Here is a 144,179-nt window from a genome sequence, read left to right as displayed (position 1 = left end):
GTTATTGAGAGACAAATGTGTAATTAATTTCTTCTTTTCTTTTCTCTCCACAAATTTCCATTAAACAGTTAATGGGATTCTATACCCCATTCCATGTCTATATCAAGACCACTTACTCACTTGGGCTTACGAGAGAAGAATGCATTGAAAGGTTAAATAGCAATTTTAAACAACTTTTTGTATTGTTTTGGCCAAATCAATAATTTGATTAATTCATTCAAAATCCACACAAAGTGTAAGGAACTTACCCTGGTGGTCTAGCGGCAGCAGGCTCCACGCTGCGTCCTCGGCATGGACACCCGCTGTGCTGCTTTCTTCCTGTGCCGGCTCCCTAGCGCACGCGCGCGCATGCGCACTCTGATTTAAAGGCGCAGGCGCACTGACGTCATTAGGCGCGAAATTCAAAAGTATAAGAGGGGAATTTGGTTTTTAGCAAATTGCCCGTTGTTAGGTTCAAATTAGTTTGTTCCTGGGTGCTATTACTTTATTCCTGATATCTCTGCCGTGTTTGACCCTTGCCTGCCTGAATTACTACGCTGATCTCTCTAATCCTGACCCTGCTAGCCTGTGACTATTCTGACATCCCATGACCCAAAAATCCCCTTCCCTGATAAGTTTAGTGGGGATAGAAGTAAATTTTTTGTTTTTCAAGAGGCATGTAAGTTATACCTCAGTTTTTTCCCTCACAACTTCCCTACTGGTGAGGATGAAGTAAGGTTCGTTATGACCTTACTACAAGGTGACCCACAAGTCTGGGCACTAAGATTACCTCCCTCTGACCCTGCCCGTCTTTCCCTAGAAGCATTTTTTGCTACCATGGCCATGTTATACGATGACCCGGATCGTGCTAGTTCTGCCGATTCCGCTATTCGTAAACTCCGTCAAGGGAAAAGAGTTATTGAGGAGTATTGTACTGAATTCCGCCGCTGGTCAGTTGAGACGGGGTGGAATGATACTGCTCTTCGTAGTCAATTCCGGGTGGGTCTTTCTAGCTCTGTCAAAAATAGCCTGGTAAATTACCCTCCTTCATCCACTTTGGATGACCTCATGAAGTTAGCCATCCAAATTGATAGGAGGCAAAGGGAGATACGAGCTGAGGGGGTTACTGATTTCCCTACTATATGTAATGACGGGTTACCAACTTCCTCGTTTCCTAACCCTCAGGGGGAACCCATGCAATTGGGGGCTACACGCTTGTCTTCTGAGGAAAAGGCCCGTAGGCGATCCCTGGGTCTATGCATGTATTGTGGGGATAAGGGGCATTTCCTTAAAAATTGTCCCAAGAGGCCGGATAATTCTCTAAACCTTGGTGGAGAAGGGAAGCTCCATTTGGATAGAGAGATTTCCTCTCCCCAATTTGCTTCAAAAAATTTAGTACCTGTAGTTTTATCCTGGCCTGGGGGTTCTGTTACAGTTTCGGCCTTAGTGGATTCGGGGGCTGGGGGAAAATTTTTAGATGCTGCCTTCGCAGAAAGGTATAATATTCCCCTTAATCCCCTCACACCTCCTATGAGGATTTCTGCTATTGATAAAAGCCCACTGGGGTCAGGTTTGGTAACCCAAAAATCCAAAGCATTATCCATGTGTGTGAACAATATGCATTATGAAAAATTAGCTTTTCACATTCTTGACGGTTCCTCGTCCCCGTTAATTTTGGGGTTACCATGGCTACAGGTACACAACCCCCACATTGATTGGGTAACTGGGGAGGTTATTCAGTGGGGTTCCAAGTGCAAAGACTCATGTCTAGCTTCCTCTCTAATGGTTGCGGTTACTTCCCTAGAGGAACTCCCTTCTGTCAAGCATTGTTCTAAGTCTTGTTCTGGGGTACATAATTCCCTATTGGCAGCTGCATCCGATCAGAAAAGAGCAACAGATAAATCCCATTGGGAAGTATCCAAATTTCAAGTTGGGGACTTGGTTTGGGTATCCACAGGGAATATTAAGCTTAAAATTCCAGCTCTTAAGCAGGGGCCCAAAGTTATAGGTCCATACCCTATTGTGAAAATTGTGAGCCCAACCTCTGTTCGCCTTGAGTTACCTGAGTTATTTTTATTATCTAACCTGTTTCATGTTTCTGTGTTAAAACCAGCCATACAGGTCCACCAACAATCAAGTCCTCTTCCAGTGTTGGTGAAAAATCTGGTCAAGTCTGATGCCAGGGTGGACTACCTTAGGAGACAATCCCATCCCAGGTCTCCTGGTAAGGTTGAGGGTCCGGTGGCCCCTCCTAGAGAGGGGGGTACTGTAAGGAACTTACCCTGGTGGTCTAGCGGCAGCGGGCTCCACGCCGCGTCCTCGGCGTGGACACCCGCTGTGCTGCTTTCTTCCTGTGCCGGCTCCCTAGCGCACGCGCGCGCGCACTCTGATTTAAAGGCGCAGGCGCGCTGACGTAATGACGTCAGCGCGAGAGGCGCGAAATTCAGAAGTATAAGAGGGGAATTTGGTTTTTAGCAAATTGCCCATTGTTAGGTTCAAATTAGCTTGTTCCTGGGTGCTATTACTTTATTCCTGATATCTCTGCCGTGTTTGACCCTTGCCTGCCTGAATTACTACGCTGATCTCTCTAATCCTGACCCTGCTAGCCTGTGACTATTCTGACATCTCCAATCCTGACCTCTGCCTGTCCATTGACCATTCTACGTTTTCTCCATCCTGATTTTGGCCTGTCTGACTTCTCAACTGCTTGGGCTGGCCCGGCCTGCCTGTTCCTGTGGCTTCCTATCTTCTAACATCCTTGTAAGACAGTCGTGCCCCATTGCCTGCCAGAACTTATGCTTTGCACCTCTCGTTAAGTCCAGGTGGCATCTGAGTACGCCGAGGGCTCCTCCCGAGGCCAAAGGCGGTCACTTAACTGGTGAAGTCGAGCTGAGACCAGGGTGCTTGGCATCTGTTCTGGTGTAGGGTGCCGACCGTGACACAAAGATCAAACGACTTGAATCCTTCCTGAACCCTGCTAGATTACCATGGAATCTTTGATAAGTCTGCCCATCAGCACTGAAGTCCAGACAAAGACTTTGGGCCAGATTCAATTAATTGAGATAAATGTTCGATACAGTAAAGATGTCTTTACCTCAAAAACTATATGTACAATTTTAACAAATTCAATTCATTGCAATATATAATTAAGTGAAAGCAAGAAACAATTTGGCGTAACTACGTTATCTCCGTTTCTGGTTTTTACTACCGTTTTTGGCAGAAACTGTCAGCATCCATCTTTTTTTCATAAATCATACTGTAACTTAACATGCCATATTCTACCTATGTCTGGAATTCACTAAATACGTCAAGTTCATAACTGTTTAATTTTTTGATGCAGATATTAAGTTACCCTCTAAAGGTCAACACTGCCTAAGATTTCTATGAACATCTTCTATTGGCTAATCCCAACAAATCAAAGGTTATTAGTTAAACACCACACCCTGACATAGCAATGCTATAAAAAGGAGTTTTTCTTGAGACTGCCTTTGCCCTCCATGCTGCAGGTGCTTGCGTGTCCAAGTCCGCTATTCCAGGTACGTTTGGCCTTGTAAAACATACACCCATCTGCTTTCTAACATTCTTAACTGTCCAAAAACAACATCACCCTCACATTTTTATTTAAGGACTTTTACATTTTTCAACTTGCACTGTAAACAATATCCTCTATATCATCTTATATATACTGTAGTGTACCACACACCAGCTGAAAACAACCTTTGCCATCCTTCCAAACAAATCATCTATGTTTCATTTTCGGCAAGTGTTCATCTTCTCTTATTATTATTTAGTCTTACTTACCCAAAAAAATGTATGTTTTCTATTTCAAAATTGTTTAATGTTAGAGTGTCAAAATAACCCACATCTAAAAACATCCATCATCTACAACAATCCAAAAAAACATATACTTATTTATTTAGAACCATTTACTGGCCATGTCTAATTTTTTCACTTATTTTAACTGAAAATATAATTAGGCTTCTTTAGAATGTGTATTTAAAGGGTCGAATCGTCCTGTTTAATGAAAAATATGTAATAAATATTTCAAGTTTGGTAACTGATCCTACCATCACACATTTTTGTGGTGTCAGTTTTTTTTTCTAAATTGTTTATGTTTGTGTCCATTTTTAATAATATTCTTGTATGCAACTACAAACCCTGGCTGCTTGCTAGGGTCACATGCTGTAACAACTAGATAGCTAATAGCTATAGAGAAACAGCAATAGCTATGATGCAACACAAAAATATGGGAAATTTACAAATAAATTAAGCTAAGCATTATCACCATGCTATGTTTGTCTTGAAAGCTTAAATTACATATAATTTTCTCTGTGTAGCTAATTTTATTATTTTATGTTAATGTCATTGTGTTTATAAGTGTGTCTCAAAGGCCTAAACATAATTTTTTCCCTTAGATGAGAAATTGTCTGACGAGCCAAACCCATATGGTGATGTGGCTAAAGAACCAAGTGAAAGTGAAGGTCACCTACCACCTCAAGATGTGGTTCATATATTTCTGTTAGAAGAACTCAATAACAAGTTCTTCAAGCCAACTCAATCCACCAAGGTCAGATGACAACATACATTCAGACCACACAAATGTCAATCCAGTGGCTGATAAGGATAGGCAACGAGGCCACAGGTTTAGCTCTAAAGAAAATTTGGCACTAATCACAGTTATCATTGAATGATATGACGATCTATTTGGAATGGACAAGGTCCATACATCCTATTCACAAAAATCAGCCTGCTGGAATGAAATTACAGTATCCGTCAGCAGTGTGAACAGTGTATGCAGAACCACTGGTATGATAAAAAAAAAAGTTTCACCAATGCAAAAAAATAGTCAAACAAAAATTGCCAGAAGAAGCCCTTCAGGCCAAAAAAAGGAGGAGGCACATATCAGGCTGTTCAGTTCTCTGCATGGGAATTGTTGACAATGGAGAAAACTAAGGGGCAGATTTATCAAATTTTTAAATTCGAATTTCGAGTTTATTTTATTGTTTATTTTAATGACTAGGGAATAGTCCAAATTCGATTCGAGTTTAAAAAAATTTGAATTTGAACTTGACTATTCACCATTTAAAACCTGCCAAATTGGTGTTTTTGCCTATGGGACACCTCCTACAATCAATTTGGAATTGTTTGGTGGACTAAAAAAACTTAATTCAAATTTGACATGTTTGAAATATGTCATTCATTGTCAGATACTGTATGGCTTCATCAATGTGTAAGCTTGTAGAAAATACTAAAAAAAAAAGCCCTGACATTACTTCCATATCTACTGCTACCAACACATCAACCACTTGTGATAACTTATGTGACACAATGACCAAGAAAAAACAGACTGTGTCAACAAGATTGCCTGTGTCCAACCAGCTGAGACAAGAAAGTCCCAAAGAAAAGGTAAAAAATAATTGTTAAACACACAATATAACAACATATCTTTCTTTGGTTAATAATTTCTTATTGTAAAAGGATATTATAAGTTACCGAGGAGTTTTTGATTTTTTTTTAATACATTTTGATTGGCCTTTTTTTCGAATTTCAAGTTTATGGGAGCTTATGGGAGTTTTTATAAACTCCCATAAACTCTATATTCGACCCTATATAAATATGCCCTTAAGTGTGAAAAAAATCATAACATTCAAATATGACCTTCACACACAAATGTTGGTGTTGCAGAAGAATGAGTAAAATTATATGAACATTTCCACATTAAAAATTAATAATATTTTAAGATTCTTAACCAAAAAAAAATGTGGTCTACAGGCCCGGATTTGTGGAAAGGCCACCTAGGCCCGGGCCTAGGGTGGCAGGATATTAGGGGGGCAGCATGTTGCCCAACCACACCCACATTGGTTCAAAAACACTGGGGATGCGCTGGAGATACAATCATTTTTTAAATTTCCTGTGGGCAATCCCCATTGCTCCAGTCCAGATGATGAAAATTCCCATGGGTCAAAGGGACTAAACCTGGACCTTGTTTGAACACAAACAGTTGTTGGGACACTAGATTAACTGATCATATGGAATTACTTTTTTTTTATTATTTCACAATCCATTCATTTAACCCTCATTTATATTCAGACACTTTGATCCATGTGATCTTGTACCTTATTTAGTTGTCCCTTACATGTCCCCTTGTATAAGACTTTGTTAACACCTCACATAGAGATGGACATTCCTTCAGAGAAACTTCATTATATTTAGCTTGAAAAAGGAACTAAAATGTTCTGAAAGCTTGCTATAATTAGGTATCACCTGTATACCACCTTTTGTATCATTTTGCCCAAGGATTCTAAAATAAACATGTAGATTGCAATGGCTTCGAAGTAAAACATCTTGAATGTGTTTTTTTTCACCTCTTCTGCCAAACCCCTGAGGAATATGATGGCATCTTCTAAATAAACTTTAAGAACTATAAAACATAATGAACCAGAAATAGATTTTTTCTGTTAAAGTCAGTTATTTCATTTAAATGGAGACCCAGTAAGCAGTTACTACATTTCTGACATACAGCAAGCACAAAAGGTGGTGTGAAAGCAACATCACAGGGATATATATCTCAACACAGGCAAGTGGTGAACATCACAAGAGAGTTCCTCAGTTCATTGCTGTGACCTCTCTTTAATTCCTCACAGGAGCTACAGTATCTATGAACAGTATATTATAAGAAGAATTCAAAATGTCTGTTGTGCCTTCGTATTTTCTGCAAGTTCCAGTTGAGCGAGATAAAAAGGACAATCATATACTGTAGTGCACATACAGTACATTTAGAAAATAATCATTTTCCAATCCACTTAAATTTTGACAAAGGTATAATGCATTTTCATCTTTCCTCAATGGTAGTTATTATCTAACCACGGAACCTATGGCTGCTGCATTCCCATCTCATTTTTTCCATTTTATTATCCTTCAGCCTATCTCCATTATACTGGTCAGATAACTGCTAAATTTGGATGTCAAATGGTGAACTACTTTGTGTAGATCCTTTAACTAATCTGCTCCTGACATCCTACATGTTTTAAATGGAAGAATACTATTAGTGGTCTTAGATTAGGTATAGGCACACAAGATAGGGTCTGTAAGCATTTTCAGCTATAATGTAAAGCAAGTGCATGAGATTATCTAGAGACCTATGACATGAGTCTATGAGGTAACAAGTTGTAAACCAAACCTCATCGCAACAAGTGACTTGCATTACTATTATCCTTTTTCTTTTTTTTTAAACTGCTATAATAATATAAAACACTTAAGGAAATGTAGTCATGTCTATGAAATCTACACCACAATTACCAAATGGTTACCCAGCATGGGCTAAGTGCATATTCATTCCTAACAGAAAAATAACTATGTGGTATGTAATGTCACTGTTAGGAAGTATAGTATGTATGAGGTTTTGCTTGTACTATATGCTCTTTTTAACACAAGAATATGTATATTTTCTGTGACTGATACATTTCAAATTACTGCTATGATCATTGAGAGTCATTTTCTATTATGAAAATGAAAATTAGGGGCCTAATTATTAAAGCTCGGATTTTTCTGGTCGAGTTTTTAAAAGGGGAAAACTCAAATTTTTAGAGGGAAAAAAAAACTTGGACTTTTAGAGGTTTATTATACCCCAAAGCTGCTAAATATCCTAAGCCAAAAATATTCCATCTAAAACACAATGTCAATGGCAAATGTCCCTGAAGATGTTTCTTGACATCGTGGTTTTTCGTCCGATAAATTTGAATTGTCTTGGTGACAATTCAATGGTCACGTTTTCAAAGCGTCAATTTGAAAAGGTTGCACAATTTGAATTGATGTATGATTTTGTTGCAATGTTTTTTTGCACTGACTTTGTCGATAAGCATTATTCGTTAATTTGGTGGGTGGGAGTTAGGTCAACTTTGTTTTAATAAAAATCTATTATGAATTTGAGTTTTAGGAAATACCCCCCCCCTTAGTATATAACAGAAATATTATCATTAACTTCTTACACACTATGCAATTCACCAGCCGCACAATTTTAAAAATTACAAGTATTTACCTAAAATAGACATTGTAATTACAAGCCTGGATAAGGGATACATTATGCCATCATCATTTCCAGAGCAGAGATCCATTTGAAAATAGGATCCATTTCCCAGAAACCCATTATCCAGAAAACTCCAAATCATGGGAAGGCCCTCTCCCGTAGATTCCATTTTGGATTTTATAACAGTTCAAATTTTTTTTAAGTATTTCCTTTTACTCTGTAATAATAAAACAGTGCCCCTGTACTTGATCCAAACTAACGATAATTAATTACGATAATTATTCACGATAACGAATTTTAATTATCGTTAAACAATCCTATTGGGTTTATTTAGGGACCTATTTATTAAACCTCAATTTTTTAAATTTTTTGAGATTTAGAGAAATAAAAAATTAAATTTTTAGAGAAAGAATACAAGGGGCAACAAAAAAAGGAAATATGAATGTTAGTAAAATGGTCCCATTTTGTCAATGTGCCTCATTAACACCCTCTTGAAACACTGCATTAAAAATGCTAGGAAGCCTATCTTTCTTCCACACTGCAGTCTCTAACATTTTAACCAAAGCCAAGTTTGTCTGTGCCATTTTATTTTCACTTGTTTCACTTCCCTCAGTGTTTCAGCATGTGCGCCTTCTGAAGTCCTCCTCTTGACTCTACTATGCCATATACTCATGTATAATATAAATATATATATATCTCAGTCAGACAAAAGTGAGCACAGTTTTTCAAACTTCCTGCTCACTGCTGCACCATAAAGAAAAGCGAGCGAGGAGAGAGAAAGCAAGCTGTTGCTATAGCAACCATTTAGTGCAATGCCAGAGGGGTCTCATCCTCCTAAAAGGGATTCTGTGATGATTTTTATGATGTCGTTTTTATTTCTAAATTACACTGTTTACACTGCAAATAATTCACTCTACAATATAAATTTTAATTCCGATAAGTGTATTTTGTTTAGTTGTAATATTGGTGTGTAGGCAGCCATCTCAGGTCATTTTGCCTGGCCATGTGCTTACAGAAAGAGCCAGCATGGAACTGCTTTCTGGCAGGCTGTTATTTCTCCTACTTAATGTAACTGAATCAGTCTCAGTGGGACTTGGCTTTTACTGTTTACTGCTGTTCTTATATCTTCCAGGCAGCTGTTATCTTGTGTTAGGGAGCTGCTATCTCATTACCTTCCCATTGTTCTGTTGTTTGGCTGCTGGGGGGGAAAGGGAGGGGGTGATATCACTCCAACTTGCAGTACAGCAGCAAAGAGTGATTGAAGTTTATCAGAGCACAAGTCACATGACCGGGGCAGCTGGGAAATTGACAAAATGTCTAGCACCATGTCTGATTTCAAAATTAAATAGAAAAAAATCTGTTTGCTCTTTTGAGAAACAGATTTCAGTGCAGACTTCTGCTGGAGCAGCACTATTAACTGATTCATTTTGAAAAAAAAAAATTTTCCCATGGCAGTATCTCTTTAAATGGGCACCGAGAACCGTTGCGACCACAGTTTAAGAAAAAATTACTTCCTGTTTGTGTGATGAATGTCATGTGATTTTTAAGAATTTGGAATGGGTTCGGCCAGGCACAGGGATTCAGCCAAATCCGAATACTGCTGAAAAAGCCTGAATCCTGGCCAAATACCGAACAAAATCCTTTATTTAGTGCATGCCTACTTCAAAGCAGCTCTTAAAGGTACCATTACCATGTCTGGCCTATTTCACATGCTTAATATTCAGTATTCTTCTGACAGCTCTAAACTGTGTACTGCATCATGTTTAACCCTTTTTCTGGCACTAGATAATAACTACCTGTTTCCCATTATTTCTAGTATTTCGGAGACAAAGAAATGCATTTGTGTCATTGAACATCTTCACTTCACATAATAGCAACTGCCTACATTTCCTCAGTTTGTATTGTCATATCATTGGGATAATAAGTGAAAGTAGGCTCGAGGCCAACAACATTTTGTGATATTAAGAGACTGCAGATTGAGGAAAGAAAGAAAGATTGTAGAAACGCAAAGAGGACAAAAAAAATAAAATAGCTTAACCACCTCCTGAAAGAAATAAAAATAGGCACTGTGTTCATCACCAGAAAATTACTACACATTTAATTCAGATATCTGAAAACCACTCCGACAGCACTGACAGAGCCTCAGGGACAGATGGCTTTATGGAAGTCTATAACTGCATGCCATCATTGGTATACATGTCAGAAATTTTCTATTAAACCAGAGAATGAGCTTCCCAAGTGGCACTCTGAGCAGGAGTTATGCTACAAAAAAAGAACTTACTGTAGCATGGAGCAATTTTTTGAAAGATAGGAATTTGTACTTCAGTTGCAACACGTCCACCCTTGATCAGTCTCTGTACTATTCTTATCTATGTAGCAACATCAATGAATAGCATTGCACTGCATAAATAAATAGAATTTTGTGAATTTAATCAGTGATTTGTAGTCTTAAGCTCCCCATAGACGCGACGATTCTTCTTGCCGAACGACCGATTTTAGCGAAGTCCGACCAATCCTTCGTAATTATCGTGCGGTAAGTGGGATTCGAACGATTGTATATATTACAATTTTTCGGCCGACATCTGTCAGAAAATTTATCGACCAGGTTAAAAAATCTTTGTCGGTCCCAGTGCAATCTATCTATGTTTGCAGGGCCAAGCAGGCAGCTCCCCTTTGTTTTCCTCTCAAATTGGTCTTTTTAGTTGATGGTCAATTCGTACGATCGTTCCGAGAAAATCGTGGTCTCAGGATGAGGATCGGATCTTTTAAAAATCTCAACATCTATGGCCAGCTTTACTGATATCACTGGATTCAAACATTGGTTTTCTGTAAAAACTAAACTAAAAACTAAACGAAATCTTTGGATTTATCCTTCTATTATATAAAACACAATTATGAGCTGGTGAGCTCAGAGTGCACTTGAGCCTTGCCAGAACTGCAAACAAGGCAGGCCAACCTCATAGTTTGAGAAACATGAATACAGAGCAATATTCATTGTCTTGATCAGCTTTCACTGTGGATTTCTTACTGTAAGGTGCATAGCTTTGTACACTGCTAGACACACTGCCCTGTCAGTCCAGTCCTGTACAGGCCTGCACTGTATATCTGTGTATGCCAGAAGGGTGGCTAGAAAATGCTATTGACTAGCACTTTTTATTGGGGCTGTTTTGGCCTTACTAATACAATACTTGAAATACTAAGGACTATTCTGAATCTCAGTTTGATTATAGATGGTGGGTCTGGCTATGATCTGCTGGGCACTTGCATATATTTCCAGGGGGCCACTTTAGTCTCTGCAAGTATTGTTTTCCACTTTCTTTGCCTTCTGTTTGAATTGTCTATCCCTACATAGTCATACAAAATAGTAAAAAACAAAAAAAAGAAGTATATATTATAATATAAATATTTAGATGAGCAAATATCCCATAGAATTGATTGATTATTTTAAATTCTCAATTGTTTGTCTTTCAAGAAATAAATAGCTTGCATGGTTCAGTGTCAAAATTAGAAAAATAAATGCAGTGTAAGACATGAAAATGTAAGTGTACAAACAAATTGTACATTGCTGTATTTACTATTCAAAGATCATGTCCTGTTAGTAAGGTAGAAGGTGTGAGAATGCCATCACAAACTGTTCAAGGTGAAAACAAGAATATATCGGCTGCATAACTCCATCGGCTGGTCACAAAATAGGTGTTGAAGTTATTTCATTACAAAAAGATGTGGGATGTAAGGGTGATGATTGCAGATGTAACAGTTTTCATTTGTGAACTGTAAGAATATAAAATCTTGTTGCATAATGATTCTGTCTTATAATATGTACCTTATCCCTAAAACAAGACTTACTTATTAATATATCCAGTCTTTGTGGTTCTCACATTTTTTGGGCTTTTAATAGAAGGAAAGAAGGAAGGATCAGGTGCACTTAAAGGGGTGATTCACCTTTGAGTCAACTTTTGACATGTTATAGAATGGCCAATTCTAAGCAACTTTTCAATTGGTCTTAATTATTTATTTTTATAGTTTTAATTGTTTGCCTTCTTCTGACTCTTTCCAACTTTCAAATGGGGGTCACTGACCCCATCTAAAAACAAATGCTCTCTATGGCTACAAATGTATTGATATTGCTACTTTTTGTTACTCATCTATAAGACCCGCTCCTATTCATATTCCAGTCTTTTTTTCAAATCAGTGCATGGTTGTTAGGGTTATTTGGACCCTAGCAACTGGATTGCTGAATTTGCAAACTGGGAGCTGCTGAATTCAAATCTAAACAACTCAAAAACCACAAATAATGAAAAATTAAAACTAATTGCAAATAATCTTAGAATATCACTCTCTACATCATAAATTAACTCAAAGGTGAACAACCCCTTTAAGGGTCAATTTAAAATTGCTTGTGCCTTTTTTGTTTATTTATAAACATTTCACTTAAACCTAAAATTAAAACACACATCAGATTATATCTGATCAGGCTATAAGATTAACCCAACAAAATCACACGTCCTCCCATTGAAAATGCCTGACTTAGAATTAAAATTATTGAAACTCAACTTTGATTATAAATGGGAAACCATCTCCCTAGCGTACCAGCACATCCATCTCACCCCTACACATGACGGCTTATACACGGCTAACTATCCAAAGCTAATAGATAAGCTCTAAAAAGATCTAGCCACCTGGCATACACATCATCTCTCCTGATTTGGCAGAATAGCAGCAGTTAAGATGACACTACTACCACGTCTCCTATACCTATTTAGAACACTACCAATACAATTCCCTGAAAAAATAACCTCATCTCTACAGAAGGCTATATCCAACTTTATATGTGGAGGCAAGCGGCCACGTATTAAAGCAGCAATTTTGACAAACCCAAAATTAGCAGGAGGCTTAGGAGTACCCCATATATACCGGTATTACATAGCAAGCAGACTGGAAGCTATGGTCAGTAAACATACACAATCGGGAGAACCATGGAAAGGAATTGAAAATTACTTTGCAGCAACCTTAACCTTAACATTAGCTCACCTCTTTTGGACACCCAAGAGGTCTAGAGACACCCCCCCCCCCCCCGATCTTTTACCTACATCCCCACGGGCACTAGACTTATGGGGCAAAACAGCGTTCAAAATGAAACTAAGTACACCCACCTCAAGACATAAAATCTTCAACAACAAAGACTTCCCGCCAGGATGCACCCCATCATATTTCAAACCCTGGATAAGGGCAAATATGTTTACTAGGGATGCACCGAATCCAGTTCAGGTTTGGGATCCGGCCAGGATTCTGCCTTTTTCAGCAGGATTCGGATTTGGCCGAATCCTTCTGCCAGGCCGAACCGAATCCAAACCCTAATTTGTATATGCAAATTAGGGGCGGGGAGGGAAATCACGTGACTTTTTGTCAGAAAACAAAAAGTAAAACATTTTTCCCCTTCCCACCCCTAATTTGCATATACAAATTAGGGTTCGGTATTCAGCCGAATCTTTCACGAAGGATTCGGGGGTTTGGCCGAATCCAAAATAGTGGATTCGGTGCATCCCTAATGTTTACTCTAACTACTTTCTTAGCAGACGGAAAGGTTATATCTTTTCAAAAATGCAAAGAAGAACACGATATCCCAAACAAATAATTCTTTTGCTACTTACAAATCAGACATTTTGTGGAATCCAAAACCACTATTCAGACAAATCAATCCCTTACATATTTTGAAAGTATATGTCATACTCTCATTTAGCGACTTATACCACAACCATACAACAATCTTACATGCTCAGGTCCCAATGATAATTACAGCTTTACTAAATGGAGGTGCCAGTTTGCAGTCCTACTTCTAAAGACTGTAACTGCTTGGTTATGCTTATACTGCAAAAAAACAAAATGGAAAGCACACTCTTAGAAAAACAATTATTTATTATAGAAAAATTACCATCATCCATCATGCGTACAATTAATGTATTGTATGATGGACTTTTTTTTATATTTAATGGTTAAGAGTGTGCTTTCCATTTAGATTTTTTGGTATAATTCCCCTGGAGACTCTTAATGGGTGGCCTCACCAGGATAAGCACCTTGCAAATTGATAATTGGATATGAGCCCTCTACTCTTGTGTATGTAAATGCTTATACATCAGTCAGATGTACGTACGTATAAGCATAATGAGCAGATGAGTCAGAAAAGGATCATCTGTGGGGTCAATCATGTATTTTATATTTAGGTGAACCTCTACATATAATATAACAATACTTTTATTATTACTATAAATAGATCTCTACAGTTAAGATACAATAAATTTGCAAGCACTGAGACTACCTGCTGTTGGTTTCTTTATCAGTCATTTAGAATGCCTGATGAAGAGCCCAAAGTAGGTTTTTCACCAAACAGTGTTAAATAACAGCTAATAAAGACAGTTGCTAAATCAGTAGGGAATGTACTTTGGATACATTCTTAAGACGTAGAAGAATACAATTCATGTGTTTTTTTAATTGATTAATAGCAAAAATGAAATATTTCCCTAAATCAAACTATTCCACCAGATGTAATAAAGACAAACTAGTGATGCCAATGAGGCTACAATGGACAGTTTGACTGACAACCGTAACTGATATATTTTATTAAGATAATCTTGAACTTATCAGCTTCATAAGGCAAAAATAAGTATCCACCTTATAAGACAAGTTTAAAAAATGACCTGTACAACTCAGAACACATAAAATGTTTAAAAATGCTAAATAAAATGTATTAATGACCTTCAAAAATCCAGACTTAGCTATAATGAAACTGAGCTTGGGAACGCAATATCTGGTTTTTGTCTTTGGATGTCTTGTGTTTCGAGATTGAATCTAAATTTGATTACATTATTCAGGAGTAATTCAATTTAGTACGAACAGAAGTTATCAGATGCTATTTAAATGCATCAAGCAAAGTCTGCTTACTTTAGTAGCCTGCAATGTATTGAAAATGTCGGAAAGAGTCTGGCTAATTCATTCGCTAATATCCCAACTGTTCTTTTTTTACAGAAACATAACTCTAATTAGAATCCTAGCATGGACAGAAAACTTTATATGTAGTTTTCTACTAGACTTAATCCTGTACAGTTCCTTTACATTTATCAGATAAGGGAAGTTTTCTCTATATATGCAAATGAACACTGCCACTTGCAGGTCCCAAACACAGGGATACTCAAGGAATGCAGGCTTATTCCCTTTTTATCTGATTGATATCCAATATTTTTCTAGCAGAACCTCTGTTATCTGTATCTACCCCTCCTTTGGGAGGAGACCTTTACTACTAACTACTACAGACATGGGGGACGTTTAGAAAGCACAGTGAGAAAAACAAATGGATAAAAGGACCATTAAAGACAGAGAGATGGATCAGAACCATGGCTGACAGATTGTTACAGAACTAGATGTGCTTGGAGAGGTCCAAGTCAGATAATGGAGACCTATACAGGTACAGTTATACAGAAATTGGCAAGTCTCAAAGAAATTATAGCGGCTCTGTATGATCTAGTCACATTAACGGGTAAATAAAAATCTGCCCTCTCATAGTGTAGTATGAATGTATTACTTCAATAAAAATATTAAAATTAGAGGAAATATAACAACTTATCCTGTGGAACATAGTCCCAGTAGAACTGGTACTGGAAGACCTTTCAATATCATGTTCAGGTGTTTTTTCCCTTTCCAGAAGATCCTTATCTAGAAATAGATCCTCAACCATCATTATAGGATTGTGGCATCCATCACATCCTTCCATTCAATATTTTCATATTTACATAATTTACTCAGGTTTATTTGAGGTTAAATCATAGCTGCTATTGTATCTGGGAAAATAGGTTGTGTTATTTATAGCAGGTTAAGCAGTCTCTTATTCCCCCACAGGAAACAATGAAACCTATCGTTAACCAGCTTCAAATTGCTCAGTGTGAAAAACCCCTTAGCTATATTTCACAATAAGATTGGAAATGAAAATTAAAAATGTACATAGAACAGTGATGGCAAAGTGGAGACATAGCTAATGTTAAACTGCACCTTGCATCACCCCTTAACAGCCTCTTGCGGATGCTTAATTAAAGCCTATGTTGATATATAAAGCAGCATACTTTATACTTTAATTAAAAGCCTCTCCATTTAAAATAGGAAGCAGGCCAACTAAAAAGAATTTAAAAGACACCCTATATCTCCTTGATGTGAAGTCATTCTAAAAAAAAACTAGATGTCTACCAAAAGTAAAGAATAGGTATAAATAACATCTGGTCATGCCTGATGAGTAAGCATTGCTGTAGAGAGAATTTCAACAATTGTCTTAGACTACTGTTCCATAATTGTCTTCAATTTTCATCTCTAATAAGAGTGCAAATTGAATTTGGACGTACAGTGGTTACTGTCCCCAGATTATTATGTCAATATGATTACATTTGTTCAACACTTTTGAGAGAAAAAAAATCAGCAGATAGATAATCCTTTCGGAGACTGCTCATTTTTGGAAAAAATACCTGCCAATTAAGTCACAGTAAATCAAGAAGGACAGATCTGATTAAAAAATCTTGGATCTGATTATGCTTGGAGTGATGAGCTCCTTAATAAGAGAAAAGTACACCTTGTCTATAAATACATAAACCAACTCTGACTCTGAATGGATTAAGAGAAACATTACCATCATAAAGGAATCATTTATGCTAACCTGTAAATGAAATAATTTTGCCTTCTTATTTGTAACACAATTGTATTGTACTAATCAAAGAAAAAAGGGTTTGATTAAGTAACATATTTGTTATGCTTCCTCTTCAGTAGCAAATATCCCCTGTTGCTATATACAGTATGTGCACATAGCATGTGCAAAGTAAGTCTCTCAGAGAGAAACAATAATATATTAAGGGAGGTGTTTACTAAGACTTGAATTTTTCCCATTTTTTTATTAAAACAAAGTCGACCTTACTCCCATCCCTGAATTGACCTTAAAAAAATTAGAATATAGAAAAAGTCAGTGAGGGAAAAAGTTTTGACAAAATCGTGTTGAATCATGTAACTTCTTAGATTTGACAAGCGAATCGTATGGGGTTTTTTTTCAATTTGACGCACAAAAACATGACTTTTTTACATTATCGAACGAAATCGAATGAAATCCTCAGAGATCATGAAGCCAAGAAACATCTTCAAATTGCCATTGACTTTTATATGACTTCAACATGTTTTAGCTGGAGTATTTTCAGGTTTGGTTTTTAGCAGCTCTGGAGCATAAGATTTCCCCTATAAACTCTACCAGAAAAAATCGAGGTTTAAATAAATAAATAGACCCATAAGTGTTTGGTGTAGACTGGAAGTCTGCTGAGCCATATTTTTATTGGGTATGCATTTTCTTAAGCTTCTTAAGACCAGATATTTTGAGGAAATGATGAGGAAACGATGGGCCTGATGGTCTCCACCTTTGAAGGTCCATACTATGGCCAAGTCCCCCCTTGAAAGTCCAACCTTAGCGCATGAAAGAAGCACAGATACAGTATATGAAAATATTAGTGTATCAATCATTCAGGAATAGTTTCAAGAATATCAAGGACTGCAGAAATACATATTCAGTCCAAATCTCATCCTAACTGACAGAGAACCCGGTAAACTTTTAATTTTTGTCAATTTTAATGTCATTATACAGCAAGCCAGAACAATCAGTTGCATTTATCAGTTGCCCGACCATGAATGGTCAATGTTAAACGAATTGTTCAGTGTAAGAATAAAAACTGGATAGATAGGCTGCGCAAAATAGAAAAAAATTCTATATATAGTTAGTTAGTCAGAGTTAGAGAGCTGCAAAGCTTCTGGCTATTATGTTAGACATCCAGTCACTCCAGCCATTATAGATTACACTTGTGGCTAACTAAATATATTGCAACAAAAAAAAAAATTCTCTATCTATTTACCCTGTTTTTATTTTTACATTGAACTTTTCCATTAAGACTAGGATTTCAGGCATATCTAGGAGAGCCAATGGCAATTCTTCCCAGTACAGACTCTAACTAGTCTTCATGCTGAGTCAGCCGGTGCTGCTCCAGGCCCCTGGTGGGGGCAGCCCCACAGTTTGGGTATCAACGAGTTATACTTTATGGCATATTTTATATATTTACAACATTTACTGAAGCTCGGCAGCGACATCTGAAGGGCTAAAATTTCCTGAAAAACAGCTTGCTTTACAGAATCTAAATTAAAATTTACAAACATACAGTACCTACAGGTATGTAATGAAACAACATTGTTTCCAAGGTGTTATGCAAGACTGGAATAAAGTTTATTGGGTCTCATGGAATATAACCATGTTTAAATCCAGTGCTGATAATGCAAAGATTTTTTTAAACTTGCTCACAAACAACTTATTATCCAAAAGACTTACAGGGGAATGTAATAAAAATCGCTAACGGAAAAACTATTCGCAATGCGAAAAGTTATGCCTTTGCGCGAACAAATTTTGCTTTGTGCGAATTTAATATAGCTTTTGCGAGCCCGGAAACTGTTTAGCGACCACTTCCGACAGTGGAAGACCGTTTGCGAATTTTGTAGTTTGCGCCAATGCGCAGTCAATGTAATAAAACTTCTTTCTGAAAAAGTCGTTATGTTTGCTCCAAAAGATTACAACACCTTCAAGCACTTCTTATGAGTGCGCAATTAAAATTCGCAATGCAATAACAGTTTAAGGAACAATATTACATTGCGAGATGTGGATTTTTAGTCTTATTGGTGCGAATTGTTTTGCTCTTTGCGACTTTTATTACATATACTTTTATTACATATATTGTTATTATAACAATATTAGAAATACAGTTATGGGACACGTTATCCAGAATGCTTAAAACTTGAGGTTTTACGGATAAGGATTCTTTCTGTAATTTGTATCTCGATAATTGAAGTCTACTAAAAAATCAGTTAAACATTAAATAAACCCAATAACATTGTTTTTGCCTCTAATAAGGATTATTTATAACTTAGTTAGGATCAAGTAGTAGGTATGTTTTATTATAATAGAGAAAAAGGAAATAATTTAGATAAATTGAATATATTGGATTAAAATTGAGTCTATGGGAGACGACCATCCTGTAATTTGGGACTTTCTGGATAATGGGTTTCTGGATAATCCTTAGTAGAAATAAGGATAAGTATGGATTGCTGCATAATTCTAATGAAGTGACCCTCTCTACTGTCCAAAAGGGACACTATCTTTTTTAAAGTTAAAAAACAATAGATGGAGATACAAGCCATTCTGAGAATTACTGGGATATTCGTTTGTCTTGACTGATTTAGTTGAATGTGTCTGATTATCTGCAGATGACAGAGGAAATGTTAATTTAGAGAATAGTTTCATACAGAGCATTTATGTAGGACTAACTGGTCAAATATGTGGCACCTATATGGGCACCTATAAGTGCAGATATATGTTGAGATCTAGTGGCAGTAGTGGTCGAGACCCAGATAAAATATTGTTAAAAAAAGAGGCTTAATTGATATATGAGATGTCTTAAATGTAAGGTATTTTTAGTATATTCACGTTTTATGCCAATTTACCCTTTAGAGTTATCTTCATACTGGGCTGATTCTCAAGGAGAAAACCTGCATTATTTCTATAACGACATTTAAACTCCACGAGATCTTGGTTCCTAATCTGCACCTGCATTCAATTTAATGAAAGCCAGAACCATGCCATAACAGAAAAATCTGTGATCCCCCCCATTGTATTGGGTATTATGTGCAAATGCATCATGAAAGTGTTTGTTCACTCTAGCACACAATTCAGCTACAGAACAAGTGTCAAGACTTTTTCTAGCTACCAAGTACACACTAAAATCAGGGTTCCCACTGGAAAAGTCTACTGTGCTTCCCCAGTAATAATCCTAATCTCTTCATCAGAAGGCCAGAAACTCCTGCAGAAAAGACAATTACTAAAAAGCTCACTCGAGATAAAAATAAATTTAAATTCTAATTCAGATCAGATGGCATTTCATGTAACTGTCTTATCCAGTCCTAATGTTTCTCACCTTAAATATAAACAATCTTATTTTTCATCTTATACTTCATATAGGAGGTTATTTACTAAAATCCAATTTTATATCAATATTTTAATGAGGTTTGCAATCAAGCATTCAGACACTAGGGGGCAGATTTATCATGGGTCGAATTTCGAGGGTTAAAAAACCCTCTAAGTAAAATCCTTCGAATTCGAATATCGAATTCAAAAGGATTTTACCGCAAAAGCTTCGATCAAACGATTCGAGTGATTTTAAGCGATCGATCTAAGGATTTTTATTCGATTCAAATTATTTGATCCGATCGAATTTGACCAATTCGATGGTCGAAGTATCCAAAAAATTATCTTTGAAATTCGAATATTTTTTTATTCAAATTAATCACTCGAGCTTAGTAAATCTGCCCCTAGGTGTTTTTTACCAGAAAAGAAAACTTTTGCATTGTCTGTCTAATGCACATATCTAAGCTGTATATTGTTACAGCACAGCATAAAATCATCTAACACAGAGAGATGTGGAGTTCTATTCTGGCAAACTGTACTTTTATCTTTTCATGCCCCCTCTTCTCAGCTGAGCAGTGATTTTTAAATTTAATTTTAATGCTTCATAAGGGAAATCACCAAATGTCATTTTCCTATTCCTAAACATCTAGTAGCAATGTTTTTCTAAAGTGACTCTGACATCATTCAATAAAATATACCATTAAAATCCTTGTCTCCAGTAACACACACAAAGTGCTTGTAACCCTATCTTGAAAGTATTCCATTCTCCAATTTCTCTCTGGCAACACACTGTATCATTTGCAACCCGCTCTCTCAACTGGACCCTCACAATAGTGTTGTGGGAAAGGGAATGAGAGATAATGTGTAACTCTTGAAACACAAATGCTTGAAGCAGTGAATGGACTTAACCATCAATTGGGCGTATTAAACTGTAACAGCAGGCAATACTTAATGAGTTCTACAGTCATGGAGACAAGTACAGCAGATCAGTCACCCTCACCATTACAGAACTCCAAACCACTTCTCTTTGGTGGAGCTGATGCTGTTCTTGCTAGCTCTCCTATCTTGCTCACTTATCTAGTGTTCATTTACTAAACTTTGAATGCAAAAATCACAAAAAAATTGTGTTTTTTTATAAAATCAGACTTAAAAAATCATGAATTTTTTGGAAATTATTAACCCCCGAGGATGGAATCTGAAAATCCGGCATCTCAGACCTGTCGAGGTTGCATAAGTCAATGGGAGAAATCCCAGTGATTTTTTGATGTGCGCTGAGTTTCGTGCAATAACCCGAAGTTTTCGGAGTTTTTGGGCAAAAATCAAAAAAAATTGTGGAAATCGAATGAAAAATGCAAAAAAAATTTATGAAAATCGCATGAAAAATGCAAAAAAATCGTGAAAATCTGATTTTTTTCCTGCAAAGCAAATTTTCAGGAAAATGTAATAATAAATAAGTGTAAAAAACCAGAGCGGATTTGATCGGAGTTTGTACCAGAAAATATTGAGATAAATTCAGACTTTGATAAATAACCCCCCTAGTGCGTGCTAAATGGAATTATACTATCCACTTTCTCTACCCCCTTTTCCTGGGGTTAATTCCCTTAGGATGCAATCTTTTTACTTTGGCCTTAGGCTTCAGACACCCCAGTACCAGGTGGGGTTCAAAGAGGAAAGTCATGTGCTCCATTCCATTGCATAACCTATGGGGAGGAACTGCAATACTACCCTGAGCCAATAAGGGACACATCTGTTCCATGGGCATAGGTAAATGGGGCATCCTAAACCAGCAGGAGGTTAACCTATTGGGTCCTCTACACATTTTTTGGTTAGGAAATGAACCAAGATGAGAAAAACTGTTTTAGCATTACGTCTGCTTTATAACTTAACTGAGCCAGATTTCAAGGTTTGCTCTTATTTGCCATTATTATGCATCCTCTTGCTCTTATCCAGTGGAGTAGTTACCACTGTATTAATATTTAATAGTCACAGTCACTGGAACAATACGACAGACTAGTGCACCCTCTGACACGAGTGCCTTGCTGGGGCACTTCCTCTTTTGGCTTTTAACATCTAGAAGCAACATCTCACTTAACTTGCATCTGATTCATTAAGAATTCTTTCAGCTATAGTCAGGTGACCCCACTGGTGGCCAATAAAAGGGCAACCAAGTTTGGGGGTTTTACTTTGAAAGCAGCAAGTAAATTGCGGGTAGGGTTGCCACCTTTTCAGAAAATTTTCACCAGCCAGTGGTGGGGGCGGGAACAAAAGGACGGGCCGTGATGCAAAGGGGGTGGGGCCATGATGCAAAAGGGAGCAGAGCCACATCAAGCGATGGGCAGAAGATGGAGAAAAGGCAAGTTTCCAGCAGAGGGCCAAGTGCTTTTGTTAAAGGTATTACAAATTCACCTGCAGCTACATTGAGGTAAATTTGTAATACTGGCCCCGGCCTTGGCAGGTGTTTTACCGGCTAGTCCCTTTATAAAATGTATAATGAAGCAATAGAATTCTTAATGAATCAGATGCAAGTTGAGTGTAGGAACACTGGGGATGACCTTGAGGTAATTGGCCATCTTAAATATATCGCAATACAATATGGACAAACAATTCCTGTTGTGTTTAAAGGGTAAAGCATTTTTAGTAGCTTAAGGTACAAAATGTTTCAATGTCCTTAATATGTTGATAATGATAGTTGAGTGCAGAGGACTCTTGTATTTGTCTAAGCAGGAAGTAGTGTTCTGTTCTGTTCCACATCCAGTCACTCCAGCCTTACATATACATTACATTTTTGCCTAACTATATTAGAAACATCCTCTATTTACCCAGTTTTTATTTTTACACTGAACAATTCCTTTAAGTAAATCTGCCATTTAGTATGCAGATATATGTAATTAACTGTAATAAAGGGCTGTAAGGGTCACTTGAAATGAACTGATTTTTTTAAGTAGTCGTGTTAAGATATTTGTAAAACAACAACAGGAGAACTCTTACGTCATCACTCTAGTTCTTGTTCCATGGACCCTAAATTGCAGTAACCTCTCTGCTCTGTGATTCTGACCCAGCCCAACAGAGGGGTGATTTATCCATTTATTCTTCTATATAATTGCCCAACTAGTGTGCACATGCTGTGGATTTTTATGATGAGTTTGAAAATGATAACATTAATGAGTCATTGTGCTACAGCAGGCCTCAGTTCAATGCCCCTGAAATCTATATACATATACAGAAAAGAAGAAGCTTCTGGTTGCCTCTGAGATGGATGACACATTTTACCCTAATTAAAGTAGAGCAGCGTGTATAGAAATGACTGCAAAAGCAAACATGTCTGTTGACAAAAAGCTGTGATTACGGCTTGGCCCATATCCAGGAATTCTACAGAAGCAATGAATTCATGTCTGCAACTTTCTCATTGCCATATGGGTTCTGCTGTAGCAGTGAATTGAATTCAATGCAAGGTTAAGATGTGTCAGATTTAACTGGAGTTTAATTGATATTGATAAAGAGGCTCTAAATAAAGAAACAGTGCGTATGCTCTCAAGATGTAAGCTCCATTCAGTCTTCTTTTAACAAGAGCCTTGGCAGCAGAAATGAAGTCAGATATCCAAATTAGTTTGCAAACTTTACTTTAAAATAAATATGATTTTTTTTTCTAATCTCTTGGTTAAAATTCATCTGGGTTTCTCCAACAGAAAATAAGAATAGTAATGAAATATATAACATAATAAAATGTGCAAAGCTTGCTGCAGATGTAGTCATCTACAGCAGCTAATCAGAAAGTAGCATTTACTAGTCAGCAAACAGCTAATTGTTTGCTATCGGTTACTACACCTGGGCAAACTTTGTACAACATTGTACCTTTTATTAACCTCCACCCAGTCCTCAATTTATATTCTCATACACTAAGTGCTAAAACACATGGCGCAGCTTGGTCCGACCCAACGGGAAGATAGGAAACGGATGCGAGAAGACAAATGCGCCGAAAATAAGGTAAGTATTAGAAATGTCAGACCTTGTTGCTGCGTGCATCCGGCACGAACGTTAGATGACATTTTTGTGGACATTGTTATTAAGACAAGTTGTGTATCAACCTAAAATCTTGTGTATGTGCCTGAATGGGGGACCTAATGCCCATACACATTGCCCTAACCAGTTATAGAGTGTGAAGGGGGAGGGGGAATGTGGGGAAAGCAGTAATATCTAGGAAGCGCTGAATGGAAAGTGAAAGTAATAGATAGCCCTACCTTTATGCCTCAGGTAATATTTGATTGACAGTTCAGTTATTTAAACACCTTTATAACAGATATTGATGCTTTAATGAAAAAAACAATTTGGGTTCCATGTTTAATTTGCACACGACTTTTGTTATACAGACTTTTATGTGTAGATGACAGGTCCACTTTAAGCCCAAGAAGGCGAGACACGCGGGTAGCGGCCAAGAGACCAAATAAAGCTGGGAGAAGCCAGGTCACCAAGAGGAAGAGAAGCGTCAATCGCAGGGTGCCCGGAACCATGAAGGTGTAAAGTGGCAGCGAGTACCAGACTGTAGACATGAACAGTACTTTTCCATTAAATATCATACCGCTTCTCACTATATTTATAATGTAAACCATTAGCATTATGCAGGTTTAGCCAGCAGGTGGCACTAAGTCCACCTTAGAGCCTATTTAAGACAGTGCCTTGCTGGGGCACTTCCTCTTTTGGCTTTTAACATCTAGAAGCAACATCAGACTTAAGTGTCCAGAACCTTTGGGAGGTTGGTACAGGACTAGCTAGTGGATAGTAGTGGCAAGTGAACTCACTTTAGGAGTGAAAGTTTGGGCCAGAGCCCTGAGGTGACCGTGCACCAGAATTCGGGAATTGAGCTTCAGGTGTAGGTAAGCAGAGAGCCTATGGAAGAAGCTTGGGCATTGTATGTGAGGTCACAGAACAAAATCAGGGTTAAGAGCTTCTTAGCAAAAGGAGGCCCCTGTACAGCTAATGAGTCTCCTGCCAGTGTATCCTACAGGACAAGGGCCCTGGAGTATTCAGATGGCAGAACGCTGTGGTGCATGAGTAATGAGTATTGTTTGGCAAATATCCTTGTTGGCAACCAGAGCCCCAGTCTGAATGCATGCTGTGCCCTGCAAGAGCCTATACAACAATAAAGTGTTTGAGTGCATTGGATTTATTGTGGCAGTGAATTCTTTGGGCCTTATCCATGTACATCTAGTGACAGATGCGCACTAGCCACAAGTGGTCCTATTACATACATACCATGATGCCAACAGCCTACTGGCACACAACAACAAGATGAATGCTGCACTAAATAACAACCATTTTATTGACAAATATGTAAACTTTCTGTCAAATAAATAAATAGAAAATAACATCTTCCAGCATTCTGATTTACAGCTCGGTCCTATTTTTGCAGTGGTAAAAATCCTCAATTTATATTTTTTATTTTCCCCTTACTTTTATACTGAATTTGTTCAAATGAAGGGTTTTTTAAGGAGAAGAATGTAATAAAAGTATATAACTTCACATTTATTGAACATATCTGATAATAAAAGCAATATTTTCAAGACTAGTCTTTTTTTATTGCAAAGCACCTTGTAAGAAATAATTTAACTGGTTTTGTCAATACAGATGCAATCAAACTAAAATGTTCTTATTTATTTCATTTCTGAACTTATATTTAATCAATATACTGTATGTACCTTTAAATCTGTTGTATTGTATATATGAAAATGAAATGTGCAAACAGTTCCTCTGGCCTTCATATTTATATGTTGTCTATACGCAACGATTTTATTGTAAATTTTAAAAAGAGTTATAGCAATTTTCAGATGCTGCATAGTATGATTGAATGAAAAGTTAAAGTACTTTCTTGGTATGACTAGTGGATATTTCCAGAGCATAAATCATATTTCTCCATTGTTAATTAGTATAAAGTATAAGTTAATTGAGTTTATAATAAGGAAACCTGATGGCTTTTACTATTATCTAGTGAACATGTACAGTGATGCTGAGATACAATATATGGGTCAACAACCTCATGAGTTTGGGGGAATTATTGGACACTAACATATACAAAATTATTAGGTTATGTGATAGTAGTAATGTAGGTTATATAGGAAAAACAAAGAAGTTGCTTATGTGAGGGGCCAACTCCTGGGTAGTAAATTAAAGGTCATCAAAAAAATGAAAGCATTCATTAATGCATTGAAATTAAAACTAATCCATAATGGCATACAGTCATGAGTCCTAATAAGGTTTGGCAAATCTTTCAGCCCCTGATAAAAAAAACAGTTAATTAGACAGATTTCTATATTACTGTTGTGTATTTCTTTTCCATTTCCCACTTTTGAAGGAAAAAGTCATCTCCATACAAAGTAGTAAAAGGCTCTTGGCAGATGAGGGCTTGGGCCCTCTGCAATCCTCTCGGGAAGAACTACTGCTAACAAATCCCTAATAAAAATATGTATATCGATTAAGGGGTGTTCAGATGCTCAGCCTTGCAGCCTTCCAGACAACATGCACCAATCCTCGGAGGCTAATCCGCCAGCCTTGTTACAAATGCATCAATGAATGAGGAGAGCACCAAATGCAGGCTAGCTGCTTCAAATTATTTATTGCTGACTTTATTGCTGTTGTAGTCAGCAATAAATAACTGGAAGCAGCTAGCCTGCGTTTGGTGCACTCCTCATTTATTGGTACAAAAATATTTATATGTCAACCCTGGTTTGCAGAGAACGTCAGAAAGAACAGCAGCATTGGTATGAACAGCCTTCTGCCTGGTGATATACAATAGGGATGAGTTTATATATTTTTCTTTGATTTTTTCAAATTACATAAACATGACGTGATGTGATCTCAAATTTTAATAACTAGGCCCTTAAGTGCCGCATAAAAATAATACTCACAGCAGGGACGCCCACCACTTCTTCTTCTTCAAGTCTTTTTTGACGCAAGCTTGTGTCACTTCCACGATTTGACAATAGCGGCAAGCCTGACATCATTGTGCTTGGTGCAAAATTCAAATAATTAAAGATACCATATCCCTATTCATATGCCCAAAGCAGGTCTATTTTCTATAGTTCCTGGGTGCAATTTAGTTCTGGTTAACCTATTCTAGAAAATATAGCTCAGTTCAAAATTCTATTTATACAAAGCATATATTTATGTTAATATAACCGCTGCTCTCAAAAAACTTTCCGGGACCTATTCCTCATATATATATATATCTATATATATATCTATATATATATATATCTATATCTATATATATCTATATATATATCTATATCTATATATATCTATATATATATCTATATATATATATATCTATATCTATATATATCTATATCTATATCTATATCTATATCTATATCTATATATATATATATATATATATATATATATATATATATATTCATAATAATTATTAAACAGCGAAAAGCCTCCTCAAAACATTGAAACGTGCTCACCCTTTTTCCACGATGACCTGGGTGTACAGGTCCCATGTCTAGGGAAAAACCACACTCACCGAAGTAGACAAGTGGCCCTTGTGTCACAATCTCTCACAATATGGTAAATATCATCTTACACTTAGGGGCCCATTAACCAAGGGTCGAAGTGAATTTTTGAATTCAAAAACTTCGAATTTCGAAGTAATTTTCAGGTACTTTGACCATCGAATAGGCCAAAATTAGATTTCAATTGAAAAAACTTCACAAATTCGACCATTCGAAAATCGAAGTACTGTCTCTTTAAAAAACATTGACTTCGACACTTCGCCACCTTAAACCTGCCAAATTGCTGTTTAGCCTATGCGGGACCTCCTAGAACCTCTCTGAGGGGCAAATTCACTAAAGGACGAAGCGCCTAACGCTAGCGTTAATTTGCTAGCGTATCACATTTTCGTTAATTCGCTGATTCACTAACGGACGGAGTGTTACTTCGCACCCTTACGCCTGGCGAATTTGAGCAACGGACGTAACTACGCAAATTCACTGACGCACGCATTTTTCTGAACGCTACTTTTTACGCTAGACTTCATTTGCCACCTCAGACCAGGCGAAGTGCAATAGAGTAGATAGGTATTGCTTCAAAAAAAGTTCCAAAAAGTCCCAAAAACCGCTGGCGTTTTTTCTTTTTTTATGGGTGATAGGCTGAAAAAGATCGAAAAATTTTTTGGGGCTACCCTCCTTCCCCCCTACATTTCCTAACTCATGGCACCTTAACTATACAGTGGGCACATGTGTAGGGCAAAATAAAAATTTTATTTGCTGTTTTGAAGGTTTCCCAGGCTTTGTGTAGTGATGCTTCATATACCTCCATTGTAACTCCATTGGCGCGTATGCAAATTAAGCTTCGCTTTGCTTGGCGAATTAACACTAGCGCAACTTCGCAACCTTATGCTTCCCCTGAGCACAACTTCGGATTTTAGTGAATTTGCGTAGCGTTGACGAAAATACGCCTGGCGAAGTGCGGCGAAGCGGACGCTGGCGCAACTACTAATCTTAGTGAATTTGCCCCTGAGTCTTTGGCTAAGTTTTTAGAAGTTAAAGATTTTTTTTTGTACGATCCTTCGAATCGTTCGATTCGAAGGATTAAATCGTTTTTACTTTTTTTGTTCGACTATCGAAGTATCAAATTCGATGGTCGAATTTCGATGTTTTTTAACTTTGAAATTCGACCCTTAGTAAATGTGCCCCTTAATTACTGGCTTTGTGCGAAACTGATAACGCACAGAACAGGAACAGAAAAGTAAGGCTCTAATATGTTTCACAGTATGCATTTGCCTGTAAAATGCTGTTTTTGAGTCCTCAAGGATCCAAACATCTGTATTTAAACATCTCTCTGAATATTATTTGCACACAAAAATGTTTAATACTGTTCTTTGATGTGACAATTGATATAAAAGAAATTCTAAAATGTTACCCTTGTTAAATGGGGTTCATGGTTATCATTATTACTATTAAATAAAACAATCTTTTGGATGTCAACTAATTGTTCTCTTTCCTGTACTCCACCCCAGATTAAAGGATGTTAAAGATTGTAAAGCATCTTGTTATTAGCCTCACATCACTATAATGAGCATTGCTATGGTGTCATATTGTCATGTACAAGATAACAAATTAGCATTGAACTGATATAATTGCAGTTTTGCGCATTTCATTGCTGTTATTTTTATGGCAAGTGGCTAAGATTCTGAACATTCAGGAAAGTGAATAAAATAAATGCTTTCACACCGTCACTTCTACTCTGCATTATCTTACCATATGACTAGGGATGTAGCGAACGTCGGAAAAAAAGTTCGCGAACATATTCGCGAACTTGCGCAAAAACGCGAGCGGTTCGCGAACGGTTCGCGAACCCCATAGACTTCAATGGGAAGGCGAACTTTAACATCTAAAAAAAAAATTTCTGGCCAGAAAAATGATTTTAAAGTTGTTTAAAGGGTGCAACGACCTGGACAGTGGCATGCCAGAGGGGGATCAAGGGCAAAAATGTATCTGAAAAATCTGCCTGTGTGTGCTTGGAAGAGATAGTGTAGGGGGAGAGCTGTTAGTGATTTCAGGGACAGATGATAGTAAGTTTGCTGGCTAGTAATCTGCTTGATACTGCTCTGTATTGGAGGGACAGAAGTCTGCAGGGATTTGAGGGACATTTTAGCTTAGGTAGCTTTGCTGGCTAGTAATCTACTGTTCTCTTTAAACAACTGCCATACGTTGACCTTGTAGGCATTGTTTGCCCAGTTTTTTTGGACGCAGCCACTGAAGCACAGTTGCCAGAAAAAATATGCCATATAAATGCTGAAAATAGTCATTTTTCGCCATACGTTGACCTTGTAGACATTGTTTGCCCAGTTTTTTTGGTTGCAGCCACTGAAGCACAGTTGCCAGAAAAAATATGCCATATAAATGCTGAAAATAGTCATTTTTTGCCATACGTTGACCTTGTAGGCATTGTTTGCCCAGTTTTTTTGGTCGCAGCCACTGAAGCACAGTTGCCAGAAAAAATATGCCATATAAATGCTGAAAATAGTCATTTTTTGCCATATACGTTGAGTCAACGTATGGCAAAAAATGACTATTTTCAGCATTTATATGGCATATTTTTTCTGGCCTCTGTGCTTCAGTGGCTGCGGCCAAAAAAACTGGGCAAACAATGCCTACAAGGTCAACGTATACACTACTACAGCGGTGGATACGGATTACGTAAAATATATTATGGCTGCTTGAAAAAAGTCACTCCGGTGTTTTTTCTGGAGACGGTAATATTATGGATATTTAGACAGAATGTGAACAAGGTCACACAGCTAGATGGCGGGTTGAAGAAAACACTGTGCAAATAATGCCTACAAGGTCAACGTATACACTACTACAGCGGTGGATACGGATTACGTAAAATATATTATGGCTGCTTGAAAAAAGTCACTCCGGTGTTTTTTCTGGAGACGGTAATATTATGGATATTTAGACAGAATGTGAACAAGGTCACACAGCTAGATGGCGGGTTGAAGAAAACACTGTGCAAATAATGCCTACAGGGCAAATAATGCCTAAAAGGTCAACTTATACACTACTACAGCGGTAGTAAAATAAAAAAAAGTAAAATAAAAAAAAAATGAATATTAAAAAAAAAAATTAAAGTTGGTGCTGCTGAACTACTAGGAGCAGCAGATTAGCACACCAGTCCCACTCCCCAACACTGCTAGACTAATAGCACTGGGCTCTTATAGTAGTAGTAGTAGTAGTAGTAAAACAACAAAAAAATAAATAAAAGCAGTCCTTACAAGGACTACTGTTATTGCAGCAGTCAGCAGATGAGATCAGAAGCAGGACAGCTGCCCACTGCAGCTACATACAGAGCACTGCAGTAGAAGGTAGATTACTAGCCAGCAAAGCTACCTAAGCTAAAATGTCCCTCAAACCCCTGCAGACTTCTGTCCCTCCAATAACAGAGCAGTATCAAAACGATTACTAGCCAGCAAACTTTCAACTGTCCCTGAAATCACTAACAGGCAGCAGCTCTCTCCCTACACTATCTCTTCAGCACACACAGGCAGAGTGAAAAAACGCTGCAGGGCTTCGGTTTTTATAGGGAAGGGGAGTGGTCCAGGGGAGAGCTTCCTGATTGGCTGCCATGTACCTGCTGGTCTGGGGTGAGAGGGCAAAAAAAAGCGCCAACAATGGCGAACCCAAAATGGCGAACGTCGCGCGACGTTCGCGAACTTCCGGCGAGCGCGAACACCCGATGTTCGCGCGAACAAGTTCGCCGGCGAACAGTTCGCGACATCTCTACATATGACCAACACAGTGTTTAACTAGCACTGCTATAGAACAAGCAATTCTTTGTCTTCAAAGAAATGGTAAACTTATTTTAGAAAGTCACAATCTTCAGTATGGTCATATGGGTCATTTATGTAGATCCTGGGCACAAATGTGCACCCCTAAATGTTCCTTAAGAAAGCACTAGTGCTCAGGGTCTAGATACATTCTGCACAGGCAGTAAGAACAGGGCCCAAGTGGTGCATTTAAATGTTGTTTAATTTAAGAGATGTGAAGGGTCTGGAACAGGGATGCCTGTGTGCCTGCTCCCTTCAGCCCCTCATAAAGACAGTGCTGCTGAATACAGATGGTACTGTATTCATGGGGAAGACCATAGGTCACTCATCTTCAAAATGGAGCACAGAGACCTGCAGCAATTCTTTAAGGAAGGCAGTAGGCAAAGTGCAAAAAATAGTGCACAAAATAGCAGATTGTGCTAATTTTTTGCACTTTTTCTAGTTAAATGTTCATTACCTTATTTTTGCACTGAATAGTCCCTTGTGGAAATTTTCTTATCTGATATGGGTTAGACAGTATAGACTGTAATAACGGCAGGGGCATTCGGGCAGATTCGGGAGATTTAGTCTCCTGGCGAATAATCGCCTCTTCTTCGGGTCGACAATCTCCCCAAACTGCCTTCCCCCTGCCTTCCACCTGCTAAAATGAAAAATCGCTTGCGGCGCTTCGGTTTCCGAAGTTGCCCCAAGTTTCCTTGTGAGGCAACTTCGGGCGACTTCGGAAATCGAAGTCGTCGTGAGTGCCATTGCGCTGGCGTTTTCTCATTATAGCAAGCAGAAGGCAGGGGGAAGGCAGTTTAGGGAGATTGAGATTGTCGCCCGAAGAAGAGGGGATTAGTCGTTCCTGCTTTGAATTATATTTAAAACAAGAACGGTAACAACAGCAAATGATTCAGGTAAGTCAGATGAATTGAAAGCTGAATCAAAGAATATGTTTAGCAAATGAAAAGGGAATTAATTTAATATTTGCACAAGTATTTAACTGACCCATACCTGAAATATGAGGTACAGTTCTGTGAACCCGCACACACACAAAAAACCCCCAAAGAAACTGGCAAATGTATACTGGCAATGTATACTTTGCCTACAAGGAAAGGGCTGAGTTGGCATTGTTTATCCTGGAAAGGGTGTCTAATAAGATATAAACAACACAAGTACATTTATGCTGCAAGGTCATTATAACAATTTGTCTCTTACAATTTCCTTACAGAAGCCAGTGGTGGTAATAGGGACATTACAAACTAAAAAGGTAGTTTTAATATTGTGACATTAACTGGTCTGAAACACTTTAGGTGGCTAAATGGTGCAACAGCAAATAAGGCACTCCAAGGAGCCACGGCTCAGATGAGAAAGTAAGAGGAGCTGTAAAAACAATGTTGTCTTTTTATTTTACTTCGTTTATCTTCAGCCAATGCATAAATTGCCAATCTAATTTACACATTCTGCCTTTTATTTGGATTTTAAAGCTGTTGCAACTGGAGGGTTTTTGCAATGTTCAAGCCATTTCTACATCAGAAGGCAAGAGGGTGAGCTAGAGAAGATCTGGAAATGTGCCAGCTCTAGCTGTATAATGGTAATAACAAAACTGACACTGGCATCCTGCTGCTTCAAAAGAAACTTACTTGCTTATATCAAATAGATATAATTAATGAGCCCATTTGAAGGAAAACATTAGTGATTATTAATCAAGTCTGTTTGTTAAAAGACCTTAGTGCCAAGTTCCTATTGAAAGTCTCCTTTATTCTTCTAGCTATGTTCATCCTTTACTGTATTGCTGTTGCCATGGTTCTTTTCACAGACTCGGAATGCTCTAGGACAATGTTTACCCCCACAGACTTAGCAGCCTGGAATAGTATCCCTTATAATTCTTTTAAAAGCAACTTTTGTTTTCATATTTTTGTAACAATTTTTTTATCAATTTCTTATGACTCACTGTAAATAACGTGCAACCGTTTTAATTGTATGACTTAGAGAAAAAGCATCAGTATTATTTCAGAAGACCTAATTACCAGACAGGAGTTAAGCTCCACATAGAAAACAAATTCTCTAGAGTCCCCAGACTTCTTTTGTTCTTCTTTCTTGGAGGAGATGTGCATTTTCATCACTTAGGAACACACTTGGAAGGCAACATGAAACATATACTGGAAAGAGAATGAGTATTAACTATCTCTCTTGTTTCTCATATATTGTACATAGCAGTCAACGCATCCAACATATTTCTTCTCTTTCTGTATATGTATGTGCATGAGAATTCTAGTGGCAGTTTTCAGGCATGAGTATCCAGGGAGAACTGAAAAGAGCTGAACTGCGCTGTAAAGAAACCTGAATTTTCCTCTTCAAAGTGTTTTCAGAGCTTCATAAATTGGGTGTCAATTCTTCCTAACATATTTTAAGAGTAGAAGCTACAACATTTTCTAACTAACCTTTTCCAGAATTCAGACTGTCAGCCATATTATGGACATGGTGATAATATAAAGGATATATTCATTATTTTAAAAAAAGTTCTTTGCTTATTTGATTTAGTAATATTAGTAAATATTGGGAGCATTCTTGCATTTTAAGCGATGTGAAGCACAGGGGTAGGTGGGTCAGTCTACCCAAAAGCCTGAAGTCAGTCTACCCAAAAGCCTGATGGATGAGTCTCTTGATGTATAGCTGAGCTCCATAAATCCAAGACTGTCTAAATCCATTAAACTGTTCTGAACAGTGTTGAAACACACCCCTCATATAAAGTCTGATATTGAAAGCCTTGGGATTGCCAGAAAGCTTCCATGCAGTCATCATGATAAGGTTTGAGCCCACATTGTACAGTTATTTGATTTACTTGATCACCTGAGGATGGTTAGAGAAATTGTCTCATTGACACAGAGGTACTAGTGCCATCTTGTGCCTACACATTAAATGTTCAGGAATGCAGGAATACAGATCGAAAATTTTAATAAATTACACATTTTGCCATTTACACTCTGAGATAATTAATCTGTTTTTTTGTGTCTCCTCAGTCCTGTTACTAATTATACTTTCTGCACAAGTATAGGAAGATTTCCTAAAAATGGTGTGTTAAGCCTCTCCTACTCCTAATATTACCCATAAATCTATATCCCCAGTGGAAAGCAGTTTCTCAATCTGGCCACCCATATAATAATACATTCGTACATTTGATTGCCTGCAAGGAACATTGTAAAATTTGAACCCATGTACTACAATAAAAATATTTTTACAGCACAATAGGGCTCTGCACAAAGCTATATCAATATATTAAAGTACATTAGAGCAAAAAGATACTAACAAAAGACCCTTTTAAGTATTCTAATATTTAATTATGCATTTTTATAGAAGCTAGGTTTTATCAGCAACTTGCATTCATAAGATTGCAACTTCCAAAATGATTGCCCTTTATATAGGACACAGCAAGAAAATGAGAATTCGGGAGCACACCCAACAGGCCAATTCTGTGGTGATATGATTCCCAGACATATTGTAATGACAATGTAGGGGACTGGTAAATGTATCCCCATTTACTTTTCATTCACCTAAAAATTGTGCCCAAAGGGGACCCTTAGTCTAAGGAAGGGAGTAATTCCCACTTCCTGGGTCACAGTATGACTCCTAGCTAGGTGGCACTGTACAATAAGATATAATGATTATGCCATGCAGTTTCAGGGCTTTTTTCCAGGAGTCTCTGGCAGTGACTCTTCCAAGCAAGGAGTCACTTGTAGAGCCTTCATTAGTCAGGACTAGTAAGGGTAGCTAGATCCTGTAATAGTCTCTCTAGGAGAGCCAGCCAGGCTTATGGCTACCTATATTGAGCAGCTTTGTCTCCACCAAGTAGTGATAGAATGGATTAGAACCTAAGGGCATTGGAACCAGAGACAGGTAATAGGGACTTAGCTAGATCCCACTTTTACTCCCCTCTCAATTACTACTAGAGGGAAAACTCTGCTATTGGTCATTATTGTTAGTACATGTTGACTAATGATTAACGACTACTCCTTGTATTGTTGCTCTATTATCTCATGTAGATTGGTGTTACTAAATAAGTTCTATGTTCAAGTTGCAAAAACCTCTGGTGCCCAATTATTGTGCATTGTATGCAGTTACAGTTGCACAACCCCCCCCCCCACACACACACACACAGTTGCGAGCGCTCATCTCCTGGGATTTAAGGTCTCATCTGGAGCACATAAATTGGGGTAAAGCGCATAGTTAGTTGCAACAGTACCAACCCGTTTTCTATAGGCGTACAATAGTAAATCTACAGATCATGAACTGAAAGGCCCAGCAATCACTGATTGTTTTTTTAAAATTAAATCATAATGGTAGTTTGCATATGCAAATCAGGGTTTCAATTTAGTTCATGATTCAGCCAGAGCCCACGAGAAATATTTGGGATTCAGCGGTATACTGAAAATAATGAGTCTGTGCATTCCTATAATGAACAAGATGACAATGAGTGTAGGAGTCCAGTTGATCAAAATAAATATTTTGCAATATATGGACAAAGTAACCAGTGCTGTTAAAGTGATCAAGTGCTATTATAACATTCACATAAATACGACTTATCGTATAAAATATGTGTTATCGAATATGTTATCATAGTGCTACATATTCCTTCATCAAATATATCACATGTATAGTGAGTGTGTACATGTGCTAGTATTAAAAACATACAGAAATAGATAAAAAATAAATGCACTGTACAGGCTGGTTAATCCATTACTCTTGCTATATTACTCTGGCTACTGGGAGCCCCCAACATTAATCTGCATAACTATCTATTTTACAATATAGATCAAGGCACAAATAAAACAAGCCAGATGCAGCATATCACTTTCACAGCAAGGTATATCAACATAAGGTACATCAAATAATCCAAATAGTGTAGTTTACACACACTATACATGTGATACATTTGATGAAGGAATTCAGTATGTAGGCATTATGTAGGCATTACCCAGGTTGAATACCCAACTGTTGGGGTCACATGTTGGGCTTATTACTATACATGGTGACATCATGCTGATGTAATTTTATAAGCAAGTCCGGTGAGCGCTGAGTCATTGCTATAGATGTGCTTGCTGAACTACCACTTGGCACCCAGGCAGGTGGTGTATTTTTTTGTGTGCCCTCCATTTCTATGGTATATATATATATATATAGAGAGAGAGAGAGAGAGAGAGAGAGAGAGAGAGAGAGAAAGAGAGAGAGAGAGAGAGAGATATGCATAAATTACAGTAAAACTATTGTTAAGTGCTTATTCACAAGTTGATATTTAATAATATCACTTAACTGTAAATAATGATGTATTATACTGTATGTAAGGTAAGTGTACCGGTATCCCTTCCATCTGCAACCTACCCAGGTTGAATACCCAAGTAATGACACATTTATACTATTATTTCACAATAGTTTCTGATATTATGCTCTCTAAGCTTTAACTAAAATTTATTGTTAACTTAATTATTGACATTTTCCCCTGTGTGCCATATATACACTTACCATAAAAGGCACGCAACATGATCAGAGAAAGAAACAATCACTCACATTTTAAAAAGAACATTACAAAGGTGCACTTGATTGTTTAGCTAAATTTGATCAAAGTTTAAAGATGTTCTTTTTTCAGATCATAGACGATTCAAGAGGGGCATTTGTTATATCAGTTACAAACACAATTTCAGTCTTTGTGATCTGGGAAAATGACTGAGTCTCCCTAAGGCCTAGCTGGTATTTGAATGTAAACTCTTAGGCTGCTGATTAATTATACTTTTACGAGCTGCAAAGTGAAGAAACGAACACAGTGGTATTATTTTGATCAAATGTTATTTTTATGCATACATGTAAAATGTTTATAGTTGAGGAGGCAAGTAGTAATTTTTTGGCATAAATGTTTTTCACAGTGAAAAATGCTATTAATAATAATGCTATACATAATATGGAAGGAATCTAACAATTGTCCTTTACACAGGAAATTATATTATTTGTATTTAGCTTGTTAAAGTGGACCTGTCACCCAGACACAAAAATCTGTATAATAAAAGTCCTTCAGCACTTCCTAAATGTCACTGCTCTCCAAACATTCTCCCGTTCTCTTTACAATTTAATTGTGTAGCCAGGGCATTGGGATGGACATTGGGTCCCCCATTCTGGTGCACAAACAAGATTCTGAGATGATGCAAGGCTTGCCTTAATAATAGTGTGCACAAAATGGCTGCTGCCTGTTTGCTATCATTTTGAATTCCCAGACTGAAGGAAACAAGATTCAACTAATTTATATAGAGTAATTTGAGTTCATTTTACTTGACTAATGTGATAATATAGGATTTTTAATAATTTTTTTGGGTGACGGGTCCCCTTTAAACCTTGAACATACATTTACTTTTTTATGTATTTATATGTACTTTATTTTAAAGCACAGCCAGTCCTCATTTGAAAATTTAGCTTGTCATATATTTAAAGATCCACTTGTTTGGCAAGGTCAGCAAACAAGTGGATATTTCCCCAACATGCCCACCCTAGGACCAAACAAAACAGGAGGTCAGAGTGAGAACTGCATCAATTAACTGATTTTTAAACCTGTCTGATCGATCAATTTTTGGCCAGATACTGTACTGTACTGTACAGGGCCCAATACGCAGACTAATAAACAACTAAAATAGGTTTGTTGGCCCATGTGTGGCTACTTTTACAGTCTTCTGGAGATTTAGTGCCTGAGTCAGATAATGAACTAGTAACTCTTTCATGAGGCAAGTCAATCTAGTTATGGGACCTGTAATGCAGAATGTTAAGGACCTGGGGTTTTCCGGGGGAAGGGGTCTTTCTGTAATTGGATCTCCATACCTTAAATATACTAAAATATAATTTAAACATTACATAAACCCAATAGGATTGATTATATCTTAGTTGGGATCACATCCATGGTACTGTCTTACTATTACAGAGAAAAAGGAAATAATTTTAAAAATATGAATTATTTGCTTAAAATGGAGTCCATGGGAGATGGTCTTTCCATAATTTGGAGCTTTCTGGATAACTGGTTTTCGGATAATGAATACTATCCCTGTAATACTGACTCTTCTAAGAAAATGGAAATATTGGATCCTTGGGTTGTTATAAAAATATATTTAGTTCTCTATGAAATAAAATCTGTTTTCCCCACATCATATAGTTTCTGGTTATCAATTTTTCTTGCATGTGTTTGCTGATGTTTACAATGTGAATCAAAATCTTTGTATCACTCCACTTACAATTCTCAAGAGGTCTCAAGAATTTTTAAGTTACATTACCAAGTAATGAAACTATGAAAACTTTACAGAGATGCCATGTTATGTTTAGTGATAGGCGAATTTATTCGCCAGGCGTGAATTTGAGGTAAATTTGCGTGATTCGCTGCCAGCGAATAAATTCGCAAAATTCGCTGGCAAAAATTCGGCGGCGGCAAAAAAAATTTCGCCAGTGTCGAAAAAACAGATGCCAGCATCAAAAAAACGGGCGCCAGCGTCAAAAACGGGCGCCGTTTCGCTCATCACTAGTCATGTTATATTTGGCATTGTCAAAATCACTTGAAATCAGACCCAGCTTCAACAAACATCTGTGGGTGAGATTGGAAGCTCTCAAATTATAATTCTGCTAAAAAATGATCAAAAACAACAAGATTTCAATTTTATATTTTAATCACTGTTTGTGCTATATATCCGCTATGTGAGGTCTGAGCAATATTTGAGATTGCACAAAAACTGTAAGCTGTTGCCCCTGCCTAAAATATAGAAAAAAACCACAAAAGAACCTACATATCACATCTACAGTCTAAGGACCTTTATATTAAACAATAACAAAGTTTTTGTTTTCTGAAAACATCTAATTCACATATAGGTTAAAGCCTTTTGTAGACATTTTTGTTCACTTACCATTTTCCCCTTTAATATCTATGCTGTTTTTTTAGTAATGTTTCTGTGAATTTTGCAAAGGATTCTATTTTCACTCTATCATAAATATGTATAGACAGTAAGTCAGCAACACAAGAAGCTAAAACAGAGCAATTTGTCTTCATTAATTTTCTGTGGTAGGGTCCGTGACCCCAGCAACCAGACAGAGGGTTGACTACGAGCCTGGATTTATATTTAATTAATTTTTTTATTATTTGCTTTTATTTTAAAACTCTATTCTTGTTTTCATACAAATGTCTAGTCGGTGGGCTTAATAGGAAAATGGAGACTGTTGAACTGCTCATCATTCTAAAATTATGAATAACTAAGACTGCTTGAAATGCCGGGTGATGTTGTGATGGCTGATTCAGTTAATGCCTTTAAGAATGGCTTGGATAATTTCTTGGACAGACAGAATATCAAAGGCTATTGTGATACTAAACTCTATAGTTAGTATAGATATGGGTATATATCTATACAATACACAAAAACCATAAATATCCTGTAAATTATATCCTTATAAACGGTGAGTTCTAAAGTCATCAGTTATAAACAGTGAGTTATGATGTCATTTCTGTCACATGACTCACTGAAACTTGTGTATTATAATAAATAAAGTACCCCCAGTTACAAAATATGAGGATATTAGAAGTTACCTAATATATCGTAATATCCTTATATTTTACAAGAGGGGGTACTTTATTCACTATATATGTATGTGAAAGTAGGGAAGGGTGTGTGTATGGACGCTGGGTTTTCATTTGGAGGGGTTGAACTTGATGGACTTTGTCTTTTTTCAACCCGATTTAATTATGTAACTAACTAACTATGTAACTTGTTTTAGAAAGTGTATTTGGTTCCATGATTCTAAAAGAAAACTTAATGGATTAGCAGCATATTCTTTATTTTCATTTTAAATGTTCCTAGGTTTTTTTTAAAGGGGTGGTTCAGCTTTAAGTTAACTTTTAATATGTTATAGATTGGCCAAGTCTAACCAATTTTTCGATTGGTCTGCATTGTTTATTTTTTATAGTTTTTGTATTATTTGCTTTCTTCTTCTATCGCTTTCCAGCTTTCAAATGGGGGTCACCAACCCATCTAAAAAACAAATGCTACAAATGTATTGCTATTGCTACTTTTGTTTCCTGGTCTCTCTATTTAGGTCCTCATCTATTTATATTCCAGTCACTTATTCATATCAACACATGGTTGCTAGGGTAACTTGGACCCTACCAACCATATTGCTGAAATTGCAAACTGGAGAGCTGCTGAATAAAAATATAAATAACTCAAAACCACAAATAATAAAAAACGAAAACCTATTGCAAATTGTCTCAGAATATTACTCTTTACATCACATTAAGGGGCACATTTACTATTGGTCGAATAGCGAGGGTTAATTTAGCCTCGATATTCCCCTATCGAAGTTAAATCCTTCAACTTCGAATATCGAAGTTGAAGGATTTACCGCTATTCGTTCGATCGAACGATCGAAGGAATTTCGTTCGATCGATGGATTAAAATCCTTCGAATAGTTGGATTCGAAGGATTTAATCGTCGATCGAACGATTTTTCCTTGATCGTTCAATTGAACGCATAGCGGTAAATCCATCGATCAAACGAAATTCCTTTGATCAAAAATTTGCTAGAAAGCCTATGGGGACCTTGCCCATAGGCTAACATTGATGCTCAGTAGGTTTTAGATGGCGAAGTAGGAGGTTGAAGTTTTTTTTAAAGAGACAGTACTTCGACTATCGAATGGTCGAATAGTCGAATAGTCGAAGATTTTTATTTTGAATTGTTCGATTCGAAGTCGAAGTCGTAGTTCGAAGTAGCCAATTCGATGGTCGAAGTAGCCAAAAAAAAGGGTTGTAAGGTTGTAAGACCTGTTGGGGAGGGCAGTGATAAGGTCAGTGCCACTGATTAGAAGTTAGAGCATTTATTTCCCAAAGTGAATTTCCTAAATAAATTATTACCTGTAAAGAGAGCATTGAACCTCTATATCATTAAAGAAATCAGTACATGAGAAGCAATGAGGCTAAAAAGATCAATTATATATACTTTTAAACAATTAAATCAGTGTAAAGAAAATGTCATGTATTTGTCACGATCGGCACCCTAAATCCAGAACTGGTGTTGGGCTCCCTGGTCTTGGCTCTTGCTTCTGCCTTTAACAGCTGCCTTTTACTTTGGTAGGAGCCCTCAGCTAATTGGATGCTGCCAGGTCTTAATAAGAGAGTAGCCAAGCAAAGGGTTCTGACAAGCAAAAGGGCACGGCCATTATCGAGGTTTTTGGACAGAAAGTACAATTCATAGAATAGACAAAGCGTAGTCAGGCAGGCCGGGGTCGGTACGGGCAGAGTACTAGCAAGGTAAGACAGGCTGGTTTGGTGCAGGCAGAGTTCAAGTGAGGTCAGACAGGCCGGGTCGGTGCGGGCAGAGTTCAAGCAAGGTCAGACAGGCAAAGGTTAATACCGGTAGAATAGTCAGGCAGGCAGGAATCAGGATTAACAGAGTTCAGAAAAGTCAGGCAGGCAAAGGTCAATATTGGCAGAGTTCAGAGTAAACAGACAGGCAGGGGTCAAAACCAGGAATCAAACACGATATAACACAACCAGGATACTAGCAAGTAGAACCTAAAACAGGCAATGAGTTTGGATGCAAAGCCCCTTTAAATATTCAAATGTTTGCGACAAAACTTGACGACGTAAAGATGCCGGTGACGCTCGCAATGCGTAAAACGCGTTACCGGCATTGGAGGAGGAAGGACCATGTGGCAGGCCGGCATTGGTGGAGGCGGAAGGACCATGCGGCTGACGTCCCAGCCGAAGGTGCGGTGAACGTCCCCGCGGGCCCACTAGACAACCAGGGTGAGTGATCGTTACAGCATTGTCTTATTGTTGTCCTCTATCATATTCTAATTTGCATTATTTTTTACCTATGACAAACAAAAATAAACACATTTAGGCAATTATAAAAACTGCAGTCCATATAATAAAAGGTACATATTTTGTATCTGCTGTCTTAATGTGTATTATCAATGGCCTGCCCAGCCTCGGTAATACTGAAGTGGTGACGTTTTGATAGCAACAGTATAAGCCATTGGCAGAGTATTCATGGAAAGTCGGTCACTTTTCAAGACTCACCAAAGAAAGTTACCAAATAAACAAATACAACACTCCTACAGCATAGCTGATAACGTGCATGCTTATGACTCTTCTGCCTTAATCATAGCCTACTATGAACTAATGATGAAGAGCAGAAGCCACAAAGGATTCAGCTAAATACTGAACTGAATTAAAACCCTAATTGGGACAATATTTTGTACAAAATTGACGCAGTTGACGAGAACTTTAAGGTTATATGACTTTGAACTAGGATTGGATTCATTTTGGCTGCTGATCATGTTTTTGTTTAACCATGATCTTGTTTTTTCAACTTATTTTTTGTAAATATGCTAGTAGTCACAAAAAAACTTTAACTAAAGTTAATTCCAGATATTTTAGAAAACTGTGAGCATCTTGAGATTTGGCCAAATTTAAATCCTTTAAAATTGATAGGATTCAGTCAAATCCCAAAGAATCCTAGAATTGATGCATTTCTAGTCATTAGAAAGATACACAGGAGAAAACAAACCTCCAATTCCCTGCCAGCCTACTCTCTTTGGATGTGTGCCATGCTTCTGCAACAGCTCCTGTAATAGAAAGTATAGCCTGCAATGAATTCCCCCTATTTACAGTATAGCAGATCATTTAATAGGATGAATTTGTTTTGTAAAAGAGCTCAAAACAACACTACACCTCCGGAAGTTCTACAGGGGTCACTACTTTGGGGGCATGTCATGTTCTGCCTACCCACAAAACATGGAATCAATGAGTACTAATGTAGTCTCCACATTTTAAGGCAGATTGTGCAATGTGTAACTGTCTTAATATCATGTATATATGTCTACAATCATTATGGGGCAGATTTACTAAAGTTCAATGGATAAATTGGAATTTGGATTTACTAGTTGGTTTTTTGGTCATAACTCAAAAATTCGAGTTTAAATTTGCCAACTCTAATTTAAATTTTAAATTCAACCTTTGATAAATCAGCCCCCATGTGTACAATACTAGTGTGCTCTTGATCCTGGCTGTCCCTGCACCATCCGATAAAATGGTTGAAATAATTTGACGAACTGCCCAAAGTGGTTATGAACTTTTTCTTGTAAATAGAAATATATACATGTATTTATTTCTTAGCAAGAACCTTGGGTATTTTTCTACAATGTCATTCCTGTTTGCATATACCCTTGCATATAATGGGGTAGCTATAACAGTATTAATATACTTAGGGATAATATACTAATAGCATATAATATTCAAATATACTTAAGGTAAGGACCTTAATACATGTAACAACTCACAGCGTAGCGTATGTAGTGTATACATGATTAAAGGGTTCAAGCTTTACCCTCTAGCAATTGTGCCTAAAATAGCAAAATCTTTACCTGTTATATTCAGTACAAAATTATTTTTCTAATGTATCTTATTATGGTATATTCTGGCATTAGATAGCATGGAATAACAAAGAAAGCTTACACCTTTAGATTTCCACTGCTAAGGTGGACAATAACTCTACTGGAAACCCCTCTATATTTTTAGTAATATGCCTAAGAAACAAGATTGCAATACTTCTATAATACAAAGCAACATGCATCTGAAATCAGTATGGAACGTTGCACTCTCATATCAGGAATCTTTTCACAGTCTGTAAATTGCCATCCTTCTGACTATATTTCTTCAAATAATATTGGCATCTGTGTAGTAGCAATCAAACAGCACTTCCCTTTGATGTCACCACTCAGAGTCAACCCACTTGAATGAATTCCGATTACCTTGGTATTCAGAAAAGCAAATACAATACACTTTTATATATCTTTGCTGAGAGCAGAAAGAAAACATGTAATAATGGCAAAATTGGCTCACTAGTGGGCTTAGATTTCTAAAACTAAGACAAAAGCTATTGGGCTCTGTAGCTGAATAATTAAAAGCACAGATAAAAAAGAATCATTTGAATAAAGAAAAATATGAGACAAAGCAGTCAGTTTTGAAATAACATTTGGGCTACAAATGCTGCCTTATGGAATCAGTTTAATTTCACCAACTCTGGGGAGAAACAAGGGACAGGTACTTATCTAGAGGAGACAATTTCTATAAAGAATATTGCTTTGTGGGGCCATGTTTACGAATAATGTTTATATTTATCATTAAATTTTTGCCAACAAAAGTCATTATTTGTGCTCCAAAAATACACTACCTTCAAGCATGCCTTAAAAATGCACTATGCACAGTTAAGCTGCCCAATGCAATAACTATCTAAAGAATTATAACTGTTAAATGTAAATGTTTATTTTTCTTTATGTCCTTTTAGGATTTTTATTACATTCCCCCTCTTAACTGGTAGTACGTTCTTTTTTTGAAAATTAATTCAAACATATTAATAAACTAATAATTAATAAAACATTATTTTAAATAGGAAATATGAAAGAACATGAAAGTAAGAGCCATTCTACCTCCCTGATTATTTACAGGCCACTTAAAACAAATTCGCAGCAAAGGCAAAGCACTTTGTATAAACCTAACGTACTCCCTCCACCTGCAGGATTTGTTAGACTTTGCAATAACAAGTAGTGATGGGCGGATTTCTCCTGTTTCACTTGGCCAAAAAATGTGCAAATTTCCCTCGAAATTCGTGAAACGGTGAAAAATTCACAGAAAAGTGCTCACGTCAATTTAAAAGTGCTCACGTCAATTTTGATACCGGCGTTAAAGTCAATGGGCGTCCGAATAGTGTTGACACGCGGTGATTTTGACACAAGCTACTTTTCGGGCCCGAATCCACATTTTGATGCCGGCGAATTTATTCGCCCGAGGCAAAACACGGAAATTCGCCACAGATTTGCGCCAGGAGAATTTATTGGCCCATTACTATTAACAAGCAGTTCATTATACAGAAAGCTTTTCATTGAACTGGTCATTTGCTATAACTAGCCTGCTAAGGAAGCCATGCTTAGCTCAAGAAATAACGAAAACAATTTACATATACAGATATTTTAAAACAATGGGCAAAAAGCTCAGCATATGCCCTGTTAATTGAACTAATGTAGAAAAAGGGATTTGAACTATTTACTCCCATCCCTATTGGCTCCCTTGTCCTTCCCATCTGTTTCCCCACTCTGTTAGTTTTTTGTAAGGAAACCTCTTAGGATAGGTTGAGTAGCCCCAGAAGGTGGTAGTTCCTTTGCTCCATTTCACTTTCCTTTCCACTACTTTAAATAATGGTCCCCTTCCCTTTTCAGACCTCTCCTGCTACAACTTCTGGACTATACCTGTGCCCTTTGGTCCCATCCACCCACCCCATTTTACTTTGTGGGTTTTTTTTCACTTTCCTCCTGTTTTATGACATTTTTCAGTAACCTCTTAAAAAAAAAAAAAGAAAGAAAGTTTGTCTGTGTAATTTATTGTGGGTAATGTGGTTGTGTTGGGAAAATTCAGTTTTTGGGGAGGGAGGAACCATCTCCACAGTCTCAGCAAACATCAATGGAATAGCACTGCTAGTGGTGACAAAGCTGTCCTTCGGAAGCCTTTGGATAATGCCTTTGTTAAACTCTTTACTTATATTGTAAGGCTTTCTTATGTAGGATTGTCATCATTTCCTGCCAAGATTACTGTCAGTGGAAATCATGCCTATGCACAGCCATTGTGTATCAAGGAATTCACACATATGTAATATGCCTATTTCTCTGCAGTTGCAGAAGCAGCTTATTCAAATACTGTACCTGTCCTATCCGGTGATTACATGTACAGTTTACATTCTGACTATGCCACAAACCAACTCTAGTCAAAATGTCTTGTGCTGCAGTTGCCATTGCAGGTCTATGGCTGAAAAACATGTTTTGATATTAAAAATTGCTGTACAACTTTAAAGCAAATTCAGCTCCTCTGAGAATATGAAAAAGCATTAACAATACAATTGCTTCAGTACAGGGTTGTCAACATTGGCAACAACAGGCTTTGTGACAAGTACCAGTTAATGTCAACAACATCCCACTAATATGATTCTCTGATCTATTACATGCACGTCATAGCCGCAAAATTATAACACAATAGTTGGGAGAAGAATAAAAAAAATTATACTTTAATATCTCTTTACTTGCTGAACTACTGAAACATCAATCAGTGTTTAGTGTCACACTCATAGGGGCCCATTTATTAAATTGCAATGGTTTGGAAAAACACGGTGCTACAGGATAAATTGTAAATGACTCAACAAATAGTAAATGTGATCCGGGTGCTCCAGTCCCGGACCCCCAGCTTTAGGAAGCGGTATAGCAAAGGATATGTAGAAGAGACAGGGCCGACCGGCACTCAAACGGATCCACAGGACCAGAGAAAATTGTTTAAAAAAATATTTTTATTTGTACAAAGTTTAAAAAATGTATATTTGAATCTCCATCTGCCCTACGCATTTCACACCCACTCAGTCTTAAGTGCCTTGAGTGGGTGCGAAACACGTAGGGTGGATGGAGATGCAAATATTATACATTTTTTAAACCTTGTACAAATAAAAATATTTTTTAAACAATTTTCTCTGGTCCTATGGATCAGCTTGAGTGCCGGTCAGTCCTGTCTCTTCTACATATACTTTGCCCATTTATTAAAGCTTGAACTTTTCTGGTCAAGTTTTTAAAGGGGGAAACTCAAATTTTTAGAGGTTTATTATACCCTAAAACTGCTAAAAATCGAAATCCAAAAATACTCCATCTCAAACCTGTTGAGGTCATGTAGAAGTCATTGCCAGATGTTTTTTCGCACCAACTTTTTCAAGAGCAATTATTGATAAATGAGTTAAATTTGTGGATGCGGGTTAGGTCGACTTTGTTTTAATAAAAAAAAATAGATAAATTAGTAAATATCCCCCATCATTTTTAACTGTGAGCCTTTTATTCATTCAGGATATTGGTGGTCATTACAAGATAATGGTGGGTTTATTTGGGTAAGTAATGATTTATATGGGATTATCGTGTACATATCAGGAGGACGTCACCAAATATGATAAATTCTCAAAAATACTGTTTAGGGTTATAATGCATCCATGTAGAATTTTGCATGGTGCTCAATAATGAGATACAGTATCTAGTAGAGTTACAGCTGAGCTAAAGCAATTGAAAACATTTCAGCACTCATCCGAGTGGCTTCTTCAGGGACTTTATTATTTTTAAAAACAGGGATTAGTTATCTTCTATGAACATTTTTAAAAAATATATTTTCATTGACATTATATAGACAATAAATTATTCAAATGATGTCTCAAGAATATTTCATAGCCCTACAGGTGCAACTATGCAGAGTGCTAAATATCTACTGCTCCCTGGGGATTGCTCTGTCATCTGGTGTCCAGAAAATAACTGTATAATATAAAGATTCTCAGCACTAACACTTTACACAAAGAAGCTGATTAGCTTAAAAAAAACTAAAAGAAATACTGGTATAGATTCTTAATAAGCCAATACCAGACATGATTTCTGCAATTTGAAATTTGCATCTAGTCGGTAGTACTTAGTGGGGGAAGGAATGAGCATATTAGATCAGGCACTCATAACACAGAATGGATAATTTAAGAATGTATTCGATGATTATTTTGGTACCCAAAGTTTCTGAATGCTTCCTATGATTACTATCTTAGTTAGCCAATAAATAATATTAGCTTTGCCCTACTTTTGTTATGCTTCATTTGAAAAGTATTACCATGTAACTTTTGATTGGCCAACACAGTACAGCAGCTTTAACTGATTATTTCAATAATACTAAGGTTATTTTGTGAATTATAAATATATACTATTATATTTTCTTTAACAGCACCCACATACAAGTAAACATTAGCTTTTAACTACTAATTAGTGAAACTCAGTGCTTTCCTTAAAAAGCACAGAAAGGTGAAAGACATGGAAGCTAGGGCACAGTGATATGTCCCATTGATGGGCCATGTGGAAATAGAATATACAATAATAGGGGGTTTTGGGAGCACTCAAAAGGCTAATTAATTGCTATAAGTTAAAGTATAATTTATATTTAAGTATAAGGGAATTGCTATTTTTCAATGCACTCCCCTGGTCCCGTTTCACAAATAATTCACAAATAATTCAGTATAAATGCAAGTGCATGTGTTTAAGGACAGGGGTTTTTAGTTACAAAGTTATTATCATAAAGTTGATAAGCCACCATACCACGTCAAGGTAAACCCCATATGGTGGTCCCTAACTTGTTACCTCTGGTCATAGTATAAAGGATCTAGTGCCTCTCGGCATAGTAGAATTGATTGAAGTAAAAGTCTGCTGAACCTTGGTTTCAGTCTGAAGGCTAAATCCTCCCCCGCTGCTAACTTGCAGCTTCTAAGAGAGAGTAATATATGTGTCGGTATGGGTATAAGTAGGTAAGAATATAGGTGTCAATTAAAGTAAAATTATATGTGTAGGTGCACACTTGGAGAGTGTGTATATGTGTCAGTATGGGTATAAGTAGGTAAAAATATAGATTTGAATTAAAGTAAATAAAGGACAAACTAAATTAGGTATAGTAATAGGTATAGTGAATGTGAATGGATTCAATAGTGTTACTTGGTGCAGTTAAAAACATAGGACCACCATCAGTATAAAGGGGTGGGTATGGGGTGCTATTAGAAAACCACATATGAAGCTCAGCCAAAGCTTCAGGCTATAATACAATATATAATAATAGGGGGTTGTGGGAGCACTCAAAAGGCTAAATTAAAGTATAATTTATATTTAAGTATAAGGGAAGTGCTATTTTTCAATTATATTCTATATTTTAATTATATTTACATCCAACTAACACACATACTTATATACCCATGTTTTAAGTGTGCACCTGTGCATTTGGTTTTACTTTGCCTTCACTACTTGTATGTCATTACATTGTTTTAAAAAAAATGGCCGTTGGCTTGGCAATTACTCCCTCTTAAAAGCCACAAGACAATGGCGGAGGGGAGGATATAGCCTTCAGATTGAAACCAAAGCTCAGCAAACATTTACTTCAATCAATTCTACTATACAGAGAGGAACTAGATCCTTTATACTACTATGACCAGAGGTAAACAAGGGACCACCATATGGGGTTTACCTTGACGTGGTATGGTGGCTTTTCAAATTTATGATCATAACTTTGTAACTAAAACCCCCTGTCCTTAAACACATGCACTTGCATTTATACTGAATTACTTATGAGGCAAGGGGCCCAGGGAAGTGCATTGTAAGTAGCACTTCCACTATACTTAAATATACTTTAATTTAGCCTTAAGTGTGCTTCCACAACCCATGAATTTTGTATCCTGTGGAAATAGAACCAGCATTTGTTGAGATTCCCCATGGTTAGTTGTTTAATACAAGAGAAATTTGCAATACCAGTGAAGGTTGTGCTCCACTATACATGTTTTGCTTGTGTGGCTGGTATATAAAACCAAGGTTATTATTTACAATGCTATTTTATCCTGATAGGGCCATGCAATTGATTCTGTCCCGCCAAGGCCCATTGAACAAATGTGGTCCACAAAACGTTTTTGAAACGACAGGGAAAGCTGAATTTACTGGGGGTTCCCAATATATTAGGCACCCCGGTAAATTAAATTGCTTAGCTTTTTCCCAGACTGATGCATTAGCAGACTGAATTTTGTATTGTAAAGTCACCATCTTTTCTCCTCTTCCCAGAGACCAGAATCTTGTAGAATATCAAAAGGAAATAGAGGTACAGGTATGGGATCCGTCATCCGGAAACCCATTATCCAGAAAGCTCCGAATTATGGAATGGCCATCTCCCATAGACTCCATTATAATCAAATAATCCAAATGTTTTAAAATGATTTCCTTTTTCTCTGTAATAATACAACAGTACATTGTACTTGATTCACATCAAGATATAAGTAATCCTTATTGGAAGCAAAAACCAGCTTATTGGGTTTATTTAATGTTTACATGATTTTGTAGTAGACTTAGTCTATGAAGATCCAAATTATGGAAAGATCTGTTATCCGGAAAACCCCAGGTCCCGAGCATTCTGGATAACAGGTTCCATACCTGTACTACCACTACCAAAGTGGAAAAGGATGGAATGTCAGTGTATTGAATCACATTCATTTTATTGTGTCTATTGGAAAAGAGCAGTCTCCAAGATAGCCTTAAATTCATCTAACTTACGTTCTGCAACAAAACCAATCACAGTCATAGGATTCAGCTGCAAATGACGTTTCCATACACAAAAGGAAGAACCTAGGCTATGGACAAAAAGAAGAGAGAAAAGGGGGTCCTCTTTGAGGAGGTTCTGGTGTGCAATGCTATACTTACTTATAGTTATTTATGTAATTAAACTATTTTGTTAAAGTTAAGAGTCTACTAACAGTACCTCATTATTTTGAGAGATGGGACCCTATTACATGCATGCAGATGATTCATATGCTGAATATTAAAGCTCAAACTCCCTGGCCTGATGTATATGGGAGGCTGTCAATTAATATGGAGGTTAAGGTTCTATTGTAAAAAGCATCCACATTTCAGAATTGGATGAATATAACATTTCTGGAAACTAAAAAGAAAAGCAGACTACAAAGTCTTTTTCACACAAAAGAATATAACAAGACAGATAATAGTAAGTGATTTTGACCAAGTCAAGTCAATTCTCTCTGTCTTCAACTTCTCATACCAGTGATTTCCAGAATTACATTTTACACACTACACATTCACAAACCAGCCATTGAAATTAAATGGAAAGGTCTATAAAACAATCTCTGAAACAAGTGAAATGGTCAGTGAAGTTCAGTGGAAGATAATATTCCAGCCAGAGTGAATAGTGAATCTGTCTATAACCTAGATTCACTTATGATCACATGGTATGGGATCCATTATCTTGAAACCAATTATACAGAAAGTTCTGCAATACTTGACATGCCATTTCAAGCATATCATTCTTAATGATTTCTTGTTATATGTACTTGATGAGAATTAAAACACAAAAATCAATAATGGTGGCAAAAAATACATGCTATTTTTTTAACATTTCTAAATGTTTTAGGGGATTTATTTAAGGTATGGTGATCTGAATTACAGAAAGACCCCTTATCTGTAAAACCACAAGGTCTCATGTATTCCAGATAATAAACTGGAAAGTTGTCAAAGGTGACCTGTTCCTTTAGTTAAAGGATCTATTGGGTAACATAACAGTCAATTCACTGTACAAAAATCAAACATTTTGTAAATTTATGTGAAGGATTTAGAACAAGAATTTGTCCTTCAGGCAAAGAGTGGTTAACAGGTAGCAGGTTAAAGATCAGGAACAAGACTTACAGGATTAGGATGGTGTGGGTGAAGAGTCAGGGACAGGCTGGGAGCAGACAAAAGGACTGGGAACAGAACCAGATGGGAATGGATTAGGAGTAGAACCAGAGGGGAATGGAATGGGAACAGAACCAAATGGGACTATAACAGGACTTGGAGCAGGAAAAGAACCAGACGGAACTGAAACAGTACAGAGAAATACAGGACTGGAACAGGAAAAGAACCAGACTGCACTGGTGAAAATTCAAGATAAAAGGAACCCAACATCACGGGTTTAATGCCCGATTATAGGTCACACTCATTAGTGTTCCTGTGTGTTCCTAAATTCCTAATATATTGATCCTTGGACTTTTGACCTCTTGCTTTGACCCTGACTTCGATCCTTGCTGCTTGCTTACTGAACTTCTGCCTTAATCCTGACCACGCTATTTCTTGATCACTTGGCTGCCGCGAATTGGACCGTAACCCTTGAACTTCCTCCTTGGTCCAGACTTCTCTGCTACTGGAGCCGCAAGGCCCCTGACAAGTACTCAGGCAGGTGGGAGCTGGGTTTAAGCTGGGTGGGAGCTGTGTTTAAATAGGGCAGAATCAGCTCTGATTGGCTGAACTTGTCTGACCAAAAAGTTGCAGAGATGAGGCTGGAAAGGCCAGGTGAAATGAAAAGAGACAATGAGCATAAATAAGAAAGAGAAGGGAACTCACAAGTAATGATGGGAAATTCTGACATGTTTCACTTTGCTAACAATTTGTGCTACTTACAAGCTGCTGTTCAGGCCTAGTGGTAAAGAGTGCAGCCACTTACCAGGAAACTTCAGGTTTGACTCCTAGCAGAGCCTTACAATGGACTGCCATATTGGTGTTGATTTAGCTATATCAAAACATTTGATCATTTTTAAAATAAAATAAATTATTGTTATACTATAATTATTTTTGTTTCCTATATGTTTTAGGATGTTGTTTGGAAAGCTCTAATAATTCTGTATGCGAATCAGAATCCAAAGAGCTAAGCACATATATACAGAAATATATTGCGGTTTATTAGAAACTCAACTTTGGTAATTCCTGCTGTCTTTTGTCAATTTCTTTTAAAAACTTTTCCCCTGTAGCACATTGTCAAAGCTGCCATCTCTCTAATAGTACTTGAGGATCTTAAGTGCCGCAGCAATGCCTGAGCATGGGATGTTTTTCATAATGATTTTCTAATCTGCCTATCATTTCTCTTTTGGTTATAATTTTAATCCCTTTATTAACAAAAGTAGCACGGCCCAAAAGCAATCCACATGAAGCCACTTGTATCCGTAGACATTTCCCATATGACTTCCAATATTCACAGTGAGTGACACTAATATCTAATTATAAGGAACAATAAAACCAGCCTACAATGAAGATTCTAAATGTGTATAGTATCTGATACCATTGATCTAATGAACTCTTTTGTGGTTACATGATATATTTTCAAATACACATATTTATGTTGCTATATATTTGAGCAAGTATTTTTTTTCCCCTTTGCAAGTAGATTAAGTTCACTGTTGGATGCCATTGTGTGCCTTCAATTCTGTCCATGCAGTCCTGCACTTATTTTGAAGGAGTTTCTGATTGTTTTTATCCTGATTCAAAGCATACTCTAGATTTAGGCAATGTTATTATTCATACTGTGGTTCAAATACAACCTCTAGCTGTTTTATTGTGTTTTAAATGAAAAATATCTGGACAAGGCTATTTTCCACACTGTGTGAGCTCACTAACTGCAGAAAACAAATAATGAAGCAGGGATTATCCCCATGGACATCTGGGGTCTTGTATGAGGAAACTGTAATATTACTGTAAAACATAGTACAGCACTAATTAAAATAGATAAGGAAAAGCACATTTACGACTAATCCTTTCAACATCCACTGTCGCCCATTAGAAGCAGTACAATAGCTGACCTTTATTAGATGACTTAAAAAGTTCTAAACAGAGCGCAAAAGAAAAAACAATGGCAGTCACTTTTCCCAGTTCTGACTATAAACTTACTTCCCTTCGTTTCAAAATAAAAATGTTAAGCTCGCTCTGAAATATCATTTCTGGTAGGTGAAAATTCTGTGAACTTTAAGAGCAATCTAGTTGCAGTTTGTGATATGCTTATTGAAATCTTTCTTCTTGGCTGTGTGAATCACAATTTTATTAGAGCAAAAAAACATAATCACCATCTGCCAGGGTGACAATCGGTAGTCTGTTCTGAACTTGAAGAGAAAGATACATACTTAGCTGCATCTGATATGTGTCTTCCTGGCAAGACTCCATTAATTATAACAACCTACACTTCAGATCCATTTATGTGCCATAAAAGTAATTCCATCTTACTTTTCTCCATATTTCCTCCACAAAATACATGCTCTGGTGGCTCTGCTTTGTGTTATTTTTACATTTTACAAATGTTATCTCTATCGTCTCTCCAGGCTGAGCTTCATAAACCGGTGCCATGACTGATTTAAAATATCTGAATGCTCTACCGAGAGTCTTTTTTTTTTAATTACATGACCCATAATGAGGTTCAGATTTGTGAAATATTGGGATTTGCAGGGGTTTTTTTTAAACAGAAGGAAATGTAATGCTAAAGGCTTACATCTGTACTATAATAGGATTTGATAAATATTATTATTATAACAAGTCACATCAAATACAATGACAAAGGCAACGGTTATCATTATTTTCCTGGAGATTAAAAATAAAGTAGACAGCAGGATGGGTTACGGATCCTGTGGAATAAGGAGCAGTGGAGCCTGAGATGGTGCAAGGATCTACATGAATGATTAGCCAGTGCAGAGTTTGCATGTCAAATGATGGTGCATCAGGAGCACAAGACAGCCACGCTTTGTTGCTAAGCAATATAGTCTCCAATGAAGAGAGTTTGTTGGATACAAATTCATGTAAAACCGACTAACTAATGCACCTGAGTGTTTTCAGTAGTGATCTTCAGTAGTCCTCAGAATTACTTAAGAAACACATCAGGTCATTCTGAAAATGTTGCACCACAATTTGTAAGTAAAGCAAAGGAAGTCTTGGGGGAAAAAAACGAGGTCCACTCTAAAATTCTGCCTATATAACCACCTGCTCTACACTGACTCACTGCCTGTTATAGATCAAGTGGGCATGGTCCTAGGTGCACTGTTCCCTGTGATTGGTTCTCCTTTAAATTCCTGCTACATGCTCCTGTCTCCTGTGTGACGCCCTGGTTCTGATGCCGTCTTGTTCTTGACCTTGAGTGTGCCTCATGATTCTGCTCCTGTTACCTGGTTCTGACCTGGCCTGTCTAACTGTGTCCAGCTCCGTCCTTATTAGCTCCTTTCCCAGAGTAACATTTGGTGCCCTTGCCTGCCCCTGTAGGAGTACTGGATTCTCATGCAGTAAGTCCTGGTGGCACCGGAGAAGCTGAAGGCCACGCCCAAATCCAAAGGTGGCTATTATAAGAGCACATCTAGAAAGGAATCTACTACCCTGGGGTTTGGAAAACTCAACACTGCACTGCAATGTTTTCTGGTCAGTATATGTAGAGCCAGTCAATCAATATTTTATAGTCATATGAAAAAGTTTTGGAACTTTTGGAGTTTTGTTTATTATTGGTTGAGCTTTCAAAATAACTTCCTTTTAATATATAACATGCCTTATACCAGTCCCTGAACTTGCCACACAGCCCCCAGCATGATGGAACCTCCATCAAATGTGACAGTAGGTAGCAGGTGTTTTTCTTGGAATGCAGTGTTCTTCTTCCTCCATGCAAAGCTCTTTTTGTTATGACCAAATAACTACATTTTTTTCTCAAAGCACTTTGTTCCAAAATGAATGTGGCTTGTCTAAATGAGCTTTTGCATACAACAAGCGACTCTGTTTGTGGCGTGAGTGCAGAAAGGGCTTCTTTCTCATCACCCTGCCATACAGATGTTCTTTGTGCAAATTGTACTGAATTGTAGAATGATGTATAGATACACCATCTGCAGCAAGATGTTCTTGCAGGTCTTTGGAGGTGATCTTTGGGTTGTCTGTAACCATTCTCTCAATCCTCCCCATGTGCCGCTCCTGTATTTTTCTTGGCCTGCCAGACCTGCCAACAGCAACTGTGCCTGCAGCCTTCCATTTCCTCATTACATTCCTTACAGTTGAAACTGACAGTTTAAATCTCTGAGATAGATTTGTGTAGCCTTAACCTAAACCATGATACTGAACAATCTTTGTTTTCAGATCTTTTGAGAGTTGCTTTGAGGATCCCATGCTGTCACTCTTCAGAAGAGAGTCAAACAGAAGCACAACTTGCAATTGGCCACCTTAAATACCTTTTCTTATGAATGGACACACCTGCTATCGAAGTTCAAGGTTTAATAAACTAATCCAACCAATTTGGTGCTGCCAGAAATCAGTATTGAGCAGTTACATGCATTCAAATTAGCAAAATTACAAAGGTACCCAAATCTTTGCGCAGCCAGTTTTTCTCATTTGATTTAATTTCATACAACTGAATACTGCTTCATTAAAAATCTTTGTCCCTGGGAAATGAAAGACATGCCACTGTTATCTTTTTTTGTTGAAAGTGGAGTAAATTATTATGCAGGCTGAGAAGGGTTCCTAAACGTTTTCATATGACTGTATAACTTCAGCTAAATTTCTATTTTTCTGACTATGCTTTAAAACTTAAAGACCTTCAAAACATTGACAGAAACCAGTGGTATGTGTCAAAGAAGTAAAAGTTACTACTAGGATGCCTTGTAAATAGGCCCTAAACATTTTATTTGTAAGCTTCCTCATTCTTTTTTGCTGCTGAAAACAACTGACTCATGCTGTGAGTATCTGACTGATAATACAACCAACTGTACATTGTACCAGGGGAAAATTGTTAAGGGTGGTAAGGGAGCATGTGGTGTAACCAACCAACTCTATCAGTCAGTAAAAACCATACAGCACCCAAGACCAAAAGATGTCAGAAGGCGCACACCAAAGTGAATAATCACGAGGTGCAAGCACACAGGGACTACCCAACAGAGTCACCAAAGCGCAACAAACATCCACAAAAAAATTAGGTTTGCAATCTCCAAAGAAAATTTAAGTAAATTTTATTCCATGTAACAATTAAAATATTGGCCCAACGCATTTCAACCAATAAAGGTCTTCATCAGGGGAAAAGTACAAAAATTATAATACAGAAAAAAAGAACAAAAAAAAAGGCATGCAGCATGTTATTGGTAGCAGCCATTAAATGTAGTCAAAAAAGTTTTCGGCAAATTAACTTTAAAAAAAATCTAGGTAGATGGAAACAAAAACAATTGAGTTTATTATTGTCATGAATACATTTATATTTTATAGCACATATGGAGACAGATAAGGTTTCAAACAAAAAGCTCTGTATGTCACAGGTAGTATAGGTTCTAAAAGATGAGTTTGTAGCTATGGAAACTTCCTTATTTTCCTGTTGAACGGGAAAGTGCACAGATGTGCAATGCCCATTAACATTCTTGTAAGAAAATGAATGCTTCTCTCTGGAGTACACTAAGAGTTCCTTCCTTTTATATAACTGATTTAAAGTTTTATTGTCTATAGTTCGGAGCAGGATACTTCTGAAGATGGAACAGCACATTTCAGTGAAATTAAGAAAATGCCAATAAAAAGAATAGACAAGGAAGAGTTATGAGGAAGCACAATCATGGAAATGTCAAAATGTATAAAATGGCACCATTATGTACAACACAAGAGGAGCAGAAGAATAAAGCATATCCAAATTGTCTTTACTTAGATGTAGGAGCAGGTTTACTTACATTTGTAAATATCCTTTTCAATTCTTGGTCACAACCCCGTTTTCTGAGGGGAAATTGTTTATTGGGGCAATTTATAATTATTTACAATCAATTACAATCAAGAAAAATAAGAGTAAACATGTTTTCTCCCATGGGAAACATTCTAATAACAAGCCAGTTTAAAGACATTACTCCTTTATAAAAACATTTTTGTTTTTCAATCAAAATTTTTAGAGAATGCTGAAAAACTAGATTCTATGTTGCATAGGTTGCAATGATTTCTTTTAACCCTTCAGGGCAGGCAACCCCCCAGACAAACTGAAAATATGAAATACGTTTGAATAAATTACAAGAGAACTTGCAATACTGAAAAATAATTTGTGAACTGTTACAAACACATACAAAAATGTTTTTCTTGAATTGTCATAGGAAAAAAATAGTAAAATGTTAGATATTTGTTCCTCTATATGCATTGCATACTCCGCTATGGGCTAGTTAAACAGAACCTTCTATTAGGAAGATATTGTGACATTGAGAACAATTATTTTAGATTTCTTTTTTTTTTTTTTTTTTTTAAAAAAGGGAAGTTCACTTTAAAATGACATTTTAAGGGAAACGCCATCCAAAAACATTTTGGCATAATGAAAGAACATAAAAATAAAGCAACTTTCCTTTAATTAAAAATTGACACAGACAGCCAAAATACTAGTTTTTTTTATAAATGCCTTTCCCATTGCTATTACCATTGCTTATATTTAAAGTGTAATAATCCAATCCAAACAACAAAAGACAATTTTTTTTAAAAAAATTTTTAAAAGATAAATTAACCTGTCTTTTAAAATGTACTGTCTGGTGGAGAATTTTGTGTGGCCCATAAAGAGATGTAAATGGACTACTGAAAACCTACATTTTGCCTAATGCATTGGGGTCAAAGGGAAGGTGAAATTACTTTGAAGTTATAGCATTGCCCTACTTTGTTAGGGGAGTTCATTTCCATTATGTTACAACTATTGTTCATAAAAAATGGCTCCCATGTTGCTAATTACCCTGTACAGCTTCTTAAACAGACAGTGGAGGTCTCCAATTCATTGATGTGGAAGGTAAGGGGCCCATAATAATGATGTGTGTGTTTTTTTTGCAAAACTGTACCAGATAAAAAAGTTTGTTTCTGCTTGTAATTCCAGTAGAAGGATGACATCAAAATCAAAGCACATTGAAAAAATTTACAGATTTAAAGCCAAAAATCTTTCTTATTTGACCCCACGTGTGCAACTGTTTTTTTTTTAAAAAAAAAAAAAAGTCTGTCCAAGCAACTGAGCCAACAAGGAATAGAAGGAACTGAAGTCTGACCACATGACGAGTCAAGCCTTGAAATCTGTCCAGCTGAGCAAGGTACTGAAGGGGAAAGATCGTCCATATCCAAATACATAATCCAAGATCAGAGCCGAAGATTCGTGGTGCAATGCATCTGGGAACGCTAAGTATCACTATGCAGCTAATTGCGCCCTTAAGAAGGCAGCCAAGGCAGACAGCAAGCTCTGGAACAAATTCACCGCTTCACTTTCCCATTCCAAATGTCCCTGGCAAAAGGAGAAACAAAAAAGTAAACCAGTTCCAACCATCAGCTCCATGCAGAAGGACAAACTTTCGAACCAATCACTCAACAATTCGAGTTGATTCTTAAATAAGCAGACATTAGAGTTTTTTCAAATTCGAATCAAATTTGGACGATTCACTAGTCAAAGTACACAAATAGTTTGAAATTTGAATTTTTTTAATTTGAATTTTAACTTTAACCTTTGATAAATCTGCCCCTAAAAGTGTTTTGAAAAGGCTAAACGTAACCCTACATTTAGGGGGTTATTTATTAAAGGTGAAGTTGTTTTTTCCCCCAAAAATTCTAATTTTCAAAGGGTAGTGTTCAGTAAAAACTCAAATTTTTTAGGTAAAACAAAACTCAAATTTCTTGGGTTGAACCATTTGAAGATGTCTGTAGTCTTTATGATGTTCAGAGTTTTTACTGGTGGTTTGCTCTTGAAAACACAATAATTTGAGAAATTTAAGGGTTTTTTCCACAGAAATGCTCAATAAATTTGAGAATTCGGGTTTTCACCCCCGAATGCACTGATTCAAGTTTTTTCCATTTCAGTTTTTCATAAATAAGAAAACATTCAAGTTGTTAGTTTATTCGAGGTATACAAAACTTCACAAACTCAACCTTTGCTAAAAAAAAACCCTTAAAGTGAAATTATTCAGGAAGTATTCATTCAGGTTAGGACCATCCTTGTTATTCTCAGGGACAACTTTATTCTCTCCTACAATAAAACCACAATATAATAATACATGTTTAGCACTATGTTATAAAGATTTACATTGTAAAAAAACAAGATTAATCATTAAAATGTATAATAAAGTACAGTTGAACCTTTGCATCCCTGCTGTATCTGGAAAGTGTCATGTAGGCCTTTACTACAGTACAATGAAAAATTTCAAACAATATTAAACAGCAACTAGAAATGAAGAATTGTAAAAAATATTTTAACATATTATGAAAAGTAATTTCTTTGCAATATATATGATGAATCTAGTCTTCAATTACCAAGGGTAATATAAAAATCATTGCATCCCCCCAAATGCAGTGTGTGTGGGGCACAGAGATTAAAAAAAAACATTAAGGCAGAATCTCTTGAGATTGAGACTGTGTAGAAAGACAATAGATTAATGAAAACACTGCATCTTCATTTTGTTTCTTTTTTTAATAAACTTTCCGCACTTTTATTGCCTTCACAGGGAACATAACATGTTAAAGAAAGTTAGTGCTACAAGGAAGAAATATTAACAAAAAAAAAAAGCATTGCTAATCCAGGGATATAATCACTACAATACAGAAAAGCTTCTATTTTAGAAAACAGCTTTCACTCAGTTTTGATCACATAAAAACGATAAGGAGCTTATCAGCCAGAAAGTGGAAAGCAGCATTGTTTGGTTTGACGTCCCAAATCCAGTCCTCAAGCACCCCTAGGGGCTACAGCACACACAAGAGGGAGATTTATTAAAATCTGCCTTTGAATTAGAATTTTATCATATTTATTAACACTTTCCTGCTGCACATGTTGTGTTTTGATTACTTTAATTGTGGAGGTGCTCAAAACCTTTCTTCTTGCCATGAATCTCTTCACAGTCAATAACGGAAAGTGATAAAGTAACCCTGCATGGCTTGACTGCTGTAACTTTGGTTACTAATACCGGCTACAGGACAAATAGAGGCCTTTTAATTGGTTATGCAGAAGGTAGCCATGTTTTGTTGCCATCAGGATGAATTCAGACCAATAGAAGTGAATGGAATCCAACATCTTTGAAACTTTCATCCTGATGGCCATGAAAACATGACTACCTGCTGCAAATCCAATGTAATAGCCTTAAGTTGTCCTGTACCTGGTATTAGACACTCCATATGTTGTAGTATTTACCATGATTGTATTGCAGTTGATATTGCACGTTATTTTGTATAGCCGTTGATCAGCAATAGTCTAGACATTTTGTTTGTTATGCATAAATATATATATTCCAGTTAGGAACTGCTGAAATTCATGATGCATTCTATGACTATATTTGTATTAATATTGTAAAATCATGATAGATAACTTTAAAAAGCTTTACAATTTTCCAAAAATGTAAATAAAGTATTTTAAAGCCCGTATGTTTGCAGGTGACTTGCATCAGGAAGTTAATAATTTACTGGATTGTTTTCACATTGGTATAGGATAAATCTAGTAAAGGTGCAGATATTTACTAATATATTAAATGCCCTTTGTCATACAATTACGGTAGGTTCATAGAAAGCATACTTAAATTATCAGACAGATTTGTTGACTAAGGGACTTTAATAGCAAATATACTAAAGGAGAAGGTCTGGCCCCCCACTGCTTAATCTTGTATTACAAGGCTATAGCTAGTACCACAAAAGCTGGGTGATAATTATAAACCTTTCCTTATTATATGTATACAATTTATTTATTGAATTGCACAGTGTGACTTCGGAATAACATGCCTTTTATGTTGGCTCCTTTGTTCATACAAAATGAAACCGGCAGTTATCCTTTTATAAGCTATTCTAAGAACATTTTTCTCATTTTTTTTACAACTGATTGATGCCCTCCTTTAAATGCTCCAACAAATATCTTTTCAATTCAAGTTTTAGCATAATGTAATAAGAAGATAAAAGAATTCTTTACTTCAACGAGAGACGTTACAAAGCAACTAGAGACATTATTAAGAGCATTAACATGCTCCTAATGGCAAAAAAAACCTTTTAACTGTCTGAAGCAGAACATGTTCCTGCTAAGCCACCACATATTATGGTAATTGCCTCCATTTTCTGCCTCTATCCATACAGAAGTTAAAAACAGGTACGCAAAACTGAATACATAATCCAAAATACTCTTTATATGCCTCTACATAGTATATATATCTTTTTCATTTTTTTAAATCGTCTGTAATATAATATTTGTGCTGCTATTTTTCATTTTCCTGCTGTGCAAGGTTGGATTTGTCCAAGCCTCTTCCTCTAGCTTAGGCCAGTCATGCTGAGCACATTAAACTGTAACATAGACAGGGAGGAACTTAAATGAGAGGACTGGTTGGGATGCATGAAATATTGCCTGTCGTAATTTTGGTAATAAATACACTTTGGGCGCCATTTTCTAAGAGTGTTTTTTTCTCCCAATGTTTGGGATCTTAGAAGTAGGGCAATTGTTTGTCCCTGGTATAACAAGCAACATTGCTCGGTGATATACCACACAGGACGACAGAAGGCACAGGCAGAAATTAAAGATGGGTCCCCTCCTTGTATTTGTGCTGCATTTCAGAAGTATTTACATGCATGATGGCAAAAAAATCAGGTTCCCCGCTATCAGCACAGGTAAACAGTATTTGATTTAATCTTACAAACTTTGACTTGTCAGTGTATCCCCTTAGAGATTAATGTGCTCTGTTTTTATAACATTCTAGTGCATTAGATTACTGCAGTTTAGTGCAATTAAATTATTCTGACATGCAAATAAAGACACAAATGCACACAGGTTTACTCATGCACACAAACTCACAGTATAACCAGGTAAGTAGAGCTCTCGTCTTTTTGAGTCCGTCAATCTTTTTTTGAAGGGTAGGAGACACTCCACTATTTTTCCACAGACACATTGCCACACTCTTTCTCTGACCTGGTCTACTTTGTACTTTCATCCCTGATCCTGACTTCAATCTGCAGGGCACTGAAGAAATGGGGAGTATGATGTAAAGAAAAATCCATAAACAACATATAATGAAGCCTGATAACTGAACTTTCTATTTGCTATGCACTGTACTGCAAAGGGATTTAAGTTTAAAGGTGTGTTCATTTTGTTGTGTATGTGTTCATCAGGGCAGTAATAAAGTTGGTTGTGGTAGGATATATGTTGGACAGGAAGCAGAAGGGGATGGCCATTCTGGCAGCATGAGAAATAGGGAGATAAGTTTTGGGTTGGGGAGAGCTAGTGTGCGGAGATTGGGCTGGATGAGCAGGCGGATCAACTCCAGCATGAAGTCCCTGTTGTGTTGAGCAACAACAAGTCAGAGTTTGATTAAGTAAATGTGCCTTCCATACATTCTTTTCAAGTATGGTACATGTACTGTCTGGAAGAGTTGTTTTATGAATTCTGAAGCTAGGATACAGCTATCTGCAGTGGCATTGTATAGTTCTGCATGGGAACTTGTTATACAAAGACATTTGTATGTGATATTCTGAGGCACTATGCACTACAGCATGCATACCATAAAATATCACAATGTCTACAGCAATACCCTAGTTGAAATATCACTTAAAGTGGACCTGTCACCCAGACATAAAAATACATAAAAGTCCTTTTCAAATTTAACATGAAATCCTATTTTTTTTGTTATTAAAAAACGTTCATAGCCGTTTTAAACTCATTTAAAAATCTCAGCTGTCAATCAAATATTGCCTGCCCCTGCTCTATGCCTTAGGCATGGAGGTGGGTCATTTAATTACTTTCACTTTCCATTCAGCACTTCCTAGATGTCACTGCTCTCCCCACATTCCCCCAGTTATCTTAACCATTTAATTATGTAGCCAGGGCATGGGGATGGACATCAGGTCCCCCATTCTGGTGCACAAACAAGATTCTGAGATGATGCAAGGCTTGCCTTAAAGGGATACAATCATTGGGAAAAAAAGTGTCAAAATGAATCATTTAATAGTGCTGCTCCAGCAGAATTCTGCACTGAAATCCATTTCTCAAAAGAGCAAACAGATTTTTTTTATATTCAATTTTGAAATCTGACATGGGGCTAGACATTGTGTCAATTTCCCAGCTGCCCCTGGTCATGTGACTTGTGCCTGCACTTTAGGAGAGAAATGCTTTCTGGCAGGCTGCTGTTTTTCCTTCTCAATGTAACTGAATGTGTCTCAGTGGGACATGGGTTTTAACTATTGAGTGCTGTTCTTAGATCTACCAGGCAGCTGTTATCTTGTGTTAAGCTCCCCTATAGACGTGACGATTCTTCTTGCCGAACGACCGATTTTAAGGAAGCCCGACCAATCCTTCGAAATTATCTTGCGGTTAGTGGGATTCAAACGATCGTACATCTTACGATTTTTCAGCCGAAATTGAGGTCAGGAAATTGATCGGCCAGGTCAAAAAATCTTTGTCGGTCCCAGTGCAATCTATCTATGTTTGCAGGGCCAAGCAGGCAGCTCCCCTTTGTTTTCCTGGCAAATTGGTCTTTTTAGTTGATGGTAAATTCGTACTATCGTTCTGAGAAGATCGTGGTCTCACGATCAGGATCTGATCTTTTAAAAATCTCAACATCTATGGCAAGCTTTAGGCAGCTGTTATCTGGTTACCTTCCCATTGTTCTTTTGTTTGGCTGCTGGGGGGGGGGGAAGGGAGGAGGTGATATCACTCCAACTTGCAGTACAGCAGTAAAGAGTGATTGAAGTTTATCAGAGCACAAGTCACATGACTTGGGGCAGCTGGGAAATTGACAATATGTCTAGCCCCATGTCAGATTTCAAAATTGAATATAAAAAAATCTGTTTGCTCTTTTGAGAAATGGATTTCAGTGCAGAATTCTGCTGGAGCAGCACTATTAACGATTCATTTTGAAAAAAAAACATTTTCCCATGACAGTATCCCTTTAATAACAGTGTCCACAAAATCGTGCCTGCCTGCTTGCTATAATTATCAATTCCCAGACTGAAGGAAACAACATTCAAATAATTTATATAATGTATTTAAAGTTCATTTTTATAATATGATAAAATAGGATTTGGAATACTTTTTTTGGGTGATGGGTCCCCTTTAATATTTATTTTCAACCCCCAAAAAGTGATATAAATGAAAGTGTTTGAAACATCTTGGCACATTTAGTTGTCATTTTATCTATAGCATGATATACCTGACTTCTTCCCACATTTAGTAATATATTTTCTGTATTTGTAGAACCTACGTGATATATTTCTCATGATTTGATGCCAAATGTGATTGGAGTAAAACTAAGCAGATTATCGTCTGCACATGTCCAGTATCTCTAAGAAGTATTATTACATTTAATCATGTTCATGAAAAGCCTTATATAGCATCGCAAGTATTTGCTCATATTGTATAGCAGCATGAGGCACTTAAACTCATAATCTAAATATCTGATTTCCATGTTGATTCTATTACTTAATGAATCATGTTAAATTGATTTAATCTAGTGTAAAGCAAAGGTAAAGTTGCATCTGCAGTTCTCTGGGAATGTGCGTTGGCTGAAAATATTCTGCTCACAACACTGTGTCTTATTGGTAGTGCTATATATAATCATAATAAAATGAAACTTTGCAAATTCTAAAGATTTCAGATGTTCCTAAAAGTGAAATTATTATAAATGTCCCTTTGTAGAAAGTTATCTGAGATGCTCCTGCTTCAGTACCCACCTTAAACTTGAGCACCAGCGCTGTTACACATTTCCAAGTGAATTGAAGGTGCTTCTCTGCAGAAATATAACAATAGATAAATATGCCCTATGTACCATAGTTTTTAGGTCATTTAGAGTATTTTAAGTGCATTATTAATTAAAGTGAATATTTCTTTAAATACTGATCCTTTGCAGTAGGTAAAACTGAGTTGCATAAAGAAAAAAATAAAGGACGTTGTCTCCATGGAAATATAAAATGAAATTTTAAAAATGTGGTGTTTGCTTCAGAAGCATTCATAGCAGATAACAAATAAGCAGTATCAACCCCAGATTTTAGGGCACAAGAGGAGATAACCTGATGTTGTATATCATTCATTCCCTCTCTTTATATGATGTACTCCAAAGAATTACTGCTGCTGCATTAATATAGTCTGGGTATGTAAATGTTGAATAAACTTCAATATTTGAAAGTATATTAAGCTTTTTCATTGTTTAGGAATTTCTGGTAGTTTAAAGAAAGAGAAAACTGTACCACAACATTCAAGTAAATATAAGAAACAACACAAAGCTATTTAAAGGACAAGGAAATACAATGCACTGGAGGTACCAACATGTTAAGCACCCCAGAAAATTAAATTACTACACAGCTGGTGCATGTTTTCCTAAAAGGCTTTTCTTGTCCTTTAAACAAGAAACATGGACTATGTTGCACTGGTGCCAATTGGAACAAGATTATAATTACTGAGGGTCCCTGAGTGTGTCCTTAGAATGAAGGGATCCATGTGTGTTACTTGGTTGTCTGCTCATATAAAAAGACTTGCAGGTAGATTTATTATAGACCAGATTTACCAGATTGGGGAATCCAGATGGATATCCAGCAGTTTATCAAAACCTTTTTTTAATGAATTTATCACAGCTGATACCTGTCTGTGCCAGTTCATCAGAATATTTTTGACTACTATTAGCAGCCCAAAGCCCAATCGCCATTATGGAGTCCTACTGCTCAGTGATGCAACTGCTATCACCTACTCTTGCTCCTTGATGCAAAGAAAATGAAGGGAGAAAGGATTTAGATAATTATTTTCAACGAATCACGTCAACATGGAAAATATATATAATTATATCTGAAAGTGTCAGTAACATTTTAACAAGCTGTAACTATGGTTACCTCTCGGTAGACTTTACTGCAAATTAGTAAATCAGTCCCTTATTCCCTGATCACCCATTCTAGTGCCTCAGCTGTACAGATGCATCTGTTGTTTTTACAGCGCTGCGCAACTCCTGGCAACTACAGAATACAGCTAGGACTAGTGAGTACGGCACATCTTCTGGACAACTAACTGATGATACTTTTCTATACAAATAAACACAACAATGTGTAGAAATACCCCAGCCCCTGTTGTTGAGCTTCTTACAGTAATTGTCATTTACATTTTATTGCTGCTGCAACACAAGCTTATACAATGTGGACTCTAAAATATAGTTTATGAGCTATCATAGCTTTTATTATTCAGGTCATCCCTTATATTTGGGTCATCATATATTCCAAGGAGCCTAACCTCCATATCAACCATTCCTGAACCAGTACCTAATTGGGGTGGGAGAGAACTTTATACAGTATTACTGGTTGGTTGCACTTAGTTATAAGTTGTGCAGCTACTCCTTCCTTTGACTAAATTTGCTATCCTTCAGTTTTTTGGCTTTTATTTCCTAAATACATGACACTTTTTATAAGGAAACCAAGGTCCCAAAGTGTATCTCTCTAAAAACAATCTTGCCCTGTTAAAAATCAGCTTATTATTTGCTCCCAGATCCCTCTTCCTAAAATGTTCACTTTGCAGGAGAGTGCAAAGTGCAAAAAAACACTACAATCAGCAATTTTTTTGCACTTTGCACACTACATTTTGCTGTTCTAGAAAAGCCACATGTCTCTGTGTTTCAGAACCTGTAGCCAACCCCTTGAATAGAGCAGTGTCTGTATTAAAGGGTACTTGCCCTAAAATATAGTCCCCCACCAAAGGTGCAAGCTAATAGAGCCTGCACTCCTGTTGTGTAGTTTCTTTTTTTTAAAAAAGGCCTCACCAGTGCTCCTCCCTCCAGGTGCTTGTGTCCAATCGCTGGTCGGAGGCAAAGATTTTTAAATAAAACTTCTGTTACCCCCAACTGGAATGCGGGCTCTATTAGCACCCACCTTTGGTGGGAGAAAATATTTCAGGGTAACATGTGCCCTTTAAGCAGTTCTCTGTCCAAGAGGGTGAAGCACATACGCATTACCCATTCCACCACCTAACCAGCTAGAGACAATGTGGCCCTGTCTTTAAAAGCCTGCCCATTGCAGGCAGTAAGGACAGGGTTTGCTTGTGCTTCCTGGTGTTGCAGTCTTCTCCTTACTCTGGTGTGCAGCATTCCCTGGGGTGCAAGTGCCTGTTAAATGAGTACTAAGGGGTAAGCTGTTGCACACCTTAGTATTCTAGCACTTGAACCATGGGGAAAAATAAATAAAATCTTATTTTTTTACAGGCAGACTGGTCCTTTCAGTGGGGAAGTGCAAACAAGAAAACTTCTGGGGCAGAATTTTCAAATACCGTATATACTCGAGTATAAGCCGACCAGAGTATAAGCCGAGGTACCTAATTTTACCTACGAAAACTGGGAAAACTTATTGACTCGAGTATAAGCTTAGACTCAACCACAGCCCTGTCTACCAGCAGCGCACATTCCGCCAAAGCGACCCCCCCAGCGATCAACCGGACTTCTTTGCAAAGTTGATGGTGACAGAGAATTGCCAAATGGATTACTGTGTGCATTGTCCCACTGTCCCACTACCATGTGCAGAGGGTGCAGTGTGACATTGCCATCAATGTTAATCTTTCGTATAACCAACAGAGGGTGCTGTGTGATATTGCAGTCACTGTTAATCTTTCGTATAACCAACAGAGGGCGCTGTGTGATATTGCCATCACTGTTAATCCTTCATATAACCAACAGAGGGTGCAATGTTATTCTTTCATATAACCAACAGATGGCGCTGTGTGATATTGCAGTCACTGTTATTCTTTCATATAACCAACAGAGGGCGCACTGTTATTCTTTCATATAACCAACAGATGGCACTGTGTGATATTGCAGTCACTATTATTCGTTCATATAACCAACAGAGGGCGCACTGTTATGCTTTCATATAACCAACAGAGGGCGCTGTGTGATATTGCAGTCTCTCCCCAAGCGAACTGTTGGTATAGGAATGATTAAAAGTGACTGCAATCTCAGCTACTGTCCGCTGACCCGAGTATAAGCCGAGGTAGACTTTTTCAGCCAATTTGGATGCTGAAAAACTCGGCTTATACTCGAGTATATACGGTATGTGAATATGTATATTTAAAAATTCTGCCCCAGGAGTTTTCTTGTTTGCATTTCCACATAATATAATAGTATATATACTTTCAAGCCTATGTGTTAGTCCTGCAAGGTGGGCGTGTTTTGGTCGGAGATGCAATCAAATATTTATACTATGAATACAGTGCTATTAGACTGGTCCTTTCACCCTAAATTATTGTAATGTTCTCTGGAGTACTCTTGCACCCGACTCTAATCTGTATATTTTCTAAACTGTGTTTTTGGCTAACCAACAACAATTGCACAGAGGAACAGACAACAACTGAATCCAATGAGAACATTAGAATAATAACAAATAAATATCAGCCCTAAGTCAGAGCATTAGAATGTTCACCATTTAAAATAATTGATTATCACACTATGAAAAGCACCTGCATTTGCAATAAAGTTCATACAAAATGCTCATGTTTGAAGTTGTACATTCATGTTAATATTGTCACAAAGGCAAGATAAATAACTAAAAATGTTGCACTCATAACAGTGTCCCTTTATAAAGCAGTAGCAGTAAGTATAACAACAATGCAGAATTCATACATGAGCTCTACAAATGCTGTATACTGATTTTCACATCCTGTTTTATTCATTATTTACCTGTATCTAATCACCACTTCAGTTCAGAAATTTCTACCTATTATGTACAACTGAATGTGCCGTAACTGGTGTGTGGCAAACATCCTCATAATTATAATTATAGTATGCTCATTTAAAAAAGCATTGCTGTATATTTACTGGATACAGTTCAGCAAGAAAAAGAATACGTTTCATTTGATTTCTCCACAAAATCATCTGCCTTAGGGAGAAGAAACCTTGAACAGTATGAAATGCAGCTCTGCTTTAACTTTCCAGAATGCTTAGTGAAAACTTGGTTTCTACAGGCTGTATATGAATGGGGGAGAAAAACAGCTTCAACTGAACATTAAGCTTAAGGATACAAATATATTTCAGCCGCTAGAAAGCTTCAAAGCACACTGAGTATATAACTGCTTGGCCAAAAAAAAAAGTCTGTTCAGTTGTACGGCACTGCTCCTTCAAAACACAGACACATGAAACAGTGTGGTGAATGGGGTAATGCTCAAAAGTCACACACTGTGCTTTTTAGAAAGACTGTTCCTTGATTGAGATGAGCTGAAGGCATCCAAGGATTCTGTTCCTTATGGTCACTTCAAATATTTCAAATCACTTCTGTGTTTCTATTTGTTTTTTATTACAACTTTTTGAAGTGTTGGGCAATTAGCATAAGAATTCACATTTCTATACATAAGGCAGATATAAAGCTGTTAAAATAAAAATAAATACTTTCTGCCAACCTGGCTTCTCCTGATGATGCAGTTTATTGGGCCATGCATGGGGCAAAATATACAGCCTCCCGGGGATCAGTCAGTTAATTATCAGACTGATTGGAAGATCCTGTCGGATATAGATTACTTTAGTCTAAGAAAGCTGTTGTCTCCCAAAAGAGGGTGACGCAAGAAGGGTTTTATACAGGTAAAAGCAGTGATGCCAATCCAGTAGCTTGTGATCAAGATGTTGCTCTCTAACCCCTTGGATGTTGCTCCCAGTGTCCTCAAAGTAGGTGTTTATTTTTGAATTCCAGGCTTGGAAGCAAGTTTTAATTGCATAAAAACTAAGTATAGTGCCAAGTAGAGCCTCCTTTAGGCTGCCAGTCCACATAGGGGCTACCAAATAACCAATCACAGCCCTTTTTTGGCACCCCAAAGGACCTTTTCATGCTTGTGTTGCTCCCCAACTCTTTTTACATTTTAATGTGGCTCTTGGGTAAAAAAGGTTGGGGATCCCTGGGTAAAAGTAAAAGCTGTAACAGATTATCAATAGGGCAACATCAAATCAAGTCTCTAGTCTGGGGTTTGGCATAAACTTAGCACTTTTTGCAAAATTCTGATTTGGTCATATCTTAATTGTCCAACCAAACAGAATCCAAATATATCAAAATGTTAGATTAGAGCTCACCAAAGAATAATTCACAATCTTTCTATTCATTCCTATGGGATTTTTAGAAATGTATTTATCAAATGGTGAACTCTAACTTTCACCCATTGATAAATACGCTTCTAAACGCTTCTAAAAATCCCATAGGAAGGAATAGAAAGAGGGCAAGTTTTTCTGTGGTAAGCGCTAATCTCACATTTTTGTATATCTGCCCCTTAAAGTAATTTGATTTGAAAGCTTTGTACGGCTGGATGTAACAATTACAACTATTACAATTAAATGAGCAGTAGTTAATGTTCATATTTAACATGTTTTATCCATTAATATAAAAAAAAAATCTATTTCAAAGAGAAACTGCCCATTGTCTTTGTTTACCAAGCAATAGCCATTCAATGGATCTGATCAAAAAAATGTCCTTTTATTCCTTATGGAGGCAGTCATAATGGCACTACCTGCTATGGATCAGTTGCTATTCACATGAATACCAAGAGCCACCTGGTTGAGCTGAATAGCAATCAATATAAAAATGTGCCAGTGCCGGTGAACATGCAGCTCTTATGCATAATTGAAATGGAAAGCATTCAGTGGTGAGCAGTGGTGTTTTGAATGCTGTCAGAAGTGACAATAATAAATAGCATGTAACTTCTGTCTAAATGCATACATTGTATTCTGTTCCACAGAACGCAAGCACTAGCTGTTCAGTATATACTCATTATGCAGAGCAGGTATTATCTACACATCACTTAGTCAGTTAGTGCCCTACAGCACAGGCCTGAAGCACCAATGCCTTCTTCAGGCCATGGAGTTATAAGGATAATAATGTCTCCTTTTCCCATTCACTGCTTTCATATAACTAACTATGAAAACTGCCACTATAAAAGCAAAGCTTGAAATGAGCTTTAATTGTGCTATGAACTGTATATATCTGCACTTAGAGGTAAAGCTGTATAATTGTGAGCTCACATTAAGGCTGCACACACTGCGTAGTCTTTCTAAAATGAATAAAGGACAGATGGCCAGGCAAACATACAGCAGTATATTTTTACCTATGTCAATAGCTACATAAGAGCAGAAGAGCAAAACGCCACATGATTATACTGTGAGTAAAGTCTAGCAACCTGCTTCTTTTGTCATAATACTGTGTGTGAGCTTGTGCCTGGAATATATTTTTAGTTGTTGCAAGATTAAATCTTAAAAACAACCTATTTTCAGCAGCTTACTTTATCAGCAGTATATGAGATTTAAACTTCCCCGTTTCATAATGGCTTCCTTTTTTTAAATGAAATTATTATAGCAAGAGTACAATGTACTTCTCTCAGTTTCTGAAAAACAATCCCAGAAACATCATGGCAGTCATTCAATTCCACTACATAATAGGTATCAACCCCAAATTAACTTCATTCTAATGCTTTAGTTGTGCTGATGAGTTGGTTCACAAATGTGAATGAATAGAGACTCTATCCAGGACTCCAGTCCCTACTATTAAGGTGGGGATTCAGCCTGAGATCTAACCCTTACACAGGCATTTTGCCCTCCATTCTCTTGTGGTGGATCTCTCCTGCTTTCCACCAAAGGCCAAAACGCAGCTCATTCTTCCATATGGGACGGTACTCATTCAGGTGCATTCAAACGCTGACCGCAGGTGGAATGCAACACATAAATTCCAACATGTAAAGCACAACTATACCAAAGTGTAAGGGTTGTGTTTGGCCAAAAGTACCTATATGGCATGAAGTGCATCATTCATTTGCCTCCATTTAAGCACATCTGCACTTAACTGCATGTAAACCAAGCGTTTGCCACTTGGAATGGTTTTAAGTGATGCTAAAGGATCATTAACATGCTATTCCGCTACAATGATGATCCTTCTGTTGATTCCTTCCCTGTGCCTCCCCTCTCATATTTTAATTTATATTGGGATCTGTAGAGGGATTTAACAAGGGATTTTAATGGACCCTTTGAAGAGTACATTTCGTTCTCTTTACTACCTTTATCCTTTAAACAGCTACTGCTAAACACCTGGGTCTTTTATAAGTGAAAAAAAAATTGTGTATTTCTTGTTTTGTATGTCAGTTCTACCATCACTCTGCTTTAAGTTACAGTAAATGGTCAGGTCTCGTAGTAAGTATGTAACCTTAGAAAACTGGAAGAATGTTGTAGGTGTTATATAGTATATGGTTAAAATTATCATTAATAAATATATGTTTTTTATTTTAAAGCAGTACCAATACTGTTCATAAGAACAATAATAGTAAACACAAATTGTAAATTGCATGTATTTGCATCGGTGATTAAGGATTTAGCTGTGGGACAGAAATAAGCACTGCTGCTGGTCTGCACTAAGTACTGACAACCATACAAATTAAATGTGTTCAACTCTCAAAGCATTTTGGGGCATATTTACAGTATCAGAGAGTGAAAATCGAGCTTGCCAAAGTCTAACATATTTAGAGATATATGTATTTGATACATACATATACCTAGGGGCGTGAATACAGAGAAAACAGACCCTGGGATTGCAAGGGGGCCCGGGGGGTATACAAAAACAACACAGTTGAATCTCTAGAAATTCTGGGGGCCTAAAAATCATTTGCTGTGGGGCCCAGTAATGTCTAGTTACGCCACCACATATACCTCTACAAATCCAATTGAATACATAGTGGTGAAATTCCCCTTTGGCAACCTCTATTTGAATTTGATAAATCTAAATTGATGATTTTCCTGACAGTTAGAAAAGTCTTGTTTGATTTCCATTCGAAATACACTGGGTAGTATTACATATAGGGAATTCACCTTAACTGCAATTTTTAGCATTAATAGAATTAATATAAGCAACTTCACAACTTTTTTGGGGTTGTATCATTTGTCTTTCTATTAGCATCTCCCAAACCTAGTGTTTGAAATGTCTAGTTGCTAGAGTGCATTGAGCAACTTTTGAGGTTCAATTTCAACAGTTAAAATGTATTTACAGTTGCATGACAAGGGGACTCCTCAACTGACCCTTTGCCCTCAGCCATCCCACTGAACCCCATTGTTACATACCTTAATGTAACATCAGGATTAAAAGGCCACATCATTTATTCACATAAATAGGACCGTGCCATCCTCACCCCAAGGCAATATTCAAAGCCAGAATTCCATAAGAGATCTATGCTCTGCCATTCCTCACTGAAGACTTGAGATCAGTCATTATATCCACCACTGAGTATTAGGCTGCCTCTACCTACAGAGAGAATGGCCACAAACTCTGCTACCAGCAGGAGCTGCATCTTTCAACATGAGAGAAGTTCAGCAGCCCTGCAGCCGGTCCTGAAACTGCAGTGTGTAGATGAAATCCATGCAGGCTGTCCCCTAGCACAAGCAGTAGTAGCGTCTGTATAAATCAACCCACTGTGCAGTCAAAGGAGTGAACCTCCTTTCATCCACTTCTAAAATTTCCTGTGCAGTACACTGGCAAGGACCTACTGCTGCTGTGACAAATAAAACCTAAAATACATCATCATATATCCACTATTTTGATCCAGAGGAAGGTAAAAAACCCCAACCTGAAGCCAGTGCCAATTATGCCTCAAGAGGGAAAAAAGTCCTTCCTGACCCCAATGGCGATCAGAAACATTCCCTGAATCAAGCATTTGACATTCATTTAACATGAATTAGTACAATGCTGTCTCTCATATGTATACTGTATAAAAATACAGAAACCACAATATAACAGTGCATTCAGGAAAACATCCACATGTATGTATTAATAGATCATTTGAGAAGATAAAGAAGAAAAACTCCTGACATTTCAAAAAATATGCAAAAAGGGGGTGATGGTGAATGGGAAGTTTCTAACTGCTCAGAAGATAAGGAAGTGAGCTGCTTCTTCCCCTGACATCACATCCCTCTTTCCCCTGCCTAAACTCGTTCCTTCTCATCCAATCACAGCTACATCTACATCTGATTCTGCCAAACTCTAAATTAAACAAGTGTAATATGGCTGCTGGACATTTGGATCCCTTGTCATGCAGCCCCTGTGTTTATAGCTCCAGGGCTTTCCTTTATTTAATTTTCTTTTCAAATCAACTCATTGTAGGTAAAGTCAGTGCCAGTAGGGTTTTGACTACTTCTCTGGAACACGCTCGATTTTAATTTCTATGATTGCTTCATTTTCTCCCTCATTTTCTGAATTATTTCCCCTATTTTTATCAATTTGTATTCTCTGTACAGAAAAAGAAAACACATTGCCGTTGTAACTTGCATCACAAGTGTTACTGAGAAATGTATTTTTCTTTACACTTTACTTATACGGTAAGCCACGTGTTTTTTTTCTATTTTTTTTCTATCTTTACTGCAGCACATTTCATACCAGCAGGAGTAATGAAAGTAACTTCATTTATAATCTTTATCTCCTATAAATAATAATAAACACTCAGCCCATCTAAAATCCTTCAAGGTGTACAAAGAGACAGCATTCCACTGATTATATGCATAGGTAAACTAAAAGATTGTATAAAATATAATGGAACATTGCTTGTAATAATCAGAGACACAATAAGATCCTAAATACATATTCCAGGGTATATAATGAATTCATTCATTTCCTTCATTATGCTTTATGATCTATGAGAATTCACCCTCCTCAGGTCAAAAAATCAAAATACCTTGTCAGTTCAGCCAATCTTTTACTCACTTCATCAAGCCTCCCAACAATCCATCCCCCAATTATCCACCTCTAAACCCTCCCCTCTCTCTCTTTGAATTTTTCGCCCTCTACACTTAATGATACAGTTCATCAGCCAGTATAATCTCAATCCTTAGACTCTTCTAAATTCCCTTGCCACCCATTGTATCTGGCCTCTTCCATCTCTCTCTCTCCCCAAATTCATTAGCTTCTGTTTCTCTTTCCCACCAATTCAGCATTCCAAGCCACCCCTTTACAATAATCCATCAGCCTACTTCCTAAACTGTCCCCTAGTTATTCCCCTTTAACCCCTCACATTCCTAAACCTTCCTCAGTTTCTCTTTCTCTGAGTTTATCACCCTCTGCACTTCATGATACAGCTCATCAGCCAGTTTATTATCATGCAGTTCCTTAGACTCTTCTATATTCCCTTGCCACTCATGAATCTGCCTCTTCAATCTCTCTACCCTAATTCATTGGCTTCTATTTTACTTTCTCACCAATTCAGCATTCAGCAAGCCACTCCTTTATAACAATGCATCAGCCTGCGCCATTTATTTTTCTCCTTTAATGTATAAGCTTATGATAACCCTTGCTCTGTCTTTTCTTGCATCTAAGGCTTACCCCAGTTTTTGCTCTTCCTCTTACCCAATGTACTTCTTGGACTTCTGCCAACTTTCGCTCTCTTAACACCAAATTTATCATTCTATGCACCACCATTTAACAGCATCTTCCTCTGTCAGACTCTAACGCCTTTTTATTCCCAAGCCATGAGTCTTTACTATATGAGACCGTGTTTATCTGCCTATTTCTATTTTAAAGTCTTTACCTTTCCATTTTGTCTCCCTGTAAGGGGGAAGAAAATAAGAACAGAGATTGCTGTAAAAAGGTCACACACTGAATATGTGATGCTGATTATAAATCTCTGTGTCTGTGTACCTATTACTGTGCTACTGTGTTACTACTTAACATTGATGCATAGGCAATAGAAATTGGAGCTGTTCCAGAAGCAGAGCAGTGGTTCTTAAATCAACCCAGAACTGAAAATGCACAGATGTTTAACCATGTTATTTAAAAAGATAGTGGTTAATGTAAAAGGCATGCACTTGAATTGTGCTATGGTCCATTAATGAACAGCAGAAGCTTTTCTAATTTTATATATCCAGTCTCTGCTTCCTTGGCTAGTCCTTTTGGAACTGTATGGGCAGAAAGCATAATAGGATCCATGTTTCCTGTGTAAGTTCCCAACATAAGGATCACTTACTTGTACTTTCATCGATTTCACTTTATGGCTGATGAGACCATCAACAACAGTTTAGGGGCAATAATCAATACAATATTATAACTTCCCGTCTTGCTAATATTTTGCAGGTATTCATTGTAAAGTAAAAAGCCACTTTAAAATAAACAGGCTGAAAAAAATGAAAAATTGCTTTGAGAAAATATCTGCTAGAATACATCAAGCTGTCAGATTGTCTAGCTGTTATTCAAATTGTGCTATACAGGTTACAATTATGTACCTACTTAGATATGGCATTGAGTGCTTCCAAAACATTAAGTAAAAACTCTTTTAGAAAGCAAAGTTTCTTACATCTCCTAAAATAAATCTTTTTTGTGAAATGCAAGCCTAACAGTACATTATCTTTAAAACAAAATAAAGCCAGTAATAAGAATACATAGTGAAGCAACTATCATGTGTTAATATACATGTAATATATTCTGTACACCTAAAGCTTGCTTTTCCTTTACTTGAAAATAAATGATTTTCTTGAGTGTCAGTGAAATAACAGTTGGTTCAGGTCACAACAAATGGTAATTTAGGGGCTTTGGGTTAACATACATACTAAGTTAGTTTGAAAAAAGACACACATCCATCATGTTCAACCTTTTACATCAATATACAGTATAATCTGCCTAACTGCTAGTTGATCCAGAGCAAGGCAAAAAAAATTGAAGCCTGTTCAATTTGCCTCAGAGGGGGAAAAATTCCTTCCTGACTCCAAGAAGGCAATCGGATTAGTCCCATGATCAACTTGTACTATGAGCTATGTTCCATAACCCTGTATTCCCTCACTTTCTAAAAGTCAATCCTGTATCAGCCAGTACAACTGATTCAGGGAGAGAATTCCAAATATTCACAGCTCTCACTGTAAAATATCCCTTCCAAATATTAGACGGAACCTCGTTTCTTCTAATCGGAATGGGTGACCTCGCGTCAGCTGGAAAGACCTACTGGTAAATAAAGCATTAGAGAGATTATTATATGATCCCCTTATATATAGATATATATATATATATATATATATATATATATATATATATATATATATATATATATATATATACATAGTTATCGTATCCCCCCCTTAAGCACCTCTTCTCTAGCGTAAACAACCCCAACTTGGCCAGTCTTTCCTTATAGCTGAAAATTTTCAAAACTTTTACCAGCTTCCCTCCTGTGCACCCTCGCTATTTCAATAATGTCCTGTTTGAGCACTGGAGACCAAAACTGTATGGCATATTCTAGATGGGGGCCTTACCAGTGATAAGTACAGTGGAAGAATGACCCCTTCCTCCCTCAAATATATGCCCCTTTTAATACAGCTCAAGAGCTTATTTGCCCTTGATGCTGCTGACTGGCATTGCTTTCTACAGCCAAATGTATTATCTCCAAGGTCTCCAAGGTCTTTTTCCATAATGGATTTGCCTAGTGCATCTCATTTAGGGTATACGTGTCTTGGATATTTTACATCCCAGGTGCATGACTTTACTTTTATCACCATACTGGGGCAAATTCACTAAAGTGCAAATTCGCCAGCGTAAATTCACAAGCGTGACGTCATTTCGTTACTTCACCGATTTACTAACGGGTGCTGGCCTAAATTCGCTAGCGAAGTGGACCTACTCTAGCGCTACTTCGCTTCCTTACGCCAGGCGAAGTTGCGCTATGGTGAAGGGATGTAACTATGCTAATTCACTAACTTGTGCATTTTACTGAACGTTACCTCTTGCGCCAGACTTGCCTTCGCCACCTCAGACCAGACGAAGTGCAATAGAGTAGATAGGGATTGCTTCAAAAAAAGTTTAGATTTTTTCTAAGTCCCAAAAAACGATGGCGTCTTTTCCTTTTTTAAGGGTGATAGGCTGAAAAAGATTGTACATTTTTTTGGGGTACCCTCCTTCCCCCCTACATTTCCTAACATATGGCACCTAAACTATACAGTGGCCACATGTGAAGGGCAATATAACACCTCTATTTTATTTTATGAAGCTTTCCCAGGCTTGTGTAGTGTAATGTATTTGCTGCTACATATACGTCCATTGTACTTTAACTTGGCGCCGTATGCAAATTAGGCATCACTAGCGTAACTGCGGTTTCCTTGACGAATTAACACTAGCGCAACTTCGCTACCTTTTACCTCTCTGAGCGCAACTTCTGATTTTAGTGAATTAGTGGCGCCCTGGCGAAGTGTGGCAAAGCCTCCGCTAGTGCAACTCCTCACGTTGGTGAATTTGCCCATTAATCTCATCTGCCACTTAGCTGCCCAGATTGACAGTTTGTCAAGATCGTGTTGTAAGGATGCCGCATCTGGGTTGGAATTAATTGGGCTGGATAGTTTTGTGTCATCTGCAAACACTGATATATTACTTACTGTATTATGACCTTCCCTAAGTCATTAATTAAATTAAATAACTAAAACTGGGTTTCTAGATGGCAGTTCAAAAAACACTTGAAAATTGTAGAACTGGCCAAACTAATTAGTTTATTTTTGCAAAGCTTATATTTCATCATAACAATTAAACTAAGTGTATTACTCATCTACAAGTGATGATGGTGAGCTACCAATAGAGTGCTTTTCGTGAGTGATCTTATAATTGTATACCTATATGAGGCAGTAGGTCTTAACTTTTAGTCCCATGAGTAAAAATACGGAAACCATAATACACATAGATATAAGCAACAGGCATAATAGCAATCTGCTTGTATTAAAGACTAAAGGCTAAAGTGACCTTTACCTAAAACTTTTTTTTACTTGTTCTCGCTCAGTATAAGGTTACCCTCTTGCTCTGTCTTGTATTCAGAGTGACATTTTGCACAGTGGGATGCTATATGATGGAATCCTACTGCATTTACATGGAAAGAGCTGCAATGCAGGTAGATCATAATAAATCAAACACCAGCAGTGTTCACTGCTCACAGATTTATGAATCTATCAGAGGATTCTTTAAGCTGGCACTTGCAGTCTTTTCTGCAGCTGCAAAACTATTTAGATAAAAAAAAGGTTGTAGAATAACAAAAAGGTTCCTTTTAGATAAAACATATAATTTCTTAAGTTTGTAGTTAGTATATAAAGGTGTGTATATATAACAGCATGAAGGAAGAAAGCTGTTGGTTTAAGGGTGTAAACCACGCAGTCAATTTTGATCTGTCATTAGCGTTTTTCATTATTTCAGTTGATGCCTGGCCATTTCAGCCATTCTCTGGTTTACAGGTAAAGGTCAATCATGTTAGCTCAGATTATACTGATCACACCAACTCACTGTGTGAATACTCATCAGGAATGCTTTGCTCCCTGTGTTCAAATTGTAGCTTAGCTAGATAGTTTAGAGGGACGCACATCCCTTTGAAAGCAAAACAAAAGTTAATAAGCTACAAAAATATATTTGCTCTGAGTAATGCTATGTACCATCTGTTAAATACAGCACAGTATTTGATTTTTCCTTCAACAGAGGTTCACTTTGTCCCCTAGCCTAAAACAGTAATCCAATCACACCTGATTTACCTTCCACAATGAGATAACTAGCAACGGAAACAAGGCAATGAAAACCTCTAATTTTCTGCAAATTGGTTCAACTCAGAACACAAATATACAGTACATCACACTCCTCAAGATTATGTCATCTTCTAAATAGAATCCTTTAGATGTATTCACATATATAAGCAAATGATTGTAACACAATCCCAATGTTGGGGAAAAGGGCCATGGGGCATCCAAGAAAAAAATATATATATACATGAAAATATAGAGCACTGACGAGACTTGTGAATGAGTGAGTTGTTTTTTTTGTCAATGTTTTGGGTAGGGTTGCCACCTTTTCTGGAAAAAAATACAGACCTTCCTATATATTTATCTTCTTTCCCTATTAGTAATATTAGGATCAACCATTTTTTTTACCGGCCAGTCCAGTAAAATACCGGCCAGGTGGCAACCCTAGTTTATTAGGAGTGTGTTACACCATTTGATCTAATTGTTATCATCAACTCTTGGTGCAGAGAAGAGAAGAGAGAAAGTCAGAAAATATAATATATATGGTCATAGGAGAAAGGAGAGAAGGTTACAGAGAGGGGTTACAGGTGGGCCCCAGTTTGAGAAGAATAAACACTGAGCAAATCTGTAGAATCTTTTGCTTTCTGTAGGGTTCTGGGAGAATGTAAACAAATGCTGGAGGACCACAGGTTGACTGTTACTTGATTAAATATCCTATATAACATAAAGTACAAGTACATTGGCCTATTAACAAACCAATGATCTAAGACTCAGGGCCCATACTATTTCTGCCCTGTTAGAAAAGTTAACTCTGAGTCTCAGTCACATGTATCCAGGTTGAAGAACTGCAGTCATGGTTTTCAGCATCAGATATGTTATGTTATTGAATCATTCTTACATATAAGGTTCCAGTTAGTGTAGCTTTCCACCTGAGTTAAATTACTTCCCTGTGGCGCATCACCATGTCTCAAGCTGTCAATACCTCTCAATCAAGAACTTGCAGCGCTCACATGTACTTAATCTTAATATGTGCATACAGACAGATAGTCAGGCTGCATGTCTCCCAAACCCCTCAAGCTTTGCTTGATTTCACAGAAGAAGGTATAGAAGGGCACGTGCACTTCTGTTTAATCGGCATAGCTGTCCGTAGAACTACATCTCGCTGCTAATCTATGCCAATTTATTTTTTTTTCTATCTTTAACCTGCATCTCATAGGACCTGATGGTTTTACCCCAAAGAGAAAAGTCTGTTCTCATATAGTGAATGTATTAGTATGTGTTGTATGATGCCTTCCAACTGTTTCAACAGACCTGTCAGTCACCAAGACTTTATTTCAGAATCTGAACTTACTGGCACACCCCAGTTTCTCAACAACTATTTACTGAGCGCTGGCCCCTAGTAGGGCCCCCTAAAGATAATCCCGGCTAAGGAATTCCATGACGGCAAGGGATAAAAGAAATAGTATGAAAATCACTCACACTGATAAGGAATAATAATGCACCATATTTCAGCTGAATAGAAAAGGAAAGTGAGAATGTGAAGCATGAATGCAGGTGTAAAAATATAGCCATTTAATTTTGCATCCCTGGTTAATGGTTTATAAATATTTCTATAACCCATGCCCATAGTATGGGACCTGTAATCCAGAATGCTTGGGACCTGGGTTTTTTAGACAACAGATCTTTCCATAATTTGGATCTTAATACCTAATGTCTGCTAAAACATTTAAAAATTAGTTAAACAGGTTAGTGAATTTAAAAGCCTCTGTGCGTTAGAAGCTCTTATCTATAAAACCAGAGGTAGTTCCCTCAAGCATGAGAAAATCTGGTGCAAGTGTCAGACTGGGTTGTTTAGTAGATCACTGCATAAATTGTACACCAAACAGTCTAATTTAAAGTGCTTGATAATGTTGCCTTGGGTATTAATGCATTAGTTAAGCGTTGCAATTGACTCAGTGTCTTAAACTCACAGATGTATACCAGTTATGTACAGTATTCTGTAACCTTTGTTGACTCTTATGCTGTTATGCTAATAAAAGTGCCTGAATTTTTAAAAAAAACAAAAAAAATGTATTAAACCCAATAGGCTGGATTTGCTTCCAATGAGGACTGATTATATCTTAGTTTGGATCAAGTACAAGGTTCTGTTTTATTATTACAGAGAAAAATGAAATCATTTTTTAAAAATGTAGATTATTTGGATAAAATGGAGTCTATGGGAGATGGCCTTTTGCGTAATTTGGAGCTTTCTGGATAACAGGTTTCCAAATCCCATTCCGGTAGTACCAGCTCCAATAAATATTGCCTGAACATGGACGGGGATAGGACATATTAGGCAGGATAAAGAAAGAGAGATGTACAGTGGAAAGAAGAAAAGCAAAGATGTAAAGCAGAGGTGGATTCCTAATAGGTGTAAGGTAATAAAATAGTCTAATTACCCCCAGCGACCAATCGCATGTTTAGGCTTTACACAGGGACCAATAAATGCTATTGGTTTGTTACTAGATCAGGGGCAGAATATGTACTGCTTATTACATTACCCCCATGAGAGGAAGACAGCTGAAGTAGTGGGAGCAACATAAGGCCTAAGGGGTGGACAGACCAAAAAAGTTATGTACAAAGTAAAAAATTTACAAATGACTCATCTATTTTACATGTGTTTGAATCCAGTTTTTTATTTGATTTTTGTTTTAAAATGAAGTATAGCATCAGTCTATTGTGGGAAAAGGGCGAAAATGCTGTTTAGCATATGCTAGCATATTATAGCATATCATAGCATATTTAGTGCTGTGCTACAATGAATCTTTCTAATTGCAAATGGTTACATATCAGGTTTGACTGCTTTGCCTCCCACCAGCTGTTGTTGAATTATAACTACCAGCACCGACTAGTTATCTAGGAACAGCCTGTGTGATGTGAATATTTCAGTATCCAATGCACCCAGCTGATGAATGTTTATGAAGGCATGTGTTTCTCTATTTTGCCAAATATGTGCTGCTGCCTTTGCATCCAGGAGATAGCTGGGTGGATTTATCCGTCTTACATCAGAATAAACTCCACAAATTATTATCACTGCAATGAGAATGGTGATTAATTATCGTGCTGCCAATATTGAGCATTAAACACAAATCACCAGGAGCAACAAATAATGAAATGAAATAAAAGGTGTCACGCAATATGCTTTAAAGAGTAATTAAAAGATGTCTTTGTCTCTCTGGACATCTGTCTCCTGTATAGCTTTAGTTGATGTTTGTGATGTATGGAATATGATAAGTACTAAGAGCTATTTCATTTGTGGCTCCATTGACACTTAGTCAACGTCAAGTATACCATGCTATTTGCCTGCAATTTCTGTACATTTTTATAGGAGGGGGGCTGCTGCTGTCCCCTGATTTCTTTGGAAGTTCAACAGCACCACCTGGTGGAAATGTGACACAGACGCTGGTGCTTTGATTATATCTATCTGCAGTGACCATGCCAAATAGAATAGTTGAAGGCTGTACATTCCTGCTGAGCTGAAAAGGGACAAATTATGGGGGTACGCAAGCAGTGCCATCAGACTGCTGCTACTGGTTTGTCAAGATAAGAATACAACCTCTCCCATGTACAAATGTATGTCTTTGTTATGCTAATTGCCTCCTAATGGTTTAGCTGTCAGACTGAAAGAAAAAAACATAAAGCATGGCAAATGAAAATTCAGGATAAAAGGCACTTTTATTTATTTATTTATTTTTGCATAAACATAATGATATGGCCGATTCTCAGAAAGTGTAATTTTTTTTAAAAAAAAAAATTATAACCATAATAAGAGCAGGACAAGTCAAGCATGTTTGTATTACATCTAGTTTTTTGCAAACAAAGGTAATTATGGGCAGAATATATGCAAATATTCAACAAGGATTGTCCAATTACAATTTAATGTGATTTCCCATAATATTAACCCTTTTAATGGGTATTACAACGACAATATGTAGTTTGAATTTATGTTATCCAAACACCAAAGTAATTGTTTCCATTGGGCATTTGTACTTGATCTAAACTTATTAATTTATTTAATAATTTTTGAAGGTAAAACAATCCTGTTGGATTTATTTCATGTTTAAATAATTTTTCAGCAGAAAAAGTATGGAGATCCAAATTACAGAGAAACTCCTTATGCGGAAAACCCCAGGACCCAAGCATTCTGGATAATAGGTTTCATACCTGTATAAGCTGTGATTCGGGGTAATTAACTTTGTAAAGAAAGAGGGATTTTAGATAAAATGAAGAGGCAATGGTTGCCTATCTGCAATAATCAGAGAGAGACAATATATTATAACACACAGAAGGGCATGCATTTGCAGATATAGAGCATTCAGGAAGGGTCTCTTTAGATCTCAAATCATCAAAGAAAAACAAGCCTAAATATGTTGACATCCAGGCTTGTATGAAAACAGTTCAGCTACCAATGGTGTTATGCAATAAAAGGCACTAAATTTGCACTAAATCAGCAGGAAGCAGTTACTGGTCTCAAACATCTTATTGGTTACTATTGGTTTCTGCTCCTAGGCAAACTTGGTGCCTTTTATTGGGGGGACAGGTGTTGTATTTTCGGTCTTACTTAAAATACAGTCAAAATGAAACCATTAAAAAATCTGCAACCGTTACCCAGTTTAAAGGAGTTTAAATACAGCAAGAGTCAAGAGTAGCTATCACAATATGGTGCAAATATTCACGTGTGTGCTTATACCTAGTCATTTCCTCCTTCAGGTTTCACTAGTTTCATTGCTGGTGCCCTTGCTTGTCATGTACAGGGTACAGGATAACCTACCCAATGTGCACTTCTCCCACCTTCTTCAGCTGAGACCTACTAGAAAATTGGATGGATACCCTCAGGAATTACCTTGTCACTCGGCAGCAGGGCAGAACAAAAACAACAGCAGCAGAAATCAATAATCACAGGCTATAACCAACAAAATACAATGTTAATGAAATCATTCATTATTGCGTCCCTTGGCTTTATTTTCCCTTTCATTATACAAGTAACCAAGTAATGGCTGACCGCTCCTCACTTATGCATACATATCTGCAATGACAATTTACAACATTTGTACAGTGATGCGGGGAATGAATGTGTAATTCAGCTGCAGGGAGAACAAAATGAACGTGTGTCTTGCTTTCCACATGAGCACACGTACAAGCCTGACCCCCATCACTCAGGCTGGGACACCCAAGGCACAAATGCACCACATTCTGCAGAACAAAATGTGAACACATATGTACACATATTGCACAGGTTTATTAGAATGCACTTACCTTACTTTACCCTGTGGCGCTACAGCCCTTGCAGAGCCCTGGCCTCCTATATTATAATGCACTGTCATGCTGAATTCCCCCACTGACTTACATTAATTCAGCATCATTTGCATTTAACTTTTGACTGCCAGCAATCATTCGAGTGCAGTCGAATTCCTCCCCACGTGATTCTTTGCACACAAAGCCTATATTATCCAAAGAAAAAAAAATTCCAATCAATCTCAGGTCTTGAACGTAGTACACAGTGCGCTTGCCACACAATGCTGAACTTAATTAGCTCTGCAGCAATAATATTTTTATGCTCATTATAAATTAATGTCAGGGAATGACAGTACTGGAGTCTATTGATAAAATGCAGGCCTCGCTGTGTGCATTAGCACCACAAACAGGAGCAGTATTGGAGAAAGCCTGACTTCCTTCTGTTTTCTCTTTCTGTCACGAAAGGAACTGCAATAACCTGGCATATCGGTTGCTCTTAAAAGAAAATTCTAATTGTTTGATAAGATTCAGGAAGAGCAATGAAACTACACAAATTGTTTTTGTTGATATGTTCTGATGCTTGATCGTATGGTAGAATGCAAATTGCACATTAATCTAATAAAGTCAAGAATGTTAGATGCATTATATAACTGTATTACAATGGGAACATTTTTTGCAGAAAATAGCTGGGGATGGACTTTTCCCAAAGCCGTCGATTCCGGGTTCAGAGCTGTGTCCCTGACCCTGACGAAGCATCACTCCCTAGCCACAGTATCTGAAACAACAAAATCTGTGCACACTCCAAGTGCAAGATCGAGCCAAACCACTTTATTAACATCTCCCCATTGCACTTGCAGAGTATACAGAGAATAATGTAACCCCTATTGTAAAATATAAGCATATTAAAGTCGCGGAGAAGTTCCATGACCATAGAAAGACACACGATTGTAGGTAAAGTTCTTACATAAAGGCCATGGAACTCAAATTATGTCACTAAATACAGATCATAATAAAGCATCATTATCACCATTTATAAGAATATATTTTCCAGAATATTCATGACTCTTGTATATTAAACATAAATAATGACTGTTTATAAACAAAGCCAGACACACATAACTCTGACTTTTTCAACCTGTATTGTGCCAGGGGCTGCTTAATCAGGGCTTAAAAGAGCGTGAGCATGCTCAGTTTGCTCCTCTTCCTCCCCCCTCCCTTCTCTGCTGTAATCTGAGCCCAGAGCTATAAGTGAGCAGGGAGAGACTCGGGAAGTGATATCACACCAAGCTAATACTGCAGCTGCTATCCTAAACAAACAGAGAGCTTCTACAGCTTTTTACTCAGGTATGGTAAACATTTTACAGAATAAATATACTGTAGCATTCCAGCTTCTACTATTGCAGCTAATCTGTTGGCAATAAAATGCCTCTGTAGCTTTCCTTCTCCTTTAAAAAGAAGTTATTTATAGCAAGTATAAATGGAGAGAAGATTCAGAGTGAAAAAGGGAGCTGCATTAAAGGGGTGGTTCACCCCTTGGCAGGATCTTCTTCTGTTGAAAGTGATTGTAATGGGGAATGTTTGTATTAATTGTCTGCTTTTATATAGAGCCAGTAAGTAGGTCCAAGCTTAAGTATGTGCGCAAATAATGTTTTTTAAATGCAAATACACTTTAAAGGACTCATTTGGTCATGCACACACAAATAACAGGCATTTTGGCATTCTAAAATCAATAAGTATGTAATTCCTCCTACTAATCTTTAAAAAGGTTTCTTAATGACAGCAAACATGGTTTTAAGCAACACCTTACAAAAATACCTGATTGCCACTGCAACAGAATCAGGAGTGCTTTTGTGTATTATTATATATAGGTTCTATTTTTAAAATAGGGATGGAACAAACATGAGTTAGTTCATATTCAGTTCTTGAGATCTTACTGTACTAAATACTAGAACAAAGCAATATCAGATCAGATTAAATAGAAAAGTTGAACTGTGCTCACAATTCAGTGTGAACATCTGGACTTAGTGTGGAATAATTTTCAGTAGATTAAACATTTTGGATTTGGTGCATCCATATTTGAAAAGTCTTAAACAATGAGAAAAAGGTTTGTATTAGCCATTATCTGCTTCATCTCACACCAAGAAGAAAAATCTCTCATTGACATGTTATAGGATACAGTTAAGGGCAAATTTACTTATGGTCGAATATCGAGGGTTAATTATCTCTCGATATTCGACTGCTGAATTGAAATCCTTCGACTTCGAATATCGAAGTCGAAGGATTTACCGCAGTTCGTTCGATCGAATGAAAAAATCGTTCGTTTCGAAGCATTTTAATCCATCGATCGAATGATTTTTCCCCATGGGCTAACATTGCACTTTGGTATGTTTTAGGTGGCGAAGTAGGGGGTCGAAGTTTTTTCTTAAAGAGACAGTACTTCGACTATCGAATGGTCGAATAGTAGAACGATTTTTAGTTTGAATCGTTATATTCGAAGGTCGAAGTAGCCCATTCGATGGTTGAAGTAGCCAAAAAAAACATTCGAAATTCGAAGTTTTTTTCCTCCATTCCTTCACTTGAGCTAAGTAAATGGGCCCCTTAATGTGGAATATTTTTCACCAAGAGCGTGATTTGAGGCAGAACTATATATAATGCTGTGACAGAGCAGAGGAGATCAATTACTTCTAATAGATGCCTTGTGGGAACTGTATTGTCTCAAGCCATGATAGGTATGTATGTATCAGGTCTGAACTGAGGTTCATAAAAGGCATTTCAGGTGCACAGTGGCCCAAACAGCCCCCACCAGCCCATTAAATACTGTCTTTCTTTGGCACCTTATAGCATCCCCTCTGGCATTTGCCAGAACCCACAGATTGCCAGTCCGGGCCTGGTATGTATAGTTGTACTCAATTTAGGGGATCACTGACCCTTTAGTTCACAGTTAAAAGCACTGACTGCCATGGATCTAGTTCAGTGCTCTCCAGTTGACGGCCTTTGTGTGGCCCCCACATGAAAGTCTGCCTGCTGTGTCTGCTTACCATGTGTAAACTTTAAAAGGTATCAGTACTGAGATTAATTGGCCCCTGCATTGTTTACACCTCAAATTCAGACTATAAAATCCTGCATTGTTCACACCTGTAATCCCCCCTGCATTGTTCACTCCTGTAACACCTCTATTGTTCACATCCCTAAAACCCTGTACTGGTCACATCTCATAGCAAATCTGAAAGTGCTCACATTGTTCACACCTCATACAAGAGGGAGGGTCGCCAGCATTGTGTCACTGTATGTAGCACAGTATTAACTGTTCATCTTAGAGTGGTCCAAAAAGGTTTCCCTGTCATCTGCTGTATTCTGCCTTCCCAATACTTCCTGTGTGTGCCATATTCTACCTGCTCTATGCTCCCTGTTTATGCCATACTCTACCTGATCTATGCTCCCTGTGTGTGCCCTACTCTCCCTGCTTTTTGCTCCATGTGTGCCATACGATGCCTGTCCTATGCTCCCTGTGTGTGCAGTACTCTGCCTGTCCTATGCTCCCTGTGTGTGCCATACTCTGCCTGCCCTATGTTCTGTGTGTGCCATAATCTGCCTGCTCTATGCTCCCTGTGTGTACCATACTTTGCCTGCCCTATTCTCCCTGCGTGTCATACTCTGCCCGTCCTATGCTCCCAGAGAGTGCCATACTCTGCCTGTCCTATGCTCCTTGTATGTGTCATACTCTGCCTCCCCTATGCTCCCTGGGTGTGCAATACTCTGCCTGCCCTATGTTTCCTGTGTATGTGTCATACTCTGCCTCCCCTATGCTCCCTGTGTGTGCCATATGCTACCTGTAGGACATGAGCCTGGTAGGGTTTGTTCTGGGGGTTTGTTAGCATTTGGAAATTGTTGTAAGGGGCCCCTAATTTGTTTAATCATGTGCTGGGGGTGTTGTGTTATCCACAGGGGAGGAGGAGGTATATGGATTTAAGGGTATGTTTTACTATGACTTAAATTTTTCACATATGGGTTATGAGTGATATCCCTGCCGTGAGCACCAAACATGTTTTTTTAGTTTGTTACCACTATTATGTACATATCATCTTAAAATGTAGTTTAAAAACAGGGAGTTGTCAACAATGGCTTCAGTTTTAGGCCCTCCGCCACATAGGCCAGAAAAATGACGGCCCTCAGTACTACAGAAGTTGGGCAGCACTGATCTAGATTGTCAAAGAATTCTTAATTCATATATTAAAGCTCATTCATCATTTCAGAGCCAAACAATTGGATGAGTCCAATATTACCCAGTTAGCAATCGGATCTTTAGGTATACATGTATAACCAGCTTCCGATGAAATAAAATGGTAAAACAAAGTTCCAAACAACAAGTTCTTGGGACTACCGGAAAAGGTTTTGCTTGAGAATGAGATGACCAGATAAATTAAAGGGTGCCATCTCAGCCCTACAGCTTCCATTATCCATGGACAGCTGAAGAGAGTTGCAGTTCAGTGACAGCTGAAGGGCTACTGGTTGGTCATACTGGACTATGGGGTTTGAGCCCTATACTGACAGAATCATTGTACTTACAGACCTTAGAAAGTATTCATATGTGTCTGTGACACCTATGTGTTGTGTCCTATGGTATACTTTTATATTGGTGTGTCTTTTATATGTCTAACATAAACTTCTAAATATTTATTAATTCTAGATGGTGTTTCTTCCTAATTATAATAAATAATGGATACACCAAGGAAGTACATCAGCATGAAACATGTCTGACTCCAGATGCTTTTTATGAATAAAAATAACAAGAAGTGAATCCCAAACCCAGTGTGTTCCCAGTCCAGCAATCTCAGAAACCGAGGTGGAGAGCTTAAAGCCTTGAGCACATACCTTTGAGGTAACAGGTGCTGTACTGAAGGACCCACGCCTGTTACAGGGTCAAGTTATCCAGTCAAAGCAGTTATCAGCAGCACACCGTAGATTTGAACAAACGTGAAATTGATTGTATCAAAACATTTCGAACCTAGCCCTGTTTGAAATGTTTTGACAATAAATTTCACGTTTGTTCAAATCTACGGTGTGCTGCTGATAACTGCTTTGCCCAGTCCAGCAATCTGTCAGGCTCTCTTCCACCTCCAAAATGGCAAGTTCGAATATAAATAATTTAAACACAAACATATGGTGATTAAGTGAGAGGGATGAGACAAATAAGGGTATAGTTAGTACCCACATTGAAAATCACGGTGGTTCTGGTAGTTGATTATACTCACATTAATCAAATCACGCAAGTCTCTTTTGCCAGGACAGACAGAAAGCAAAAGAGACCTGCGTGTTGCTGAGGGATTTAAAAAAGAGAGGGAGATTCTCCGTGGAGAGTTTATCTGTTGGTCCAGGGTGGCACACCTTCAAACCCCATCTACTTTGAGTGACTATCCGGAAGAACCGTCATCGCTCTTGTGGAAAGCCTTCGCGTCAGTGGTGAGTGGGGAGGAGGTGTGGAAGCATGCAGCTAAGAAGCGGAGACATGCGCAGTGGACTCTGAAAGACGCTAAAGAGACTTACGATATTACTGTGGGAACTGCCCATTGATTTTACTGCAGACTTATGGAAAACTTTTTGTGAGAGAAATCGTATTTATTTATTAAAATATTGAAAAAACTTCTGCACGTCACTCTTTATTACCCACAAAAGGATAAAAGAAGATTGAAAGTGGCAACAGAATATCTGTGATTTGATTAATGCTAACACCTGTGTTTTGTGAGTATAATCGACTACCGTCGATTTTCAGTGTGGGTACTAACTATACCCCAATTTCTCTTATCTATCTCACTTAATCACCATATGTTTGATGTGTTTAAGTAATTTTTCACAATTCACCTTTTGAAATTCTCTAATTATTATAAAGATGATAATTGGGGTGCACTAATCTAAAAAGTGATTGTATGGACACCTTGGGTGTCAATTTAAAAATAGAAAACTACACTATATTATTGTTCTGTTTTTTTCCATCCAAAAAAAATAGTTTTGAGGTATACAGCTTTTCATGAATATATGAACAAAGATTTTAAACTGTTTTGAAGAGTAAGGGTCAGAGTAAACAGTAGATAAGCAAACTTGGATATTAACCACATTTCTGACTGTGTAGTCCTGGAAAGGGTGGTATGAAGTTAGCGCAGGGTCTGGGGCTAAGTGCACCCAGGCCACAGGATAATTGTGGTGAGCTATTTATCCAGTTCTGTGCTCAGCGCCCAAATTTTATGTGTAGTCCCGCTAGCCTTAGTTATTTATTGTTTACCAACTACTGTGTATATATAATCAATCCAGATTGTTAGGGCTAAGTGATTACAGGTAGGTCTTCCTAGGCATATTCTAAACCTTTTAAGCATGAATTTTGAATTAAGTGACCTAGCCACTATTCTGTAAATTTTGAAAACCATAATTTTTGGCATTGGTTGAATACTGAATTTTCAATTTGACTGAATACTAAACTAAATCTAAACCTTAATTTGCATATACAATTTAAGATAAGTTTTTAAAAATTGCATCATCTATAAACATCTTTTTTAACTGTCCATAGTATTTGAGTTACAACTTTAATGTGTTCTGCAGTGGTGTAAGTAGCTGTAGCCGGGCCCCTCCGGACTCGCTCTACGACACACATGTGGCAAAAAGATTCCCCTGCCCTACCTTCCTGCCATCGGTGATATGATTTTTGCAGCTCTGGTGGCTCCAAGGGAGTGTGGCCTTGCATGCTCGCTAGTTGAAAAGCAGTATTTATTTATCCCTTTCAGTTTAATGTTGAAGTCAGTCACTCCTCTATATATCTTAATCATCTGGCTTCTGCTACATTGTCTCAGCAGTTGCAAACAGAACCATTTGAAATTTGTAATTAGTGTATCAAAAGTGGAAAGTTGCTTCATTATGAGAAAGCCATTTTTTGGGGGGCAAAAATTCCCTTTTATTGTGGTGGCTTATGTGCTAAGCTATAAGAAAATAAAAATTATTTTTAATAGTTCTCCAACTATTCAATGCAAACCAGTTTCTGAAACTGCAACTCTGACTCTTAAAAAGGTTCCTGTAAGAAACTTGCCTGGTGGTCTAGTGGGGGGAGGCAGCGGAGACGCCCATTGCACTCTTGGAGGGGACACCAGTCGTGTCAAATTCCTCTGGCGGCTTCTTAGGATCTGCACCGTATCTGACAATTCAGCATGAACAATGGGCGATGTTTGGGCACCCAATCAAAATTTTCTGTCCAGCCCGATCGACGAGCTGACCGATATCCAAGTCTTCTGTCGATATATAGGTCGGCATATTTTTGTTGGTGTTTTCAGCTCTTGCATGTGCATCAGGGAATGCAGACCTCAGAGAAATAAACATAGCTTTCTGAGTTGAAACTTGGATATTTTCTTTATTTCGCTTTGATTATTAACAGGGTTTGGGTAAAAAAAAAAAACGTAACTGAAAGAGACTAAGAAGTCTTTAACTGATCCAAGAACCATTGATGGAAATGTATACTTCTCAGATATAATACTTGAGAGTACTTACAATAAAGGCACTATTGTAAACAGATACCTTAACATGCATTACATTGTAGTGGTTACCAAGAAGCAATTTAGAAACAAATTCTATAAGCTCATAAGCCTCCAGAACAGGAAAGCAAATCGACACCAATGGAGATTTGTGCCTGAAAATAATAGCTTTTGTTGGCTTTGTATTTATATTATGCATCTCAGTATGTGGTGCATATTATGCACAGATCCTTATTTTAGGTAGAATATTATTTTTCTCATTTTATCCTGCATAAAAAAACAGCATAACGCTAGAGATGTGATACAAATTTAAACAGGCTATGAATTAGTTTTTTGTTTGTAATATTCGTATTGGGTGAAGTGAGCATGTTGCTTCAAATCAGTTGCTGTTCAGTGCTTTTGAATGGCGCAAGATTAAAATTCTTCTTAGATTTTACTGAAATTTACATCAAGTAAGTAATCATCAAAGTTCAAATAGGTGAAGGTGAATTATATCATGCATCCGATATATTATATATATTATTATATAATACACAAGAGCCATGAATATCCTGTAAATTATATCCTTATAAACGGTGAGTTCTGATGTCATCAGTTATAAACGGTGAGTTCTGATGTCATTTCTGTCACGACTCACTGAAATTTGTGTATTATAATAAATAAAGTACCCCCAGTTGTAAAATATGAGGATATTAGAAGTTACCTCGGAGTTCCATGACCTGTATAAAAACACTCGGCCTTCGGCCTCGTGTTTTTATATGGTCATGAAACTCCTCGGTAACTTATAATATCCTTATATTTTACAAAAGGGGGTACTTTATTCACTATATTATATATACCATCTGAACAAACCCTACAAAGCTCACGTCCCACAGGTAGCATAGGGCAAGCAGGGTATGGCACACACAGAAGCAGTATAGGGCAGGCAGAGTATGGCACATGTAGGGAGCATAGGGCAGGCAGAGTATGGCACACACAGGGAGTATTGGGCAGACAGAGTATGGCACACACAGGGAGCCTAGGGCAGACAGAGTATGGCACACCCAGGGAGAATAGGGCAGGCAGAGTTAGCACACACAGGGAGCATAGGGCAGGCAGAATATAGCGCACACACAGTGAGCATAGGGCAGGCAGAGTATGGCACACAAAGAAAGCATAGAGCAGGCAGAGTATGGCACACACACACAGGGAGCATAGGGCAGGCAGAGTATGGCACACACAGGGAGCATAGGGCAGGAAGAATATGCACACACAGGGAGCATAGAGAAGGCAGAATACAGCAAGATACAGGGAAACATATCAGGACCACTCTAATATGAACAGTATATACTGTGCTTCATACAGTAACACAATGCTGGTGCCCCTCCAGCAGTTTGTATGAGTTGTGAACTGGTGAACAATGTGGGCACGTTTAGTCTGGATCTGAGGTTTGAACAATACAGGGCTTTAGGGGTGTGAGCAACAGAGGTGTTACATGTGTGAACAATACAGGGGGATTTCATGTGTGAACAATTCAGGAGTTTATATTTTGAATTTGAGGTGTAAACAATGCCAGTTAATCTCTGTGACAACAGGCAGACTTTAAAGTGGGTGCCACACAGAAGAGGTTTGCGGGCTGCCAGTTGGACAGCACTGATCTAAACTATCCAAGAAGCATTGCTATACTATACTGTCCAAGAGGTTTTACTGTTTGGGGTTTTCACAGTCTCTTGGATGAATTCTGCGTAAATCAGTCCAGCATAAGTCAGCAATTTGCAGTGCATCCCTGACTAACAGCATGACTGAGTTGTTTGCAGAAGGAAAAAGATGTTAGGTTGAGGAAACATGCCCATACACCATTTATATCTTATAAACTAAAATGTTTTAATCATTAACCCTACTTATAAAAATGGAATTTATAAGCATCTAGAACAGCTGGTCCATGTTTATAGCAATGACAGCTGACCTTTAATTTGAGGAAATGTCTGACCCATAGCCTGCTTTTTCGATGGCACACAACATTCACAAGTATTTCAATTTCTTACCCAAGGACCACAAACACATATACACCTTCATATATACTATTTAACAAAATAACATTATAGGTTTCCCTGCCTTCACACAAGATTGCTTCTTAATTCACTTCATACACAGAAGATTGACTAGAGGGTTGAAGCACTGTCTTTGATGGAATAAAAGAACGGCGTTCGCTTTTATGTTCTGTTTCAACAGCCGACGAGATGTACTCACATCATCTGCTACAGTATAAGGTTATTAAAGTATGCCAGATTAAGCAGAAAATCTATAGTCAGTCCTATGGTTGTAACTGTCACGAACACAGAACTTTTTCATTTTAGAAAAATGGTACATATGCCTATTCTTAAACAAACTGACATCTATTCAGTAACAAAAACAATGGAGCTGGTTCTTTGCAATGAAGTAAGAAAGATTACAGTGGTTATTCTTTCAGACAGTGCAGAAAGTGCAAAACGGATTTTTATTCCTGTGAGTATGGGTACACTTATCTAAGTAAGTTGCACAATTTTATAAGCATATTATTGCTAACAATAACCTACATTCACAGGGAAAAACAAATGGCAACATTTTTAATTAGATGTAAAATTTAGTGGGAAAAAAATTATGTAAAGAAACCTGAATATTTCTCAGGAGATGTGAAAGCTTTACTATATTGATCTCAATTATAAAAAAATCCTAAAAGTGCAACTTAAAAATACCACAAAATAGGGAGTTACAGTCAAGGCCAAAAATATTGGTACTTTTGCACTTGTTTTCAATAAATCAAAAATTACTAAAAACATCTTCTACAAAATGTTAAAAACCAGGTTTTTGCAATTCCTTGTTTCACTACAGTAGAAACGGCATTTTAAATCCCCAGATTGTCTAGGAATTTAAACTGTTTTGACTTGGACCCTGGGAAACATAAAAGCTGTGTTCTACTGTATTTACATTACAGCACTTATTATGATTCTGTTCAGAGCTTAATATACCCTTCACACCCAAAAAAATAAACTGAAAATAAACGCTTCATATACCCACCATATGCTTTTTATGGCCACAAATAAGATTTCTATATCTTTACTGCTCCAATTTCCCCAGCTTTAAAGTGTGCCTTCTCCCATCTCCTAGGTTTTTTTTTGTTTTGTTTTTTTTCCCCTCATATGCATTACAAACTTAAAACAACCATAACAGCATCTATTCAGTTATCAGTTAACAACAAAGCCTGCTATATGGGACAGCATGGATCAGCAATACAAAGCTCAAAAGGAACGTTGCTTTATACTACTATTAAGGGAAGTGGAAAAGCTATACATTCTTTAATTTACCTGGGTACATAAATATTACTATAAATGGCTTGGTAAGCATTCACATTGAAGAGTGCATCTTGGAAAATAGAATCATGGGCAGTATTTGGCAAGGTTTTATGACGGAAAATAAAGTCAAACAAATGTACTTGCTTTTTATAATGTAGTGAGCTGTGGACAGTGGAGTTGCAGCAGAATGGGCATGGAAAAGAAAAGACCTATGTCAGATGGAGATCATAAGGAAACATTATTTTATACAAATTAAATAAGATTTTAGCATCTTTTATTTTGTTTTGTATTTGCCTTGATTTGTTTTGACATATTTACATATGTGCCCCTGTGTTAGTAAATGTGTTAAATGTGTGTAGGGACCCTGAGGCTTAAGTTCCCCTTTTCATTTAGAGCCTCATGGTGGATACAGGGTTTCCTAAGGGGCACAGCCCCTGTGATTGGTGTGTCGCTGCTGTGCCCTATAAAAGGAGATTGCCATGTGCTCAGTCAGCTATTATTGATGGAGGATTTTCTGCTGATTATACATCACTTGGGAGTAGTGAGTTCAGCTGCCACTATGTAGAGGCAGGAAGGCCTCTGCGGCTGGGGTGGCGACCCCATGCCTGGGAGCATGATCAAGAGGGTCGGAAGCTCCGGATTTTCCCAACTGAATGTGAAAAGCTTGCGCTATATACAGTGCTGGGAGATAAAGTTCAGCTATGGATTCAGCAACAGTATGCTCACGCTATAGACAGTGCTGGGAGCTATGTCTGAAGGATAATACAAGCTGCATATGTTTATGGAATGGATTCATCGCTGTGGATGCCTGCTCCAGCTCTAGGTGAGCCTGCCCGTCTGAGTGAATCCCCAGGGTGAGTGATGCCAGGGGAGGGTGCAAAAAGAGAGGATCCAGCAATATTCCATTAGTGACCCAGGCTTTGTTTATGCCTGCCACGAGGGAGCCAATACTAAATCCGGAGGGAGAGGTATTTGGGCTGCTAGTGCTACTTGGTGTCACGTTCGGCACCCCATATCCAGAACCCATGTTAAGCTCCTTGGTCTCGGCTCTCACTTCTGCCTATAACCGCCACCTTTCACCTCGGGAGGAGCCCTCGGCTAGTTGGATGCCACCAGGTCTTATTTGAGAGAGGAGCAAAGCTAACAGTTTTGAAAGAGCAACGGGTCACGATCATCTCACCAGGATACTGGAAGGAAGAACACACCAGGTACAGGCAGGCCGGGCCAGCACAAGCAGAGAATCGTCAGACAGGCCTGAATCAGGATAGGAGACCGTAGAATAGTCAGTGGACAGGCAAAGGATCAGGATTGGAGAGGTCAGAGTAGTAATCAGGCAGGCAAGGGTCAATACACTGAAGATCAAAAGGATTCACTTAGAATTGGCACTAGGAACAACCTAATTGAACCTATCAACGGGCAATGAGGTGGATACTGAATTCCCCTTTTATACTATTTGAATTTTGCGCCCTTGCGCGTCACGTCATGCCCAGGAGCCATTCCTTACACTTGGGACCTATTGTACTCATTTGGGATAAGGGACTGAGACTTTAATCTGCAAATGAGTAGTGCTGGACTTTGCATGGCATGGAGGGCCAGCAAATGGACTCCCACAGGTTCCCATGGGAGTGGATTATATTGTATGATGTATATGTGTTTTTACTTACTCTTTAAATTACACTTTCTTTATATAAAGTTGATGTTTTTATAAAAGCAAAGTGTGTGTTGCATGTTATTCCTAATGGGGCCACCCGCAGGTCTATTCCCAGATCCCATTAGGTGGAGGCACTGCCGGAGAAGAATTCCCAGTACCCTTTCACCTTGCAAAGGGGACTCAGGACCTGTAAGTCAGAAATATTGTGCCACCTTGGCACCAGGGGGTGGCCAAAAATGGGTTACATGTGTTAGTGAGGTAATTACATAGGGATTGCCATGCAGTATAGCAGATATACTAAATCATTTAAATAAAGTAATGTGGTCACTGGACTTTTTGGATATCCCAACTAAAATTTACAGTTAATATACTTTAGGAGGTTTCTCTTTTTATATTACTGTTGGCTGGATGTGCAACATAAAGAGATAAAGAAGAACCAGAGTTCAATCCATAATTTGACTGTACACCCAAATGGTCTCAAATTGTAATATTTACCTAATCCACAAAGTATTCACTTGTGAACGATGCAGGTGAATTTTCCTTTAGGAACCTGATTTACAGTGAAGTGGAGATGGGGCAGATTGTAATATAACAGGTAATAGACTATTTCATGAAAATAAAGTGGTAATCAGGTTATATGTGTCCAGATCTTGTTGTAGAGTACGGTTGGTTAAGGTTTTACCACACTGCCTGACACTGGAGATGTATACCAGGCAGAATGGTCAGTTAGGATTTTTTTTTTATATTTTAAGATTTCATCTGCTGATGTACCACGTCAGAAAGTGTATGGTGCATTAGCACATAAGGAAATAAAGAGGTGCTGCAGCTCTTCACTTCCTGCTCTCAGGCTTGGACTAGTTTGGCCCATATCCGCTCCCTACTTGAAACACTGTCGCTCTTCCATAACTCCCTCCCTGGCTCTGGTCACTGCCCTGTGAAGCAATTGGTGCGTGGGGCCAGAGGGGGGTTGTGGCTGGGATGTGGGGGCGGAGGCTGCTTTGCGACTGGGGGGCACGAGGGGGTTGTGTGGGGGCCCCTAAGGCAGCAGGCTCAGTGAGCCTTGGAGCCCCACTCTGACGCTGCCTGCTCTTGTTAGTCCTACAACTTTCACCTAAAGGTACCATTGTGAATTTTTAATTTTTTAAGATTAAAATAAAGGAGATTAAGGGACACATATACTTAGCTCGAGTGAAGGATTAGAATAAAAAATACTTAGAATTTCAAAGTATTTTTTTGGCTACTTTGACCATCGACTTCGCCACCTAAAGCCTACCGAGCACCAATGTTAGCCTATGGGGAAGGTCCCCATAGGCTTTCCTAGCTTTTTTGGATTGAAGGAAAATCGTTCGATCGATGGATTACTTCGATGGTCGAATATCAAGGGTTAATTAACCCTCGATATTCGACCAATAGTAAATGTGCCCCTCAAAGGAATAATTCAGTGTGAAAATAAAAACTGTGTAAATAGATAGGCTGTGCAAAATAAAAAATGTTTCAAATATATTTAGTTAGCCAAAAATTTAATATATCAAGGCTGGAGTGAATTTATGTCTAATAAAAAAGCCAGAATCCAACTTCCTGCTTTTCAGCTCTATAACTCTGAGTAAGTTAGCGACTTGAAGGGGAGCCACATGGTACATAACTGTTCAGTGAGTTTGCAATTGATCCTCAGCATTCAGCTCAGATTCAAAAGCAACAGATATGACCCATGTGGCACCCCCTCAAGTCTCTGATTGGTTACTACCTGGTAACCAGGGTAACCAATCAGTGTAAACCAAGAGAGCTGAAAAGCAGGAAGTTGTGTTCTGACTGACATGTTATATATCAAATCACTGAATCGAAAAACCACACTAGCACACGAGACTTGTATCTGCAGGGCAGTAAAAACTTTTGCAAGGGCTTGCCCTGCAAATACAAGTCTCGTGTGCTAGTGTGGTTTTTCGATTCAGTTACTAGAAGGTCACCATATCCTCCATTCACTGTGCACCGAGCAAAGCTATATACCTGCACAACGGGTGTGCGAGGGTCTACTCCAATTGATATATCAAATCACTCCAGCCTTTATACATTACATTTTTGGCTAACTAACTATATGAGAAACATTTTTTATTTTGCACAGCCTATCTATTTACCCAGTTTTTATTTTTACACTGAACAATTCCTTTAAAGTGGACCCGTCACCCAGACATAAAAATCTGTATAATAAAAGTCCTTCTTAAATTAAATATGAAATCCAATTTCTTTTTTTTATTAAAGCATTCATAGCTGTTGTAAACTCATTTAAAAATATCAGCTGTCAATCAAGTATTGCCTACCCCGCCTCTATGCCTAGGCATAGAGGTGGGGCAAGCAATTACTTTCACTTTCCATTCAGCACTTCCTAGATGTCACCGCTCTCCCTACATTCCCTCAGCTCTCTTAACGATTTAATTGTGTAACCAGTGCATGGGGATGGACATTGGGTCCCTGTCCCCTGGTGCACAAACAAGATTCTGAGATGATACAAGGCTTGCCTTAATAACAGTGTCCACGAAATGGCTCCTTCCTGGTTGCTATAATTATGAGTTCCCAGACTGATGGAAACAAGATTCAAATAATTTATACAGTGTAATTAAAGTTTATTTTGCTTGACTAACATGATAAAATAGGATTTGGATAATTTTGTTTGGGTGACGGGTCCCCTTTAATGTGAATATGTGAAATGGTGTTTTCACAATCACAGCTGTGAAGTTGTATAATCCTCTCACTAAAGTAGTTACAGTGGCAGATACATTAGATAGTTTCAAGAAAGGGTTGGATTAGCAATGAAGAAAATATAATTCTATTGAAATTGATACTAAGGATACGAATAGTATTTTTCCATTCTGATGCAAATTGAAGGCAACCTCTAATGTTTTTCCCCTTTCTGTAGATCAGGGTTGTTCAGCTGGTGGCCCATGTACTGGTGGCACTGGTATCACCTTTTGGCGATAAGGTGCTGTGTATGTATATTTATGTATACATACACAGCACTGAAAGAACTGAACAGAGCTGTTGTAGTTCAGCTAAAATTCAACCTAGGAGAAAAATGGTTCACAGAATCAAATAATTTTTTGTATTATACACATTTGTACCATTAACAATTTTTATTATATTTCACCTTTTGGGACAGTGGTAATGCCCTTACAAGTAACTGTCACACGTTTCCCACTATTGATGATATACATCAATAATGGGATGTAGCTGCTCTTCTTTTTGGATGGGATGTCTAACCGGTGCTCTTTAGCTGCTAAACTACAACACCCCTAACTTTCATCCATACCCATTATGTTAAGCACTGAGTGCTATAATAATATGATTTTTGATACATGATAAATAAGAAGAACAGGACAGACTTATCACAGCAGAGAGCTTCCATTCTTTGGCACCAACTGATTTTCATCTCTTCGGCTCCTTCTGCCAGCAAGTGAGCTTCCCTCAGACACCTATGTACTTTCCATCCATTAGAAAAGAGCTTGTACAAATTCAGAGAAAATGGCCTGAAGTCCCGCTGCTTCAAACTCCTTTTGCAAATCACTTACTGATGAATATTCTTTAACTTCAAATGTAGCAAATCTGTAAGAGAATAAGAAAGTGTATATTCCTAATTTATACCAGACTAATGTTATTTCTTTATTAAACAGTAAAAGTAAATTACCTTTTCTGCTTCGGTGGTAATATGGTTTCACACAGAACACTGATCATTTTCTCTTTGCATTTCTTTCCACTTGAGTCCACATCTACTTTACAGGTTTTCTGGAGCACTAAATAATCCTGAAAAATAATAGCAAGCTGTAAATAACCAATTATTTGGTGTTGGGGCATTTGCACAATGCAGGGGTCCTGCTGGTTAATCCCATATCACCATCTAGGAAACTTTCTTTAAGAAAGTAAAAACTCAGTTACATTTGTACAAACCACATACATACACACAGGCATGCACATTCACCCTTTGTAATGTATTCCTTTAATGTACCCCCCGTTGCAAAATAAAAGGATATTCAAAGGCCACAGGCAAATTACAAAGATAATGTGCTTTGTCCATTGTACTTATATATTTACAGTCGTGCATGAAAGTCTGTGAACCCTTTAACATTTTCTATATTTTTATATGAATGTGACCTAAAATATCATCTGATTTTTAAACAAATCCTAAAAGTAGATGAAGAAAAAACAGTTAAACCAATGATACAAGAATTATTATATTTGGTCATATATTTATTGAAACAAATGATCCAATAACATATCTGCGTGTGGAAAAGGTGAATCATGTTTTCAGACCACCTTGTGTAACATTTGCCAATGTGAGACAGACCTTCAGTTGCTTAGAAGTTACCCTGGGTTCGTTTGTAACCTCTCGGCCTATTAGACATCTTTGATGGTCGACCCCTTCTGGGTAGAGTAGCAACAGTCTTGAATTTCCTCCATTTATACACAATCTGTCTGACTGTCGATTGGTGGAGTTCAAACTCTTTGAAGATAGTATTGTAACCTTTTCCAGCTTTATCGGAATCAACAACTCTTTTTCTGAGGTCCTCAGAAACCTCCTTTGTTCCACAAATGTGTTGTATGTGTGATTAGACTTTGCTGGATCCCCGTTCTTTAAATAAAACATGGTCTCTCACTCACATCTGATTCTTATCCCATTGACTGAAAACACCAGACTTTGATTTCACCTTCAAATTATATGATAATCCTAAGAATTCATTTACTATTGCCACATGCAGATATGTTACTGGATAACAATTTTTGTTTCATTTGTTTCATATATATATATATAAACAGATACTGGTGCACACAGGGATTTTTTCTTCAGAGTCTGTTTTCATTTAATCAACGTTTTGATCCACCTCTGGGACCTTTATCAAGAAGTGGATCCCAGAGTTGGATCGAAACGTTGATTAAATAAAAACAGACTGAAGAAAAAAATCTATGTGTGCCCAGCATCTGTTTATCTATATTTTTGAACTTCTGTGAGCACCAGGGTATGTGGCTGAACTACAAGTGTGTGCAGTAGCCTTGGAATAAATATATATTTGTATATTGTACATATATATATATATATATATATATATATATATATATAAAACGAAATCGCAGATGATACCCGCACTCCTTCACATCTCGTTTTGCCGGGTGCTTGGTCAAAATTGGGTATATAAAATTGTAGAAAAGACCAGCACTCCGTTTTCCAAAAAATTCAATGATTTATTCAAAACTCACAGTGTCTCCAACGGCCCCAAAGAGGGCCGAAACGTTGGAGACACTGTGAGTTTTGAATAAATCATAGAATTTTTGGAAAACGGAGTGCTGGTCTTTTCTACAATTTATATATATATATATATATATATATAGGCTACTGCTGTATTTCAGAGCTTTTGTTTTCCAGTAAACAAAGGAGGATATTTGTTCTCTCAATAAACAGTATGCCATGTCAGTGTTACACTTGTATTCCCCTTCCTTCTCTGCAGAGTAGGAAGCTGCTCCTGGCTGCTTTAATCTCATCTGTCTGAAATTCTGTAAAGCGCATGGATTTGAAGAGGAGTAAAGTGCTATATAAATATGCCCTTACCTATCTTTTTATAAGAGCTATTGTAAAACACAGCAGCAAATAACAGAGATATTTCCTACTCACCTAGCCAACACCTTTATGGATTCTTAATATATGTAGCTCTGCAAATAGTGTGAAACAGCTAGACATAGATATTTGTGTCATGAGTTTAACATTGTGTACTTTAGTGGAAGCCTTCCTTGACCTCATTACTGTCCATAAAAGCTCATATTTATGTTATCTTAACTGCTTTATGCACACAGGTGTATTTTACTCTATGTACCTTTGCACTAAAATCACATTAAATAAGTAATTTGGTTCCAATGCTCAGCAACACCATTTTACGTTTTAAAAAAATGCCCAGTAAGGAAGCATATTTTATCTGCAACCTATTCTACACCCAAGAAGGGAGAGAAATTGGGAAAAAGTATAGGATTTTTTTAAAATCATGTCTTTTAGTGTGAATGAAAAATCAAAGGCATGTCTTAGGGCAGAGACACGTGGTCAGATTCGGGGAAATTAGTCCCCCCGGCGACAAATCTCTTCTTCTTCGGGGAAATAATAGTGAATAGCTTTATATATTCCCCCATATGGCCATACCATGACCAACCCAAACCCTACTCATATTTCAAGCAAGCACTCTATGGCATACCAGAGCTTCCTCACTTGGGACTGGGTGCCTGGCGGTTTAGCCAAATTTGTGGTTTCTCAGAGCTACAGCAGCAAAATTACAAGCCCAACCCCAACTGTCAAATTTGGCTATAGAATTATCCAAACTCGATTCGAATTTTTAAAAATTTGAATTTGATTTTCAAGATTTATCATACTCTGACCCTTTAATAATTCAAATTGACTTTTCGCCACATAAAACCTGCCGAATTACTGTATAAGTCAATGGAAGAGGTGCAGTGGCCAATTTGGAGTTGTTTGTAGCCTTCCTGGCATTCAAGGTTTTTTTTTCGGAGAAAAAACTCAAATCGAGTTTGGTCGAATTTGATTTGAATTCAATTCGAGTTTTTGAGTCGGTAAAATTCGACCAAGTTTTACATATTCGATTTTATTAATAAATAGTCAAATATTCGAATTTCAAATAAAATCAAAGCCATGTGAGCTTAAAAAAACTCACCCATGTGAGATAAAAAAAAAACTTCAACCCTGGATAAATGTGCCTCTAGAAGTCAAATTGCTACTAGAGGAAATAATGAGCAGCAATGCACCTTCTAGCAACAAATAAAACAGTGATTAAGGACAAAAAAGTGCCAACTTTGGTGCCTGGGGATGATGACAGTATTGAATGGGGATTGATTTCAGTATCCATTTAAAAGACTTGTTTTTCTAAGCTATTGAAATCTGTAAAATCATTGTGCCTGTCTCTCTGCTTAGTGAACAGTCAGAATTTAAATTTGAGACATTTTGAATGGTAAATAAAATATAAAGGAGGAATACAGAAAGATGGATGAATTAAACATGCTAGAATTACCATGTAAAGGTCATTGAAACATATACATGAAAATAATAAAATATTGCTTGGTTTGTCAAATGTGCCATAATTTTGTCTTGCTCTTTTACTTCCTCTGCTCTGCTGGTAACATTCAATAATTTACAAATGAATTTCAAATACAGTCCCAAAGGAAATCAACGCTAGAGCAGATTTTTTTTCCCCATTCCAGCTACTCACCCTGGTGCTTTGTTTGTCCCCTTGAAGAAGAATCAGTATTATCTTGCCCAAGAACATTAGTCTTCCGCACAACTTCAAGTCATTTGTCCATTTTTCCACAGTTTTGACATATTTGCTCTTAGCCCTCATGTGATCTAAACGCAAAAGAATTGTCCATGTCACCTCTTCCGTTATTGTGTCTAATGAGAGAGGGAACTGTCCCTCCAAGATCGATGGTTCGGGTTGCACAATGAGGTTGTTTAGATTCTGTTGTGTCCACACGACCAAGTCATGTATCATAGGTTCCAATATATGCTGCTTGGCTTGTTCAACCAATTTGTCCCTCAAGTCTTTACACTGAGCTCTGCTAAGTTCTTCAGAGCTGACAGAAATATTGGGCAGACTGGATGGATATTCAACTGGCAGGTCAAAAATAAGCTTTAGATGAATTTCTGATCCTGTTATCCGTTGCACGCTTGTCTGAATCATTACTGTTATTCCATTTACTGCAAAACATGAAAACAATTTTTCAGGCAGCTGCAATGCTACATACGGATAGAAATAAATCAGAGATTAGCTACATTTTGAAACAGCTTAAATCATCCCGCTATTCATCCTGATGTACGACAGTCTCCTTCCCAAACCAAGATATTCATGGGCAGCTCAGAGCCACGGCATTACTGCATTGTTGCCAATTTGATTTGCTCTGCATACATGTTTGTACATTAAACTGCTCGAAGGAATAGAGGCAGTAGCATCAAACCTTGGGTGCAATTCCACTACATTAACCACATACCTGTTAAATATCCTCATTTCTTAAAGGGGTTGTTCACCTTTACATCCACTTTTAGTATGATGTGGACATTGATATTCTAATATGCAATTGGTTATTTGCATTTTTTATGGTTTTTAAGTTATTTAGCATTTTGTTCAGCAGCTCTCCAGTTTTGAACTTTAGCAGCTATCTGGTTGCTAGAGTCCATTGTAACCTAGCAACCAGGCAGTGATCTAAAAAAGAGACTAGAAAGATAAGTAATACATAATAATAACAATACAATTGTAGCCTCACAGAGCAATAGGTTTTTGCTGCCAGGGTTAGTAAACCCAATTTAAAGGAGAAGGAAAGTAGTTTACCACTTGGGGGTGCCTATTGTTAGGCACCCCTAAGTGAAAGTATTTACTTACCTGAAACCCCGGGCAGGTGCTCCTATCAGCAGAAAACTGCACCGGCCCAGGGTTATTCCAGCAAGCACCACGCCACGGATCACTTCTCTTCCGGCTTCTTCTTTCTTCGCACGACTGCGCATGTGCATTAGACTGAAAAGCCGAACTTTAACTAAAAAGACGGCTTTTTCATTCTACTGCACATGTGTCTGCCCCGGGAAATTTAAAGAAAGAAGAAACCGGAAGAAAAGGATCTGTGAGGCTCATTGGAATAACCTCGGGCCGGTGCAGTTTTCTGCTGATAGGAGCACCGGCCCAGGGTTTCAGGTAAGTAAATACATTCAATTGGGGGTGCCTAACATTTGGGACCCCCCAAGTGGTAAACAACTTTCCTTCTCCTTTAAAAGCTGGAAAGAGTACGAAGAGGAAGGCAAATAATCTTAAAAATGTAAGAAAAAAAACCCCATAACTATAAAAAATAATGAAAACCAGTTGCAACTGGAAATGCTGGGATATTGGGTGTGATAGAAAGTTATGAACAATGTTTCTACAGTGGAGTGAGATTTAGTTGTATGGTTATCAGAGGACAGGTTACAAGGATAACGCACTGGGGCTGCAAATGATATTCTATGACCCACTGAAGCAAACCACAAACATTTTAATTTCAATAAAAAAAAGTATTTCTCTCTCTCTCTCTCACTGTATACAGCTGTATTAATATAATATTTCAAATATAAAGTCTAGAATGCAATAAAAACAGATACAACTTGGGCACCAACCTGGTAATGTGCCCGTCCAACCGCCAGTAAACCCGTGGGTTTCAGGTCAACTCCACACATCACTAGTCCTAATGTACTTCATATTTATAAAGACATTTTTGAACACTCGACTCAAGTAGAATTTCCAATGAATTGGCTATAGTATAGTATAGTATAAACATGTTATTCAAGCATCAAGCCTCAGTGATGGCAGCATAGAGTCTGGGAGCAGAGATTTAGAATAACAAAATACTTTGTGCCACATGTTTTGAAAATATTTTTATTCAAAATCTAAATAAATGAAACTACACAAAAGGATGATCTAGTGCAGTGATCCCCAACCAATAGCTCGTGAGCAACATGTTGCTCTCCAACCCCTTGGATGTTGCTCCCACTGGCCTCAAAGCAGGAGCTTATTTTTGGATTCCAGGCTTGGAGGCAAGTTTTAGTTACATAAAAACCAGGTGCACTGCCAAACAGAGCCTCAATGTAGGTTGATAATCCACATAGGGGCTACTAAATAGCAACCACGGCCTTTATTTGGCACCCCAATAACATTTTTCATGCTTGTGTAGCTCCCTAACTTTTTTTTCTTCTGAATGTTGCTTACGGGTTCAAAAGGTTGGGGATCCCTGATCTAGTGGAACGGTTTGTGGACCATGCTGGGATGTTCTATTCTACTGGTCATCAGCTCCAGGCCAGATGCTGCACCACTAGGCCCCACCACTGCTTGCACATGACTCCCCCCCCCCCCCGTGGAGCCTCCTTCCTCTATAATATAGAAATCCCCCAGCTGCTCTCCTACCAGAGATTTTCTTGGCAGGGGTTCCTGGTGCCACTTAGTTACACCGCTGCTCTAAAACATCTTTCAAATGAAAAGGTGACAAACGTTTTTGTAGAGGGCTATGCATGGTGGACCCCAGTGTCCTATTAAGGTACCATGTGCGGCAGCCACTGAGCTTTTCATTTGATATTATCAGAAGCAGTGACATGGATGATTTGACCAGGGTTGGCTTCCCTTGGACAACAATCGAACCTCCCATGTGCTTAGCATCAGACTTCAAGGCCTCCCGACGTACGCCCCCCCCCTCGCAACCAGGCCTGGATTTGTGGTGAGGACTTGGGCGGCATGCCACCCAGCTGCAAACTGGGGATGCATACTTCTTTAAGCGTATTCCCCAGTGCTCCAGTGAACGTTTACGGGGGGGGGGGTTGCACTTGTTAGTGCGCCAGACACTAGGACCCAGCGGCCTAGGGGTGCTCATGCCTGAAATCTGGGCCTGCCAGCTACCAAGTGTGAAGTTCTTGCTCCTTAGTCCAAATTTTTCACCAAGCTGGGTTGACAGGGGTGCAGACCTGGGTCAGCAGTGGTCCATGAGGGCCGGGCCCACTGGGTTTTCTCCCGGTGTCCCGCTGGCCCAGTCCAACTCTGCATGTGCTCTAGCCCTTCAAGTGAATGGGAGGCATTATGGACTGTTTCTCCCCATTAGCCCAAAGCAGAGCTGCATAGAAACACTGAGATCCTTTCAGTTACAGGCAGCTAGATCCTTCAGGAAAGGACCCAACTAAACTTGTTCCTAACTTTAAAAAAAAAATGAATTTTATTAGATGAACTTGAACCTGAGTGTTTGTGTCCCTTAAAGCCGTACATCAGCGCAGTGGCGTTGGAAATAAACAAGTAAATTATTATTGTGCCGGCTTTCATTGTACTAATATAGTCAGACCTCATAAAACTTTGATGTCATTTTGTTCTTAATGCGCCTTTATCAGCACATTTACAACATATATTCCGAGAGGGAGATTTTGAAACGATTAGCATAAAATGCATACGTGTCTAAAATTTCTATCTGCAAAAACATCAAGTCATAAAGAAAACGCTTTGCTATTATTGCCATGAACAAATGATATGGAACTCATTACTTATATTCAAAGTGCCAGCTCCGTTCCTTGAACATGACTTTATGTAAAGAAATATACCCATTAAAGGAAAACTTGCATGTCCATTGATGGAAATTGCCTTAAACCAAAAAGGCTCATATATTTCAGTTCCTTTTTTTGTTCATAACTCACTTTGCAGTTGAAAATCCAAGCTGCAGTGTAGATACAAAGTCAAAATGCTCCTAAATGCCACTTTGGGAATCAAAATTCAAAAAGTATTGGCCAGTATGAGATGCAGATATAGGAATCCGTTATCCAGACAGCTTCGAATTACAGGAAGGCTCTCTCCCCTAGACTAAAATGTAATCAAATGATTAACATTTTTAAAAATGGTTTCCCTTTTCTCTGTAATAATAAAACAGTATCATGTACTTGATCATAACTAAGATATAATTAATTCTTATTGGAAGCAAAACCAGCCTTTAACATTTCAATGTTTTGTTTTTTTTAGAAGACTTAAGGTATGGCGATCCAAATTACAGAAATATCCCTTGTCCAGAAAAACCCAGGTCCTGAGCTTTCTAGATAACAGGTTCCATAACTGTATTATTAAAAGGGTTGGTCATCTTCAAACAACTTTTCAGATAGATCACCGGAAATAACGACTTTTTCCAATGACTTTCTATTTTCTATGTGTCACCGTTTTTTTTAATATTGAAGTGTAAAGTGTCATTTTTCACCTTCTAAAGCAGCTCTGGGAAGGGGGGTTGCCGACCCTGTAACCCATTCTAAATTGATATTTAGTTGATCCATTTCTTATCTTTGTACCTGCTGAGCAGAATCCCTGAGTTTCATTATTGCTAATACTCCAGAGAAGCTGCTGAGAAATGTATATATAAAAGTACAGGTATAGGATCCATTATCCGGAAACCCATTATCCAGAAAGCTCAGAATTACGGAAAGGCCCTCTCCCATAGACTGCATTAAAATTAATAATCCAAATTTTTAAAAATAATTCCCTTTTTCTTTGTAATAATAAAACAGAACCTTGTACTTGATCCCAACTAAGATATAATTAATCCTTATCGGAAGCAAAACCAGCCTATTGGGTTTATTTAATGTTTAAATGATTTACTAGTAAATTTAAGATATGAAGATCCAAATTACAGAAAGATCCGTTATCCGGAAAACCCCAGGTCCCGAACATTCTGGATAACAGGTCCCATACCTGTATATATAAAAGTAAATGTTGCAAAATTTTAGAGTCTGCACCTGAATTACTGAGCTACCAGACTGAACACACAAGAGACAGGGACATTAAACTTTAAACTTAGATTTTGGAAAAACAGTAAAAATTAAATAATGGAAAGTAATTGGAAAAAGTCTTTATTTAAGAGGAACTATCTGAAAACAACTGAACTGAAATGGAAGATGAACAACCCCTTAAAATCACTATAGTAACAGGTAATAGGCTAGGACTAAGTGTTAATAAGAAACATAAGTCTATCTTTCTTGTTTAATTACCTGCTCTACTCTATTGGTTCCAATCAGAAACTTACCACTGTAAGGTCGATAACAACTGCCAACTCTGCCCCTCCAGACTCAATCAGGAGCTTATTGGAAAAAAAAATACTATTGGATGAGGACCACATCAGTATGTTGATGTGACCCTCACAAATTCCACATTACAATCACTGGCTCAGGGTCAAAAATATTAGATTATCCTGATTTGGCCCAGCGCGTTGGTGGCCGAATCATGTAAAGACCCACTTGTCTGGTGACCTCCACTCCTTGAAGTTTCCCATTTTGTGTCCTTGCCACGTCCCATTATGCCCCACTAAATAATCACGTTATGCTGCTCTGCCCAACAGCGTCTGTGTCTGAGGGTGGGCAATTCCAGAGGCAGATCCAGAGGCAGAACTAGGAGTAGGCAGCTACCTAGGGCACTACAGCTAGGGAGCAAAATTAGAAGAAAAATTATTATATGGCTGTTCCTATCTGCTCTGTCTTGCATTAAGCTCTGTGAAGTGAGCGGCAGTGATCCGACACAGGAGGCAGCAGTGGGATGGGGGTTGCTGCTTCTGGAAGGGAGGTTACTGTGATGGAGAAGGGAGGTTACTGTGGTGGAGAAGGGAGGTTACTGTGATGGAGAAGGGAGGTTACTATGATGGAGAAGGGAAGTTACTGTGATGGAGAAGGGAAGTTACTGTGATGGAGAAGGGAAGTTACTGTGATGGAGAAGGGAATTTACTGTGATGGATAAGGGAGGTTACTGTGATGGAGAAGGGAAGTTACTGTGATGGAGAAGGGAGGTTACTCTGATGGAGAAGGGAGGTTGTTGTTGAAGGGAAGAGGCAAGAGGGAACCAGGATAAGAGGTACTTGCCTTGGGTGCGGTATTGGCCTGGCACTGGGTATATCTCTCCTGCAAGCCCCAAGCCCTAAGTGCTTATGTGTAAGAACCCTAAAAATTAGTGGGTGGCTGTGCTGTTAACTGCCATAGACAAGCGTATCTGGCCATCATCGAAAGGGCTCACCCGCAGCGCAGCCTTATCAGGCCCAAATTTGTTGGAAGGCCACAAAGGCCTGGGCCTAGGGCGGCAGGATTTTAGGGGTGGCATACCACCCAGCTGCATCCACATTGTTTCTTAAGCACTGGGGAAATACTGGAGATTTTATGTTTTATTTTAAATTTCCCAAGCACCAATCTTCAGTTTTCTGGACCCGAAGAAATAAATTTGCGCATGTGCACATGTCAAGTGGAGGGTGCAGGGGGCAACTAGCAGCAGTGGGCCTAGGGGCGTCCAATGAGTAAATCTGGCCCTGTACCAAAGGGTAGAACTACATGGGCGATTTCCACGCATTTTCGCCTGATCTGACGTGCTGTGCCAAAATAGAGGTGTCAACTAGTCGGATGCAACGTAAGATTAGGTAAGCCACAGCCATGTCGGATGGTGTCCCGCTGGTCCAGTCCAACTCTGGCTGTTACTGCATGTGACTAGGTAAGGAGGGACAGGGCTGACTATACAAATATCTGTGTGAATTGACATATGTACAACTATAAATTAAGGGAATTGTTTTTAACACAAAGTTATTTATGAAGGGTCTCCAGGGAACCTTTTTATTACAAGACACAATAGTAAATAAAATGAGGGGTGATATATCCTTATCTACTGAGTACACCAGTCCCAGAGTCTCTTTGTGTCAAAAGTCAGAATCAGCAGTGCAGAAAAGGGAAGCCACACACGATTTGCAACTGGAAAAAAAACACTAAAGAGTGTGAAATAAACTGATATTGTTACGCATTGGTCGCTATTTTCTTTTACCATGATGCAACATTTGTATTTGTGGTTTTATATATTTCCTGGTTACTAAGGGGGAGGAGCCATAAGAGCAGAACATCAGAGCTTCGAGTTATCAGTTATAAACCTGTGCCAGAGAGTATCACCTGAACTGGAGAGTACTTCACATTCCCCGTCCCTACAGTATATCGCAGACAACACAGCAACCTCCTCCAGCGAAGACTCAGACATGTCGAACGCCTCATAACGCGAGATTTCCTCGTCTCCTCGCTCAATGACTACGCGGTGTCTTTCCACAAGGTGGCGACATTACTCAACATGTCCTTGTGCTCCTGCAGTCGAGCATTCGCGGCGCAAACCAACAGGTGGGGGTGCTGCTCGCTATCAATTGTCTAGTAGAATGTTTCTGTACGTCTGCTGGTGCTGGTGGTGGATTGGTATAGTCTGTGCTGGTGCCTGGTGGTGAGAGAGTAGCACCTGCTAAACTTTCTCACTTAGTTTATCTAACAGATGAATATAATAATATAAAATAATAATACAGCGTTGCTTGTTTGGGCGTTTAGTGGCAGAAGGACAGTCCATTTCATTGCCAGTAAAGTTGTAGTACCAGTGCTGACCTTGGCTACTACAGTATTTTACCAGGATTTTGGATAAAATGAGCTTTAGCACTTACAGCAAGTAATTCCATTAACAAAAAGCCTAGGACTTTGCCCATCTACCCCTAGTTCTGGGTGCTGGGCAGGGGTTGCCACCTTTTATGGAAAAAAATGCCAGACTTCCTATATATTTATCTTTTTTCCATATTAATAACATTGGGATCAGCCATCATTTTTACCAGCCAGGTGGCAACCCTAGTGCTGGTTCTGGAAAATCTTCTCAGGGACGCGTTTCGATCCAGGATTGCCATAGGCACTAGACATTCAACTGACCCCCTTTTTTGTTTGAATTATAGTACTTGACAATCATGGAAAAGGGGGTACAACCCCCAGGGCTGGATTTCAAGATGCTTGCACCCCTAGGCCCCCCACTGCATGTGCACCTGCCCCTCTATCCATTTTGCACCCCCCCTCTCATAATATTCGCACCAACCTGCTTTCCCTCTTGGCGCTGCTTCTTTGTGATCTCTTCTCCCATCGGCTCTGCTTCTTTGTGATCTCTTCCCCCGTTGGCTCTGCTTCTTTGTGATCTATTCTCCCCTTGGCTCTACTTCTTTGTGATCTCTTCTCCCCTCGGCTCTACTTCTTTGTGATCTCTTCCCCCACCGGCTCTGCTTCTTTGTGATCTCTTCTCCCCTTGGCTCTACTTCTTTGTGATCTCTTCTCCCCTTGGCTCTACTTCTTTGTGATCTCTTCTCCCCTCGGCTCTGCTTCTTTGTGATCTCTTCTCCCCTCGGCTCTGCTTCTTTGTGATCTCTTCTCCCATCGGCTCTGCTTCTTTGTGATGTCTTCCCCCGTTGGCTCTGCTTTTTTTTGTGATCTCTTCCCCCGTTGGCTCTGCTTCTTTGTGATCTCTTCTCCCCTTGGCTCTACTTCTTTGTGATCTCTTCTCCCCTCGGCTCTGCTTCTTTGTGATCTCTTCCCCCGTTGGCTCTGCTTTTTTGTGATCTATTCCCCCCTTGGCTCTGCTTCTTCGTGATCTCCTCCCCCATCGGCTCTGCTTCTTTGTAATCTCTTTCCCTGGTGGCTCTGCTTCTTTGTAATCTCTTCCCCCGTTGGCTCTGCTTCTTTGTGATCACCAGTGGGTGACATGCTGCCCCCCAATTTTTACTACCCTAGGCCCAGGCCTTTGGGTAGACATACAGGCCTGACAACCCCTCCCTGGGGGAGGGGGGCTGAAGGGATTTTTAGGGGTCTGCTCCCCCTAAAGGCTTCCACCTTGGGCTATAAACACAGGCCTGCTTCATTTACATGAAGCATTGTCTCTTAATTGGGGTTCGATGTATATATAACAGTTGCGCATCAGCATAGCATAACAGCCATTGTTGAATAAACATTGTGTCTACAAGATTTACATTGTTCCTTTTGGAGGGGATCTATATATGGATTATATTAAGAATTAAATGTTTAGTAGTTACCAAAGGACTTTGTCTGAAATCATTAAAGTAGGAGATGTAAAATCACTGGGGGGGGGGGGTAGATGCAGGAACAGCCCCCTCCCTCTCACAATATTGTGTGCATGCTCATACTTTCTTACTGGAGCAATAAGCATCTAACTTAGCACTCCAGAATCAAGCCAATTACGCCTGCAGCTGGGCAGCATGCCACCTCCTTAATTTATGCCGCCTTAGGCCCGGGCCTTTGCGGCCTGTGTAGATGCCAAGTTTTTAGGCACCCCAAGTGTTTTTAGTTGCTTACCTGTATTCTTCACTGGTTCTCCTCTCCTTCAAAAAACACACTCGCCTAGGTTCTTCTTGTACCACACCAGTCTTATTTCTCTTCTCCAAGCGCCCCCTGATTTTACCTTTCCTTCTCCTTTAAGTAAGAATGTAAAATTATGTTACAGTATCTGTAAGTAGAAATGATTGTACTTTGGGAGTATGCCACTAGATGCCAGTGCTCAATATGATGCATAATAATGTATGTACCTGGCCACACTGTGGGACTGGTTCTCTAATTGGTTGTAGTTTAGGATTTAAATATTCACTTGTAATTATCTCCTGAGAAACCAATGAACATGTAGGGCAGCATCTTCTACTAAGCCCTCCAGGGGAATGAAATAAATGACAGAGCAGAAAAACTACGCAAAATGTGAATCATTTTTCTTTTACACTCAAAAAGTTGTCAACACACTAAAGATGTTCTTAAAAATGCACAATGCAATAAGCTGCCTAGTGAAATTGTATTCTTATTTCTACAAATGTTTATTCTGTTCATGTCTTATATAACATACATCCCTATGGAGGCCATCTGCTCCGGGGTATTATGTGTATAAGAAAGCTTGCAAGGCTGGATCCTGCCTCCGCTGCTTTGTGCTGCATTGGGGATCATTAGTATAGAAAGCACAATAATTTTTCTCATCTTTTTTTTTTTGGACAAAAATATTTGGCAGCTCAAAGCGGCCTAGATCAATTCAAACCCACAACCCTCCTTTTTTGTATTAAAATGATTAGCCATCTTGCTTGCTCTTTTCTACCCTGCAACTGCGATCTGGTTGTCAGCTTCATTGAGCTTGGCACTCAAAAAGTAAGTAAGGCTTTCATTGATGGCTATATTTATAGTATTGCATGCCTTTGTATTGAGGTTCTGACCTATTTATGTTCCATTTTGACTTCCAAACTGCTGCCGGACTGTTGAGGTAAACTCTAGCAACCACATAGTATTTATAATTTCAAAACACAACACTTAAATTATTCAAAAGTAATTCTGAAAAAATAATAAAGACTGCTGTTATTTAAAAGTGAACTACCCCTTTAAAAATAGGACAAACCTTAAACTATTATTAACGCGCTCTGGACTGGGATCCCTACCCTTTGGAATACTGTATGATACATGGTGTGGGTTTCAGCAACCTTACAGCACTCTTCCATGTCACCTGGACATGTTCTCTCAATGAACAAGTTGCTACTATTCACTACAGGTAAAACAGCAGCACACACCTCACTATTCGTACATTTTGGCCAAAACCAATAAGTTACACATGAGCTCTACAAAGGGGTGTTGTGAGATGAGAATCTCTTCATGTGGCACTCCTCCATGTGTGGTTGTTCTGTCCTTCAATGTGATTGGTTAATATCACTTTAAATAGTTTGTGTACTGTGTTCAAAATTAACCTATGATTGAGTGCCCCTATGTGGCACAAAACGCGTGAATGATTGTATAGTGATGTAAATAACCAGCTTCAAGACAAACAATACCAAAATAAAGGACTCCTGCACAAATCTTGCATGTAGAGAAACAGTATTTCTGGTTATGTTAAAAGAGTGAGCTCGATTACATCTTCTAGTTAAAGGGAGCATCCCCCAAAGCATGTATTAAACCTGTCAAATGCTGCCTCTTGATACACAGATAAACCCCATGTTCTTTTTTATATTAGTGCTGTTAAAATCATTGGACACTTGCAAAAATAAGCATTTAAAGATTAAAACTACTTTTATTCTTTGGTCATAATGATTACAGTGACCATGAAGATGAAAAAACGATAGAGTGATCCTTAACAGATAAGGCTGAATCAGCCCAAAAGTTTTTTTTTTTTTTTTGTTTCTTTATTCCCTCATTTACAACTCCCTCGCTTTTTTTTTTTTTTTGTTATTCTCTAGGAACTGAACCATTCAACCACTGGCATTAGAAATGGTGCAAAACTAAACTTCCAGTATTTCTCCAGCACTTTGAACTTATATAGGGTACAAACCATGTGTAATGAGCGCTTACACTTTTAAATTACCTGATTTGGACTGAAGTTCCTCTTTCACACTTTATATTGTAACAACATTTTTGTAACTGGTTATTTTATTTTCTTAACGTAAGTGTGTGTGTTTATGTGAGAGATATCACTTAAATACAGTTAATATTTTTTTCAAATTGCACTTATAAAAGTCCACTTGTCTGATCTTGTATTATTATAAAGCAGCTTCAAAGTTTATAACAGGCTTTCAGATGACTTTAAAGCAACCAGGCTATGATGTCCAACGCCACCAAGCCACTTTCATTCTGTCCCAGATGGCACCCATACTGTCAAATGCAGGACGGACATCTAAAATTGAGAATTGATAGTTATTATCGACTTCGCCTCCATCGTAATAGTCAATGACATATCGAACTTTTCTTCCACAGCGGTCAACAATCCAATCATGCCGATCAAACGGAAGCTCATACCTGAAGAAATTAGAAAAATAAGCTTTTAGAAGTACATTATAGGTTCAATTAAATTACTTTATAAATAGATATTTATTGATTTCTATTTAGCACAGGCTATTATAATTTCTGCATTGCAGTATCAACTGCTTTTTTTATAGTATTTTTTTAATTTGCACTGTCATGAATGACCTGTTCATTATATTACAAATATTATTTAAAGGAAATCCTACTGTGCCCCTTTATGACACTTTCATAGCTTCAAAGGAACTTCTTCAGCTAAAAGGAATGAGATTTACTAATTATAGGCTAAAGCCTGTGTGCCATGCATCACAATTTGTATCCTCAAGCTAAGACCAAAGCAGTGGATTATAGATACTGCTGGCATTAAAGCAAGCTGATGTACATATATGTAGCCTTATCATGAGCTAACAAAGTATCTGACCATAAAAGAATTGCAAATGGTGGTGGCACAGCGTCTGAATTCAAAAGCCATCATAAACTGCTGGGTGCCAGTAAAAAACTCTGGTTGCCTTGTGCATTTCTTCATGGCCAGATAGGTATTAGGGATGGCCACACCATTCCATATGGCAACCCTGCCTTCAAAATCCCAATGTTTGGCCTGAGGTCTGAAAAATAAGTTGCAGCTTGGCAGTTCACCTGAACAGCCAAATGGCACAAACAGTTGTTTGGACCTCGATAAATTGCTCCAATTGTTGCAAAATTTGTCTGTGTGTAGCAGACTTAACTCTGTAATTAACTGTATAATATATTAATCGTATATCCATATATATTTTTATATATATACACATATTTATATATAGCCGTTTAATATTTTGCCTTTGGTAAACCTTTAAACCGATTTCTGTTTACAAAATAAATTGTACAATTCATACCCCATCCATGAACGCATCCGTGCTCTTGGAGAAAACTCCTTTGCTTTTCCTCCAAAACGAACCAATGAAGGACCACAAGGACATTCTCTATATATTTAATAAAAAAAAAAAAAAAAAGACAGCTTCTGTAAAAGTGGAACATTTGCCCTTTAAAATAACTGAAAATACGATTTAACCATGTTACAAAATGCAGTAGGCAGAATAAGTATCAAAAACCAATGGTAAAGATGGATTCTTTCGAACAAGCGTGAACCAAATCAGATCTTCTACCCTTCTACTATGCAGTTTTTAAAGTATCCTGCACTTGTGTGGACACTACAGGAAATCTAGTTTACTGCATCCATAAGCCATTGATAGGCAATATTTATGTATATAGCTTCAAAGTGCTTCCATAAATATTGTGCCCACTGGGTTCAGAACGCTTTTGTATTTACTGTTCTATCTTGGTGTGTTTTTGAAGCACACTAATAAAACATTCAAATCTAGGTTTGCCACCTGTCTGTCTGTCAGGTTGTGAACCTGGCAGCTTGTTTTTACTAGTGGCTATCTGGCTCAAAACTGCCTGTCCAGGTTTCACTAAGCTTCAGAGAGGTTTCAGACCCTAATAAACCCTATATGTGAAAAAGGAATATTAAAAGGACAAGGGAAGGCCAAGTCACTGCCAATTTATGAGGCAACCCCCAGTGAATATCATACCTCAGACCCTAGGTTGGCATTCCTTTTCTATAAAAACGAACATGCTCAAGATACTATTCTAGCGAGTGCTGACATCTTTTTGCTTGTCTCCAGGATAGACACATGCAAAATAGAGCAAATGTCTGGCTTTCTGTTTCCATTTTTTTCTCATGCACTTGCACATAGTCCAGGGCAGCCACAAAGTTTTTAGCAAAAAATGCCAGAGTTAAGCGATTATAATCATTTGGTATGGGTTCCTAACAAATTGTCACCCCAACTCATTCAGCCTTTCCATGTATTTTAAGCATCCACTACATCCACTAAGCATTGTATTTTAAGCATCTTATATACCTTTAAGAAAAATATCTGAATACTTTTAATAAACATTCACTTTTATATATGAAATACACCTATAGTGGTTGACATTTAACATAGTTCAACTAACTTGGCATGGAGAGCTTCCCACTTCAGAATTTCTGACCAGGCCTGCTCATTGTTCTTGTTGTGAATTTTGATAATGTTTGTCATATCTTCAGGTTTAAGATCATCTTCTTTCCACCTCCATCTAAAGAACAACACAGCAGTTAAAAATGCTAAATACAAGAGAGTGTTAACTTTACCAATATGTCTGCATGTATATATATATATATATATATATATATATATATATATATATATATATATATATATATATATATATATATATATATATATATATATATATCTCAAATTCAGTTATACTGTTATATCAGAAATTAATGTTTACTCTTGATGGTATGTATGCATGCTTACAAGTATGAGGGCGTTAAGACTATCTACTGTACATGTACAACTCACACAGATGCCCTCTTGGAAGTTGTGTGCATACATACAATGACATACTGGGTTAGACCAATGTAAAAACTGTCAAATGCAATTATGTAAATGGTTGTAGAAGTTACAGTAAAGAATAATTAGTAAGTTATCTGATGGTTTACATTGGCATTTGCATCTAGAAGGAAAGGCCTTTCAGATTTGTTTTAGCAGATTACAGTGCTTATAGGGAACTAATGGATGAGACTGAACTTTTGCCACTATTTCCCTTTCAGATTAAAGCATTGCATTTTGAAACCCTAGAAAGAGAGCAGAATAAGGCTTACCCCTTTCTTAACATAGCATTCCAAAACATCTGTTCAGAGGGGTACACCCAGTTTTTTTCAGTGCTGGATCGTGGAATGGTAGATTCTTCTCGGTCCAGAGACAAACTGAATGGCTGGTCAGGAGCTGGAGTCTGATTTGGAGGTGGCATCTATGAATAAAAGACCACAAAATTTTAACAAAGGGATAACTGTTAAGCAGAACAGGATGCAGAGTATTTACATTGCAAATGTTATAAAAGTAATAGGGTGATAGATTCTCTGCTGCTTTCTAATATCCTTTGTCAAAAAAAATATTAGAAGATATTTTAATACATGTGCTGAGATAATGCTGCCATAACTGCATTTACGACATCACAAATATTAAACATACAATTAGGTCCAGGAACTTATTTTATCACAGTGCAATGTATGAATTATGAAGAATAGTAAGAAAAACACTGGTGTGAAAATATGTCCAAAAATGCCTACAATGGAGACAGATGTATTAATACTGAAAGATAGATCACACGTGTTTCTTACAATCACACCATACCATATTGCTGGGATCAATATCATCCTTTGCTCCTGATCTCATTGGACACTGAACATATCCATAGGCCCCTTCTTGATGTGCAGGTCCAGAACAGTTTTCTGTATTTTGCTTAGATTCTTTCTGCATTGGACAGCCTAGAAAAAAAAAAAAAACAACAATAATTGAAAAATAAAACCCACTAATGTCCCACAAAAATCACCTTATGTCTAACAAAAAATATAAATGATATATCATAGAGACAGGCTTAGTATACAGGCAATGCTTCTGAAGTTGATAGGCCCTAAACCATGCCACATTTTAGCACTCCAACTAGGATACTGGAAGCAGTAGGCAGCTAAGCAAAAACACAAACATTGCAGCCTGGTACATTTACTAACCACAAGGTAAATGTGAATAGAAGTAGCATTTATTTTACAATTTTCTAGAGATTATGATTTTGTTGGAAAAATACCTTGTTTCAGTTAAAACTGAATGGTTAGAGCACGACTAAACTGTTAAGGTAAAAAATCTTACAAAACCGATTTGGTAACATTCAGATTACAAGTAGCTAGCATCAGTTTGTACTAAATACGATGATTAGAAGCAAGCATTTAAGGCGTACCTTCCATCTTTTTCTGATGCATTGGACATTCTGCTGGGTGGGTCTTTGCGGACTCAGTAGACGGAGCACTTGATAGGCTTACAGGTGAAGCTCCCATACCGTCCATCTTTTTCTGATGCATTGGACATCCTGGGGGAGGCGAATCTACTGGGTGGGTCTTTGCGGATTCGGAAGATGTCTGTGATTGTAGAGGAGCACTTGATGCTGAAGCTCCCATTTCAGCTGTTTATCAGAAAGTGAAACACACATTGTAGGCTCATATTGCTTATAAATGCACACAGACAATGCCAACATTTCCACATTTCTAATATTTTCTGTGTGCTCTGGCTGCCATTTAAGTGTACCGCGTACCCCACTCTCACAGTGTGAAGGAGTCTTTTAGCTAAATCACAAATTATCTTCACTGAGTTTTAAGAGATCACTGCTCAGATTCTAACTCTACCTATTGAATCCCAGCCACAGAGCAATATGTTTTACATTATTACTAATACAAGGGCCTAGTATTACTACACTACTTCAAACTCCATATTTCAGGCAAAATGAACTAAACCTTCTATTTGACCACCATAATCTGTTCTACATTTTCAGAAACAGCAGCCCACCAAGGGTTACTACATTTCATCTACCACCAGATACCTTCCCACGTGGAGCCCCCAGGTTTGACACCACACATGTTAGAGACCACCTCCTGTGCTAGGCATGTTCCTTATAAGATTATCACCCATAGAGGTCACCACCTCGAGGTCCCCTTAATCCTCCTTTTCATAACAGAAAAGTGCGTTGCACATAAATAACAATAGTAATAATCACAGCACTATAAGCACAAATCTACCTTCTCTCAATGTGAAACCAATTACCTGCCCTTTACCGACTCGCAGCACTATCAACCTCTAAATGATGCGGCGCACCGTTATGACATCACCGTCACGCGTTTATCTGTAGCGTGCCAAGACTCGATATGGATTTTCAGCTCCGCCTCTAGTAGTTATAATGAGTAGTGTATCTGTCGGAAAGTACTAATAGCCCGTTCTCGTTTGTTGCACTTAGGCTCGCTTATTGCTTTAATTTTTCAATTAAGCAATGCCCCCCTTCCTTCAGCCTTTGTTGTAACTGTTTTCTTAGCAGGAGTCACTTATGCAAGAAAATTAGACTGTACACATCTTATTAACTTCCTAGCAAGGACCATGCATAGAGTAGATTCAATCCTATTTAGTTCAAGTAACCAAAAAAAATATATTTTGTAATGAAAACAATAACCAAAAAACCCTATTCACTAAACTCATCTTTAACAAGGATTGCCCCTTTGACTCTTGGGAAAGACAAATCTGCCACCAAAAGTGGTAGTGACTGTGTCCATCGCAAAGAGGTGAAACATTTTCTAGCTGAATTAAATTTGGATTATCTGGTGTGGGACCTTTAGTATCAGGGGCTGTCTGTGATTATTGCTTCTAAAATTGTGAGGTTGTCTCCAGAGGGACCCAGAGTGGCGACTTCTAGACCAGCCAGGAGGACAGTTAGGGGCAGATACACAGTCAATTTGGTAAAAGCCAGAAGCCTTTCTATAGTAAAGTGGCAATAAATGAAATTTGACACAGAATCAAGTAAACACGCAGTAAACAGAGGACCGTGCACACGAATACTGATGACAACAAATGAACCATGCACATTAAGGACTGGTAATAACTTAATTGTTATAGCCATGGGCCCATGCTCAATAAGACTAGTGATTCCTGGAGGCCTATATACAGACAGACTGGTAACACCTGGAACCCTTGGCAATAGGCAGTTTACTGTAAGACTGGCAATAGCTAGAGGCTGATGCAGAGCCAAAAAAAAAGTGTAATGACTGGGGGTCTATGCCATGGAACTCCATGGGCATGGGGATAGCAACCCCACCTCTTGCTACAGAAACCAGAACTCCCAAGTATTGGTACAAACATTACAAATACTGTAATATGTGTTGCCAAAATATTTGGCAATATTTGTTCCTATTCAACCACTATGTGCTTCCACACACATGTATGTGATGCCGGTATTACCAGGTACTGCATTGCAGAGGAAGGATGGATTGTGGGTGTAATGCAGCATGCCATGGACCATTTTTTCTAACTGGAGCCCCATTTTACTTAGCAGAGACCACCATTCTATAGGGCTCAATTGGACAATGGACTAATAACTGGAGCCCCCTGGTGGAAAGGGACAATATAGCTAATCAGTGATTAATCATCATATGGTCAGTTATAAACAAATAATGCACTGTAGAGATTGCAAGTCATCAATGCTAATCAATGCTCCAGCACGATCCCTTACAGGGATAATAAAGAGCCCAGTGTTGCTCTCTGAAGCATGAAACTAGAGTTCATTACAGTTCCCAGAGGTATAGGTTGACTTAAATCAATGTAATTTTGACTTTCATTCACCAATGCATTTCTGTGATCTCACAGTTTTGTGAATTTTTCATTTTGGTTATCACTACTTACTGAGCATCACCTCAAAGGAGACATTTTGTGTAAAAAATAAGAACGTACCAGGGCATTATACTCATTTAGATATAGAATTGTGCTTAAAAAAGTAGTGTTTTGCGCTAATTTATTGAATATTTCCACAAAAACCCTAATAATCCCTCCCTTCTCTTCCACTTCCGCTCCCTGAATTTCCAGGCTGTGCAGGAGAGCCGGCGTCTCTCAGCTCACTGCACTGTAGGACAGGAACCAGCAGCTAGCAGGACCTGATAGGGAACTGAAGTCTGTCTGTGCTTGCGTGACTGCAGGGCTGTGATTGGCTGTCCCCCTCCTACTGTGCTTCTGGCAGGGTCTAGTTTTCCCTGTCTCTTACCCTGCTCTGCCTGTGACTGCTCTGCCCTATCTGTATCTGCCATGCTCTGCCTTCCCTATGCTCCCTGTGTGTGCCATACTCTGCCTTCCCTATCCTCCCTGTGTGTGCCATACTCTGCCTTCCCTATGTTCCCTGTGGGTGCCATGCTCTGCCTGCCCTATGCTCCCTGTGTGTGCCATACTCTGGCTGCCCAGTGCTCCCTTTTGTGCCATACCCTGGCTGCCCTATGCTACCTGTGTGTGCCATACTCTGCCTGCCCTATGCTCACTCTGTGTGCCATACTCTGTCTGTCCTATGCTGCATGTGTGTGTTATACTCTGCCGGCTCTATGCTCCCTGTGTGTGCCATACTTTGCCGGCCCTATGCTCCCTGTGTGTGCCATACTTTGCCTTCCCTATGTTCCCTGTGTGTGCCATACTCTGGCTGCCCTATGCTCCCTGTGTGTGCCATACTTTGCCTGCCCTATGCGCCCTGTGTGTGCCATACTTTGCCTTTCCTATGTTCCCTGTGTGTGCCATACTCTGGCTGCCCTATGCTTCCTGTGTGTGCCATACTTCAGCTGCCTTATGCTCCCTGTGTGTGCCATACCCTGGCTGCCCTATGCTCTTTGTGTGTGCCATACTCTGGCTGCCCTATGCTCCCTGTGTGTGCCATACCCTGGCTGCCCTATGCTCCCTGTGTGTGCCATACTCTGGCTGCCCTATGCTCCTTGTGTGTGTCATACTCTGCCTGCCCTATGCTCCTTGTGTGTGTCATACTCTGCCTGCCCTATGCTCCCTGTGTGTGCCATACTCTAGTTGCTCAATGCTACCTGTATATGTCATACTCTGGCGGCCAAATGCTCCCTTTTGTGCCATATTCTGGTTGTCATATGCTCCCTGTGTGTGCCATACTCTGGCTGCTCTATGCTCCCTGTGTGCCATACTCTACCTGCCCTATTCCCGTGTGTGCCATACTCTGCCTGCCCTATGTTCCCTGTGTGTGCCATACTCTGCCTGCCCTATGCCACCTGTGTGTGCCATACTCTGCCTGCCCTATGCTACATGTGTGCCAAACTCTGCCTGCTTTGTCTGTGTGCGCCATGCTCTGCCTGCAGGAGGTGAACCTAGTAAGGGTTTGTTAGCATTTGAGTAATACTTAGAGGGTCCCCCGTGTGTTTAATCATGCACTGGGGATTTCTGTGCTATCCATAGAGGAGTAGGAATATTGATTATGTATTAATATATGATATGTCGAAGAGACAGGGCCGACCGGCACTCAGACGGATCCACAGGACCAGAGAAAATCGTTTAAAAAATATTTTTATTTGTACAAAGTTTAAAAAATTTATATTTGCATCTCCATCCACCCTACGCATTTCACACCCACTCAGGGCACTTAGTCATGGGCTCACCAACCATTTAGTTTTGTGCGTGCTACAACCATTAATGTGGGTATGATCTTAACATTGATTGTGAAAACATTATTTAAAGTGGGTGTGGTTTAACCACGTAGATCAAAAAAATTCTAGTCCTCTGTACCACAGACATTGGACAACACTGCTTTAGATTATAACTTTTGTATTCAGAAAACAATAGTTTTACATCAGATGGACTCAACACCCCCACATTTATGGCCTGGAAGCAACTGGTTAATAAAATGGTCCCCCTGTATGAAGTAATATATCAAAATAGAGTTTCTAACAGTAAAGTTTACATGATTTGAGGCCCCCTGGATGAACTGGCTAACCATAAAGAAAAGTACTAGCTAATACACTTCTTTGTTATACAAGTATATGTTATCAATGCTAATTACAGAGACCTACATATTGTCAATATCATTCAAGGGGAGAGGGTTGGCATATACTTTGTTATCTTACCAGCTGTCAAGGATATTAGACAGTCTTGTGTAACTTGAATAACTGTATAACTTTGTGACACAGAAATATTTATTTGTCTTTTCATGTTTGATTTGCCCCCCCACACCCTTTAATTTTTTTTAAAAAAAAAAATAAAGTTCACAGCAGATTTATGATGGGTGAAATAGTAAATTTGAATTTTAGAATTTCAGAATTCACACATTCAAATTGTAATCCCCCTATTTGAATGAATGAATGAATTAGAAATTCGACCTTTGATAAATTGGCCTCTTAGTATAATGTAGCGATTGATATTTTTAGCAAATTTGCAATTGGTCTTCACTTTTTGTTTTCTATGTTTTGTTTTTAATTATTTTGCTTTTTTTCAGCAGGTATCTAGTTGCTATGGTCCAAACTACCCTAGCAACCAGGTAGGGGGTTCTAGAGACTGGAATATAAATAAGGGAGGGGGCAAATCGAAAGATAAGTAATACAAAGAAGCAAAAATTGTAGCCTCATATAGCAATCATTTTTTGGTACAGAGGTCAGTGACCCACTTTTGAAAGCTTGAAAGAATCAGAAGGCAAATTAAAAAAAATATGTAAAATAAAAAAATGAAGACCAGTTGAAAAGTTGCTAATAATTGGCCATTCTATAACATACTAAACATTAACGTGAAAGTAAACTATCCTTTTAAGTCTGAGCAATGTCAGCATCTGAAAACGTACCTTGAACCACCATTTTGTGATAGTCTCTGTGCTGCCTCAGAGATCACCTGACCAGAAATACTACAACCCTAACTTTAACAGAAGGAAGTGTGGAAGCAAAAGGCAGAACTCTGTCTGTTAATTGGCTCATGTGACCTAACAAGTATAGTTTGTTTGGTATATTTGTGTGCACAGTGAATCACATGATACAAGGGGCTGCCCTTATTTTTTAAAATCACAGTTTTCTATTTATGATTACCCAATGGCACATACTACTAAAATTATTATGAAAATAGCTTATTTACATGAAGCAGGGTTTTACATACGAGCTGTTTTATGCAATATATTTGAGAGTAATTTTTTTATATCCACTGCCCTCTTGAGGATTGGAACAGGCTTGTGGGGCCTTTTACTATGAAGAGAGTGGTGAAGTTCCCTTAACACCAGTGCACAGGCCCCAAGGACCTGTCGCCATGACATCACTGGCAACTTTCCCAACTTTACTGTGGCCCTGTACCGCATTGAAAACTGCAGTATCCAAAGGATGTTGGCTGCTTCTATCTTTGGAATTGCAACTTCCATCTCCAACCTTGGTCTAAGCGATGGTCAACTATGAGCATGCACTATGACCAAGGACCATGGACTGGCTTCCATTGGACATGTGCCTTCTCACTGATCACTGGCTAGGATTAACTGCCAGAAATGGATTGTGTCCTTATTGGACTAAAGATACTCTGCAACAAGCCCCCAAGACAAAAAGCACACAGTTTGAGTGCTTGGCAGCTTTCTGGGGACAATGAAAGATTTTTAGAGAATGAATTACACACAATAAGCAATCGTTTACAAAAACACCTTTTCCTAAACTTTTTGCCAGGTTTCTGTTATCCTGAGTTGTAAAAAAATCCCTGCTTAATATTTATAGAATGGTGGTGGTTATAAAAATGAAATACTTCCACCTAATTCAACTACTCAATAACTTCTTTCCGAATAAATAAAACTTTACAGTTGATTCAGAGGGATAATACAATTCATCTGAATTTGTCTCCAATTGCCTCAGGGGGGGCCTCACCTTAAAAATACAGTTGGACTTCTCCTTGGATCAGCAGTTGTCAGGCACATTTTCAGACATCCACCCAACTTAAGCATCATCATTGATTCTTTGTGGCATCAATATGTGATACTTGCATTTGCCATGGATGCACCTGAGTCATGGTACAAAGAAAGCTTCAATAAAAGCTTTTCCACTTTTAAATGAACTCCTGCATTGCCTGAGTAAACTAAGCATGTTCTCCTGCTTTGCCTCATATATCCGGTTCCTGATCCCTGGTTCTAATACTGGACTTTGAGCCTGACCCATGCCTGTTTTGGAGTGATGTTCTGATTCTTCCGAAACTTCTGAGTTTCTAGTGCTTTTGCTACTCCTCCACTAGTACAGCTCTGTTTACATTTCAGGAACTGTTATCAGTGGAATGAGTGGCTGTCTTCCTTGATTATTGGTTCCCTTCATCAGTATGGAGCCTTCAATCAACTGGCAAACAGAAATATTTAACTTTAAAATGTATTATTTATAATTTTAAATACTTACCTTGATGAAAACCTCAAGTAGGGTTTTATAAGGACTTCTACTGTACCAGCAGGTGCAGGGATTATTTTTGTTGAGAAGATGGTTTTCTTCTTTTATGTATTGATCAGTTGGAATTAATTTAAGTCACAATCAAGAACCATTACAATCTCCCATTAGTCCCTGAATGTTTTCAAAGACTTTGTTCAGCTTAAGTTTTCTCAACGTTTGATAAAGTACTTAAAAAGCAATGTTTTACATTATTTACCTTTCATTAAATCAACCTGACTTCTAATACAGCTCGGGACCTGGGGTATTCTGGATAAGGGATCTTTCTGTAATTTGGATCTCCATATCTTAATTCTACTAAAAATCATGTAAACTTTAAATAAACAATAGAATCGGGATGCCTCCAATGATGATTAATTTTTTCTTTGTTAGAATCAAGTGCAGGGTACTGTTTTATTATTACAGAGAAATAGGAAATAATTATAAAAATATGAATTAATTGAAGTCTATGGGAGACGGTCTTAATTCTGAGCATGCTGGCTAACACGTTTCCGGATGATGGATCCCATACATGTACTGCAATTTTTTACATCATCATCTTGAACTGATCCCATAACGGAAATTTCCCACTGCAAACTTATCAGCCAATAAATGTCAGAATTTGACAATATAAAATTTATATTGCATCAGCTTCCCTTTAACCAACTGGTACCTTAACAGATATAAGTCTGAGAAAATAACAGCGAGGCTGAACTGAACTACAGTCTCTAAGAAAACAGTGTGAATTATAAGCAGTGAATAATATAGCAGCTGAGAAAAAGTGCTCCATAAAATATAGAAGCTCCTGAAACATATAGCAGGGAATGTTCCATGAACATAGAACATGAAAGAGAATGTTCCATGAACATAGAACATGAAATTATCACTAATCCAAATGCTCTAGTTTTAAAACAGAAAATAAACCATCTTACAATACATAAAGTATTTTTTAGTAAGCAGCTAACATCAAAAATCATACCGGTTCAGAGAAAATTTTATTGCATTCATATTCAAAATAGCATAGGAAATCTTGAAAGGGCTTAACTCAAATACAGACCTTGGAGCAGCCCTGTTGTGAAGCAGCTTTGACAAAAATAAGATTTAATCCTTCAAAATGTCACAGTCAATTGCTTTCAAGCAACGCTGTTTTCAGACATTAGTAGATTAAGAAAATAAGATCTCTGATGCGTATGTATTGCCCTCCTATAGGTATATAGGAAAAAAATAAATCATTCTTTTGTGTTCTGACACAAAAATATCAAGCATGTCTTTATTGGTGCATTTTGCTGAAAAAAACAGCACTCTGGGAAAAGTGTAATATATTTAAATCAATTATTGAAGGCTGAATATATATGTATATTTCAAGGACTTTTCTCATCAGATCAGAACTGAAACACCTGCCCATGCAAGAGGCAATTAAATAATTCTAAGAGGGTGATGGTGCTTTTACTGACTCACCAATGTAACTAAACCCAAGGAGAAAGTCATTAAAAATGCAAACCAGTATAAATGATTTAGGTCAGCAGAATGCAATGACTGAGCATGCCAGGATTAGCTTCACTGCAACTTTACAGATTCCTGAAGTGTAGACAAAAAAAGAAACACTATAAAAAAAAACCTGAGTGAAGAATATTTTTAACTGCCTGGTAGAAGTACCCAGTCCCTAATATGTATTTTCAGTTTTTCAAATATCCTCTGAGGATGTACCAATGCCTAATAAATGATTCATGATACAGGTGCTTCACATAATTATTGTGACCTTCCCAACCTTTCAGTCACACATTTCAGTCTTGGTTATGGGATATTTGTCAAGGCAAATTATATAGTCAATTCTTCATTATAATTGAATAAATCTACTGGAAAACCTTGTGCCTGTTAATATTAAGTTTTAGTCTTTGTCACTTAATGCAATAGCAAAATTCTGGCAACCTTCAATTTTGAGGCACCATGTGGTTTTCTTTTTTAAAAGAAAAAACTCTTCTGGTCAGTGTAATGTATATCGGCGCTGGTCTTGTCTCACTCAATTCTGTCTTCCAAAACCTCGATAATTTTTATTTACACCATTATTTTTTTTTTTTTACAGTTCCTTGAAAACATGTTGAGCTATGATACATCTGTAAATGGATAGCTCTGGTTTCAAATAAGTAACTGCTGCAGGAACGATCAGGCCTGTATTTGGACTGGTCAAAAAAAAAACCTCAGCCACCAACATCCACAAGTCCATAATTAGAGATCTGCATACACAGAAGCACAAGCGTTCCTTTTTCATATTTCTGTGTGGTCATGGATAAAATCGCACTTTTGCACATGACACAAATTCATAAAAAAACTAAATTATAAGACTACAACCCATCATTAGACGTTCACATATACAGAAGCACAAACTTTTGTGTGGACATGGATAAAATTAAACATTTGCACATGACAAAATTAAAAGATTACAGCTATGGGAAAACGATTAAGCTGTGATCGCCGTCAATTTATGACAAACCGTTTGCTTCGATTGCAAAGGGGTAGTTGCTGTAGGAATGATCAAACCTGTATTTAAATAGCCCCCTGCCCTCAACCAGTCAGTCTATCTTTAAGATTTGTATACCCAGAGGCACAAGGCTTTTTTTCATGTTTTGTTTGAAGGGCACCAGTGTTAAACTCATGTTCAAAAAAATGATTCCAATAAAACGGTTGTGGTTTGAAAAAAAAAAAAAAAAAAAGTATAGAAGAAAATATGTTGCTTCTTCTTTGGAATACGGTTATTGTGGAAGTGCTGAAGGGGTGCAAAATAGCACTTACAAAAAGGTAATTATTGAAGTCTCTTGTATTTATGGCAGAAAAAAAACATGCAGGTCCTTGGGGGATTCCCAAACAAATGCTGGTTGGAAGACAAAATACACATATCTTTGTTTTCTACTCAAGTTTTCTATTATTCTGTGTTCTGGTCGATTTCCCATCTCTGTGGTAGAGAACTTTGTAGCACCCTTTTGCAATTTTTATCATCCACATAGCGTTCATAATATCCAGTGATACACTTGAGATGATCCATGCGCACTGGGCACCAAGCCCCAGTCTGTAAAATGCCTCTGTGCCAAAGGTGGAAAAAACGCGACCATAATAGATTGGTATGACTGCTATTCTTACAATAAAGAAGGAGATTGTCATCAGAACACCATTTACCATGTTAGAGAGAGAATATTTGGAATATCCCAAAACTTCGAAAAACCACCTGCAAAATTCAAATTAATATTAATACATATTTTGGTACAGTCTGACTAGGCAATGTACATCAATATTGCTCTCCAGTGCTTTTTTTTTTTTAAACTCCTATGAGGTATTCAATGTATGCTAAACTCATTACCCAGGGTAAGAGAAAGGTTTTGTGCAGTTCCTATAAGTTAAAAACAAACCAGAAAATAGACAATGTTCCTGGCTTGCTACACAGGTCGTTAGAGCTCACCACAGATAAACTCACCCACTTTCTACTCATTCATATGGGATATGAATGATACATATGTTTAGAAAACTCCATAGGAATTTTTAACGGATTATAAATAGAAGGTTTCTTATTGCAGTATGAAGCTTGTATTACATTTTCATTTTCAAGATAGTTGCCCTTTAAGAACAATAACCACCTTAAAAGAGTAATCATTAACAAAATTTACATATTTACACATAATTTCTTTACCTTTCTAATCTTTTACATATTTTGTTTGATTATTAACACTATTTACTGCACAAGCAAATGACTCACATGATGTGTAATACAAGGAGTCTCTGTGAGATGGGAATGGCAGCATATGCATGCAGGTATATATCCATAATCAGACAGATACCTACCGTTGATTAACAAAAGGTGTAGAAAATTCAGCAATTAGGCGAAAGTTACCAAAATATGGCAACATTCCTTCACCCTGTAATATGAAGTAAGGGTTACAAAAGTGTTAATTGCATTTATTGTAGAATATAGTTAGTTTTAAAAATAACACTTTGTAATAAGTATTCAAATGTTACGAGTAAATATATTTTACACAAGAGCCAAGAATAGCCTATAAATTATATCCTTATAGACCAGGGGTGTTCAAACTTTTTGCAACGAGGTTCAGATTTGGTGAGGTGAAAATGTGTGGGGGCCGACCATTTAGCCCGACATTCTTTGAACCATTAACACCATTTAAACAAGGAATCACGTAGCCGTAGCAGTAATATTTGGGCACATTAGTGAAATGATCGGCCACTTGGTCTATACTGCTGCCTGTGTGCTGAAGGTGTTAGCTATAGACACGTACTGGCACGGAGTGACGCGCCGCTCTCGCACACTTCTTTAGCGCTGAAGGTGCAATAGAAGTACTGACGTGCCAGTACAGTAAAGTAAGGAAGTATGTGAGAGCGGCACATCACTATGTGCCAGTACGTGTCTATTACTAACACCTTCAGAACACAGGCAGCAGTATAGACCTAGTGGCAGATCCTTTCACTAATGTGCCCAAATATTACTGCTACATCTACGTGATTCCTGATCGAACTATGCTGGCGCCCATCCCCTTTAATTCCTATAATAAATAACCCAGCCTTTCCTCCGGCAATGGAAAAGGACCAATATAAACATTGACTGGTGGATGACCATCTACAAATTATACATTTGCTGGATAGCGGTAAAATGATATCTAAAGACAAACTTGAGCAGCAACAGGCTCTCACCCCTCTTATGCACCTTCAATATGGCCAACTCAAACATTTCTACAACTCTTTGGGAGGAGATAAAGCTTTTATTAGACCATTGACTGATTTCGAAAAGTTATGTACCAGCTCTAATCCTCCCAAGCATACTCTCTCGTCAATCTATAAAGGTCTTTTAGGGACAGGTAAGATAGAGGAGTTGAAATTTATAAAGAAATGGACCAGAGAACTCAACATTATGTTATCAGAAAATGAAACTTTAGACATGGTACGCACCTTGTTGAGAAGCTCTAGATGTAGCAGAATACAAGAATTAAATTATAAAATCCTAACAAATTGGTACTATACACCTTTTAGGCTACATAAACTTTTTCTAAACGCAACATGCACATGCTGAAGATGTCGAGATGGGGAGGGCACTTTGATAAATATTTTTTGGACTTGTCCTATGACCAATACTGGAAACAGGTTCTCTAAATATGCTCGCACATAGCTAATGGGAGAGACCTTAATGACCCTTCATACTCTTTACTATTCCACATGTCCCCCGAAGATAGAATAAATTTTACCAATTCAGCACTTCCTCATTTGTTGAATGCTGCTAAACTGTTAATCCCTGGACGGTGGAACACACAACATGCACCCACGATCAGGGACTGGCTAGCGAAAGTAGATGAGATTCAACAATTTGAGGAACGCTTTGCGTGTACTGAGAAACAATCGAGGGACTACTCTGCCCAATGGATGACTTGGTTCTTATTCAAAGGTGAAAGGGAATACAAGCAACATGTGCTCTGAATGCAAGTATATATGTATTGTATGATTTCAAATAAGGATATTAAAGTACGCTACTAGAGAAGCATGCGCCCCTTCCCCTCTTCTACCCTTCTTTGTAACCCATTTCAGTTATGCATGACAATGTACTATTAGAAACAGTCTCATAATGTATGTAACTTATGTATGATCGTACATGTTAACACTGTACTGTAATGCTATTAAAATTTGGTTTTCCTTTTCTTCTCTTTCTTTCTTGTATTACAAATAAACATATATTTGAAAGAACTATGCTAGCGGGCCGCATTATTATTAGTTTCATGACGGAGACTGAGGGGCCAGTGTAAATTTGATAAAGGCCCGCAATTGGCCCTCGGGCCGCACTTTGGACATGCCTGTTATAGACGGTGCTTAGTGATGTCATTTCTGTCACACAACCAACTTGAACTTGTGTATTATAATAAATAATGTAACCTTTTTATAAAATATGAGGATATTAGATGATGTGGCTTGGGCGGGGAAGATATGCCCAAATTGCGTCTCAGCAGCCAAAAGCTGGCAAAGTTTTGCTAGCGTTAATTCGTCAGCACAAGCATTTCATAGCAAACTTTTGCTAACGTTCATTTCTGCCTAACGAAACTTCGTTAGTACACTTACGCTAATGTCAATATGAATAGGGCAGGTACATATAGGTCATATATATATATATATGTCTTTATTACAGGTACAAATGCTTTAAGTGGCCACTTATTATTAAAAATGTCCAAGGAAGCAAAATAAAGACAAAAGAGATCCTCTAATGCCCTAGACATGAGCCCACCCTAACCTCAAAATGGTTAAAAAAAAAAAAAAAATGTAATAGTTATAACTTTTAAAAACAATATAATATGAAAAAACGCCAGAATTTTACAGCATATATAAGATTGAGGAGGATGTAGCTTCATTTTATCAGTTCGCCAGGTCTTAGCTAGTAAAGGAAACTCTGGCGAAAGAGGTAACGTTATGGAAAATTAGCACTTTAGTGAATTTGCAGAGTAACGACCATTTACCTGAGCTAAAATTTGCCTGGCGATAGGGCATGAAACTTCGTTAGCAATGAACTGTTTCGTTAGCGAATTGTCCTCTATGCCTGTTAGTAAATTCTATTTGCTGCACTTATCACTAGGTATATTTGCTGCACTTATCACTAGGTAACACTTGCACAGATCCACACACATTACACCTATTACACTCCACATTTAGCTTTTCCTTTTTCATCTCCCTCTAAATCTATACTCACACCTGTACTTATACTCACACACATACACACACAAGTGTGCACTTACCGTATATACTCGCGTATAAGCCGAGATTTTCAGCACCGAAAATGTGCTTGAAAATCCTACCTCGGCTTATACGCGGGTCAGCTGCTGATGAATCCCACATGAAGTAGCCGGAAGAGCAGCGAGGAGAGAACAGCGCTAGGAGGCGTCGCGGTCTGTGGGAGGTATAACAATAAGTGGGAGGGGAGGAGCAGGAAGTGAATACGCGCTAGGCTCAGGTAGCGGCTGCAGTGAGGAGGTGCCAGTCTTTCCCAGGCTGCAGTGCGCACCAGCGTTCGGCGCTTAGTGACTTTGCGCCTAAGTTTCAACAAGGTGAAGCTGTGACGTGGGTTGTGGTTTCAGACGTGTGTCAGTCAGTCAGTACAACAACGACACACGAGGAGTACAAGCCCTTTGCACACACTGCCAGCGGGACCTCACCACATCCTCTCACAACATGCAAATACCCAGCAGCTGCTTCGCGCTGGCTTAGTCTGGCTGGGGGAGCCTTGCGATTGGTTGGCAATGACGTCAGCCGCTCGCTTCTCACATCCACAGCTCCTGCCTCTACCGTTCCACTGTGTCCACCCACCGCCGAACCCGACCTATCAGGAGGAAGCGAGGAACCCAACTCGACCACGCCCACCCGTGCTTGAGGTGCGCCGTCAGTCATCGCTTCCCAGCCCCGCCCCTTCAAATCAGTCCCCATACACTGCGCGAAATAGAAAGTAATATTGTTGCAGCTGGAGATGAATGAAGCCAAGTGAATGGGACATTCCATTAGGAATCAATAGCTGCAGGGAGAGCGCTAAATGCTGGAGGTGGAATTCATCTCAGCAAAGTAAGTGGGGATGCCTGGGGGGGGATTGTAAAAGAAAGGGCCAGCATTTGAGCATTACGGTTTACTAAACATCCCCCCAAAGAGTCATGGTATGTCCCTGAGACTTTATTACTACTGTGTAGTAGTGGGTCTGTGCTCTTGGTTTATTGTGGATCTCGGCAGAGTCAGGGGGGGGGTGCCAGGGGGATACTGGGATGTGAGGGGGTGGCAAGCACCTGATGATTTCCTACCACCCCTCCTCAGAAGTCATGGTATTACCCTGTTACTTTATTGCTTAGGTGCAGAGGGTTTATTATGGCGCTAGGCTCAGGTAGCGGCTGCAGTGAGGAGGTGCCAGTCTTTCCCAGGCTGCAGTGCACACCAGCGGGAGGAGGGAGAATAGAACAGTCGGGTCGCCGTCGTTTCCCTCGCCATGTTGCAGTGAGTGCGGGTTCCCCAGTGTCCGTGCTCGCGGCTCGGCTCTGGAGCTGTGAGTACGGTATGTCCCGGTGTTCGTACTGTTAATCCCCAGGGCCCGAGGTGGAAGTAAGAGAGGGGGAAGGTGCCTGGGTGTAGGAACAATGTATTTGTATGGGGAGGCCATGCCTCATGTCTGCAACCTGTGGCTCCTCCTCAACTACAACTCTCGCTCTTCCCCACATCATGGCTTGATTTTTAACATTAAACCGACTGTTTGATATTTCTGAGACTTTTCTGAGTTGTGTCTAGGCTTATACGCGAGTCAATAAGTTTTTCTGGTTTTCATAGGTAAAATTAGGTACCTCGGCTTATACGCGGGTCGGCTTATACACGAGTATATACGGTATATATACAACTTTACTTTTCCTTCATTATAGTCTCTTCACAATCACATTTTTTTTTTTTTTAAATGGGCGTTGGTCTGGGCAGTCTCCCCTTCAAAAGCCGCATATGCAGGTGGCGGGGGGAGGATCTAGTCCAGATTGAAACCAAGGTTTTAAATTTTGATCACAGGTAAACAGGTTAGGGACCGCCGTATGGGGTTTACCTTGACGTGGTATGGCGGCTTACCAATTTTATGATCATAACTTTGTAACAAAAAACCCTGTTTTTCATTTTTTTAGACAGGGGATTATTGTATTTATATATTTTTTTATATGGCCTTAGGAGTGCACCCACAACCCCCCTCTTGTACCTGTTAGTAAATTGGCAATGCCCCTGCAGATGGTATTTATGGCGAATTTTCACTAGTGATGCCCACTTCTCCCTTTAGTAAATCTGCCCCATGTGTTGTTACTATTCTCAAAGCACCACAGTTGGTTGTTGTTAAGTGACTTCAACAAAATACAAGTGCTGCTGTATGGATAGTAGCAAAATGTGCACTTCAATGCAATTAGAAGTGGTGGGTCTTTGTTAGGACTTCTGTTTTGGGGCATACTCCCTTAATAGAACAGAATTAAAGGCAACTTACAACTTAAATGTATGAGCTGGCAAAAATAAATTAACTGGTGTATCTGAAGTTTGGGCAACTCTTATTTTGTAAATAATTAATGGGGTTAATCAGTTATGTTAATTAGTTACCTTTTGATTGTTCATATCTTCTAAAATGCATGCTCAAGCCTGACAGCTATACATACCAGTTATTCTTAGTCTTATTGTATAATAATCAGAAAACCACTTTATTTATAATTTAATACTGAGACCATCCAAGAGTCCAGCGTCCTGTCTCAGGGACTGCAGAATAAAGGTTTTGTTAATTATTTCAATGTTAGAAGGGACAACAATACAATATTAGATCACCAACCGGCATGCTGCAGGGATGCTCTGCAGTTTGTGCAGGAACTCATATCATTGTGCAAAATGTATAATAGTCTCACAGCGTAAGTTATACATATTTGGTTTTGAATAGGCTGATTTCCTTATAAAATGTCAAAGGCCCTTGGGCTAGGTATCAAAGAACCGAATGGTGCCACTCATGTTTGGCAGTATATAGAAAATGTGAAAACACCAGAGGAGCCAGAAGTGCATTTTTAGTTCACTGCTCCCTAAATCTTAGAATTAGTTTTGCTTTGACAAAGACAACTCTGATTAAAGCATGAATGGCATGGTAGTGAGGAAATGTATGAGATTAAGGGGCAGATTTATCAAAGGTCGAAGTGAAGGTTCGAAGTTAAACTTTGAATTTCGAAGTAATTTTTGGGTACTTCGACCATTGAATAGTCCAATTTTTTTGAAGTACTGTCTCTTTAAAACTTCGACCATTCGCCACCTAAAAGCTGCCGAAGTGCTGTTTTAGCCTATGGGGGGACCTCCTAGTACCTGTATGGAGGCAAATTGGGGGAGTTTGGGAGATCGAAGGTCGAAGTTAAAAAAAACTTTGAATCGAAGTAGCGATACTTTGAATCGTACGATTCGAAGTAGGCCCACTTCGACCCCAAAAAACTTCGACCACCATTCGGTTGGTCTTTTTGAATTCGAAGTTTGAAGTTTTTTTAACTTCGAACTTCGACCTTTGATAAATATGCCCCTAAATTACATAGGGAAAAAAACTAGGAGAAAATCAGGAGCTGTCAAAATATGCCACAACTAGAATTAGAATGGACACACAAAGTAACAAAGCAGTGAAAATAAAAAACCATGTGAGCAGGGGAAGTAACGTCTCCAACTTTGGAGTTTCAGGAGACCAGTCTAATAATTTTGCCTACAAAAAAATACTTACACTTCAAACAAACAGTATAAACTTTAAAGAGATACAGACACCAGAAATTAAACTTGTTTTTACAATAACTTACAAAAACAAACTGTTTTCAACAGTGTTCAGTGCTTTCTTTACATCTTTGTGTTCAACCCTCCCTAAGTGCCAAATCACAAATGTACCCTTCACAAATGTATATTAAATCATATAATTATCTGCTAGCAGAAATTGGAGACCAAATGGAGATAAGAAGCATGGTCTTTGTGAAACAATTGAAAGACCACATACAAACATGCCACAGACCTTATTATCTAAAATTGCATTGGGTTCCCCTCAATGATACGATTTGAGACTAATATATTTTCTCTCTCTTTATAAATATCAAAAAACAGTGTCACAATCTATTGTTTATATTCTTGTTCTCCTTCTCAGTTTAACTAAATTTTTACCTAAATTATAATGACACACTGTGTCTATGAGTTAAAACTGATGAAATGAAAGAATAGGTTTATGACGGATTCCCCGACAGCATTGGATTTATGTTGTGACTATCTAAGAGCTTGTCTTCAATCATAATCAACTGTGCTCTTGCCTCCACATTCCACTCAAAGCCTTCTATACAAAAGTTCTCACCTGCTTCATCTAATGTATATAAGTTCTTTTTTGCTCCCTCTGACCACACCAGTACCAACAAGCAATTTCCAATACAGTTCTGGACCTATAGCAATCTACAGGATTCTACCAGGCTGTACCTCATTTAAGCCTCTGCTTCCCATCCCAGAAAATTAATTAACAAGCTGCAGATCATTACATAAAATTAAATATCTAGTTGAGTTTAAGGATGAAATGTTAATAGTATTGTTTCATATTGGTATTAAGTAGTTACTTAAATATTCCTTGAAAAACCCAAGAAATGTAAAACATGGACAGTTATTGATCCTGGCCATACAAAGGCAGACATACTCCTGACTCCATTCATAGGCCAATCTATTGGCCTATGAACTGAGTCAAATCAATGCAAGCTGGAAAACTTCACTGATGAAAGACTACTACTTTGCCTTCATATATATTTTATATGTAAATTTAAGGCTTGTGTTACACATATTTAAGTCCATTGAATGCAGGGGAAGGGGCAAACTTATGCTTTACCCTTGGCAAGATTAGCACTGGGTGGGTCATAATGGAGCAGCCCCTTAAAGACTAGCAAACATTAGTGAATAAGTTTGTTGGAGCTCACCTCTCTGTGTAATTTGCATCACGTCTCCTCCTGGCTGCTGCGACTGGGAGAGTGCTGCAGTTCCGTAGCACGCTGCTCCAGGCACACAATATTGCTTCTCCAACTTTGTGCTCACAAAGTGAGATTGCTGACCTTATATCAACACGACAGCGACGCGCAGCCGGGCCCCGTCCCCTCCGTACGACCGAATTTGTCAGTGGCGTTGAGCTGCCGGGGGGCCATGAGGGGGTGCGGGCCCTGGCCCGCTCATACCCCCTGCTCTCCCGGTAGTTCCGCCACTGCCTCTGCACACACTATATTTATGTAGGCAGAGTGATGTCACACAGAGAGGTATGGGCCATTCTCCACCAGCTAAAATACACCAGAAGAGAATGTTGCATGCACCAGGCAGATGTTTGGTGGCTTCCATTTATACAACCCGTTATATATGCCAAATACAAATTAGCTTGCCGGAAAAGAAGGTATTCAAAATACACAAATATATACAACTGCGTAGCTTTCTTATCAGTTATCTTTGATGTTCTTTTTATTCTCTTACTACTTCCGTATATAGTTTAGCCAACAACGTTAATACATACAAACATTTCAGATTACCAATGAAAGTAAATACAGATTTTAAAACATATACCGATATGGTATCTATTATTCAGAATGCTTGCGACTGGAAGGTTTCCTGGATAAGGAGATTTTCCTTTTCATTTGGATCACTATACCTTAAGTCTATTAAAAAAACAAACCTATAATGGGTGATCTCAATATGGTTTTGAATCCAGAGATAGACCGTTGTCCCCCAGGTAACACAGGCTCGACCCCCTTGCTTAATTGGTGTCACGCTTATAACTTTATCGACATCTGGAGGCAGGCCCATTCGGTAGGACGAGCATACTCTTGCTATTCAGCCACCCATAAGACGGCATCGCGAATAGATTTAGCACTGGCATCGCCAATTCTGCAAGCCAAAATTACTAATGCCCGTTACTTACCGGGGGGTATTTCAGACCATGCCCCACTTTCCATATCCATCAGATCAGATCATGACTGTACTACACCTATGTGGCGCCTCAATCCTAAATGGCTTACTGTGCCTGAAGTGTCTGATAGGGTGGCACAAGAACAAGAGAGTTACTGGTTGGAGAATGTAAACTCCGCCGACCCTTTAATTGTTTGGGAGGCCTCAAAAGCCTGTCTTAGGGGATCCTTTATTGGCAACATAGCGGTGTATAGACGCCAGTTAGATACAGAACTGAATAATCTAAATGCTGAGGTCACAAAAGCGCAAGCTCGATTCACGACAGATCCGTCCCCTGACGTTTATGCTAAGGTTGCACAAGCCCAAAGAGATCTCCAACTTCACATTCTTGACAAAACCAAAAAAAAACTATTATGTACCTCGCAGGTCGTGTTTGAGAAAGGCAATAAAGCTGGCAAACTCTTAGCGTACCTCTCCAGAGAACAAAACCCGATAACAGTTATCCCTAGGGTTCGGCAAGCCAATGGCAATCTCGTTGACTCCCCTACAGGTATCAACGATGCCTTTAGAGAATTCTATACTCAACTCTATAACCCAGCACCTCCCACCCATGATACTTGCCCGCTGCAAATTCTTAGCAATGCTAAACTTCCCAATCTCTCCGCTACTGAACAACAACTACTGGAAAGCCCTATCTCATTAGAAGAGATCAAGGTAGCAATTTCTGCATTCCCTTCTGGAAAGACCCCAGGGCTAGACGGGATTCCTATTGAACTATACAAAACCCAACTGGATAGTATGGCACCCAGGTTACTAAACATGTACCAAGAGGCTCTTCTTAAAGGTCACCTCCCACCAACGACCCAGGAAGCGTTAATTGTCCTAATCCCAAAACCTGGTGGGGATGTTGAGGATTGTGCTGCCTATAGGCCTATCTCCTTACTCACATGTGATAACAAGATATTGCTAAAATTCTAGCACTGCGATTAGTACGAGTAATAGAGACGTTGATTCATCCAGACCAAACTGGGTTTATGCCCGGGAAGGCCACATCCATCAACATACGTAGGCTCTACACCAATATGGAGTATTTAGCCCTAAACAAAAATCATGGAGCAATTGTCGCTTTAGACATCAGGAAAGCTTTTGACTCACTACACTGGGACTTCCTATGGGCAACTATGGAACACATGGGCTTTGGACCCAATTTCCTCAATTGGGTTAAACTATTATATACCAATCCCACAGCTCGAATTCAAACTAACCGTAAGATATCCCCCTCCTTGAAGCTGACAGAGGTACGAGGCAGGGCTGTCCCTTGTCCCCATACTTATTTGCTATCACCATAGAACCATTAGCTGGCCTGATTCGTAATGACCCGGGTATTCTTGGTTGGAAAGTAGAGGCATTGGAAGAGAAAATTTCTCTATATGCTGATGACACCCTAATCTATTTAAAAGATACACGCCATTCGCTTGATAGAATGCTTCAGGTTGTTGACCAGTTTGGGAAAGCATCGGGTCTCACGGTTAATTGGTCCAAATCCACACTTCTACACCTGGGTACATCCCTGCAGCGACCTCTACTTCAGGCACAGGCATTAAAACAGGTAGATCACTTCAAATACCTAGGTATAGTCATTCATCCGGACCTCTCCCGATATACCGCCCTAAACGTAGACCCAGTAGTAGCCGATACTGGTCACAAATTCTCCCTATGGTCCCCACTCCCACTTAATCTGATAGGCAGGGTTAATATGATAAAAATGATTATCCTTCCTAAGTTGTTGTATATGTTCCAGAATGCACCTACTGTTATGCCGGCAGCACTGTTTTCAAGGTTGGATTCCATGGTGTCATCATTTATTTGGGCAAACAAACAACCTCGAATCAAACTAGCATCGCTAACTGCACCTAAGGCACTTGGGGGCCTGGCTCTGCCTCACTTTTTTATTTACTATCTAGCATCTCAACTTACTCATGTGGCAGGGTGGCTCAACCCTTTGGCTGATGACACTGCTAGCATAACTGCTGCTGCGGTGGCGGGTTCCTTTGAGTCACTGGCTAATCTGCCCTTTCGTGGCATCTCTCAAAACGGATGGCCACTTTCCACATTCCGTACAGGCATACTTGCTTGGAAAAAGGCTTCGGCTTTACGTAAACCCACCATCCCACAAGTATCACCCAATATGCCACTGTGGCTGAATCCATCCCTGCCACACTTAAGAACGATACCGGACCCGCAATTATGGGCGACCTATAACATCAAATATTTGGGCCAGTTGTATCACAACCAGACACTTAAGTCATTTACTGACTTGTCCCAAGAATTTCAGTTACCACGTACTATGTTCTACAGGTATCTCCAGGTTCGACATGCTCTGAATGCCCAATTCTCTGATGCACCTTTACTGGAAACCCCAGCCTTGGAAACTTTGCTTAAGGTACCTGAAAAGAAGAAACGACTGTCTAATGTGTATAATCTGTTAAATTCTCAAAGAGGTAACCCGTACGCAAAATGTTATGGTAAATGGGCCCAAGATATCCCTACCTTGGAGTCATCACATCGACCTTTGTTTCCACGGTGATTAGTAGCGGGGATAGGCTTATACAGCATAAAATGATTCATAGGTTGTATTTTACCCCAGTACGTTTGTTTCATATGAGATTGATCCCAGATAATTTGTGTTATAAGTGTGGTCTAGTACCAGGTACCTTTATGCATGCTTTTTGGTCCTGTACGGTTATCAATACTTACTGGAAGAACCTTGCCATATATTTACAAACCTATCTGGACTTTCCTCCGGTTCTGGTGCCGGAAATTTTTCTACTAGGTCATTTAGACCATTTAATTCCGCAACAAGCTGCACGACAAATGTTCCGTTTACTACTCTTTTATGCACGGAAGGTTATTGCACTAAAGTGGAAGCTCAGGGACCCCCCTACAGTACCATTGTGGAAGAAATTGGTTAATTAGGCTCTTCCTATGTACAGGCTGACCTATCTGAGTAGAGGTTGCCCAGAAAAATCTGCTAAAATTTGGAATCCCTGGACCACTTGTCAAGACACCACTACAGACATGGACTAACTCTTTTGGCATAATATGTCTCCTGGACTGTCCAACGGGTGGCCCTACCACCAATTCCCCCTCCCCCAACCTTTTATTTTTCCCCCTCCTTTTTTCTTTTTAATTTCTTTCCCACTGTATGCTTTGTGTTATTGTTAATGCAAAAATAAAAGCTTTAAAAAAAACAAAAAAAAAACAAACCTAACACCAGGATTATTTTGACACGAATATGATCCACTTACCATCACAGTATACAAAGTACCATCTTGTTATATCAGAAATAAAGGAAATAATTTAAAAAAAATTAGAATTTGCTTAATAGCAAGCAATTTCGAGATTTCTGGATATCAGGATAAGAGATCCAATACCTGTACTTGTATCCTCTAGCAATAGAATTATCTAAGAGCTCATGCAGTACAATAATTTAACACAATTTCCCACAAATGCCTGTTCTGATATGCTGTGCAAATATATCATAGATCTTTATGCCCTTACTCTTTGTACATAATGTAATAATAACATCTTTTATCTATTCTAACCTATGTTTGTTTTTATATTATCTTTACTAAACGGAAGTAAAACATGATGTGTCACAGCAGAGGAATGCTGTGCTGAGCATCAACCGCAATGCTTTGTTTGTACTTTAATCAATCAATAAAATGATTTAGTTTTCACTGAAAGAAAAAGTTCCTAAATATAGTCAGGAGTGTCGTATAAAACCTGCTGCATTACAATCTGTTACTAAATCCTACCCCAAATTTGTCTTCCTACAGTGCCAAGAGAGATATATGTACCCGAAGATTGTGCTA

General features: G+C 38.2%; 3 protein-coding genes across 3 annotated transcripts in view; all 3 read right to left on the bottom strand.

The window, feature by feature from the left end:
• Positions 1-56,734: 56,734 nt before the first annotated feature.
• rwdd3.L (RWD domain containing 3 L homeolog) lies at positions 56,735-112,554 on the bottom strand. The gene is made up of 5 exons (XM_018258541.2): positions 112,383-112,554; positions 105,157-105,641; positions 101,586-101,701; positions 101,470-101,503; positions 56,735-59,008 (listed from the first exon to the last, which is right to left on the bottom strand). The coding sequence occupies exons 1-5, from the start codon at positions 112,465-112,467 to the stop codon at positions 58,916-58,918; spliced, it is 813 nt and encodes a 270-aa protein (XP_018114030.2). The 5' UTR covers positions 112,468-112,554; the 3' UTR covers positions 56,735-58,915.
• A 3,910-nt stretch (positions 112,555-116,464) lies between these two features.
• Positions 116,465-121,786, bottom strand: hccs.L (holocytochrome c synthase L homeolog; the record flags this gene model as incomplete). Its single annotated transcript, NM_001087111.1, is given in 7 exon segments — positions 116,465-117,047; positions 117,923-118,009; positions 119,043-119,162; positions 119,737-119,885; positions 120,269-120,402; positions 120,870-121,091; positions 121,727-121,786. Coding segments are annotated over 6 exon segments (906 nt in total). The 3' UTR covers positions 116,465-116,848.
• Positions 121,787-128,835: 7,049 nt separating this feature from the next.
• Positions 128,836-144,179, bottom strand: part of tlcd4.L (TLC domain containing 4 L homeolog) — a 31,702-nt gene continuing 16,358 nt past the window's right edge. Inside the window, exons 6-7 of the mRNA XM_018258539.2 lie at positions 131,689-131,762; positions 128,836-131,077 (exon numbers count right to left, since the gene is read on the bottom strand). Coding sequence (XP_018114028.1) covers positions 130,762-131,077; positions 131,689-131,762 — 390 coding nt within the window. The 3' untranslated portion in view covers positions 128,836-130,761. The remainder of the gene's footprint in view (positions 131,078-131,688; positions 131,763-144,179) is intronic.

Source organism: Xenopus laevis, chromosome 4L (assembly GCF_017654675.1).
Source record: "Xenopus laevis strain J_2021 chromosome 4L, Xenopus_laevis_v10.1, whole genome shotgun sequence".
NCBI classification, from domain to species: domain Eukaryota; kingdom Metazoa; phylum Chordata; class Amphibia; order Anura; family Pipidae; genus Xenopus; species Xenopus laevis.
The sequence above is the reverse complement of the archived record's forward strand: the minus strand, read 5'-3'. Positions and strand labels throughout refer to the sequence as shown.

Coding starts and splice junctions, on each gene's coding strand:
- rwdd3.L (XM_018258541.2), bottom strand. CDS start 112,467: ATGTCTGAGTCTTCGCTGGAGGAGGTTGCTGTGTTGTCTGCGATATAC. Junction 101,504..101,585: donor TTACCACCGAAGCAGAAAAG/GTAATTTACTTT, acceptor ATTCTCTTACAG/ATTTGCTACATTTGAAGTTA. Junction 59,009..101,469: donor AAGTTAAAGAATATTCATCA/GTAAGTGATTTG, acceptor TCCTTTTGCCAG/GGACATTTGGAATGGGAAAG.